This window comes from Syngnathus scovelli, chromosome 18 (genome assembly GCF_024217435.2).
Source record: "Syngnathus scovelli strain Florida chromosome 18, RoL_Ssco_1.2, whole genome shotgun sequence".
Lineage (NCBI taxonomy): Eukaryota > Metazoa > Chordata > Actinopteri > Syngnathiformes > Syngnathidae > Syngnathus > Syngnathus scovelli.
Window position 1 is genome coordinate 8,462,617 of NC_090864.1, and position 140,182 is coordinate 8,602,798.

Genomic DNA, 140,182 nt, shown 5'->3' on the forward strand with positions numbered 1-140,182 from the left:
TACTTTAATGCGCTTAAATTTTGAGGTGCATATTGACTTAGGTGACAAAACTAGAAAGCATTTTCTAAAGCAGCGAATGCAGAAGGGTTGACACGGAGAACCCAAAATGAACCCCGCGTCACCCAGCAGTGCCATTTCATCAAATTCTCCCGAGGTGTTGATTTTCCACATGCGATGCTTCACTAACCGCAGCATTTCATAATTGCTTCGCTGCTCTACCAGCGCCGGGCCCCATCAGTCACAAAGTCAGTGATGGAAATAAACAAACTCTGCTAACATCAAAGAATATTCAGAGAGGAAAGAGATGGCGGAGATAGATAGCTGGGTGTGTTGAGGTATGGGGACAGTGACTCAAGTTCAAAGCTAGGGGGAGGGTGGCACAAATGGGCTCCCTCCACCCGAGGGACATGGTCTGCCATCTGTGCCGTGGCCCTGTCGTGCTCTATGGCAAAGGATACACGGGTGGTCGGCCTAAAGAAGGTTGTTAAAAGTCTATGGCATCGCCCTGTGACCTTGCACAGCAACGAGTGGCAAAAACAGCTGTCGGCTGCATGCACAACACCGTGCCACGGGATGCACCCCCCCACCCGGCATCCTCAGGCTGCCATCTCATAACCTAAGGTTATGCAACAAAAAAATAGACATTAACATATCCACTTTGGAATTTTTTTTTTTTCCTTGAGCAATTTCGGGTTGGTCATATTTAAAGCATTTTGTAATTTGTTATTGCAAAAATAAAAAATCCCCTTTTGCCCCACTTCATGACAGAAATAAGAGTGACATCACTAGAGCACTCACTGACTGATGCACCCCCCCCCCCCCTGAAAATATGAAGAAAACATTTGCGAGGATCATTATGTCATTGTATTAGGTCATTTGCTCTTACATAATTCTGTCCAAATACACTGTCATGTGTTTTTCCTATTATAATGCTTGTTTAAAGATGTCCAAAAACCAAAAAAATACACCGATGAAATGCTGTTTTTTTTCCATGGCTGCCATAGAGGATAGAATAATAAAATTGCATTTTTAACTCTTGAAAAATCTGTTAACGACATCCACCATACTATTGATTGTGTTCTACGTTACAATATACAGTCCACCGATTGATGACAATGAAAATATTTCCATTGTGAACCTCAAACAAACCTGTCAATCAAGTGAGCATTGTGAAATATATACAATAGTAAATATGTGAAATAGTTTAAACAATATAAGTGGTTCTTTTATAAAGATCAGAGTAATTCACAATTGCCTTGCCATGGTTACCGCTTTAAAGTCTCAGTAGCACCCTCCAGTGTTCACCCAAGGAACTACATCCTATTAAAGGCGCTTCTTCCTTTGTGTCTTTGAGGCGTCCTTGAGTCATTAAAAAAAGTTCCTTTCCAGGGATGTCTTTAGCTTTTCGGCTGCTTTTTAATTTTCAGGGATTCTAACAGTCCCTTGATCCGCTCGCTAGCCGGCTCCCTTCTCTTCTTCTTGCGACTTTTGACCCCCGCAATCTGTGACGGCAGTAGAAGGGTCGCTAGTCCCCAGGGTGTGAGGCTCCTGCCCCCTTTGGGTGTCATTAAGTCGCTTTGCTGGAGCAGCCAGGCGCTCTCCTGACACAAAGCCACGAATCGTTCGAGTTGCGTGCCGTTGACGTTCTTGCTGACGTTCAGGGCCGTTTCGAATGGGTTCTGGATGTGGAGCGGGGCCGCCTCGGGCTTGTTCTGCTCTTTGCCCTGGAGACAGGGAGGGAGGGAAGGTTGCATGTGCTATATGTAACGGTTCATCTATCTCGTTGGTCATGCTTTTTGCACCCTTACGCCGGTATCTGGGGCATATGGGGGCCAAATGGACCAACTCTCCCCAGGATAGCAAGAAAAAAGAGAAATGTGGATATGGCCTTGGAGGACACTTTTGAGATACAGAAGGAAAAACTTCACATGATGTATAGAAAACTGATTCAAACGTGGGCTGAGCGCCCCATCAAACAAATCATCCGTGTGAGGTTAGCGGGAAGTCAGACAGGCAAAGGCATTTGTCAAAGAAGTGGAGCCAACCAGAAAATTGTGGCACAGTAAAGCTGATTTACAGCTGGTCCTCCAGCAGCGAAAACCAAACGGCTCAGGTCATGGCCGCCTTTTACCTGCAAAGCTTCCTCCAGTTGTGTCAAAAGTCATGCATGACACTAATGGGACCTAATGAGATCATAAATGAATGACCCAGGACAAGACAGGAGCAAATAAGTGGTGATCATTTTTCACGTCATGTCAATTGGAAACGAATTCCCAAAGCTTCAATTGCAAAAAGCACCAAAAAGATTTGACGCAGATATTTAAAGCAGGCTTGAAAAGAAGCCAGGAAGTGTTTGATGGAATGGCTGAAGATTGAGTGACATATTTTGATGGCACACAAATACCGTAACGACTTTATCATTTTATCTGCCCACTTTTTTTCTATTGTGTTTTTGTTGTTGTGTATGAATTAGCATTGATAACAGCAAGCGGCTTGTTTACCAACGGTGATTGACGATACTCCGAAAAGGCGGCAGTTGCCGTAGTGTGACCCCGTTGACAGACGAGGCCATACATCAATGCCAGTAAAAACACAACCTCCTCGCTCGAGGTAAATAATGCTTTGCAGCCTGATGGAGTTCCTAAATTTGATCTGGGCTCAAGGGCATTGGATCTCACGAGCCCGGCATCAATCAGACGAGACAAGGGCGGCTGTCATTTGCGTGGGCTGACAGCCTCCGTGCGAGCGGGCTGCCTTCGCTATCAACAGATCTGCTGATAGAACCGAGCACCCAGGAGGGAATGAAGGGATGCCGAGTGGAGATTTCTGATTTGCGATAGATGCCAAACTGATAGCAAAAAAACAACTCATCCGATACTATGCTTGGTAAGATTTTTCATTTGGAAATGATCCTTTTTTTCTACATACCTTTCTGATATTTATGGACTTCTTACTGAATCCAAAGGTGGCATAGAACTCAAAGAATCCGCAAAGCAGTCCCTCTATGACAAAAAAAAAACCAAAATCACGTTAGTATCCACAAAATCTGGCCTTTGTGCTCACGTGCTCACCGAGTGTTTCCGTGTTGTTCCGGAGTCGGATCCTGTCGAAGTCGCTGACGAACGTGCAGTCGTTTCCCTCGATCACGCACTTGTCGGCGGGACCTTGTGGAATGAAAGCGAGGACACGAGGTAAATGGCGGTCGTCGGACAGCGCTTATAAATAAGGCACATATAAAGGGCGTTTGTTTGTGAGGAAAAGGAGAAAACGAAAATATAAGGGCATGGATCATGTCCCTTTTGGAGTGCACGGTGATGCCCTTGTTAGCAGTCACCTTGGGCTGATGCTGAGTCTGTGTGTGTTCAAGCAAGTGCATCCAGAGGAGGCGGGGTCATCAACCTGACCAGAGTGATGGGCCTTTTATTGTCCTCTAAGCACTCTGTGTGATAGAAACTCCTCTGAACGGGGTAAAGGCAGTGAAGCAGGTGGTAGCGGTGTTGGCCACCGAGGGGGGGCGGCGGGGGGGCTGTGTGGTTTTGGTCTGATTGCTTTTGGAGGGCAATTATCAAGCAGTCAAGGTGAAAGTGAGGGAGAGTTATGATGGTTTAGTTCGGTTGCGGCGATGTGCTGTGGCGCCGCTTTGCTAGATTAGAAAACGATAATCAATTAATATGCGGCCAAGAAAGTTGTACTTTCATCAGCTATAGCTAATCGTAATGACAATGTTGCATAATATTCTGCTGAGCAAATTCATCTGGAATTGACAGTTTAGACAAATTCTTTGTTATCTCTGCATGAATTATTCTGATGTCTTAAAAATCTGTCGTGGCTTTTGTTGCACCTGCGAGTTTCTGTAGGTGGTCCAGCGTGGGGATGACAGGCGGGCTTCTCCCCTGCAGGAAGAACAGCACCATGACGGTGAGAGAGAAGTTGGTGATCCACGCGCCGGGGATGCTGCTCGTCAGTCCGTGTGCTCGGGCCCAACATCGCACGGTGAACACCAGGTGACGCACTCGGGGGTCCAGATGGCCATAAAGGTAAAGCAGCTCTGAGCTCTTCATCGCCACCCTGCGGACAACAGGCGGGCTTGTATTACTGTTTGATTTCATGCAAACATTCCCTGCAAGCTTTCAAATGTGAGTGAGGTTAACAAATCCCGCAGTAATGTGCCAAAAATAAGTAAAAGAGTCTCTAACACTAATTTCAAAACATGTTACATTCGTTTACAAGTGTCACTAGAACTGGAATCCTAAATCACCGCTAGAGGGCAGTCTTTTCTATGTCACCATAACCTCAATGGGTTCTGCCTTGCGGGCACAATTTTTTTTCTTCCTGTTGAGACATTCACTTGCACAAGCATAGTCCCCACAGCACAAACAGGAAATTGTAATGACCAAAAGATATAAGCAAGAGTCGCGAGAAATCCCCCACAATCTTAAAGCCACCCACAACCCAAATCCCGCAACGATTTCCTTCGAAACTTCAGAGAGGTTTACTCTGTAGTTGTTTGTGTGGGCATTATGCATGTGTCACTTTAAGAGTGGGCTGTCAACAACGTCAAAAATGAAACGGAAAGTGTAGTTTTCGGTTACGCAATCACTTTCAGGGGTTTTCTTTTATGTCAACTGTGGCTGACATTTTGAGATCTCAAGTATGAATGTGAATGTTGGAAACTATGGGAGAAGGGGATGAACCTGTTGTTGGCGGTGAGGTCACACTGAAAACCAGACGGCTGGTGGGAAAAACGGACCAGGGGGCATCGGGCATTCAGAATCTTCTGAACACCCACGCAGCCGGGCCCAAACTGGTCCACGCATTCACCGATGACAGACAGGATGCTCTGCGTGGCGCTGCGCTCTGAATTGGTTCGCTTCATCTGGTACTCCAAGGTCAAACCGGATTTGGGCTACACGATGAAACAGAAATCAATAAAAAATGCAGATAAAATGGAGGTAATATTAAGAGCCTACTTCTCCTTACTATTTTTAAATTCCTTCCACTAATGTCATCTAGGTCCAGAAACATGTCCAGATCGCAGCCCAGCTTTCCAAAGCCATTCACTGACGATCCAAATGGTTTAATGGTGCATTCCGGAAAATAAGCAGCGGCGATGTCTTTGAGCAGAGAGCAGACGAGGAAACGCAGTCGAGTGTTCTCCTCAGTTAGCTGATAGGCTTCAGTCAAAGAAAATATTTGTTGGTCTATCTGAGGGGAAAGGGAGAAATAGAAATATTTTAGTTGGATTTACGTTACAGATATTACAAAAGGAAACACGTAAATGGAGATGTACTAACACTCTCTTCTTGAGAAAGTTTCTGAATGAGCTCATTAATGGGAATGGTGGTTTGTGGGTGGTTCTTTTTACTGGGCTGCTGGTTGGTGACTTCCGTCAGACCCCTCAGTGTCATTAGTCTTGATTTATAAGGAACCACAGATTCATGGTTGTTATTTGGGATAGCGGCCCCATCGAGTAACGAAGAAACACTGTCTTGAGAAGCAAACTCTACCACTGCATGCATGCCCTGGAAAAGAATCACAAAACAATCAAGGTTAGACCTCAGTTTGCAAAAATACAGCAAAGGTGAAGGATTTTACTCACATAGCTTTCATAAGTGAAGTAATTTTTAATTTCACCATGCAACGCTAAAAAATTGAGGACATTTTTCTCATTGACTTTTTGAGGGCAGTTGATGAGAACAGATCTTTCTGCCTGTTCTTGTCTTTGGGCTTGGACAGCATAAAATGAGAGACGTCCATCCTTCTCACCTGCTGAGAACAGAAGAATTCAACGACTATTTTTTTTGCCAAAATGCATTCCCATGTTTGCTGTTAAATTGAGAATCTTTATTTATTCCTACAATAACTACTTTGGCTACTTTTGTTTTGAAAGGGTTAAAGACATATTCTATTACATATACATGGTCACAGTTGCATTCACAAAATGCTTTTAAAGAAGTGACATTATAACAAGACGACATAATAAATACATGTTTCACTAGTGACTCATTTATGACAATATCGTCAATTAACAGGTACAACAAAATATTTCTAACACTGTCCTGATAAGGCTGACTTATCAGCTTGATTGAACGTAAACTTTACTGACTGGTTTCGTCCTTTGTTGGTACGTCGGCATGAGCTGGAACAGCTGTAGTTCCGACACTTCTGTGAAAGAAGTTGTCCGCCTTTCGGAGACATTTCACGAGGTTGATTCTTCCACACATATGTAACCCGTGAACTGCTATGGAGGACGCCATTGTTGTTGAAGCAGGGCGCATGCGCTGTTTTCCGGGTTGCCCTTCCTACGGCAAGCGAGAAATGTCAAAAATAATTGCGAAAATCCCAACATTAAAAAGAAATAGTTTTTTTATTTATAACTACTTCATATTTGATAATCAATTGAAAATGATGTATGGTTGAAGCGTTCATTCGTAGTATAATACAGTAAAATGATAATACAACAGTTTTATCATATATCATAAATAATACATATAATGTTTACTTTCTAACTAACTAGGTGCTAGACGCGTTTGTTTTGGTTAGTTACTATTACAACAAGCATGGGTTAAAAAAAAAAAGCTTATTTTTCGGGTCAGATGCAAATAGTGAAAACGAAACACAAAGCATTATTAGTTGCGCGTCTGACGTTTAGACTGAAAAACATGCGCAACATTTCCACTGGGTAGTTCCTCTTCTAGATCAGCAGATCTCTGAGGTGGACGCAACTGACGCACTTATGGAAAGAAGTCGCTCTTGATATCAACGGTAATGCCACTTTTATTTCATTAATTCAATTTACAATATAGTATGTTATTTATGTAGTTACTTAAACGTTACAATCAAGTGACATCAGCTCGTGTTAAAATATTTTCAAAGTCATTTGTTGACATTTATGCATGTAAATATCTGTGATTTTTCATGTATTTGTATTTTGGCTGTCGCAAAAAAATGTCATCTAATTGTTTGAGACACGCTGCTTCCTGGTTTACTGTCGAGGTGCGCATTTATCCAAATATATCATTTAAATATATTTATTTGTGTCCTTTACATTTCGCTGCTTTTTCAGGGAGTTGCACTTGAGAAAAAAAAAACATTCAATATTTACACTAACACGTGTGAGAATATGATTTTAGTTATCAACGGATTTACGGTATTCTACACAGATTGCTGTTTTTTTATGTTACAGTGAGTGGGACAAATCAATGCAAACAAAAATGGAGTCCACTTATGATAACCACATAGAACTGCTTTTGGCACATATGAATATTGAGGACATCATCAACGCTGCAGAGACGCTTTACCAGCTTGAGAAAGAAGATGATGAGGAAGGTGGCTTATTGTCAGAAGCTGAAAGTCTGTCCCCTGTTGAAATGGATGGGAATGAGGAGATTGGAAAGTTTGTGAATCGGGAGTCGCAGGAGGACTACAGTGATGGAGATGAAAGTGTCCGGCACGGGACAGTGTCAGACCTTCTGTCCTTTGTCAATCTTCTCTCCAACATGCAAGCAGCAGCACTGCAGCACCTGACTGAGGAGATGGGCGTCCTACTAAATAAAGTCCGTTTATCTCGATATCATCTTAACTGCCTCGGCTAAATATACATTCCATTAAAAAATATCTACTTTATTTACAGAATGATATGGTTGTAAAGAATGGACGCTATAAGATCAACACGGATGTGCTCCTGTTTCCCTGGCAACTGTCCTACAAAAACCGTGGCTCTGACCTCGTGCCTGAGGGTTCCTTTGGGAAAGTTCACTTGGCTCAGGACATCACAACTCGGAAGAGAATGGCTTGTAAACTGGTACGTCCTGCTGGGAAGAATGTGGAATTTTTTTTCAATATGTCAACATGTTTTTGCTGTCTCTGAAAGCAAAAGAGGAACAAAGTTATTAGAAAAACAGCCAATACCGCAAAATGAGCAGTGGAAATAATTACACAAGTGAACTGAGCTTTTGTGACACAGCATCAGAATAATTGTTGAACTTTTGGATGTAGTACTCGTGCACGTGTATATTTAATCACCTCACGAGGAAAAAATGTACGACCCGGGCTTTCCTCGTTAGATTAGGTTGTTGATTTTGTGCACACACACAGCCAATACTGACGCGACTGCTTACTGGCACTAATATTTACTTTGGCAATAATTTCCTGGCCATCAACTCATAATGTTAGGCAATATCGTGTCTTTATGATTCAATGATTGACCAGCTGTCTAGTAAACAATATGAGGCCTCGTGCTTTATGTACTTACTCAAAAAAATAATATAAAAAATGTATACACAGAGAAAACTATTTTAAAAAGTGGCAGTGTTCTTTGCTGATAATACAAAGTGAAGCAAAAAACAAAATATATTCTTGCTAATGAATTAAAGAGTATCACCACATTGTTTTTGAAAGATTCCCATGGAGAACTTTCGAGGGGCTGAAATCGAGTTCCAGGCCCGCTTCTGCCATGAAAACATCGCCAAACTCTACGGGGCAGTGCTGTGGGAGCAGAACGTGCATCTCTTCATGGAGGCCGGCGAGGGCGGCTCGGTTCTCGAGATGATAGACAGCTGCGGGCCAATGAGGGAGTTTGAGATTATTTGGGTGACCAAGCATATCCTTCGGGCTCTGGAGTATCTGCACTCGCACAACGTCATCCATCACGACATCAAACGTAAGAGAAAAAAAATGACCTGTTGACAGTTTAAAAGATGTGTAGTAGGAATGTTTGTGAATAATTCTGATTTATGTTGATACAGAAGGTTTCAAAATATGCATTTATTATCTCTTCTCTCTTTAGCCAGTAACATTGTCCTGATGTCAGACAAAGCTGTCCTGGTAGACTTTGGCCTGACCGTGCAAATGACAGAGGACGTCTACATTCCAAGAGATCTGAGAGGAACCGAGGTAAAAAAACAAAAACAAAGGCCGAGTTTACATTCTGTTAGACAACAGAAAAGATCCTGTTCTCCTCGTAGCTTTCTTAGTGGAAAGTTCCTGGTAAAAAAAAAAAAAAAATGAATCAGCAATGCTCAGAGACACATTTTTTAGCAGACTGGAATTTCCAGTACAGCGACAAGCTACTACTGTTTACTTGCCACGCACGATCACGTTGACACACCACTTTGGTCACAGGAAAATCCTTTTTTGTGTCTGTGTTCATGCAGCATTATTCTGGTGTCCTTTAAATGTAACTTTTATTTTATTTAGATGTACATGAGTCCAGAGCTGGTTTTGTGTCGTGGACATGATACCAAAACAGATATCTACAGCCTGGGATCAACAATCATTCACATGCAGACTGGCAACCCCCCCTGGGTCCAAAGATATCCACGCACGGCCTATCCATCATACCTCTACATTGTATGTATTATTATTATTATTATTTTTTTATATTCATGCCTCAAGGAATATCCTAATGTCACCATATGTGACATATTTGCCCACATCTGTTTTCCATTCCACATGGTTAGTTTCAAAGAAACTGATCTGATCTTTTGAATGTGACTCAGTTACTCACTTCCTCTCGAAACTGTTGCCAGAAAATACGGAAGCAGTGTGATTCAGTGAAACGACGGTTAACCATTTCACCTCGCTTTTCAGTCGGTTTAACAAGTATAACTAACAGCGTCGCTCGGAAAACAAAATCTGGGTCACTGCTTTGTAGTTGTTTTTGCAAGCCTTGACTGATGATTTCATTTCTTGCTCTCTTAGATCCACAAGCAAGCACCCCCCCTGGAGGACATAGCAGACAACTGTAGCTTGACCATGCGCTCGTTCCTGGAACGGGCTCTGGAGAAGAACCCGACTCTTAGGAGCTCGGCATCGGACCTGCTGAAGGATGAAGCCATCAACCCGCCCAAAGAGGACCAGCCCCGATGCTGGAGTCTCGACTCAGCTCTGGAGGAGGCCAACCTTGCCATGTTGCACCAGCAAAACCAGGAAGACGACGCCACACAAGGTACTTTAAATGGTAGTGATTCGATAAATATCACCAGCTGTTATTAAATGCCCATTTTTTATTACCGTAATTTTCAGACTATAAGCCGCACCGGACTATAAGCCGCACCAGCTAAAACCCGTGATTCAGGGTTCAAAATTTGCGAAAAAAGTCGCGGCTTATAGTCCGAAATTTACGATAATTATTTTCTGCTTATATATATATTAATTCACGTTTTCCTTACAGACTCTTCACTCTATGCTGAAGTCTCTAGCCCCCCGAAAAGGAACGGATCCTTATACCTCGACCTTGGAGCCTTGTCTGGTTATTGCCCATTGATGACAGGACCACCTACTTCAGAATATAGCTAACATTTGTTTATATATGTGGGTGACCTTTGTTTTAGGCCACCTAATAATATACAAAAAAATCTGCAATTGTTCGGTTTCATTGATGCGGACCAGCGCTTTTTGTCAGAGGCTACTGCTAGAAGGGACACGGCTCACTGATGACCTGTGTACAAGACCCTCGATGACTAATTAGCTAATCCTTCGAGATGGAGATGTCTTGTGTGAGTCACTGCACTGCAGGACAGTATTTGGATGAGACACATTTATAACGATGTGCATGAATTGTTGTTGTCATTTAGTAATTTTAATGTCTTGTCTTGAAATGTTTTTGCCTGATAGTCTCTCTGTAGTATTTTTTTTTCCAAGTATGTGCACACTCTGGAGTCATGACTCATTAGTTCTTCATGGACTTCCTCAATTTAATTCCTGTGGAATATAAATAACAATCTTGTGATGCCCATTTTGTGTATTGTACATCCTGTGAGATGACCGATTCTGTTTTTTTAAAAATAAATTGAAGTATTCAGCATGTTTCGCTTTCATTGTACATCTTGTGAGATGACCGATTCTGTTTTTTTTTAAATAAATTGAAGTATTCAGCATGTTTCGCTTTCATTGCTTAAAAATTATGCATCTGTAAAGAAGCGACAAGATGAACCAAAATCTTAAGACATCATATGACGCTTAATAAATGCATTGTTGCACTTTTACCGTTAGATGGCGCTCAAATCAAATGCATTTCTGCGTTCAACCAACTTGGCGTTGCTGCAGCAATATTTTCAATATAAGTTTGAAAATATTAATTGTCTGTATCTAGAAATATAATTCTGGACCAGAGCAGTGCCAACTAAAACTGTGTACAAGAATACTTCATTTTCAAATTGGCCTTATAATAAAACTGTAGATTGGAATATTCTACTCAATTATATGCAGTCATGGGACACAGCTGTCAGATTTATTATGAAAATCATAAAAGGATGTTGATATTCTCTTACAACTATCTTGACAATTTATAAACCAGGCACCTGTTGTTAAAGGAGAAGCGTGCGCGCATAAACAGACAGACGCGCGCAAACTCGGTCAAGATAACGTCACTAGTAAAAGGGGGAGGCAAGCAAGTCGCTCAAGTAAAACTCCAACAAGGAGAACCAGACCGGCACATACGAATAGCGTCGCTTCCTGTGGACTATGTTTTTTTTTTTTTTTTGTGGGTCTTATTCAAATATAACTAACCCCATTGGACCGTCTTTTTGCGTTTGGTCCCTCACCAGAAGGAATGTTTCAGGATTCTGCATCGGGTTCGTATGCATGTATATAAAGTAGTTCATCAAAAAACGCAAAAGTATTATTTTGCAAATGCAACAAAATTATTGTTTTTTGTTTGCGCTTTGCACGCAAGAGAAATTCCACCGCTACTACTATTTGCTTTATTGACGGTATAGTGCGTAAAATTGTTTTAACCCCATTTACGCACGGACGAGCTATGTTTTAAAAACAGATCATGCATTTTATTCGAATATCCCTCATCGTTCATCCCCGAAAAGTGACAAAACCTTTTGCGGTACAAAAAAAAAACCCGCAACACTGAGGCATTTAACTTTGCGTTGTTTACAAGCGGTGCGCCTTTTGCCAACGCGTCAGCAAATCTAAACACCGCATAAAAGTAAACTTGCACAATTTGAAGAGTTCAAAAAAATAAAGCAGATTCTCTAAACCGTGTTCAGATTTGTTTGGCGGTGTTGTCAGAGAGTATTACTTTAAATGGTATGATTAAATATTTGTATTTAGTGTATCAGAAACACGACTGACAGCATTTTTGTCACAGCTCTTAAACTTTTGAGCTCTCATAAGCAGCACTTGGGCTCTATTACAGTTAATGTTCTTGTTGTTGATAAAAACAATTAGACACCATGCAGGTTTTGTTTTTGTTATTAGAATGTGACAATACTGTTGACTATTGTAACACTCGCCTCTTGTTTTGCAGCACCCTTCATTCTTAAGGCAGGTCTGTGTTCGGATTGAGACCTGAGTAGGCTTAAAGGCCACAGGGCCAGGAAAGCATGCTTGCCGCCATGCTGGGTCATAGTACCGGCGGAGGATCCGGAGGTGGCGGTGGTAGCAGCGGAGGAGGAAGCAAACTCTCTCAGAGCATGTCTCAATTTTCCAGCTCCAGCTTGAACACTGTCACTTCAAACTCCTCTATGTCGGATAAAGTCTCCATGGGTCGCCCAATGCCCAACCTGGACAGCCTCACCTCAGACCCAAACTACATCATGCAGTTGGTCACGGATGTACGCAAATTTGCTGATGTCATGCTCCAATTCAGAGGAGTTTACTCCTCCGGAGGTACGTTTGGGAATTTTGTCTTTAATATGACCTTTTTTTGTGGCCTTGGTTGCTGGGACACCCAACTTGCCTTATCTCTTTTTTAGTTGCAGGTTATTGCTCTCTTAGCGGTAAACAACTCAATGAAATGTGCTGCTGACCAAGCACAGTGAATAAAGTATAACGTGACTAACGCATTTTTCCATGCAGAAAAAAAATACTTTCACTTGATGTCCATTTAAATATTATGCTGTATCAATCCTCTCACCGTCAAGGAAACATTAGTCAAACAAAATATAACTAGATTAGCTGACAAACGTGACAAACCCTTTTAGCTCAACTCAAACCGGTTCAGGATTGTTTTTTGGCTTCATAATATAATTACGGCAAAGTATGGGTGGGGGTTCCCAAAATCTAATCTGCAATGCTACAAGAAAGAAAATAATGCAATAAAATAATTTTCAATGTACTGTCAAAATGAATTAATTTTTCAGACTCCAAAAGTTGACTGCATAAGCAAACATGTTCAGTAAACAGCTCAGTTATGCGGATGCGATTACTATAGTAGATTCCAACATGTGACTTGAGTCTTCCCATTAGGGCTTGTTTTAGCTAAATACAGGAAAAGACCAATTTGAGAGCCTGATTCGGAAGTTGAAAACAAAACCCTCCACTTTTGAGGAAAGCCGTAAATAGTCCAATTTGCCTGAAAAAAAAAAAAAAAAACTCTCAAAGGTCCTTTTTGTTTCTTCGTCGACATATCCTAGGTGTCATTGTTTCGGTTTAGCATGGATACTTGGAGTCACTGACTTGGATTGTGATTGGAAGTGATTTAAACCACTCTTTAATTTATGACCGTATTGTCCGCATGCTGCATCACCAAAGTTCAAACCTTTCATTGCTGTGGTCACTCACTGAAAGTGACTAAAACAACCCCCCTCGCCCTTTGGGTCTCCTTTGCAGCTAAATTCGCAGTCGATGACGTCACCCATCGTCCCTGGCGGCATCCCCGCACTCCAAAGCGGCCATGTTTTTTTTTCACAAATGGCTACTTTCCCAAGTCTGGAATAACTGGCCTGTAGAAACCATCCCCATGGGGTTTCCTCAGCCGAGTCTTCCAAATTAGATTTATTTTGACTGGTCGTACTTCCTTAGATGGTTCTTATTGCCGTGGCCAATGACGCACACACACGTCTTCAGAAGTTGTTTACGTGATTCAACTAGTGTCAGGTCAACGTCGTAGAATTGCCCACTGTCAGATATTTACAATCTTTTGTTGGGTTGTGACCTCGTCGACTGCGCACTTGTGAAGGGCATGTCAGTAATTGGAGGGGATTATTATTTAGAGGTTAGTCCCCATTAGGGTCACAGAGGACATCATGAGACCATATGAGCTACGGGGGTGGTCTCTCTGGCCCTTTTGTATTATGAATAGACACTTCAAAGCACTCCATCATATTAGAGAAGCAAACATTTGGCCCCTCACTTAACCAAAAGGAGATTTTATTTTCAAATCAGTGCAGGAGGAGAGTTTTCAGGGTGTGTTGTCTCGCACGCTGCTTGATTTAATAACAGGTGTGTCATCGGTGTTTGCGTTGCGAAGCGGAATAAATTTTCGTGTCAGCCGCACAAGCATAAAAAGTGAATGAGTCAGCGTCGCCAATGGAAAGTTGAGAGCTGGGTGTTGTTACCAAGTAGGAAGTACAGAGAAATTCTGTCAATGACACGGCAACTTTGGAAAAAGACACATACAGGACGGATGAGTGTTTTTTTAAATTAGTAAAGTCGGTATTTGTCAGCGTACAGTATGTGCACGACTCACCCTGCTCCTATGTCAACTCAACTATTTGCTCTGAGTCACGAGGAATCTTTAGCTAATCATTATCTATGCGAAAAGCTTACCTCAGGTGTTGCGTAATACCAAGGTACACACATGAAGGCGACAAGGTGAATAATAGTTTTTAATTGTCTGGAATAGTTTTTGGGTTAGTCTTGATTTGGTTGTAAGGTGCTGGGAAACTCTAAGGTTGGTGCTCAGGGAAAGTCTAAAAATATTTTCAGTGATTTGGATGCCAAATTAGCCCTACTTGGAGATTTTACCAACCATTCCAGACTTTCTTTAAAGGCTCTAACTCTCTCGTGTGTTTAGACAGTCGATCCCACTGGGTTTTGTGGGATCGGCTGTAAAGTACTACAAGCAAGCTTCTTGCTTCCAAAAAAGGTCCTTTTATGGTTCTTCTAATGTGTGTGTATTTAAAGCCAGTGTAAATCATCCAAAATGTACTTTCGAATGTGGACCCAGAAAAAAAAAATACTAAAGATCGAGATACTTTTTATTTCCTTGGATGCTTCTCAGATAGTGCTAACTAAGCTGCCTAAAGGATTTATGACATTACTTTAATTGGTTCTTGCTCTTATATTTCGGATGCTATGCTTGAATCGGATTTTTGGAGGGTGGGGGGATTAATGTCTAAGGTTTTTTTAATCTTTTAAACATGTCACAATGTATGAAGCGCCACAAGGTTAATTCAACTCACAACTGTTTCAAGATGGAGAATACTTTACGTCAGATTTGACTTCGATTCTTTGAGACTTTCAAGTTCACAAAGCCCATTGAGCCACCATCAGGATGACAGTAAATCCAAATAGCCTCCTTTTGTGTTGCCATTCGCTCTCTTATAACCATTGACAGGTGCACTAAAAAAAGGAGCCGTCTTCTCTTCCTGGCCCGTTGATGTTCCTTTGCGTACAATACACATTGTGGAGAACAAGCTTTTAGCGCTAACGCTTGAGCAGTTTGGCTGCCAGATCAAGGTTGCACAGAGGAGGGGGGGGGGGGGGGGATTTGTGTTTTTCTTAAAGAAAGCAGAGAGCATAGTTGGAATGCCAGTTTTTAGAGAGGGGGGGGTATCAAAGTGTTATCTTTGGGTCTTGGTTAGTTGTGACATTTTTAGTGATTTCTCCACCCTCCCTGTCCTCTTGCATGTGTTTTGAACCATAAATAATACATTACTTATGATTTGCGATGCATAATTGAGCAAATGGAATGTTGCCAGGTCATACGACAGCCGTCCTTCTTTATGTGTTTGACTCCTATAATATTATAATCCGGGCAATATTTAGTTGCATACGTTCATCTGTGGCGTAAACATTTTAACGGAAAATCAGCAGATTTTGGAATGTTCTACTATTATGGTATCATTTTGATGGTGACAATGTTTTCATTATGGCTCCCTCCTGCCCCCTTGCTGCATCCCCACGACCCAAACAAGAGGCTGGAATGTTGTGTTTCCATGACGCTAATGAAGTAAAAGCCTGGCAATGTGTTTCTGGCAGCCTTACGAGGAGCTCCTGATCCGCGGCCTCCTTCTCATCAGGCTCAAGGTCTGATCCCTCCATAGCTTTCATTCAGCAGGCCTTATTATGCACTGGAATGTCTCTCACTCCTTCTCTGGTCGCGGGGATGTGCAGCGCAAGGGGTAAAGTTGGGACAAATCCCCAAAGGCTGAGAACGAGCCCAAATAATACACAACCCCCTTCTCCTTTCATATTTTCCCTCCCTCCCATACCGGCCGCGACTCCTCCCCTGTCATTCCTTACCATCCTCCCACCAAGCACAAAGACCGACACACTCACACACCCCGATCATCCTTTCCATCCAAACCAAAAAGGCCGGCGTCACAATTTACTGTTTCATAAACGCTTCGTGCGGTCAAGTCCACGAGATGACCTGACCCCCTGTTTGCTAGCTGCCCCAGGGACAATACTGATTTTTTTTACTCCTTGGTTTTCCCTGTGGACTGTGGACAGAAAGATCTTCCCAGAACCTCTCTTTAAACTTTACGTGCTCTCTTAAAACCGAGACTACAGCTGCTGAGTCTAAATTTGTGTTTGTCAGATACAGTATGCCTTAAACAGATTCTTCCTGGTGGGAACAACTTGGGTATTCTTTGTGGTTCTCACTTTTTGGGGTTAAATAATCAGTCTTTTTTACTAGGGGTGTCTTGCTGTGCTATAATGTCTTGCTAATTAGCCTCAATTTAAGATGGCCCATGGGACCTTTTAAAGGAAGCCCTTCTATCTTGTGGGGCATTCAAGGGTAGTCTGTAATAAAACCTTTCAGTTTATACCTCCTATAGTAAGGATTTAATTCAATGAATGGGTCATAAAGTCTGGAGCAGGAGGATTTGAGCTATGCTGTTTATTTGAACCATTAAAAAAGATAATGAGTGGGGATTTTAAATAACTAAGCAACTTGTTAGAAACTTTGAAACTTTGTCCTGCACACATGCGTATATCCAGCCAAGAACATATAAATATTTGAATTGCAACATCGGACTTTTTGGGGATGCCAAAATCCACCAAAACTCGTTTATTTTGGTGACTTTAATCTAAGCATGCTAGTTGGGCAGTTAAAACAAAAAGGAAAGAAGCTTTTGTCATTAAAATCTACCAGTTTCTCAGCAGCTGAAGAAGCTGTGCATGACATGTGATGAAGATGAATGAAAATGGTTGCTATGGGGAAGGAGTATCTAAAGGTCCTGCGGTGAAGCTTTTGGCCAGAGCAAATCATTGGCTGCAAGCAGTTCTTTTTTTTTCCATTTGAAATTTGAAGTGGCTGGTTTTAGGAGTCATGCCAGCTTCTATTTTTTTTTTTTTTTAAGGTTCTGTAGTGAAATTAGAAGCTCAGGAATACCTGCTTGGAGGGATATTATTATTATTATTTTATTTTTATTTATTATTATTATTATTATTATTATTATTATTATTATTATTATTATTATTATTGTATTGCCTGTGAAGTGAAATGAAAATGTCTTCCAAATTGATTGCGTCCAAATTGGAATGATTTCAAAATATTTTGTCTTTGATGCCGCAGCACCTTCTTTTGTTTTGTATTTTTGTTGTTTTCGTAAAACCGGTTTACCTTCTACCGGGAACTTGCGCCGTAGTGTTTAGCTGGCTTGATTTTCTGGATCACCCCAGCAAGCATTGTCAATATGTCCATGCTGCATTAGCCCCGCTGTTTGTCCCACTCCCAAAAAAGAGCTAATGAATAAAAGGAAAAATGGGCGACAGCTAAAGTCTTTCTGATCCCCTTCTCCATGAAGAGGTAATCCAGGGGGGTGATCATCAGCGCCAATGTGGCTTTGGCTGTCACTGGTTTTGTCTGAGGGGGGAAAAGTGGACAGTAAGCAAAGCACCCATTATTGCGCAACACCGATGTTGTTAGCTTTTATTACTTTGAAAAACATCAACAAACTACATTTGTCTTTGATACAAACATCCGCTTTGTTCTCTTTGCTCGCCCACTTTGAGTCAGAACATCAATTCCCACCCTTATCACAGTCTGTGTTTTTCACTTTCTCACCTCATCATTTCTGTTTAAAAAGGAGCTTCTGATTAACCGACTTGCAAACTTCCAATTGTAGTAAGGTCGCAATAGGTCATGGGTCTTTATGCACTTGGCTCTCAGGTACGACTTCTCTATGTAGGTTACACGGCCGACCGAGTGCAATCCCAATGCCAGCCTTGCTTTATGGCCTTGTTGCCTAGACGGACCATTGAGTGCTTTAGTGTCGAGCGCAACTGCTGTGAATGGATGGTCGTCGTCTGACATGGCTACCATGGCCACGCTTTAAAGCAGAAAAGGCGGAATGTAATCTAGTGATCCTGTTGGCAGAATGGTTCCACTATTTGTAATGGGAGATTTGTAATTCTCTTGGCTCTTGATCGACTTTTCCGAGTGGGGAGGGCCTGGGCTGATGTTCAAATAAGGCTATTTTTTGTTTTTAATAGTCGGTAGCATCATAAAGGTTGTTAAAATCTAATTTTGTGATTTCACAGAGAACCAAGCATGCCTCCACAAGGCAGTCCATGATCGTCTAAGGGAGATGCTGGCGGTCCTTTCGAATCTCATCAGCAAACACCGGAGCCTCAACTCACTTGATATCCTGAGTTCAGCTGGGATGCTCATCACTACAGTGAAAGGTAGAAAAAGGAAATTTTTTGCAAAACAAAAACGGGAAAAGTCAGCTAGGCATAACCATTTTTGCTGCTCCTGTTTCTCCATGCCACAATTTTGGTTAACATGAAAGCAGTTGTTATTCCATAATCAAAGCTCTTGTAAGAGATTTTTTTTTTTTTTTTTAATTTAACACAAATGCTTTGAAAGCGTCAGCTTGGAGCACAAGATGTTTCGTGGACCAATATAATATAATATATAAAAAAAAAAATGTAATATATCTTGTCACCGTGGGGTAGTAGGAAACGCAATTTCGATCTCTGTGTGTCTTGACACATGAAGAAATTGACAATAAAGCAGACTTTGACTTTGATAAAGCGTTTCGGAATAATAGACGGCTTTAAGCACTAGACAATCCTTATTCGATATAATTTAGTAAGATGATCTTAATTCTTCAAATGGCCAACACCCTGGAATACCAGGCCCAACCCTTTGACGTATTATTTATAAAATTACTATACAAACAAGGCGGCCTTTCATATGTGTTGATGGTAAAAATACTAGCCTGAGTTTTGTGTTGTGCTTTTCCCTTTGAAACAATACCATTTTTTCTCAATGATGTAACTTCCGCATTTGGACCACTGGTTGGGGCCTGTGTGAGCGCTGGCATTGTATTCCAACAAGGCTCAGGATGTCCTGTTGAGGGGTTAGGGGTTGGACACAAGCACAGGCCATGTAAGCACATAAGTGAGTTAGTTGCATGCTTTGAACGGTGATAACGCCGCCGCCGTGTTCCCAGGACCTTACGGATCATTGTCCATTAAGTCAGATCAATCTAACTTTCCCTTTGGATTTCTTTTTTTTTTTTTAAATCCTGAACTCAATTTTGCCTGATTGAGGATAATATGACCAAAGAATTTTATTTCAGAGATAAAATTGCCTGTTGAATCGGACCGAGTTTGGAAATACTTTGCAGGTAGGTATTCTTCGCTTTTGTTTTTTTTAAAAGTGCAAGTGTCTTTGAAAAATCTTTGATACTAAACTGTTTTTGTGTGAAGTGCAGTATTGAGGAAGTGTTTTAGCCTGTCGTTCAAACTTACTAATTGAAGAAACCTCAGAAAATAAATTTGAAATCTCCATTGTTCCAACGTAAAGAAAGACGTTTCCTCAACAGCACTGATTTACCGAGTCTATTTTTTCTCTGCACAGTCCAGAACAGGAAGGTTATTGTGAAGACTGATTACAAGCATTTTTACATTGGTGTTTTTCTTTCCCCTATTCTGTCTTCAGTCATCACCGTGTTTTGACTCGAAGCAGGAAACTACTGGATTTGCCGATTACGGCCCGTTTATATACACTTGGAATCTTTGCTTATCCTTTCAGAACATTCAAGGTTGTTTTGGATGATTGTGGTGAACTTGACAATTCTATATTATGCATATTGAACCCGTGCAGGATGTCACCAATGTTCTGAATTGATATTAGGACAGGAAGCTTGACTTCATCTCCATTTGATAGGAGTCAATTTGGAAGAGGTGAACGAAGAGAACAAGAAGAATCTTTTGAGAGACATCGACAATGCAACCGAGCAATTGGCATTCACCGTTGGCAATGTGTAGGTATCACGATAAGGGATTTTTCGGCATCAAAATGTATTTTGAATTTGATTTTTTTTCCTTCTCCAGAGTGTCTGAGTTCCTTATGGGAGATGTAGAGAATGGATCAGTGTTAGGGCTCCCCCTAACTCAGACGGGCAGGGTAAGTGGTGTGCAGAATAATAACTTGGTCTAAAACATTGTTCCTTTATCTTGTTGTTGTTTTTTTTCATTTGCTTTCAGTCTTTTGACAACCTGCCTGTGGAATCTGGAGGATCCGGCTCTGAGAAAGATGATCCGCCAGGTAAGATAGTCTGCTCCCTTTGACAGAATGTATTTTGATTTTGCACTCTAACAATTGGGCGGAAAAAGTGAGGGGGAGGGGGGAATATTTTTATTGGTCAGACTAATTTGTACATATCATTTGAATATAAATATCTTCAAATGGTACAAATACAAAGTCCAACTTTTTATAATCTTCCTCGTGCAGTTCCTGTGATTGTAACAGGCCCAGCATTTCGGGGCGAAGAAGTGGATCGGACGCTCCAGCAGCAGGACAACGGGGTGGAGTCAGCACTACGCTACTCCAAGGCCTGGTCCAAATACACCAAAGAAGTCCTGGGGTGGGTGGAGAAACGTCTTAATATGGGTGAGTTAAGCTTTGCATGGGTCCTATCGGGTGTTTTGTGTTGCCGTAGCGACCTTTCGTGTGTATGAAGTAGCAAGATAGTCATATATTAAGAGGTTAAGGAAATAACCTTGTTTTTTTATTTATAACCAGAAAAGCACATATTTGTTGGACTTTTTGTTTTTTAACTGGAAGAGAAATTTGATGGAAATTTCCAGGGATATTTTTTTTCACCTGAGCCAGTCTCGCAAGTTCAAAGCTGAGAATCCAGCGTGTGAACTGGTATTCTCTGTTCGATGGTTAATGAATGGTTTCACTGTCATCCTTAGTCATTCCCACAGTCAGGATGGTGACACAGGGCCTTCTGTAAATTGGCACAATGTGTTATCAGGACAAAATGTTTATTGAACACATCCTCTGTGGCTAATGGTTTATTCGATGATGACTCAAGGACATTGCTTTATGTAAAGTCAGTGTCTTTGTTGGCTTTCCTGTTTTTCTATTCAAAATGTTTTTATAATTAAATCAGGGATTTATTTATATTGTTACCAGATATCGAGTTGGCAAAGAGCTACAACAAAATGGCTGAATCTGCAAACGCCCTAGCAAGTCATCAGGTGATTTAAGAATTTGATATTTAGACGCACTGTGATTTTAGTTTTGTTTTATTAACTTGCCGTGTGTGTTCTTTCTTCTCAAGCAATTCATGCCGTTCCGTGACATCTACATGGCAGCTTTCAAAAATGACATTGAATACAGCAAACTTGTTCTAAACACCACAGCGGTGCTCCAAAGCAACAAATTTATGCAGGTAATTTCACAAACCAAATATTAGCTGAATAATAAACAACAATACTAACATTGTATGTGCTGCTTTTTTTCTTCTTTTTTTAAATCAAGCCGCTAATAACCCGAAAAAATGAATTGGACAAACTACGCAAAGAAATGAAGGAGCGGTGGCAGAGAGAGCTAAAAAAAATGGTAATTATAATATATTTTTAAAGAATTTACAGGAACAGTAATTAAGATGCAATTTTAATCATTTTAATTTTCTTTGTATTACAAGCACGAGGCGGAGAGCGCTCTGAAAAAGGCACGGATGCTGCAGGATCAGCGTCAAGAAGAGTACGAAAAGGCCAAGGTTTCTACCAGCCGCTTGGAGGGCGAGCAGATCGGAGGAGTGGGAGGAGCAACGGCCGCTAAACAACTCGAAAAGCGCCGCAGGTTGGAAGACGACGCCCTCCAGAAGGTACTGCAACATTTAAATCTCCTAATATAATTTACCGAATTGATAATCCTTCCTTTTTTTTTTTGTTGCAGGCTGAGGAGGCGAGGGTTCACTCCAAAGCGTGTCAAATCGACGTTGAGGAAAAAAAAGCCGGTCTAGCCAAAACTAAGAACGACATCATCACTCAGCTCCGAAAGATGGTTTTCCAATGCGATCTCACTCTCAAAGCTGTACGTCGAAATATCTCAGTCGTGAGTAGAATCTGATCTGATTAACACCTAACAGAATGAAATTGTCTCTTCAAGGTCACGGTCAATTGGTTCCACCTCCAGCAGGCTCAGGTGGTATCACTTCCCGTCAACCACCAGAGTCTTTGTGAAAATGCCAAACTGTATGAGCCCGGGCTTCGCTATATTGAGTTCGTCCGGAATTTGTCCCCCGAGTCGCAATATCTAGATTCATCTTTTTCATCAAGCACAGGGTGAGACATGGTCTAAGATTCCGGACCATTTCTCGTATTACCGTCTTTTTCGGACTCAGGACAGATGTTCTTGCTCCTCTGGCAGATTTCCTCTCACCCAACACATACAAAGTGGCAGTCACTCATCCTTCAGTAACTTCTCACAAGGATCCTTGACATCGGACCTCCTCGATGGGGACGGGTCCATCCGACAAGCCAAGATTGCAGAGCGCCGCGCCAACAATAACACTGACCTCCAAGGTATTTCCAATCCTGTAGAAATGGTTTCATTGTGATGATGTGATGAGTCAGCGGTTTACTACCGTGGGTAAACAAAGTGACGTCAGATGACTCATTTTTCTTTTTATACGCAGCACTTCGGATTCGTTCTTGCAATTCAAGTCAAGGAGGAGGAACGTGTAGCGACTCGGAAAGTGTAGGAGGGAGCAGCGAGTCCCGATCCATGGACTCGCCTACTGCCAGCCCAGGTGAAGCATTTCATTGGCACCACCAGGAGGATGGAGATTTTGTTTAGACTGGACAAATGTGGATTTAATTTGGTGTCTTTTCAGGAGACTTCAAGAGGAGATTACCCAGATCTCCCTCGACTGGCACCATGTCATCTGCTGATGACCTGGATGAACCCAACTCTCCTTCTGATAATGGTATGCAAAACAATCATAAATGCTGAGTTTGCATTTTTTTTTTTACTCAATTGCATTCATTTTAGGTCTAAACGATCTTTTAAACGAAGTCGCCAGCTCTCCACGATTTTTTCGAAACGCACAAATGTCCAAAGCTGCTCAAACGCACAAGTTGAGAAAACTCCGAGCGCTCTCCAAATGTCGAGAGTGTGATGGGCTGGTGGTGTTTCAAGGAGCAGAGTGTGAAGAGGTAAATTGTTTTCGTCTTTCTTTTCGACTTTTGGAATCTCGAGTTAACATTTCGATGTGTGGCCAGTGTTCGTTAGCTTGCCATAAGAAGTGCCTGGAGACCTTGGCCATTCAGTGTGGCCATAAGAAGCTTCAGAGGAAGCTTCACCTCTTTGGCGTCGACTTCATGCAGATTGCAAAAAACAGCCATGATGGCATCCCCTTCATCATACGCAAATGCACGTCGGAAATTGAGACCAGAGCTCTCGATATGAAGGTATCTACAGAAAAAACATTTGGTTATAATTTTTTCCAAATTCTTTGGATCTTAATGGCAAATATTTCGGACTGCAAAAGGGTATCTACCGTCTGAACGGCGCCAAATCACGCGTGGAAAAACTGTGTCAAGCGTTTGAGAATGGCAAGGACTTGGTTGAGTTGTCCGACCATTACCCCCACGACATCAGCAATGTTCTCAAACTCTACCTTAGACAGGTAAGCTTGTGTTTAACACTTAAAAGTTCTACTTTTGTTTGACCTTGATGATCTTCAGCTTCCAGAACCACTCATCCTCTTCCGCTACTACAACGAGCTTATCGGTTTGGCCAAAGAAAGCCAAAGAGGAATTGCGGAAGATTTAGAAGCATTTCGCCTCAGCTCCTCTCCAGTCACGCCGGCTCAGGTCGGCGTGGAGCTCAACCGAATCCTCTTCAAACTCAAGGACATCCTGAGGCAGCTGCCGTCTGCTCACTACAAGACCTTGCAGTTTCTCATCCAACATCTCCACCGGTAGGTTGCTCCTAGCTAAAAAAAATCAAAACGTTTAAATACTAACAAGCCTTTTTTTTCAGGGTGACAGAACAAGCTGAAGAAAATAAAATGCCCGCAAGAAACCTGGGGATCGTCTTTGGGCCAACGCTCATCAAGCCGAGGCAGGCCGATGCAGACATGTCTCTTTCCTCGGTGGCGGATTACCCCTATCAGGCGCTCATTGTCGAGCTCCTCGTCAGACACTACCACATGATCTTTGACACCCCGCTCAGTCCTCTTTCAGGCAACTCGCCCAAAGAGGTTTGCTCTCAATCCTCACTGGACCTCATCCATCCTGACTTGGGAAATGAGCAGCTTCTTAACAGGCACTCAAAGTCTGTGGGTGACATCCAGGAGGTAAAGCAGGACTTCGCAATTAATATTATGGTTGGACCATAGACTTGGTTTACTGATGTTCTGAATCATCTGGTACCAATTACAGTTGAGCTCCAAGAATTTGAAGAGACATTCCTCCACTCCTCCATATCACTTATCGCCCGAGTATAAAGACCCAGTTCTGCTCCTTCCAGGTGACCATGAAGATAAAGCATTTGAACCTGGTCAGTATGAAAGAATTGTGCGTCAAGAGCATTTTCATATTGATTTGATATAATATTCATTTTTTTAAAGGTGATCAAGTGGATTCAGAGGTCTGCAATGGGGTCATTGAGGGGGCAAAATCCAGCGAGCGAAATCTCAACCGCTCTCCACACGTCACACCTACGACTCGGGTGAATCTCCGATCGCACCGTAACAAGTTCTCCACCCGGCCAGTCAGCATGCCGGTAGAACGTAGTCGTAGTCAAGATGACGAGAATCCCACCTGGACGAGCTCGCATGAAGAAGATAGAAAAGGAGGCATCCAGTCTATCCAAGAGGTGGATGAAAGTGAGATGAGAGGTGGAGCACGCTACGGGAGCACCTTTAGTAACAACCATACTTTACGTAGGACTTGGGCCGATCAATATAAGCACCGTGATGTTGCGTCGAAAACTACCAAAAATATTTCCAGTCCAGAAAGCTCATCAGAAGATGCAAGCTTGCCTCTGGAAAATTCCAACAGCCAGCCCAATGGACCTTTCAGCACGTCATTGAGAGCCGGCAGGATATTAAGACGGGAGGAAAACGTGACCAAGTACAACATAGTCTCAACGGGTTACCGACCTTCCCGGACCCTCCAACCACCACCTGGAACTTTCTATAAGCCTCCATCAGGGAGTCGAACGAAATCACTCCAAACGTTAGCTAACAGCGCTGACAACGAAGAGGAGGAGGACGATGAGTTGGAGATTTCTGTGGACGAGCCTCTTGAGAAGGACGCAGAGGCAGAGCAGGCCACCGCCTCGTCGTCCCACAGTCCAAATCTAGAGGACGGGGGTCTAAACCAGACCAGACCGTTATACCAGAGAATGAGATCCAGGCAACTTCAAGAGGTTGAACATCGAGAAGCTCATTTTGTGTGATATCTCCAGATGTCAAGATGTCTGAGACACGATAAAAGACAAACTTGGTGGTCCTGAGTGGACAAGGAAAACGAATTTCCTTTCCCAAAAAGCAAAGAGAACGCACAGGGTGTACATTTTTCGAAATTGTATTTTTCTGCCATCACTACACTGACACCAGATTGGACTATTTATAATTCTTCTTAAACTGTGCAATTGCATTTTTTTGTGAATATTTGTAGTGTTCTTCCAAACTCATTGTCTGTCTGTTTATATACCAACAAGTATATTTGACAAGTTACAGAAGATCATGTAGCCATAACACTGAAAAGAACAAAAATGGTTCACTTGATCACTACAGGAATCTTTTTCTGTTCGTTTATACTGTTACACAGAGAAAAAAAAAAGTTTTGTTAACATTTTTCTGTCAAGCATTAAACACATACTCGTTCTGGGCGGCTAATGATATGAACGTTACTTTGAGTTGAACATGTGACCCTGAGAATCGTCGAGGAAACAAAAATAGGTCTAACTAAGCCTTATATATATATTTTTTTTGTAACAGGATTCGGTTGTTTAAATATTTTTTTTATTATGGTGACTTTCGAGCTTGGTGGAATGATCAAATGATTCAATGTAAAAAAAAAAAAAAAGGTACATTCGAACAAGCATATTTTGTAAGTTATTAAAAAGTCTCGCAACTTTCAACCATGGTTTTTCTTTTTTTTTTCTTTTTAACCAAAACATGAACTCAGTTCACCCACTAAACGTGAAATGTTCGGACATCATTACACGCTTCCCTGTGTTTTTTTTCTTTTGTTGCTAAGTGCAGGTAAAAAAAAAAGAGCCAATAAAACAAGTCTGCGATTAATTGCTCCAAGGCACTGCGTGTTCTAAAGAACTAATTAAAACAATTAAGACATAAAGAAGAAGCGGATGATACTTAACATAATTTTAATAATAGCCTGTCAAATCATACAAAGAGTCCAACAAAACTTCCCACCAAGTTTTTGCTGTGATTAACCTCTGGATTTCTTTTTACCTAACAAAGAACTTCACTTTATTTATTCCCTCTCTGATTTTCTACAATTTCCTCATCTTATTTCCTCATCATATTCTCACAACTCCCTTAGAATAAAATCCATGGTGGCTAGTGGTCAGGATTAGCAGCCTCCACACTTGCAAGTGAGATGTTGACTGCCGAGAAAGGAGATTAAATCAATCTGCTTAACTATTCACAAGGTTTACAAATTAGCTGCGTTAGCAATCCCGTAGCGCATTCGGTGGAATATGCCGTGTTATGTGCTATTCATTAGATATCCATCACGAGGGCAAGCATTCATCTGAGGTAGGTGCTAGAATTATTTATGCTTGACTATTTTAGAGGGCTCATTTCAAAGTGTCTTTTGTATACGAGATCCATTGGAGTATATTTGGTTGGATACAGGCCTGTTTACTATCGCGACCCCCTTTTGGGGGTGAAACGGAAGAGTCATGGGGGCAGGAACGCAGGTCAGACTCCTGCTGTGGAAGAATTGGACCGTCCGCAGGAGGCAGAGGGTAAAATCCTTTCATCTATCATTTGCACACTGCATTTAATCACCAAGCATGCTGAGAGGTTTTTTTTTTTTTTTTTTTTTTCAACTAGATGCGTTTCTTCATGGAAATCATGTGGCCTGTTATTTTGTTCATTGGGCTCGTTTGGCTACGAAGAGTAAATCCGCTCTACCGTCAGCATGAATGTAAGATGAGTTTTTAATTTACCATTGGACGTATTTTGAATATATCTCATCTTCCTCAGGCCACTTTCCCAATAAGGCCATGCCCTCTGCGGGGGTCTTACCATGGATCCAGGGAATCTTCTGTAACGCCAACAACCCTTGTTTCCAGTACCCTACCCGTGGTGAATCACCTGGCTTGGTGTCCAACTACAACAACTCAATGTGAGTCTTGCCCTGATGTTTGTTGGACTTGCGATTTAATCCTCAAACAAATATCAGTTGTGTTTTTATATTACACAAAATGAAGCATGACAAATGTGTGATAACTCATTTTTCCAGATTGGCACGCTTCTACTCGGATGCCCAGGAGCTTCTTTTTAGTGATCCAAAACTTCTACCCATGGGGCGACTTTGGTCTGAAGTGAAAGCCATGAGTAACTTCATGGACACATTGCGTACCCGTCCTGATAAAGTCTCAGGTTAGTTCTCAAAAATCACAGTCAGAGATTTTTTTTTTAATATAATAATGTATCATTTGATTGTACTGGTGTCCCTAATGAAGTGACACTTCATATTCTACATTTTTGACAGCAGTTTGAATATCTTCAACTTTTTTAACCATCAGACTATGCGTATCTTTATGTAACAGGATTACAGCGCAAGGCTTCAAGAAAGATGCGTAATGTAAGCTGCTTACTTTTGCTGGTGGCCCGATGTTTATTTGGTGGGAAAGCGTTTCACGGGCCCCAACTAGTGTCCTCATGAGGCACAATAAAACCACAGTTTCCATCTCACGGGACACCATGCCAACATTATTGTTTTTGTATAAACAGGAACACTATGCAAGCCGGCGTGTGTATTTTTAGTACAAATCTTAACGATGGGATAGGGAAAAAGACGCAATGGTTATGTCAGACTACTCTCATGGTGTAACGTTCAACAGACCTAAAAGAAAATAGGAGGCCACGTTACACGGGGAGTACGGTTCCCATGAGCCCTCGGGAGAGAACATTAGAGCATACCAGGCAGTGGCGGCGCTAGGATTTTTTTCCTTGGGTGGTTGGGGGGGGCAAGGATTACTCAGAGGATCCACAAAACAAAAGCATTTTTTTTTTACAAACCCAAAAAAGTCTCCAAAAAATGCTGATAAATATTCAGTATTCGTCCGAGTGGAAATATGGGAAATCTTGGAAAAATCGGAAATCACAACTTTACAAAAGTCTAGAATTTTGCAAGCCTAGTCAAAACTGAATGATTTTTATCCTCGCTTGCAGGCCGAGGACTACAGGTAGAGACAATCCTTAAGGATGATGAGACTCTGACATCATACCTTCTGAGAGATGTGCCACTAACCGAATCGGTGGTTAATCAACTTGTCACAGCCAAAATCAGGCCCGAACAGGTTCATTACATTCCACAAGTGGGCCCGGGGATCTCTCAAATCAATATTTAATTGTTGACCATTATGCATAATTTCCCCAGTTTGCCTTTGGAGCTCCAAACCTGCATTTGAAGGACATTGCCTGCAGCTCGGATCTCTTGGAGCGATTCCTCATTTTCCCGAACCACAGAGGACTTCTCGCCGTCCGCAACGCTATGTGTATCCTCACGGCAGAGCGGCTGCAGGTCATCGAGGAGAGGTTCTATGCCAACGTTGACTTTTTCAAGCTCTTCCGAGTGGTCAGTGCAACTTTTAAAATCCTTTTTTTTCATTAGATCTACCTTCATAATCAACAATTATTTAAAAACAATAATTTCATGGAATAAATGTCAGAATTTTGGTTTTAAATGGAAGTCAAGGCTTCAGATACATTTTTTGTGAGTTAGCCAAGCTTGATAAACAAAGCGTCAATCCAACTATTGTGTGACTGTTTATATAACCGCCATTATTAATCATTTTAATTTAATAAGCCAACAGCTGCAGGGTTTGTCCGAGCCCATGAATAGAGAAAGACCTCATTAAGCTGTGCTGGGATGAACCCCAATTTATCTTCTATCTTCAAAACAAAACAAACCAAAAAAGCAGGATGGAAGCCAGATTAAACAAAAAACAGATCACACGTAGCTTTTTTGCCCAAAAATAACTAATTACTCGATTATCAATTCATTCATCTGACATTTTACATAAATATGAGTCTGCACAGAATATTTCCCATTACATCATTATCCTGTCAGAAGTGTGAAAAAAAATCCAGAAATGTGGTCATAGGTCAAAAAAAAATACGAGTGAAGTCATCTCAAAAGGTCAGAGGTCACGCACTCACTGACCTAGTTTAGATCAAAGGATGCAATCATTTCCACGAATCAGCAGGGCGGGAAATACGAGATAAAAAGTGCGTTCTTGCCAGGGCAACATACTTGAAATAGTTACGCGTGTGTACAAAACCTGTGAAACGGCATTAGTGGAGCTGTCAGACTCGCCCTCTTGCACTAATTAGCTCAGACGTAACACTCCCTCCTCGATGATTAAAAGCCGCCTCTGGTAGACAATACGACGGCTTCTTCATTCCTCCGCAGTCTGAAGTTAAGCAAGACCACTAGTTGTCAAACTACTCTCTTACGCACGTATGCTGAGATGGAGAGATATGTCACAAAGGAAGGATGTCTCCTCTGGTCTTTGTCTCGGCCTTGGCCTACTTCCTGTACCTTCAGACTATTGTATGTAAGCTCTCAAGCATGTCGGTCTCACACTTAGAATCAAGATCCTCCCAAGTCATTAAAATATTTAAATCAGATGCAAGTGTTACTCTAGAATATTTTGATAATATTATAATGTCATTTGTGTTCCTTTCTCAAGCTTCCTCAAGTTTTGGATGGCAACTCCGAAGGCATCGACATTCACTTTTGGGTCCAGGTGGCGTCCGCCGCCTCGGACAAACTACGGGAGGTAATAGTGGACTCGTGCGTTCCTGTTGAGCCCCGTTCAAAAGCTCACTGGCTTTCTATTTTTAAGTCGGCAGGAAACGGTTGCTTCCGTTTGCCTCGGTTTTTACGCAAACACAAATGTGGTGGTGGTGGGAGGAGCCTAGCTATAACAGTGAATATGAGGATGGTTAAATCAAGATTAGGTTCCGCCTCCAAAACACACAGTAACATTAATAGCATCATAAAACTATTTTTTAGCATTTAGCATTTGATCTACATTGTACCTATGGAAATGCCCCCATCAATTAATAATTTGTGATAAGCCTTATTCTCTGCTCTGACCATTCCGTCTTTTTTTTTTCTTTCTAATCAACCTCCTCAGTTATTCCACCGAAGCAGCACACAAGAGCTCTTCCAGGTCATGACCCCTCTCTTCCAGACCGATCCCACCTTCAGGCAGGTGATGACGGCCGCTTCCAGCCTCGTTTGCGGCTACACTGAAGGCGCTTTCTCCCGAGTGGCCTCCTTCAACTGGTACGAGGACAACAACTACAAAGCCTTTCTTGGCATCAGCAACGGCAGAAGACCAAGCCAGCACACTTACGACGACAACACCAGTGAGTAGCTACCAACAGCGAGCTCCGCACCTGCTTTTATAATCACATTGGAATGCTGGGTTTGGATAATTTTCGCCCCGCAGCTCCTTTCTGCAATGATATGATAAGCGAACTGGAATCCAACCCTGCTACCAGGATCGTATGGAACTCCCTGAAGCCCATGTTGATGGGGAAAATCCTTTACGCTCCTGACTCGCCTGCTGTCAGGATGATCATTAAAAATGTAAGTGTCTTCAACTACGATGAGAATGCAAGTGGAAAGACTTTCCATCGCTTGACTACCTGCTTTGATTTTTTGTTGAGCAGGGCAAGCATGCTGCAGGGAACAATGCCTTGCCCCTTTCAAAAGGGGATCGGCTTTCCTCATGTCTTGTCCCAGCTTTTGTATGGAGATGTAGATACTTGTTGGTCAAAGCCCCTCAGGGGGTGGAGGTGGTCATGGATGGCTCGGTTGCAATGGCTGAACACAAGCCGATCGGCGCCACGGCTTTTCTAGTCTTGGTAAACATGGTACTTTAAAAAAAAAGGTGTCATTGACCTTTAGTGACCCCAGTTTGTTTTTCCTCTTCCTACCCTCATTGGCCGAAAAAGTTAGTTGAACCAAAAACAATAATTTTGGCATTTGTGTGGAATAATAAAAGGTAGAATTATTTTGATCACAAACTTGGCTTCTTCGCGGCGTTAATTCCACTCTGCTATTTTCGTCCTGACGGATTCAAAAGGAAAAACAAACTTATCACATTGGAACAAAATAATACAAAGGACTATTCGAAAAGTGGCACGAATTCCACATCCAGACTGTTACGCAACAGCTTAACAAATATGACTGATGAATGGTTTCCTCTTACATAAATGCTATAACAGAGGAATTTACTTTAAGTGGGGTTATATCAGCGGCTTTCACCCATTGGCTGAACTCGAGAAGGCTCATTTTAAATTTGGTACTGACATACCGCACAGAATAGAAACACGTACTTGAAATATTTAATGTCAACAACACCTCAGCATTGCGTGAGGCCAACCACTCAAATGTTTAACACACCCTCATTCAGTACCATTGGCGGTTATAGACGTCAAAGATATTAACTGGGTTGGCAGTGGATGAGTTAAAATCAAAGCAAATAGATTTTTGCTTCAAAACATGCAGGAAGACCTCACATACTAGTTGTTGCTTGGAACAAGAAGTGACTTTAGGGAACCCCCTCAATCCATCTCCTGTCTTCTGTTTTAAACTACCTCGGGAAGGAGGAAGCTCACTTGTGGGAACCTGACTAAGATTCACTAGTCCGGAGCATTGGACCAACGGCCCCCATTGTCACCCCGGCCCCATTGTCCCTATTGTCACCCAAAATCAGACACACAGAAGAGGAAGGCGTTTAATTGGGTGTACTCTTGAGCACGCACGTTCACCCCCCCTGCTGCGCATGAGTGAACGCTAAAGAGCGGCGAACGGCGTTAGCCGTTCACACACAAAACACTGTAGTGACACATTTGGGGATTTGAACGATAAGCTTGCGGTAAATATTTGACGTTTTGGCACAGGTTGTCGCATAGTCGATGTGGTTATCTGAAGCTCGTGCCTGGCGGAAATTCTTGGTGTGAGAATGTGTGTGTTGTCTTTGTAAAGCCTGTTTGGGGAGAGGGGTCGGTGTGGGAATTTTGTGAATGCTTCAGAGAAGAACGTGCGAGTTTGCACGTCTTGTATATGAACGTATAGAATACACATTGTGTTTTATCTCTCTTGTAGGCCAACAGTACTTTTGAAGAACTGCAAAGGATAAAGACCATGGGAAAGGCCTGGGAGGAACTGGCTCCACAGATCTGGGCTTTCTTCCAAGATGGAGTGCAAGTCAAAATGATACGGGTATGACACCCACCTGATAATTTGTGCCAGCTATGACCAAAACTGTAATTGCAATGACATTGTACGTTTTCCTTTTCAGGACACTTTTCGAAATCCGTCAGTGATGGATTTCATTGACCGTAGTCTTGAGGAGGCTCCGTTCTCCACCAAACATATCCTCAACTTCCTCCACAATGGTCCACCGGAGGAACGGCTTGACAGCATGCCTGATTTTGACTGGCGGGATGTTTTCAACCTCACCGACCGTGTCATTCAGATGCTCAATCAGTACGGAGATGTGAGGACATTCTGAAATATTTTTTGCACTGTAGCTTAGAAACCTTTGTTGCATTTTAGCATTCCTGGAGGTACAAAAAAAAAACTTAAAGGGATACGTGGGTTAAGCCGGGTTTCCAAATGAAAATTCGGTGTCAGGATCATTTGTTTTGGTCCCCGCCTACCTATTTGAACTCCTGACACTACAATTCACCTGAACTGTCACATTCTTGGACCGACCCATTCATTGAATAATCCAAGTCCGTCACTTGTTGTTTTCATTAGCCGTGATGTGAGCATTTGGATAAGTTGTCTTTTCATACAGCAATTTGTTCTCCATCTTCAAAACTTGGCAACCCCCAGGTGGGATGAGAGCCAGACGAGCTGTCGACTCGCTTCTGTTAACTGCTGAAGGAATGGAGTGGAAGCCCTTTCCAAAAAAATAAAACAAAGCATCGCCCTCCATAGCTAAGTGGGCCAATATATTTAAAACAAAGTCCAAATCAGCCTTTTTCCCCCCAAAAGGGCTTATCGGGATGAGGGGGTCTATCCCACTGGGGGGTGACACGGGGGGCACGGTTGGGTGGATGGCTAGTGCTCTTTCTTTTTGTCCAAGTTAAAGCTTACAGCACTTGAGTGTGACAGGGAGAGTGGGAACGCCTCGGGCTGATTAGACACAGCTGTCACTTCACCCGCCATCTTTTATAGGGCAACTACAATGACGGTGGGTGCTTGGCTGCTTGCACGTTGGTGGCATGCATGCGAATCACGCAACACACTGGCTCTGTACTGTTGATGTGGAGCATATTTTGGCAGCATGGTATTTGGAATGGCAGTTACTTGTTGCTTATGTTGAATGCAAGGGGGGCTTTGTAGATAGTGTTTATTGACATTTTGACATTTACCGTATTTTACGGACTATAAGGCACGCCTAATAGTCCGGTGTGCCTTATATATGGACCAAATTCCTAAATTTAAACTGGCCCGAAGCATTGTGTCATGAAATCAATCATAAGTGGCCCACTGAAGACTATGAATCATGAATGAAAAAGACTAGGGATCATTATTTTGTGATTATAAAGTAATTTGTTGCATCTGAAGTTGAAATAAAAAAGATAAAATGGAGAATGATTTGATTTGGATTAAAAATCTGACATGATGCATTAATGGTGCGCCTTATAGTCCGGTGCGCCTTATATAAAGACAAAGTTTTAAAATGGGCCATTCATCGAAGGTGCGCCTTATAGTCCGGTGCGCCTTATAGTCCGGTGCGCCTTAGTCCAGAAAATACGGTAGTTGCTATCAAATCACACGGATGTGTCATTTGGAGAGATAAAATGTTCCTTGTCTGTTCCCTTGTAAATTAAGACTTTCCTTTTTCTCCTCCAAATCTCATTCCTTCTCCTTCAGTGTGTGATACTTGATAAATTTGTCGCCCTACCCAACGAGGACACCCTAACTTATCGGGCCTTGGACCTACTTGAGGATGGCAAGTTTTGGGCGGGTCTTATCTTTGTTAACATGCATCCTTGGAGTGCCCAAGTCCCGGCTCATGTCAAGTTCAAGATCCGTATGGATATTGATGCTGTGGAGCGTACCAATAAAGTCAAAGACAGGTTAGAATTAAGGATGATAATATCTTACTTTTGTGTATTATGATAGAGATTAATAATGTGTCCTTGTTAGGTATTGGGATCCAGGCCCCAGAGCGGATCCGATGGATGACCTGCGCTATGTTTGGGGAGGGTTTGCTTATCTTCAGGACATTATAGAACACGGGATCATTCGGACTCAAACGGGGAAAGAGTGGCCGTTGGGGATATACCTCCAACAGATGCCCTACCCTTGTTACGTGGATGATCTGTGAGTGAACGCACACAACACAATGAATCAACACAAAATCAAATGTTCACATGAAATTTCTCATTTGTCCAGCTTCATGCTCACACTGAACCGCTGCTTTCCAATCTTCATGGTTCTGGCTTGGGTCTACTCTGTATCTATGATCGTCAAAAGTATTGTTCTGGAAAAGGAACTCCGTCTAAAGGAGACCCTCAAGGTCATGGGGGTCTCCAACAGCGTCATCTGGTTTACATGGTTTATTGACAGCTTCATCGTGATGGGTACCAGCACTGCTCTCCTCACAGTCATTATCATGGTGAGAAAGTTTGTGTTCAGGTTTGATAACGCTGTGAACCGCCTTGGATTGGCAGGTGACAAATGATACTTTGACCTTGTCACCCTTTTAATGAATCACTGACAGTGGCACAGTGATTGTACACATAATATACAAATCATTAACAAATTGACAGTGAAGTCCATGACATCATGGGAATAATGTCAACACCTGGTGTGAAGGAATGGACTTAATAATTAACTTTTGTGCCCAGTTAAGATTAGACGAGAAGTTTACACATTATGTACTATAGTGGCCCCTAGTGGCAATAATAGGGGAAACAGAAAATAACATTTTGCATGTGAATTTGATCACTGTTTCTGACTGACTTGCAGGGAGGAAGGGTTCTGAACTACAGCAACCCCTTCATCCTCTTCCTCTTCCTGCTCACCTTCACCACGGCCACCATCATGCAATGCTTTCTCCTCAGCGTCTTCTTCAACCAGGCTAATTTGGCAGCAGCCTGCTGCGGGATTATTTATTTCGCCCTCTATCTGCCGCACATCCTTTGCTTCGCCTGGCAAGATCGCATCACCAAAGACTTGAAGATCCTAGTGGTAGGCAGAACATCTCAACACCGTTAAATTCAATGTAAAAGTTCATTCCTGAATATCTTCTCCCTCAGAGTCTGATGTCCCAAGTTGCCTTTGGTTTTGGGACAGAATACCTCTCCCGCTATGAGGAGCAAGGTCATGGTCTGCAATGGGACAACATCCAGACTAGTCCTCTGGAAGGGGACGAGTTCTCGTTCCTCACCTCTATCTGCATGATGGGCCTGGACACAATCCTTTATGCTGTCCTTGCCTGGTATCTTGACAACATCTTCCCTGGTGAGTTTGATGAGTTTGTGTTTAAGACATGCGTGCGAACGTGAGACATTTATTGTTGCTGTGTTTTGAAATACAACACAGGCCAATATGGAATCGGCCGGCCGTTTTACTTTCCCTTCATGCCCTGTTATTGGCTCAACACAGTGACGCCAACTTCAGGTATGCCTTTTTCCATTCAAGACTTCCCGCTTAATAATTTTCCTCCTCCTTGTCTTTAGACGCTAAACACGACCTGCCTAAACAAGGCTTTGACAACCCAGCATACAAGGATAAAGGGACGCCACTGAAGAAAGAGGAGAAGCAGAAACCAGACGAAACTAGTACATGTGAACACCGAGACCAGCAAGATGTAAACCAGACGGCAAATGGTACTAAATCAGTTTGGTTCTTTGACCAAAATCTGAAATCTGTACTAGCTTGACATTTCTGGTGTTATCATCATGCCCTTTGCTTCCCCTTTGTTTTGTGGTCCTCCAATACCTTTGTTATCACTGTCATCACTACTCAGGTCAGGCATTCTTTGAGGCAGAACCAGCTGACCTGGTCAGGGGTGTTTGTATCCAGAACCTGGTCAAAGTTTTCAACAACCGCTCCAAGCCTGCTGTGAACGGACTCAGCCTCAGTTTCTACGAGAATCAAATCACTGCCTTTCTTGGGCACAACGGGGCTGGCAAGACCACCACTATGTAGATATACGGTGCAATCCACCATCAACACAAGGGTCACGTTTCATTAGCCAACCCCCTTTGTTCTCTATCTTCTAGGTCCATCTTGACTGGTATGTTTCCTCCCACCTCAGGCACAGCTTCCATATATGGGAAAGACATCCGTACCGACATGGATACCATCCGTCTGTCTCTTGGAATGTGCCCACAGCACAACACTCTTTTTCAGTAGTATGTAATATCGTCATTTTTTGATTTTTTTGATGTTATGGTCCATGACAATGTCTACTCGCTGTGGTTCCTCTACAGTATGACCGTCGCTGAGCATATCCTGTTCCACTCACTGCTGAAAGGTCGTCCAATAGCGGAGGCCGAGGAAGAGGTGGAGAATATGCTCCAAGATTTAGGTCTACCTCACAAGAGAGATGAACTGACACAAAATCTCTCAGGTTGGTCAGGATTTTGAACTATATTTTATTTCCTTCCCCGCCACAGCAACAGTATGGAAATATGTTGGTATTGTTATTCAGGGGGTATGCAGAGGAAACTATCAGTCGCCTTGGCGTTTGTTGGTGGTGCAAAGGTGGTGATTCTGGACGAGCCCACTTCTGGGGTGGATCCTTACTCCAGACGCTCCATATGGGATCTGTTGCTGAAATATCGTGCAGGTAACATTGTCATCATTTGAATTGTGCTTAGGAATTTAAAACCATGATGTGTCTTTTTCCAGGTTGTACTGTAATCATGTCCACCCACCATATGGATGAGGCCGACCTACTGAGTGACAGGGTCGCGATCATCTCTCAGGGTCGTCTCTACTGCTGCGGTTCCCCTATTTTTCTCAAGAATTGCTTCGGCGCCGGCTTCTACCTCACTCTTGTGCGAAGAATGAAATATAGCCAACTTGGAGCTGTATGTTGAAATCTGCGGAATATTGGACAATTCATTTTGGTCTGTCCATTTCATCTCTTCTTATTCATTGTCTTGTAGGACGTCTGTTCAGAAAACTGCTCCTGTAAGTGCTCCAAGTGTTTGAAGTTTAAAGTAAACCAAGAAGAGGCTCCGGACAGACAAATGGATGGTAACGTCCGTGTTAAACTGAGACAACAGTATGGTGCCGAGAGTGAAAGTTTTGCATCTCCAGGTAACATTGAACGCATCACGGCCCTGGTGCATCATCACGTGCCGCAGGCTCGCCTGATTGAGGCCATCGGTCAAGAGATGACCTACCTGCTTCCCAGTCATGACTTCCAACCGCGGGCCTACGCAAGCCTCTTCAGGGAGCTGGAGGAAACTCTGGAGGACATCGGACTCAGTAGCTTTGGGGTGTCGGACACGTCGTTGGAGGAGGTAGGAAGGAGGACATGGCAGGCTTAATTTTTTGAGGTTGGGACAAACAATTTTTTTCTTGTAGATTTTCTTAAAAGTCACTGCTGATGGATATGCCAGCAACCAGAAATGCATTCAAGGTAAGAACATTTCTTTTCTCTCGTCATTGTAATATTTTAATCCCTTTTCGTTATAATCTGTCATCTGCCTCTCTCAGACAATAAATCATTGCAACAGATTTCTCGAGCTAGCCTTTGCGGATTCAACAGAGTGGCGATTGCCATGGAGCCACCTGAAGGTGACAGTCGCATTTGGCTTGCACCTCTGAGCAGATGCTTGCCGCTTTAGTGGATGAAAATAAAAAAGCCCGTCTTCATATAAGCAGGATGTTATTTTAACTTGCACTTGTACCATTTAGCTTCCTGAGTCACCAAACCTCTGCTGCTTGCCAACTAGCTTCCATCGCAAATGTTATTCAGGACATTTTTTAACCTTAGCGCCCTATTCCAGACTCAGGGGAGCCTTTGGACGCCAATCCGTGTGAAGGTAACGAGGGCCGAGGGTCGTACCAGGTCAAAGGTCTGTGCCTGGCCGTCAAACAGTTCTTTGCACTGCTGATCAAGAGGTTGCACCACACCACCCGATCCTGTAAAGACTTCTTTGCTCAGGTATTATTCTGTTAGGCCCGACTACATTATTTCTCATTTAACTCATTCACCGCCAACCCAGTTAATTGAGTTTTGATCTTCTCTGTCCATTAGATCGTTTTACCAGCCAGTTTTGTTTTCCTGGCACTTACCTTTACGCTAATCGTTCCACCGTTCGGGGAGTACCCAAGTATGACTCTAAGTCCGTGGATGTACGGCCGACAGTACACTTTCTTCAGGTGAGTCCATTTTGATGTTTGTATAATTTTTTTGGGGAATAATATTTTGGGGCGACTCCTCTGCAGTAATGAACATCCATTGGATGCCCAGATGAGAAATTTTGGGGAAGTGTTGCTGGACAAACCGGGTTTTGGGACACGCTGCATGGCGGATGAACCTTTGCAGTGAGTAAATGTCACCGTTTATAGTGGACGCATGATATTTAAAGACCTTTGGAGGACCATTGTGATGTAATAGCCTTCCCATCGCCCGCCTCGGTGGTCACACAACAACAAAACCTTAATTAATTCCGTGCATAAATCCCACCTGATTTTATAAACGGCGAGACCTTCACTGTTTTGTTTAACCACATGGGTCAATTCCCCCCCCCCCCGGTAGAGATTTTCCATGTAACAACATCACCACAGAGTGGGAGATGCTCCCGGTTAACCCCTCAGTGATCGAGATGTTGGCTGAGCCGAAGTGGAACTCCATCAGACCTTCTCCGGACTGTCAGTGCAGCACCGAGAGGAAACTCACCATGCTGCCCTCATGCCCCGAAGGAGCCGGGGGTCTTCCACCCCCACAGGTACTTGAGAGTATTCAATCCTCCTGAAAGTTTTTTTAAAAATGTCATTCTATGTGTGCATCAGAGAATTCAGTCAACAGGAGATGTTCTCATGGATCTGACCGGGAGGAACATCTCGGACTATCTGGTGAAAACGTACCCCAGTCTCATCAGAACCAGGTGTGCTTGTGTTCAATCAAAACGGTTTTACAAAATCCTGCAGATATAATATTCTATATTTTTTCTTTCAGCTTGAAGAGCAAATATTGGGTGAATGAACAAAGGTAATTCATTTATATTTAAATAAAGCTAGGTTACCTTTTGGACTTTTGGATTTGGAAGCAAACTGAAGTCTGAAATCTGTGATTTTAAGGTATGGAGGAATATCAGTCGGAGGGCAGCTTCCTGTTTTGGAGCTCCAGCCAAAGCTCATCCAGGATTCAGCAGCTCAACTGGGTCAAATGCTCAACATTACTGGGGTATCATTATAGTCTATATAATTATAGTATTAGGATTATTTTTGTCGTCATTATTTATATAGATATATATTTTTTTTGCAGGGTGACAACTGTAAACAAACACTGCGAGAAATTGGTACATTCCTCAGGTACATGGAGACGCAGAATAATGTGAAGGCAAGTGATCACCGTAATTTTCCGTGGTTTTCTCGCACGTATATCGTAACGTAATCGTCCTTCAGGTATGGTACAACAACAAGGGCTGGCATGCCATGGTGTCCTTCATGAACGTGGCCAACAATGCAATCCTGCGTGCAAATTTACCAAAAGGAGCTACCCTGGATCAATACGGAATCACAGCCATCAATCACCCCTTGAACCTCACCAAAGAGCAACTATCGGAAATCACCGTGTGAGTAGGAAAATTGTATGCAGTATCTAATGTTGTCTGAGCTTTGACGTGGATTTTTTTTTCTTCTACTAGCTTGAACACGTCGGTGGATGCCGTGGTAGCCATCTGCGTCATCTTCGCCATGTCTTTTGTTCCGGCTAGCTTTGTCCTCTATCTCATTCAGGAACGGGTCACCCAGGCCAAACATCTCCAGTTCGTCAGTGGCGTCAGCCCGCTGATCTACTGGATGGCCAACTTTCTCTGGGACATGGTATCTATTATTATAAAACCATTAAAATACCCCATAAATAATTTTTTTTGTGTTTTTACAGGTGAATTATTCCATCAGTGCAATGATGGTGGTCCAGATTTTTGTCTTTTTTGATAAGAAGTGTTACACCTCAACAACCAATCTGCAGCCACTTATTGCACTACTTCTACTTTACGGGTAGGTGTCAATAAATGACTTTTAATAGATAATCAATATATGAGTTGTGAGAGCTTTCCACCATTTGTTTTTCTCAGCTGGTCCGTCACCCCCATGATGTACCCGATGTCCTACATGTTCAACGTCCCCAGCACAGCCTACGTGTCTTTGTCATGTATCAACCTCTTCATAGGCATCAACAGCAGTGCCATCACCTTCATCCTGGACCTTTTTGAAGGCACCACGGTAAGAACGGATGAGCGTACTTGTGTAAAATCCGACTTCTAAACATTTAATGTGGTTGCTGTCAAGGCTTTGTACAAGTTCAACCAGCTGTTGAAGAGCGTCTTGCTGATTTTTCCACATTACTGCTTGGGGAGAGGACTTATCGACATGGCCATCAACCAAGCCGTGACTGATATCTTCACTCGCTTTGGTAATGTATGGTAGAAAAAAAACATGATTTTTTGGTCCAAATCCAAAATAAGGCTGGAGAAAATTAGGTTCTGAAGAAACAATTATTCCAGTGGGGCTTATCTGCAGTGTGTCCTTAGGTGAGGATCACAGTCCTAACCCCTATGACTGGGACTTCATTGGGAAGAACCTTTTCTGCATGGCAGTTGAGGGATTCATCTATTTCACCTTGAATATTTTTTGTCAATATCGCTTCTTCCTGGATCACTGGTAAGATTACAAGAGTTTTTTTCCCCAAGACAAATTCAGCCAAGAAATGGTAAATACCATTGGCAGGGTACCAGATGGCCCAACGGCTTCAATTCTGGATGAAGACTTGGATGTGGCTGAAGAACGAGAGAGAGTCTACAGCAGCAGGAAAACAAATGATATTTTACACGTATGCAACCTTTCTAAGGTGAGATATTTTTTTTAAAAAGCCAATCTATTTTTTATATTTGTCTGACTTTGGTTGTTTTCTGTTCCTCACCAGATATACACAGGAACCATCACTCCCGCAGTGGATCGAATTTGTGTTGGTGTATCACCAGGAGAGGTTTGTACACTTGAATAAACAAAATAATCAATCCACTTCATGCCATGATATTATTATTTTTGCTTCATTGCCAGTGTTTTGGTCTCCTGGGAGTAAATGGTGCAGGAAAGACCACCATGTTTAAGATGTTAACTGGCGACATTGATGTCACCACGGGAGATGCCTCAGTTGCTGGTCACAGGTTTGAAATGATTTCCAAAAGAGTCGCAATGGAAATATATTTCTGACCAGATTTTCTTTCCTATCAGCATTTTGACCAACATCCTAGATGTCCACCAGAACATGGGATACTGCCCACAGTTTGACGCCATTGATGAACTTCTAACAGGAAGAGAACACCTTCATCTGTACGCTCGTCTCCGCGGGGTACCAGAAGTTGAGATAAGCAAGGTGAGAGGTGGTTGCAGGACCAGAACAATTCAATTATCAGTCCTCGCATGTTCATCTCAAAATCCGATTGTGCAGATTGCAGAGTGGGCTATTCAAAAATTGGGTTTGTCCGAGTATGCGGGCCAAAGTGCGGGAACCTACAGTGGCGGGAACCGCAGGAAACTCTCCACAGCCATTGCCATGATTGGCTGCCCTGCCCTGGTATTGCTGGTGAGCACCAAAACAATATGGCCGCCTCACATACACAAATTAGGTATATTACGTGTGTTTCATTCCACAAGGATGAACCCACAACAGGTATGGACCCGCTCTCCAGACGCTTCCTCTGGAGCTCCATTGTGAGTGTGATCCGAGACAAACGAGCTGTTGTTCTCACTTCACATAGGTAACCGGAAATGTGTGTATTTAATTCGTAAACACATTTCCTCATGATATTTATTCCTTGGCAGCATGGAGGAATGTGAGGCCTTGTGCACACGTTTGGCCATCATGGTTAATGGATCTTTCAAATGTTTGGGAACCATTCAGCAGCTCAAATACAAGTAGGTCCTTGACTTTTTACCCTTGGTGCTGAATTTCGTCGTAAATTACCGCATGGTCCGACAGATTTGGCGATGGATATGTGGTGACTATGAAGATAAAGGCATCCAAGGCAGGTTGCGCACCAGATCTGAATCCGGCCGAAGCCTTCATGGAGAACACCTTCCCTGGTTGCATCCAGAGAGAAAAACACTACAACACCCTGCAGTATAAAATCGCCTCCGCCTCCCTAGCGAGGATCTTCCAGATGGTCCTCGCTAACAAAGACAAGCTTAACATCGAGGACTACTCGGTATCACAGACAACTCTCGATCAGGTAAAAAAAATAAATGGTTGGGAAAATATAAATCTTTCAACTTAACGTGGGTCTATTTTATTATAGGTGTTTGTGAATTTCGCCAAGCAGCAGTCAAGAGAGGACGAGGCGATCGTGTTGCATCCAAAAGCTGCGGGGGCCCAACAAAGTCATCGTGGCACCCCGGTTAAGAGATTAAGAAAATGAACTTTGCCCTAACCGAACCACTTCATGTTCAGCTTTACTAGAACTTTTTGGGCAGTTGCAATTAATTCCAGAACGCAGCAATAAGGTGCCTACAATTAGACGCTCTTTTGCTCACCTTATAAGCCTTGCGAGCTAAAAATAGCTCAGGACAGCGGAAGCTTTTTAAAAGATGCAGCGATCCTGTTTCTGTATTTATGACCTTATAATGCCAAGCATGACGGTTTTTTTTGCCTTCTTGGAACAAGCACTTGTGACATATAGAAAAATCTTAGCACTTTATTGTTGCTTCATCATTTGTTATTGCAGAAAAATAAATTTGTGCAGAATCTCATTTTTTCAATAATCTAGCTTTCCATATGCGAATGTAAATAGTTATCAAATTTTCGGAGTCAGATTTGATATCAGGTATAAAAAAAAAACAAATGTTGCAGTTGTCACCAGATTTTAAATGGCTATTAACTGTTGCAATCTGGACCTGCCTGATGATTAGATTGAGTCGATAATGACAAGCCACAGCAGTCATTCAAACATTTGCATGAATGGATATTTCCTTTCCTACGGCAACACTGCATAAATATTTAAGTACTCTGCTGACCCGCTTTTATGTAGATATAATAAACTAAAAAAAAATACAGATGATGCAATGCAGTCCCACACCACTAAACAGTACAGCCACAATAATTGTGTGTCAATATTGTCAGGCATGCATAATAGTTTGAGGCCTTAGTCTTTCTCCATGTGAAATAATACTGCCCTCTGCTGGAAAGGAGTGCTGGTCCTAGACCATGCAGCATATTTTGGATAATCTCAACGCTCAACCTGTTAAAAATATATATTTTTTCTTTTTATACAGCTGAGCTATCATGGTGCATTGGAAATAATACGGCTATTTGATGCTCAGCGTATTTTGCGGGTTGCATTTTGTTATACTCGTTGCGCTCTTGCATATGCTCGGGGGTTGTTAAATAATTAATATTGCTTTAAGTAATTTGTGCGCACATGGAATGTTCCTGTATCTGGAGGTATCAATCTGTTTTTTTAATGATTATATCCCCTTTCTTGATGTATACAACTAAAACAGCTAGTCAATCTGTCGCATAATGAATTACAATAAAAAATCTCAGTATAACCCAATGCTGTTTAACTACATTACTAATTAAATCCTCTAAAAGTACAATTAAAGTGACCATCTTCTCATTAGGTAAACTGGTATCAGAGGGATAATTTCATGAAATATAAAAAGGAACTTTGATCAAGTATACTTTTTTTATCATCTAAAAAAAGCAAAGCAGCCAAATGGAGAGCAGTGACCTTACCTGTGCAGATCTTCATTTCTTTTTACTACTTTGTATTTGCTCTGTATTCCATGCTGAGTTGATATTTTTTTGCTCATTCTCCTTAATGACAAGCAGGTGAGGAGCGTGCACACGCCCTGTTTTGCTTGGCCCCAAAAAAAAAAAAAAAAAAAGCAGCAGAAGCACTAAAGTTTGTGAACAGCAGAAGAACATGAGACCTCCATTGGAGAAAATGAGAAGACGTGATTTTAAATGCATTAAGCTTCACTGATGCAATTTATTGCAATGTTTCAAATTCTAACTTTTGCTGCTCTGTAACATGATCACTCATTAAAATGAGTTCCCTTCATTCAACGTCCTCATTAACACATCTTAAAAACTACCACAGTGCAGTATCCCGTCAAAAACTGCGCTTTTTGGATTTCTGTGAATTTCATCACGCCGTCCCCAAAACATAGAAAATTTGATATTATTTTAAGATTTATAGCTCGGGATTGGAGACTTCTACTTGACATTAAATTGACATTGTACAGAATGTTAACTCTTTGGTGTCAGATGATTTAAAGTTGACTTGATTGCTGATGTCAGCACAATTCGGTCCTTTGGGTTTGACAGCCCGAGGCTGCCGCATTTTGATTTCGTCGTTGATGAAAGCGAGATTGTGCTCTCCAATTGCTAAAACTTAACACAAGACAGCGTAAAAAATGAGCACGCTTCCTGCAAATACCTTCAGCTCCACACGTGGTTAACGAGAAAAACACAATGAAAAATTACTTTCTGTGACCGCTCTGATGTTTTGTTCAAAAATGCCAACTCTGAGAAATGAACAACTGAATCCATTCAGATAATACAACATGGCGGGGGTGGTTTTTGCTCAATATAATTTTATATTTAATCAAAAGTCTAGAGCTAGCCTGCTGTTCTCAGAATATGAGTGTACCTGAGAGAGTGAAGCATAGAAATACGTTTCTGACTTCACCACCAAGCAACACAGCACGGCCCAAAGGCAAAGAATGATGGAAAAGGCCTTTTCATATTATTCACATGCTCATAATGTGACAGGTTGCTTGGACATGGCTGCCTTTTGTTGTGATTTATTAGCCCGAGAGAGAATTTTGACGAGCAAACTATTATTTATGATGGAATATGTTTTAGGGTGGAGTCTATCGCCTGGTTGTAAATTGAATGCCTATTCTCGACTCAATAGTCATTTACTCCGAGATTCTCATTTGAAAAAGATGTTTTCTTTAATAATACAAGCAATATTCTTGTTTGTGGGCCGAGCATGAAGTATGTGTTATCGTTTTTTTTAAATTTACGACTTGAGGGATTTTAAAATGACAACAAATGGGGAGCTGTGATGGCATTTTTCTTCCTTATATTTTCCTTTTTTTATTTAACGAATCAGCAAGTGAAAAGAGAAATAAATGGTGTTTACAGGAGAATCACAATAAAACAATCCCATGAATAAAAAGTATTATCATGGTGGCTTTTAGTGCTGCATTAAATCCAGTGTTCATTATCAACACTGCAGCATTTGTGAGGTAAATCTGAGCAGCTTCCCCCACAACATCTGTTCTCCTGATTTAATGTGATTACAATGTTCAGCGCTGAATGCACTATGATGATCTTTGGGATTTTCAAGGCAGGTGCCCAAGTTCTATAAAGGCACAGTGACTATGAGTAATCTTTCCTCTGCAAGCTGAGTCATAGCAATGAAATATGTTACATTACAGTTGGACGTTTCCATCAGTATGGTGCTGAAGTGAAGATGAAACAAAAGTTGGCTTGGATTTACTTTCATTTCATGTCATTTTTTTTTTCATGTGCCATCTACTCATTAAGTTAATTTCTTCTCAGCCAATCAGCTTCCTGCAGTCGTTTATGTCATGTCCAGGTGAGACTAATTGTCTTTGTATTTAAGGTGGATGCTTTGTTCGGCCTTGTCCTTTCTTTGCTGCAATGCTGTCGCACAGATTACACACTAGAATTTCCTCCCAAACTAGAATTTACTCCAAAAATATGACACCACGTTTACCTGTGAACAGAATAGAAGTCAGCTATCCATGCTTATATCCGATATTTTAATCATTTCAATTATTTTGTATTATATAATGTGCATTTTTTTTAATGGTGACTAAAAAAAGGATTCAACTGCTTTCAACAAATGTTTTATTAAAAATGCACCAAAATACACAGACGAAAAAATAAAGCACAAGAAGCATAGGGCAGTAAAAATGTAATGCACATTAGCCATGCATGCAAGAAGCTGGGCATATATTGTACAATATATAGCGATGCCATATTTAAGTGTATCGTCAATGTGGAAAAAGTGTAAAAATGTTTTTCTACAGTACTCATGCTGAAGTGGTCCACTCGCTTAGCAACAAGTTCAGTCCTCACTCAGAGATGGTGTGAATGTTTGTGCCCTGTGGTTGTCTGGCAACCACTTTAAGATGATGTCTGCCTTTTGCCCAACTGGGAAATGCTCCAGTGGTAGAATGGTTTAATGGACTAATGGATTTTTTTACCCGCCATTAACTCATTCACTACCAACCCAGTTAATATCTTTGCCGTCTATAACCGTAAATGGTACTGAACGAGTTAAAGTTTTAAGACATTGCTCCATTTCAGGGTTAAAAATTAGAGGACAGGACCACACAATCATCCAGGTTCAACAATTCGTAAATGTTTATCTCACTTTTTAGAGTCATCATCTGTTTCTATGACATGGAACAAGGTGATGTTGAATATGACCTGGTGTCCATTATTCCAAGCATAGAGCACTCTCTCTCTGGCGTTGTAGTCAAGCATGGAGATATGGAAGTACTGATTGAAGAATGGAATGTCGATGTACTCATACGTTGAAGTCTTTGTGGAGTACGCGTAGTAAACTTTTGCTCCAGACAGATGCGAATTGGTGATGTAAAGCGTTCCGCAGATCATGAACGACTCCCCGGCGTTCCTTTTGGAGTATTCCGTGTTCCAAGTTTTCAGGACCTGTAAGGTGTCCGGATCGATTTGAGAAATGACCATGTTGCCGGCGTTTTGGTTGGTGGCATAGGCCACCCACATTCCGAGTTCATCCGCCATGACATCGATGTCTGAATATCCTCCCCACGTATACGGGTACATATTATAGAAGCCGGCAAATTCCAAAGCTCGCTGGGCCAGGACGGTGCCTGTCTCAAAGCTATACTTGACAATAATGTTGCTCTGGTACTTGTTGTAATAAAGTGAGCCATTGTAGACGACGTGATTGGTTCCTTCCCATTTGAACGGGAGGCTATACGTACGAGCGACCACTCCCGCCGAAAAGTCCTCCATGGTCTTGAACTCTCGGACGATCTTACTGTTGGTATAACCGTCCATGTACCAAACCTGTGTCAAACATGAGAGATGTTATTTGTAATGGCGTCAATAACAATAAAAAAAAAATATATAATCTTTAACTCACTCTGTTGTGTCTTGAAGATACCAGTGAATCAGTCATCCATGCCCCAAAGCGGGTTCCGGAGATCTTTAGCGTAACAGGTCCGGTGATTTTCATTAACTTTCCGCATGCTGAGAATAATAAAAGAAAAAAAATCAATATACCGTATTTTCCGAACTATAAGGCGCACCTATAGTCCAGTGCGCCTTATATGTGGACCAAATTCCTAAATTTAAACTGACCCGAAGCATTGTGCCATGAAATCAATCATAAGTGGCCGATTTTTTTGACTCACTTAATTTGCCCATACAGCTTCGGAGCCTGGTATCCAGTTGCAGGAGCCGCTGATAGAGCTCATCGTAGTCGTAGACACCAAGTTCCTCCTGAATACTTGTTAACACCGCTGAGAGATTCCTGATCTCCGCTTTGAATTGGGCGATGAGTGTCGCGTCCATTTTGTACTGCTCCAACACGGGGATCAACGGCTTCAGCTGGTCCATCTTGTCTTGAAGCTCCTAAATGCGAGCAAGGAAAACTAATATGTCCGAGAAATTAAGAAAGGGTAAACGCAAATATGTCAGACCTGGAAGTTTCTGCTCATGACAGATTTCCTATCATCCTCAAACTGTCTGAATTTGGTCCTCAGGCCCCTCATTTGGTTCTCCATTTTCATCACAGACTGAAAATCCCTCTGGGTTCGCATATTCAGAACCTCAATGGACTGAGACATATTCTGCACCTAGAACCCAAAATGGCTGATTAAAAAAAAAAACAAGAACTTGAATGCTCCTTCCTACCTTCTCAAGAAGATGCCGGAGCTGCTTGTTCTTGGCATCTCTGGAGCACAAATTCTGTTCTGGGGCCATGACAGTGCAGATACAGCGTCCGTCAGCATCCTGACCCGAGCTGTACACCTGCCAACCCTCTTTTGGCCCGATAGTCTACAAGCACAAAACCAAAACATTTAAACCGTATATTGATCGAGGACGGGCTTAAAAACAAAAGATGAATAATGAGAAGATGCTGATAGAAAGCATTTATTTCCCCTTATGAATGTGTCACGAGTAAATCTACATGAAAAATGTCCAGTCGTTCATTATGTACGGCAGCCTGCAGCACGAAGCTGCCTCCAATTTCATATTTACTCCGAACAAAGATCATTTTAGCTCTCAAATCGTCCATCGCCGTAATAATTATTGTTGCTTAAATATTACCAGGATCAATCAAGCGTTCGTTCATTCGTCTATTTCTTATTTTTTGCAAGTGGAAAAAAAAAAAAAAACCGCAACTGGCCATGAGGTGGGTTGTTGGGCTAACAAATGCAAATAGTCTTTTCTTCCTCTTTTGTTAACACCTTAACCTTGGTGTTGAGGTCTCCTGCGTACAATTCTGCTTTCTTTCTCAGCCATCCAAGCAAGGTCAACATTTCTTTGACTCCCTATTACTGAATTCATGAGCTGACTTTAATAAACAAAAATCCTCCATAACACAGATGACATTTTTGTTTCCAACTTAACCTTTCAATCAATTCCCAAGAACTCTCACTTAGTTCCCTAACCTCATTTAAAATGCATGTGAACTTTTGAATAAGATTTCACGGAAAGATTATATCTCCATCTGTTGTAGTTTGAATTAAGACTCATTCAACAGATGAATGTGAACTGGCACACTTCCAGCGTCTTCTCATTAGTGCTTCCATGAGTACAATTTATGCTGCAGGCTAACTTTCCTTTTTCTACATGCTGTTTATATCCTATTCAGCCTTTGTACCCAATCTTGAATTGTAAAACAAAGAGAAGAGCTTCCACTTTTTAGCTGGTCTCCAAGGTGGTCCCGCTTTTGTTTGCTCACAGTCAACAGAGCGCACAAAGGAAGTAATGTGCTGACTGGATGCAAAACGCCTTCCGCTATCGTAGCATGGAGCTCAAGGTAACCTTTGGAGGACAACGCGTGGAGAATGCTGCAATCAACTTGTAATTTAGCACACTTTTTTTTTTGTGCTTTTGTCTAACTCCCCCATTGTCTCTTCAACTCTCTGTTGTCAGACTGCTGCAACAAGTCTCCAAAGGCTGGACGAAAATACTGCTGTATTGAAAGAAAATATTTTTTTTCGATATTGGCTATCCAAGACCATGATTAATATTCATGTGGAATGAAATTCTCGCTTTAAACCTACATGGAATTGAAAAATTGGAATTAAAATCCTGGGAATCTTTTTTTTCCAAGAGTGATAAGTGGGAAGTAAACAAATTTGATTTGTCGGTACATTTTAAGCCGAATAGCTTACACAAGTTTATCTTGCCAAGCTAATTCATCTCCTCGTCCATCTGCCTGTTCAAACAAGCCACGGCGATGTAATATGCATGACTCTTATGGAGTGAACACTTCAGATGTAATAGCAAAGGAAGACCAAGTTGAACGAGTACCAGCTTCTGCAATCAGACTGAGGTAGATATCCGAGATGAATGGTAACACCCTGAAGACAGCGGCCGTAGCAACACTAACGACCACCAAGAGATATGAACACTTCAGAGTGGAGAACAAAAGACAAGGAGGTTGTCGAGCTGAGTGAAAAGCAACTAAAATTGCAAATGTGGCAGCCTTTAAGAGATGTTCAGCTTTTCAGATCCGTTTGGAATCTAAAGTGGCTTCACTACTTGGGTGCCTGCATGATCATCATCCTCCCTCACAGTGTTTATGGCTGCAAAACAATTGCTACGATGATGGAGTGCTGTTGTCATTTGGCAGCGCCATTGTAATTCCACATTTTGATTGTTGCTATCTCGTATTTTATTACAAAGTTGAATTTGGAAAATTGATTATATAGCCACAGTGTATTCATTCAAAATAACTCACCCTTTGCGATAAAAAGGAAAACTGATGACAGCCTCTCGCAGTTCAAAAAAAATTGCGCAACATTATCAGTCCATTACTCCATTTATATGTGGGCAGCAGTCCAATTCTAACTATGACCTAATCCCGACCTTTAACCCTTTAGTGAGTATTTTAGACAAAATGACTTTTGTAAATTGCAGCACAGCAGCCACAACAAAATTACCTGGCTGGGAACAGACGGAATATTATGCAATACAAATATTTCGATTGGCTCTAATAGGGCACGGGAAACAAAATACACATCTTCTATTAAAGGCACTTCTAACACATTCATTTACATGCCCGAAGTGGAGGCCACTAAATTGCTCCGTTCAATACATCGAAGAACAAAGCTGTGTGTTGCGAAAGGGTCTGGCAGCCAGTGAGTGACAGATTAATTCTTTGCGGCTTAGAGTAATTCCATAAAAGGTTTGCATTTTCTAATCATTTCACCCCCAGCAATTAGCAATTAATTTGTGCACCAGTAATATTCCCCAAATATGAGTGGGATATGAATTAACTTATCCTTTAGTCACCCTATTCAAACTATTTGAAGCCCTTCAAAGAAGGTTTAAAGCGGGGGGCATGATTGTTGCACGCCCCCCACCCAGCCAGTCGATTGTTTATAGCATTTCAGCACCACGGCAATGGACAGCTCCCCCATTGCCACTCGCTGCAACACGTTGATCAATCTTTTTTGAAATGGATCTTAAGAGACATGCAGGCATGTAGCAATAAATTTGGAACTTTTCTAGGGTCTGGATGACAACATTTAAGATGAATAGTGATGATTTGATGATTTAATGCAGTGTTGATTATCAAAATGATGGATTTTTATGAGTGATGGAGATTTGGGAGATGCTCAAAAACTAAATGTCATAAAACTCACCGCAGATGGGTACAATCCAAAGATGGTCAGGGAGAGGAAGGAGTACAATATACTCAAGAGGAGCCGCATGCTGACTGCTGTACGTACGTCTAGCTGTATTCCGACTTCACTATGAACAGCCCCCACAGTGGCCGGTTGGGGGGGGGGGGGGGTTAAGATTCTTGGAGTGCGCAGAGAGGAGAGCTCGAATAAACGTCTGTTCGCTCACTGGCATCACACCCACCTCTCCTTGGTAGTCAGTGAGAGCCAAGGAAAGGATTATGAGGGCGAGCGAGAGAGCGAGAGAGAGGGAGAGAAATGTTAAGGGAGTTGTAGAGGTCTATTTGATGATTATGTAGATTAGAAAGAGTTTGAAGAAGTCCCCAAAAACTTTGTTTATATTTTATCAGGTTTTTCTGTGGGTTATAAATCAACTGTGTCGTTCTTTCATTAATATAGACTTTTCTATTTCTTATCTACAGACTTTTTTTTTATCCTACTGCAGTGGAAATTGTGTGGCAAGATTTATAGATTCATTGTTGCCATTTGCTTAAGAGGCTGATGAGATAATAAATAACAAAATTTAATATCTGGGAAATATATCAAGCGTTTCCCCGAGATGGAATATTATGGAGCGTTCATAAACAGCTTTTAAACATCAAATATAATTACTTTAGTGTAGTTTTGAATTGTTTGGGGAAATCATAGCTGTCATGCCAGCGAGTTATTGATTGAGTTTTGCTTTGAGTGAGGGGAAAAAAAAATCAAAGCTCTCTTAAAAATCAAATCCACATGTCAAGAATGAACGCAAAATATTGTAAGATGGAACTTTATTGGTTTCAAGAGAGATGGAATTGCACCAGCCCAAAGTTTTTAGTTGACGTCATTTTACACAAACCACTGAGACATTCAGTTCACTGTTGTTTCCAATCCAGTTTTAATATTTAATGGAACTATAAAAAGCAACATGAAAAAAAAACATTTAGTTACAAAAATGGGTCACCTTAGGGGCTTCTCATTGCATTCACAGAAAGGATTTGAACAGTGGATGTCGAGCAGTTGTGGAACTCTCTCTTTTCAAAAATAATCCCCACCCAAAATATATCAACTTAATTGTTTAACCAAGGTATATACAGGGTATAACATCCTTGCATCCTAAAAGGTTATCAAGAAAGTCTGAGGTATACAACCAAAAAAAAAAAAAAAAATTAAAAAGCCTGTCAGAAAACAAAACAGAAAAAAAAGCAACAAATAGAATTAAATTAATTAAATGAATGCCATGATTGCTACTAGCACAGGATCACAACATTAGTGGGAGATGTTGCCGTTATGTTGTCGCTAAGCTTTTTTGGAGTGTCAATATATACAAAGGGCAAAGTCTAAATTTGGCAATGGAGAATTGTTTGGATGCTCACTTTATTTGCCTGGTGAAAAAGGTACACACAGTATTTGGTCAACAGAATTCAAATGTGGAATCCGTTTGCTGAAATAAGCAGAATGGAACACATGCAAGTTTTGAAAAATGGATTCAGAAATAACAGTAATGTACAAAATACTTACAGTTTTTATTATTATTATCAAAATATACCTTCTTTCTTTGCTTAGCACCTCTTTATTCCTTTGGAGTGTGTTTTTTGAACAAGCACCATTTGAATTTTCCTACAGCACCTGGAGAATCCGGAGAGGAGGTCCGCCGCTTCTCCCCGGGCTCGCTCCGATTGGCCCGCCTCCTCTGCCACGCTTTCAAAATGTCCTTCACCTTTTGCTCCGTGATGGGGTCATGTGGTTCCAGCCCTACAAGGGCAACAAGTATTCTCCGGGTTTACGCGTACATACATGGAAAGGACATGTTTGCTACACCATCTCTTATTCAAAACTTGCATGTGGCATAGAAAAAGCCTGGGTTGGTGTGGGGGGGGTATTGGGGGCGGGGCTTCAACTTGACTTTCTCTGCTGACCCCATCAAGTCCTTTTTTTTTGGTCATTTTTATTTAGCCGAGGAAGCAGACGGGCCCGACTTCAAACCCGAACTTCTGATTTGGGTCCCCAAAGTCAGTCAACATGACGTCGATGATTGGAACCTGATCGATTTTGGGAGTATTAATCTCCATCACAGTCTTTCCGTAGCCCTTCCTCGTCTGTAACGGAAAAACAACTTGGATGAAAAAAATCCGAGCCGGTGATTGAAGTCACCCAGATATTTTTTTTTTCCTTACCGCACATCCGTCTGAGAGGGCCTTGATGTAAGGGTTGTTATCGTAAGATAACTCCTCGTCATTGGCACCCAGGAAGCGTAGCGACTTGTCGTAGCTGTCACTGGTGGCGTCGTGCCACGCCACGGATTGGTGGCAGCTGTAGGTGAAGTTTTGCCTCGCCGAGGCTGTCAGTAGCCTGAGGAAGGTCATCTGCACCATGTTAATCGAGTTGCCCTCCGAGTCGACGTAAGAAAGCTGCGGCGGGAGAGAAAAATCCACCTGTGAGCTCAAGTTGATCGTAAATAAGAGGAAAACAACAGCGGGATAAAAAAATGTTGGTGACATAAAGTTTGTCCTCTAAGCACTTCGATTGAGCAGGACTTGTTTACGACGGGATGTTTTTACGTGCTCAAGGGCAAAGTAAGGATGACGATATTGAAGTCGGGTTTTCATGAGCTCTCGCTCAGGTAGTTTTTTTTTTAACTAAAAACTGGTTGATGAATCGAGAAAGAGAGAACACTTACTATTTTACCACGCTTAAATTCACTGTACCATGACCCTGGAACTTCTTTAGGCCATGAGGATATTCTGACCTGTGGTAAAACAGAAAGACATTTTTTTTTTACTAATATACTCATCTTCTTGTTAATTCCAATAAATGTTCCTCATTTGCATATTGCTTCTTTGGTTGCACCAGAGTGTGTTAACCCTGAGGCAAAAGGCTTTTCATGTGATTCACAGTCTGCTTGCTAATGAAACATTACCACGAGAAGATTTCAAAGAAAATAAATCATGGGTACTCGGAATGCAGACTGACTTACCCCATTGGATTTTTTATCGGGGTAGATACAGGTTTCTCCCCCAGCAGTAAAGTTACAGTAGACTTTGAAAGAATCCCCTGAGCAACCTTGGTTTGGATCAATCCAGTATTCACCTGAAAAGAATCCAAAAAAGATATTTATATCAAAATGTGACTTGATGTTGTGTTTTCCTTTTCTGGATTTACCATCAGGGAACTCCGGGTGGCAGAGTTGCAGGTCCTTGCATGTTCTGGCTGGGTTGTTCTGAGTCCCCATTGGGTATTTCATGCGCTCAATATCCTGTTTGAGGTTGTTGAGAGAGCCAAAGATGTCCTCCATGCCCTCGCCGTAGTCCATGAAGGTACCGGCCGCATCGGACTGCATGTCGCTGGAACGCTTGGTCTTCTTGGGGGAGCGGACGGGCAGTGGCTGGATGACCTCACCCGGTGGACCCTACAGGGAGGGGTGTGTCATACGTGTAAAAATCTCCTCTTAATTCATACACAATCCTTAAATACTCACAGGAGGACCCGGAGGACCAATAGTTCCAGTGTCTCCTTTAGAACCAGCCGGACCCTGTGAGACACGTTGATCACATTAACCAAGTGTCACGTCATTATTTTCAATTGGATTTCAAATGATTTGACTCACAGATGAACCTTTAGCTCCCTTTGGACCTTGGGGACCCTGAATGAGAGAGGTTATCAGTTTTGTATTCACTCAGCTGAATTTTAAATCATCCAATTATTGAATGGACTTACAGGTAGACCAGGGGGACCGGGAGGACCGAGAGGACCTGCTGATCCGCCGATACCCTAATCAAAGATGAGATGGAAGAAATATTATTACCGTCGGCCATCATGATGTCTTTTTCCACCAAGTTAGAGAGAAACTACTTACACCGTCTCCTTTGCTGCCAGATGACCCTTGCGGTCCAGGCAAACCTCGGTCTCCCTTTTCTCCTTGTTCACCGGGAGGTCCGATCAAACCGATTAAACCTGGATGACCCTGAAAAAGAACATTTTAAGCACAACGCCAAAAATAATTGCTTTCTTTCAATAGAAATCCGATAAACACACCTTTTCACCCTTGGAGCCAGGGTCACCTTTCAGACCAGGAAGTCCAGGAGGACCCTGAACAAAAGTAGAAATGAAAATGTTAAATAGAACCACGTGGTGCTGAATAAAACATCGAAGGTTAAGGACAAGGTGACTTGTACTAACCATTGGTCCAGGTGGGCCATCTTGACCTGATGCACCAGGAAGTCCTTGTTCACCCTGTAAAAAAAAAATGACATTACAACTTTTGTATTTCCTTTTTGCTTCAACAAGCTCATCTCTCAAAATATATTTCCACTTACAACAGGGCCAGGGATTCCACGTAGACCTTCTGGACCAGGCTTTCCAGCAGGTCCCTGAGGTCCAACAGGTCCTGTTTTACCCGCTGGACCTTCGGACCCAGCCTCACCCTGGAAATAGAAAGTTGCCGCAAAAGAGTTGTAATCGTTGGTAAAACTACCGACGTCATTTCAAGCCAAGAAATCCAATCGAGTGCTTTTTACCTTGGCGCCCTTCTCGCCTTGTCTGCCTTCAGCACCAGCAGCTCCTGGAGGTCCCTAGGAAGAGCACCATTGTTATGAAGCATTTTAAAAAAAGTGATTTTTATTCAAAAATATAAAATATTAAAGACATGTAAAGTAATTTTTATTGTTCTGTTTTTTTCTATGGGTATGTCTTGTATGGTACTTCCTTATTGGGTGAAAATTCTGCCTAGCAACAAGCAGGAAGGGCAAAAAGAAAAATCATATTTTTTTTCCCAAAGAGTTTCAGACACTAATCACGACAAGGTGAGTAGTGCTTGATGTGTCAATATCAATTTAATCCGCATTGCAGGGTCATCCTTTCCTCTTTCATCTTTCCACAATCAACCTGCTCGACCAGCCAAAGCCGGAGCGCCTATTGATCCAAAGTCTAAATTGAGCCCGTTAATACCCCCAGAGAGCTCCTTCTGCCTCGGAGCTTTTATTAGCTTGTCATCTTAAACTTTTAACTAGTGCTCAAGAGTCTCTCCGACGGCACTAATAAGAGTATGGCCTGGTTCACAGAGTAGTTGTTTCCCTTCTAAACTTTGTTAAAGTTAACCAATGGATTGATTCAATTTCCCCAAAATGATGCAACAAATAAACTGATTTTTCTAAGACAACTGACTCTTCAAATAAAAGTTAACCATAATGCATTTTATGATTTTTCCAATCCAGAAAATATCACCAGCGTGAAGACTCACATCTGTGAAGGCAGCTTAGTAGCACCATGCTGATATTTCATTCATGCTCCATTAAAACTTTATCTTAAAGTACAATTGAGTGGTTTTAATTTGACAAGACTGCAATTCCCAACAAAATTCATATTCTGTTTGACGCTCCTTGAGCCAAGTCACATTTATGAATCTGCTTTGCCGCAGCTGTCAGACAGCAGCGTGAGATCAATAATGTGTCACGCTGGCAATGGCTCTCATTTTCAAAAAGATTTAAAGGAATCAAGGATCAATTTCTTGATAAGCCTTTTTTCATTTCTTTTGCGTAAGGGGAAAACGGATTCCTGATTTGGAAGTCTCACTGCTCGTTTTCCATCAGACTTAAGAGCATCTTCGATCACAGCAGGATTTTCTCTTTAAATTTCCAACTTTTGTTATTCTCCCTATCTTTTTATTTTTAATGAAAATGAATCACTCGTACTTGAGTGCAAACATATGGTACAACTTTCGGACGTTTGCAAACTTGGATTGCTGGCAGGGACGTTACAAAAAATCCAATCCCCATACAAATTATGAACTTACTCTTTTGCCTGGAGGTCCAGGTGGGCCAGCTTCTCCAGATGGACCTGGGGGTCCCTTGAGATCACAGAAACACAATGTTATGTCACAAATACATAATACCGATTTGCTCCCAGAAATATAGATACGAAATTCTTACCGCTTGACCGGTTTCACCATCCTCTCCCTTCTCGCCAGGTTCTCCGTCCGTGCCCTGAAGAAATACACGTGTCAAAAATATATCTTTTCAGTGATGAGACCGACTTAAATTTAATAAGCATATATTAAAATCAGATTTGGATATGAAGCAAATATTGCTTGAGGATTTCAGTACTCACAGCAACGCCTGGCTCTCCAGGAGGACCGGTGTCTCCAGGGAATCCGACAGGACCCTTTTAAAAAAAAAACGACAAGTTGTGTTGGACCAGATTTGCTGCTGTTGAGGCAAAATGCTCTCCATGGAATATATATATATTAATTTCTATATTTATGTCAAGTGCTTACAGGGTTACCCTTTGGACCGTCATCTCCAGGGGGTCCTTTAGCACCTGCGGGTCCAGCAGCACCAGGAGGTCCTGCCTCACCCTTCTCCCCTCTCTCGCCTTTGGGTCCCTGCCAGAACAAAGAACCGAATCAATTTGATGAGTTAAACAAAATGGAATGGTTCTTGAGATTACATACCCCAGTGCCGGGCTCTCCAGGGGGTCCTGGGTTTCCAGCTTCACCTTGTTCACCCTTGTAGAAAGACAAGTAAAATTATGATCGTACAAATACGGGCAATGTTTTCACTCGTACCTTTTCTCCCACTGAGCCAACTGGACCCACACCGCCTGGAGGACCTTGTGAACCCTGCGATACAGAGAAACCACTTGAACAACATCTGCTGATAGCTGATAATGAAATCACTGATTGTGGAACATAGCCACTATTTGATTTCAAATATTAGCATACGTACATCAGCTCCACTTGGACCTTGAGGACCTCGAGGACCAGGGGGGCCAGGAGGACCCTACGGAAAATACATTTTATATTTTATACATTTTTTAATACTTAAGTGTGTAACGGTTGAGGTCACGTTTCTTACCATAGGGCCAACATCACCGTTCTCTCCCTTCTCACCGGGAGGTCCTGGAAGCCCCTGAGGATATAAAAACATAAATCTTTAACCACGTCATAAAGATAAAAACCAAATGTCATCCAAGTCACAAGAGGTGTGCATTGCCGTAAAACCGAAATCACATTGCTTGTAAGTCAATCCGCTGTGCAATGCATGATAATTTCTCGATGCTAAGATCTCATCTGTGTCAAATTGTCCTCTGAGATTAAATCGTTAGTGGTCTAATTACGCAGTATGCTAAAAGTGATAAATAGAAAGACGCAAGTGCAGGAGGTTGGTCACTGCAATTAATGGAAAGTCGGTAGGAAGTGAATGAGTCTTTTTTAAAAGTCTATTAAATGTACCTCGGTGCAGAGTCATTTTAAGAGTTTGTATAGTCAACAATTTGGCCTCACAATGACTGAGGGAAATAAATGGCTCTAACCTGCAGGCCGATGGGACCAGGTGGTCCAGGGAACCCTCTGGCTCCTTCGTCACCTTTCTGTCCAAACATACCCTGCTGACCCCTAGGCCCAGGCTCTCCATCAGCTCCCTGAGAACCAACAGTTTTACAGTTGCTGATAGAACACAAAAAATAATAATAATATTGTAACGGCAACTTACAGCAGGACCTGGGGCACCAATGGGACCTTGAAGACCTGCTGGTCCAGGAGGACCCTATCAAAAAAATCAGAATTAAGGATAGAAAATATCCAATGGGATTTATTAAGGGAATTCCTTGAGAAACAAACCTGTTCTCCCTTATCAGCTTTGCTTCCTTTCTGGCCGGGTTCACCAACCTCTCCCTAGGAAATCCACGTGAAGATCAGTCAGCTGTCTCCAATAATTTTCCTCACCACTGACAGTTATTGAAACTATCTTTGGGATGTGGCTTACTGACCTTATCTCCATCCTCTCCAGGTGGACCTTGTGGTCCAGCAGGTCCAGGCAGACCCACAGGACCCTGAACGCCGTCACGACCAGCTGGACCTTGAGGACCTTTCTCACCCTAATACAGTCAAGACATTTGTTTGCTTCCTTTTTCAGAAAAAGATAAGGAAAGTATCAATCAATGTTTACTAATACTTACAGGTGCACCTTTCTCTCCAGCAGGACCTGGGGGACCTTGTGGCCCAGGTCTACCAGACAGGCCGATTGGACCTGCTGAACCAGCAGGACCTCTCTCACCAGGAGAGCCCTAAGTCAAAATAAATCAATGGTATGGTATTAGATTGGAATTTTTACCACTACACACATATTCTTATCGATAAAAACTATGGCGATACATTTCTGGATCATTTTTTCATCTATCATACTTACAACAGGTCCAGGTGGACCCTGGGGCCCCTCTCCGCCCTTCAGACCTGCAGGACCCTACGAACAAAAATAAATGTCAATTATTTCCTTCATCAGCAAAATATTTGCTTTTGTCACATATGAAATATACGATAAAAACTATTCAGGAAATCTTGCACACTGTATTTGGCAAGTCATTAAAAAACACTGCAGTTGGATCCCTGACCATCTTTCCTCCAGCTTGGACCATGATGCATTGCAGCGGAGGACTTCATTTGTTCCATGTCACGTTGCGATTCCTCTACATAAGATTAAATGTGAGAGCTGCTGTCTCTAAATGAGCGAAAAGCTGGAGAAAGGTGACGGTTCATTTGTTATGGAGTCAAGCTCTGTCACCATCTCCTATATCAAAGCCATGGGTAGGGAGAGGGAAGCGTTGATGAATATATTTAACGTCAAGGAGCTCTCTTACCGTGGCACCAGGTAGACCTCTCTCGCCTGGAAAACCTCTGAGGCCAGGAGGACCGTCTTTACCAGAGGAACCTTGCGGTCCGGGGTCTCCCTGAACACACAATCAAAAATCCCGGTCTAAATTTGGATTGGTTCATTCTTGACAATACAATTCTGATAAAATGGAACTGTAATTGAAAAAAAAAACTAGTAATCATCACAATGACAACAACTCATTTTCTTTTTAAGCAGAAAAGTTTCTTTGAGCTTTTGTTCTTCTCATTGAGCACAATAAGGAGGCACAGCCGCAGGAGAGCCTGTGGGGCTTATAAAAAGATTCAAACTCTACTGCTTGGACTTCAGCAAAGTGTCCCTGGCATACTAAAATGGAGGCCTGAGTGAAAACGAGGGAGGGAGATGGGTCTGGGAGTAGTAAAGTGTTTAGAGTTAGCCGACAGACTTGATTAGATTGTCTGTTTTAGGGAAGATGGGGGTGGAAATGAAAGCACAAGACTGGAGAGAGGAGGAGGTTAAGTGCAACGGAAAGTCAGGGGAGCCGTTTGGACAAAATGCCTCCCGACGGCCTCTAATGGGTTCTCAAATGGTGACAAACGGGAGAATTCAGACAGAGCATTTTAGTCGTATGTAATGTATAATACATATATCCAACGGCCACTGCCATTTTTGCTGACGTGACACAAATTTGTATGTAAGTACGGAGGTGCCTCGGAGTAAATAGAAACTCTTAGGGAAGCCGTATAACTCACCTTTGCTCCCTCTTTGCCACCAGCTCCAGGGAGACCTTGCTCTCCGGGTGGACCTGGAGGTCCAGGGTGGCCTCTCTCACCAACAGGACCGGTTTCTCCTGTGGGTCCCTAATATGAAATGTATTTTAGTAAAAGAGGTAAAGATGACTTTACAGACATGCATACTAGTATTTTTATTTATTTTTTTATTACCTGTGGCCCGACAACACCGCCTGGGCCTGGTGGACCAGTTTTTCCTTGAAAACCCTGAAAAAAAATAGACTTCAATTAAAAACAAACCGAATAAATATATTGACCTATTTTTGAAGCAGCACCACTTCACCACCTAAGCCGAGAATCTCACAAAATACTTTTATAAGAGATCCTCTCAGGAGGGTGTCTGATTCTTGTCTCAAGAACAGTTTGAATGTCATCAGAAAGAAATACACATGCACACGCACGGAGTTCTCCGGAGAAAACGGTGGAAGAACAATTAGTTGAGAAAAAAAGCTGCTGAATAAGTTGACAGTTGCACTTGATTGGTTTAAACCGTGCGGTATTCCCTTTGGATATACTTTAAAATTCTTTACCCTTCATAGGGCAAAGTAACTTTTGTGATTTTTTTTTTTTTTTTCCCCTCCTGTTGCCCTCATATTACATTTAGCGGAAACAGATATCCAACTTCACTCAGTTCTTAATATACACTTTCTGCAATACAACCTGTACTGACAACCCATGAGTATTTTTATCACTGTAATCAATCCACATATTGGATGCCTGAAGAGCGAGCTCCTCAACTATAAATCCAGGACCATAAACATTCTAATGAAGACTATATCGTCGCTTGGATAGCAGAAACGAAAGATATCATACGAGGCGATGATGTGCGAGTTTTTAGAAGAACTTATAGTCCTTGCACAACTCGTGATTCATCTCAAGTATAGAATAAAAATGCAGAGAGGGCCAAATGAATGCGACAAGGTCCAAATTTGCTTTTTTATCGTTGGATTAATCTCATGTCTGTCGGAATATCGCCTACTGTGTAAAAAAAATAAATAAATAAATGTTGTCATCCCAGGATGTTAATATGCTCCATATAGTGTGTCTAATAATATTAAATGAATATATTATGGGAGTACTCACTGTCTCCCCACGCTGGCCTGGATGTCCAGGCAGTCCATCCTTCCCAGGTGGTCCCTATTTTGGAGGATGAAATTTATTGGATTGGCTTCAAGGAGATTATATTTTATAGTTAGGTGTAGATTACTTACAGGTGGTCCTTTTGGTCCAGGGAAGCCCACAGGCCCCTGCGGTCCTTGAGGTCCCTGGAATAAATATATGAAGATTCAAGGTTTGGAAATATTGTTATAGAGGAGGAGATGCCTAATCATGTGGCCCTAAATTTGATTAGAGTCATGCATCATGGACTTACTCTCTCACCAGGCGGGCCTGGAGGACCATCGTTGCCCGATGTGCCCTGTAAATCGCAAGAAATGATCATCAAACATCTTTTAATCTATCTGATATCTTATTCTCTAAAATTTAAGAGTCGCTTGTATGTTATGATCAATATTGAGTCATACCTTGGGGCCTGGCTTTCCTGTTGGGCCTCGGGCTCCTCGAGCCCCACGAGGACCCTGCAAAAAAAATGTAATCATGAGATGACCAAAATAAAATATTTCAAGTAGAAAGAAAATAAATGGAGGATGATGAGTACATACCGTTGGACCTCTTTGTCCTCTTGGACCAGGTTTGCCTGCAACACCCTTTTAGAAACAACAATAATAAAATATATAAGCTTATATAGAATAGAATAATGGGAATTTTGTATTAAATGTGATTTAGAATTCTTACCCTGGCACCTTTCTCTCCATTGGCTCCTGGGAATCCGGGAAAACCACTGGAGCCCTGTCAAGAATGGGAATAAAAGGACATACCACAAAGGGAATTCATTCTGTAGTCAGGACAGCTCTTCAAAATGAGGAGCACGTCATTTTAAATGAACATACATGCACAAATAATCAAGCCACCATCTTACCAACATGTTATGCCCACATCACGTTGCATTGGAAATAAGAAATCAAATGCGCTGAGTCACACAATCTTTGATCATTTCACGTCATGTTGAATTTTTGAATTATTAAACAGTATAGTTGTATTGCAATAATCCCAACGGTATTCTGATATTCTATTTGAAAAATGCCATCCATTCTTTTGAAAGGCTTTATCCTCACTCGCTGACGTGGGCGAGAGGTAAGGCATCAAGAAAAAAAATGAAGATGGGCTTGAAAGTCAAGTTTTAAGGTCTGGCTCACTTACTTTTGGTCCTTGTCTTCCTGGATATCCTGGCAATCCTGGTACTCCAAGTTTACCCTGAGTAAAATTAAATCATGAATAACTCCAAAGGTTTGTCAGAAAGGTGTCCACTGTCATATTACCTTTTCTCCAGCAGGACCGATGGGGCCTGATTCTCCATTGGGGCCAGCTCTTCCCTTAGGTCCCTCAGGACCATCCTCTCCACGGGACCCCAACATGCCAACCTCACCCTGATTAGAAAAAAAATAATTAAGATGATGGACCTAGAGTGACTTGGACATGAGATTGAAAAATTCTTCCTCACCCGGTCTCCTTTGATTCCCATGTCACCTTTAAAACCTGGGAAACCATCTTCACCCTAAAACAAAACAAGAACAACCTACAGCATGTTTCTAGAATTGCTCATTGCAAGCAGTCATTTCCAAATTGTAATCATATTAATCATTCTTTTATGTCACCTGTCCTTAATCATTTTATATGATAGATAATTTAGCATTGTCTTTTTATCCGCTCATACACACACATGAGCTAAAGCCCATCCCTTATTCATGACAAAACTTCACCCCCAGGACTCAGGAGTTGAAATCTCATCTTTGAATCATTCACCAACTAACACACACCCGTCACTATGGTAACATCAAACTCACATTTTATACAATCAAATTCGTATCGATCTCGAGTGACCATCTCAGCGACTTCAGAGGTTTAAATTCCGAGAAGTAACACGCAGGCAAACACTTGAAAGAACTGGAGATGAATTGTGAATCGTTCTTTGAAAGCGAAGCGGCTTGAGCACGACTGCTTCACATTCGTCTCCATCGGAGGAGGCCATCCCATCGTGTGACCTCTGCTAGGCAATAGCTCAAAGGATTCAGACGGACGTGAGGAGGGCAAAGACGGGCCCCGAGGTACAGACGCTGCCGCTTGAATACAAAAATAAAGAATCCCCTCGCTTGACTTTCTTTCTTACCTTTTCTCCTTTTGAACCTTTCAATCCTCTCACACCATCAGCACCCTGTTGGACATGTCATACTTTAATCGCTCATCGGGTGAAACTGTACAAACATGGCTTGACTACAATTCAAATAGACCATTATTATTGAATTATTAATTTTCTAAAGGAACCTACCTTGACACCACGAGGACCAGGATAGCCGATTGGACCCTGTGGACCCAGTGGACCCTGAAAGAAGAATAATGGTAGTCAGGGTGGATGAATAGAGCGATGACCCGCTACTTGACCCTTACATCGGAAATAGGACACCCCCGTCTAATTTTTATTTTTTTGCATTATAATTATTAAGGTAAAAAAACTGAATTCCTGAAGACACCTACTTGGGCTCCTTTCTCTCCGGCCGGACCTTCCTTGCCAGGATGACCCTGCAAAAACATAATTGGATATAACACAGATGGTACTAAAATCTATAATTTTTTTTTTTCAGAAGATCCCGAGTAAGTATTATTGCTATTCTGGCTGCTTGACCACAGGTAATAATTTCACGTACAGGGGGTCCGTCCGCACCAGGTAGTCCAGGCAACCCTGACCTGCCCTGGGGTCCCTGCAGATGAGAAAAATAGGATTTTGTATGACAATAAAGACTGTTATCAGAGAAAAAACAATTTACCCCCCCTAAATTATGCACATTTAACAGAACAAACGCAATTAAAAAATAATTAGTACGTACTTTTTCACCAGGGGGTCCGATAGGGCCTTGGGGACCGGGAAGACCCTATGAAGTAAAGATGGTGCAGTTCAATGAGTTTTGGTTTCTATGGCAACGCACACACACGAATGTGTGTACACTCCATTCGAACTTTCCATCCACTTTGCTTTGACATCATATTGCAATTCAGAGTGTGATGAATGAGTTTACCTGAGTCCCTGAAATACCCTGTTGGCCCGGTGGTCCTGGTTCTCCTTGTGGTCCCTAATCAAAATACGAAGCAGCGGTCAAAGCAAACACAACACAAGGCCGGACTTGAATTCAAAAGTATCACTTGGTTTAGACTTGTTAATATATTCAAGCGTCCTTCATGTTTCTATTCACGATAAATGCCATAACAAATACAAAATGAGGGATCTCTGTAGGTCATTTTGAAGCACAGGAATGACCTCTGACCTCAGCTGTGAAACCCAAAAGAATGCCTTAAGAGCTGAGAGGAAAGGTTTTAAAGATACAAACAAAATAATGTTCTTGCCATGTTTCCTTTTGGACCATGAGGCCCGTCAACTCCAGCAATACCCTGTGAGTCACAAAAAAAAAAAAAAGAAATGAGGACAAATGCAAATCTTTTACCAATACCAGGAAGTGATCAAATGATTTACATACAGGTGAGCCTGGAGGTCCAGGGGAACCACGGGGTCCCAGCAAACCTCTTGGACCCTACAAGGAGTGAGAATATTATCATTATTATTTTTATTTATTTATTATTAAAAGCAGATATGCTAGAGACCAAACAAGAGCAGATTTGGAATCAGATAAATACAATAAAAAATCTAATCACTCATTTAAAAAAAATTGTAAAAATGTGTTGACCAGTGTTATTAATTTGAAAAAATAAATAAACGTACACTCTCGCCAGCCAACCCTCTGGGTCCGATCTCTCCATCCTCGCCCTGCGGGGGAGAAATAGACAGTTTAATAAATGCAAAGTTTGATGCAACTCAAAATAACAGTGGGTGACTTTAGATTTTATTTTTGCTTTCGTTCCACCAATTTGTGTTTTCAAAATCAGATGCACTTACTCTCTGTCCATCCTCTCCAGGAGATCCTGGGGGTCCCATTGGTCCTGGCTCACCCTAATATATATTTAAAAAAAAAGAATTATTTAATGGCTTTTGTTCATTCTTTTCCCTTTCCTGACATTTACAGGTTGTCAGTCATCATACTGGAATATCACAATTTTTAAAACTAATTAAAATACGATGACAACCAAATCTATTGCAGCACAAGTAGGACTGGCCACATTTTGTTTCAATTAAACATTTGGAAATTATCACAAACACTATTGATGGATCATAATAAAGATATTAGAAATTATTTTACAAGATAAAATATAGCTGTACCTACCCTGTGTCCTTTTTCACCAGGCAGTCCGGGGAGTCCATCAAAGCCTCGGTCACCCTGTTTTTTTTTTTATTTTTTCAAGACAACAACGTCAACTCACAGCAGCATAACATTCAGATTGCACAATTTTGCAGACATAAATGCTAATAAATCCATTTAGTACCTTGCTGCCTGGCTCTCCAGGCATTCCACGTGCACCATCAGCTCCGGCACGTCCCTAAACACAAAAGAAAACAACAATAATAAAAAAACGTGGTATTAAAAATCAACAATCTCCTATTTTATGATTATTATTTAATGCTAATACCTACTTTATTTTAATTTGTAACCAATTAGGTCAAGCCGCTTGGCGGGTGAGACATATTAGGCCTGCACGTCACCTATTCACTTTCTGATTTACTTTGACATTTTCAGACAGATTAAAGAGCCCGGCAATTGATCCGATGATTGGAAGCTGTACGGGCCTTTAAGCAAGCGATTGTTTGTTGGTTTGTAAATAATCCTCTCAGTGTTTGAGCAGCAGGTCCAAACAAGTCCACATGAACAACAAACACTGTACAGTGAGAGTGGACGGGTCATTGAGGTCACTCACCCTTTTGCCAGCTTTTCCCATTTGTCCTGGTGGCCCTTGGACGCCGCGGGGCCCCTTATAGACACACACACACCAAAAAAATACATCAGCAACTTTGAGTAACTTTCTATTTCTTTTTTAAATACATCATTCTCACCTGAGGACCAGGATCTCCACTTTCACCTTTGAGTCCAGTTGAACCGGGTAGACCCTTGACAGATGATAGGACAAATTAAACCAATTGTCTGGAAAATTATCAGCATACTTTTCTCCAGCAATGGCAGGATTTATTTTAGGCTAACCACTAGAGGGAAGTGTTTAACTACAATAAATCTCGCTGTATTTGACTCAAGATTGACACGGGCTTGAGGAGACTGTGGGCAAACATGTCCTGGAAGTGTAAATATAAATGTTTTTGCTAAAATTATTATATGTCTATATTCTATACGGCAACAACAAAATAAAAGCACACAACTGATAAATATTAAAATCTCAATCCACACACAATGCAGCAAAATATTTCTTTTTGAATTTTTTGGGGATAATTACACTTGGACCCAAGCCAGTGAAAGGAAGATTTCACAGAAGCCCTGTCTATGCGCTTTTTTGGAACAGATAATGATGACTCGTGTATCAACAAGCCCAAAAAAAAGAGGTAATGGAAGGTGGGAGGTAGACAGAAGTATATTTTCTAAGCAGCTGGTAGCATCTAAGCAGGTTGAGCCCCAAAATGCTGATGCAGCAACATTTCCATACAAACAATCCGGCAAAATTAAATAATGCCATCATTACAATAATGATCGCTTCATTTATATATAATGAAAAAAGTCAACTTTACTATCTGTTAGTAAAATAAAACATGTTGACAAAAGGACCTACATTCTTAACATGTTTCATTGACGATGCTTTTGTTGAATTGGAGGCTGAAAGGTACAGGAGTGATATAAAAAAAAAAAAATCAAGGTGAATAGTCGAAAGAAGTTACTCACCACTGGCCCTGATCTTCCTGTCAAGCCCATCGGCCCTGGGGGTCCCCTCATAGCCAGCTGAAAAGTAAACATGGCTGATATAATATTCTGTATATAGTATTTAATGTATCTGCTTGATTTGGATGCATTTGTTCTACTTTTTAAATTTCCATGTCCTTGTCCACTTACTCTAGCCTGGGAAAGGATGGCTTGAGCTTGGGCTTCTTGGGCCGACACCACCGGACCCTTCTCACCATCGCCACCGAAGCGGAACTGTTACACACAAATATACACACAAAGGCCATGAAAAGGTTCCTCGGTGCGTTACTAATTGCCCCTCATTATTCGGTGGGACAAAAATAACTGATTAATATTGGTAGAACTTACTGGCAGCATCAGCATGGTACCGGGAGGTCCGGCCATGCCATCAGCTCCGGGCAAACCGGCACGACCCGGAGGACCCTATGGAGGTGGAAATAATAAATAGATTTAAATAGATGGAAATAGTTTTTATTTTCGCATTAGAATAATTTGATTTGACAGGACAAAGACATTTTTCAGGTATTGTGCAAACACAGCAATTTTGACCTACAGGTCACCATAACCGATTAAGTGATTAGAATGCATACGCAATGAAATCCGGTGCTAGATGTAATTAACTTTAGCAGCTGCTCGGATCATAATTAACTTAAAACAACAAGAAAATAAGAAATGCATTTGACACAGTTATCAATGCAGGATAAAGCTATTGGAAAATAACATGGATGTAAATATAAGTTTAATTTAATGACCAAGATGTGGAACGTAATGGTGGCAAAAGTCATAAATCTAAATTAAAATTTAAAAAATAAAACTCACTCGGTCACCAGGATCTCCAGCAGCACCAGGGGGTCCTTGTAGGCCTAAGGGACCGGGAAGACCCTTTTCAAAAACAACAGGAAGTTAGCCAAGAAATAGAATAACGTGATAATCAATTCAGGTGACTGTGGTGTTTCTATTTTTTTGAATCATTTATACTCACAGCTGGCCCAGGAGGTCCTGGTGGTCCTTCAATCAGCATACCCTTGAGAAAACAAACATTGGCAGTAGAAAAACAGTGTGTTTAAACATATTTACTCCAATTTGTCGTATTTTACACGACAGCAGGGGGAGTAAAATTCAGATCGACTTAAGATTAGCGTTCCTGAGCACTAAAATCTTACAGGTTCAATCACAGCAGGCTCGCCCTTCTCTCCCTTTTGGCCAAAGGCTCCTCCAGCTCCAGCAACCTGTGGTAGTAAAGAAAATGGCGGCACATTTTACTCCATCCATCAAGACTGTATATATGTGGGAGCCAGAGGTCGGAGTTGACACTGGAAGAAAATAATCAGGCAAATAAATGTTAGTTATCTGGAGCAAGAGTGAACCCCTGGACTTGAAGTGGAGCAATGGTGTCAATGATGATCAACTAGTTATGACTAACATGCAAACCCCAATCCAAACAATCCTAATCATGTGATTGATGGTTAGGTGTGGAGAAATGATGAAGTGAAGCATTCCGTGAAGACAAACCCAAACCATGAGGTCAATCAAATCCATCGGTACGACCGGGGCAACATGCCAGTGACTCATGCCAACAAGAAAAAATAATCAGCACGTGCACACATGCACACACCCCTCAGTCTCCAAATCGGGGTGTGAATACTTACGGCGCTTTCAGAAACGTCCGTTTCAGCAGGCACCCCGGGCCCCAATTCCTCATCATAGGCGGTAGACGGTTTCGAGGGGGCGGGGCCATACTCATCATATGCCCCATAATCATACAACCTGTTGCCAACCTCTCCCAAGTCATACTCCTTTAGGTCATCATATTCCTTCAAGTCATATGCTTCCACACCAGTGTCCACCTTTTCCACCGTTTCTGGGACAACGGCGGGATCCGGAGAAACGGGAGGGGCTTGGGTGACATAATCACCGACAACATCCTCCTCCACAGCCTTGGGTTGTTAGAAAAGCGAAGAAAGGAAGCAATGGCCAGCAGAATGTTAGTTGAGCAAATTGAGTATTTTTTTTATTTTTAATCAAATATTTTGAAATATATGGTAACACCTTAAGCATTAAAAAAAAAAGATTTCATACTACATAATACAAAAGGTGTTATCATTATAAACATAATCAAACTAGTGTTAATATTCACTATTTCTGCCTTTTATTTTTTTGGGTTCCATATGACATATTCATATTGAAACCCCAAAAAATTTTGCAAGCTCAGTCATTCAGGAATTCACAAATTTGGATATTACCGTTAAATCATGATAATTTCTTTTTAGATTCAATTTTGGTGGGTAACAAAAAGAATGTGATTATACAGGTTTGGTTGTCACTAATTGATGTCTCTAAATGAAAATTTGGAAGAAGCCTGGGTAATCACATCCACATCATCAAAATATGCGGTAGGCAAAGCAAGCTGATAGCTGGCTGTGGGGAAGATTTGGTTTTTGTTGAGCGGACAAAAAAAATCCAAAACCAAACTCCTTCGATGACGAGGAAATGGAGCATATGTCACTATCTTATATTCAAATTATTTCTAATTTTATATTTATTTTTTCTCCAGATGTTTTAGGGCGAAGATGTAAAATCTCATAGTTTGAATAAAGATTTTAAAACCAACTAACCAAAAATAAGTTAGTCGATTTAAATCTTTAGACTTCTTAATTTTAAGAACCCAAAAGACGCACCAATTTCACTGAAATAGTTGTGTCTTCACATACCAGATACCTTCTCGGGCAAAATCCTCCTGGACAAAATTTCCCCTAAAACTATTTAATTTAATTAGAATGAATATAAAAGTTACCTCAATGGATCCATGCGTGGCAAAGGGGGACTGAGTCTGAGAATCATCTACAGTTCCGTAGTCAATGCCTGTATTGTAATCTTCTACATTGCTTAGCTGAGGCATGTTGAAAAAAGGAAAGAAGAATAAAGCAAGGGTTAACACAAAGATAGGTTTGACCCGGGCGGGGGGGTTATTTGCTAAAGGGCCCCTTCCAAAGCTGACTACCGCTAGTGCTACACGGAAGAGGTTAGGGAGCTTGCATCACAGATTTTCTCTTGGAAATCTTGATGGGTTTCTTTTCTCAACTTGATCCTTTACCCTAAAACTGCCTCGGGGTCGCGCCGGCGCTGTGGCTTGGTAGCCAGGCATCTGTCGCTTCTTCTTAGCGGCAAACTTTTTAGTCGATGTTTTTTTGCCAGCAAAGAACTTTAAGGGCTTGGCCTTAGTTTTACTGAGGGACTTTCGGGTCCTCTTCTTTTTCATGGAGACACTACGTTTGGTTCTCTGGAAGAGGGGGGGCGGCGACAAAACAAACAGCAAGACAAACATTCAAGAGTGGGAATGATTTTAAGGCACAATTTGTGAGTGGTGTCTAAAGTTTGTCGTTCACCTCGTGACCTTTTGAACCACAACAATTGGGAGTGTAACAACAATCACAGACTGTGCCTTTCATGCAACACAGATTCCGTGTTGGGACATATATGGACAATTTTGGGACGGATGCATATTTAAATATTTGCTTCCCGGCTTTTAGAGTAAAACAAATTTGCCGCAATTTTGAAACATTTCAGGTGATTGGAAAGACATGCTGGACGGGATTCAGTTTGGTTGAAGCCTCGTAAGACAAAGATTTTTGTTTATATGCACGTTCACAAGTCAAGCTAATTGAAAAAGAAAAAAAAAAGCATTATTATAATTCATATTAGTACCAATTTATTTATTCAAAGGAGTCCCATAGTTAGATAACAGTGTCAATCAAAACCAGCCTTATTAAATTCAGTACTTGGAATATCAACGTGCATATAAACATAACATTAAGAGACGGACAACACAAAAGACAAACCAAAGAACGAAGAGAAACGACACGTTGCTTTTCCTTTTTTCATTTACCTGCGGCTCAGAATACTCATCATCGGTAGGAACGATGTCACTGGCTCCCTCAGCATAATCATAGAACTGAGAGTATTCTAAATCATCAGTAGTGAACTAAAGATGTTGACAGAGAGAGAGAGAGAGAGAGAGAGAGAGAGAGAGAGAAAGGGAGGGAATGAACGTGTTAACGTTAGCCACAAGGATGCAGGGTGAGAAGACGTTGCATCCAATGCAACCATCAAAAGCATGTTAAATAGATCAAACCAAATAATTGCATTATTTGTATGTTTTAAAAAAATATTAAAAATGCTCAGTATAGTTTTATTTTTTTTTAGTTTGGATGACATTACATCCATAATCTTTGAATGTGTAACAGAGGGGTGGAGTTAGAGGTTGCAAAATAAATAAATAAATAAATAAATAAATAAATAAATAAATAAATCAAGCGTTACTGAATAAGGGAGCGGCCTGAATGTGGCGAGCAGATGAGCGGAATACGGAAACAAGCTCCGATGTTTAAGACACGATGTTTAAGAGCTCATAAAGTGGTGGAAGACAAAAGGCAAACTTCAAAGTCCCTATATTCCAGCTGCATTTTTTTAGTACGGAGTAATGCAAGTTTCTCATGAAAAGCACGTAATTACATGCTTCAGAGCATCTAAGGTCGACTAAATGAAAGATTTATTGTAGACAAACATGCATCTGTTCACTGGATTTAAATCTTAGAAATAGCATGTTTGGTTAATTATTTTTTTCTGTGCATCCTTAGAAGCTTAATAAGAAGGAAGAAAGATTTGAGTTAGGTAGATGGATTGAAACCGACTCTTTCCAAAACTGTCAAAAAATAAAGCGGACCCTCTCGACACTTTACCTACAGGTCAACTTCAGATACTGCACAGGTGTCCACAGGTGAGTCTATTCAAGCATGTGCATGTGGAAACACCTTGAACCAGGTATATGCAACGGCATGCTTTGACAGCTGACTGAAGCCACTTGCTATGACATCACACGGGAGAGGAATGCTGTGTAGGTGTGTACAGTTACAGTATCTAGTTCGGCACTTAAAAGTAACCACAACGTTATTAATGTGCACACTGTACATATGTTTTAACATTTTTATATTACACTGATGTGTAAAATGATTCAATTAAAGTGTGTGAGGAAATGGTGAAACCTGCTGAAAAGAAATTATTGGAGGATGAAAATAGACAAGGGTCTTAAACAGGTACTCTGCGGAACCCCGTCCCACTCTCCCTGATTGGCTGACCTCTTCCTGCGGCTGCTGGGCCTGCAGGGATTCGCCGTGAGGGGTGTCACAGTCCGGGCTGTAATGGTCACAGTAGTCGTACGCTGCTTTGGGGTCAGCAATGATCAGAAGTTGTTGGATGTCACCCTGTGGAAAGTAGAACAAATATGTTCGGATTAGCTCATGGGAGTGTTTACTTAGTAAGCGTCAGAGACAAGACGAAGCTTCGATCTTGGAAAACAATGTCAGAGGTCATCTTGGGACTCCCACAACAATAATGTAAAATTATAGGTGACATCTCTCAGGACTTTACAGATTCTGGGATTATTAACAAACAACATAATCAGCAGGTTACACCTTTTTACTTCAAACCATTGACCAGCAGAAGAATTTTTGCAAATCTTTAGTAAACGAGGCCCTTAGTGTCAATGATGATTACCAGTCAAACATCGAGAGGAGAAAAGCAGGCTCTAACTTGCTAGGAGAATGTGAGCATGTATCCCCCCGCATAAAAATGTGATCTATGGATCCTGAGCATGTAGTTTCATATAAACATCCATTTGCTAAGACTTGCAGAGCCCCTTGTAAATCTCTTTGTTTAACCATCCATCAACATCTTGCACCATTTCAGCTCTTAAGATTCCTTCTTGGGTGCCTCTATTTTTAAAAAAGGGATTTTATTTCGCTACATTTATTAAGGTATGATTGGCCTTTTGAGAAATAACTAAGGTGTGTGTTTGTGGAAACCGGACAGGAAAGGATAGATCAAGATTTGTCCAGATTCAAGCTGACATGTATTACCTCATGTGTCACCCTAAGACCAACAGTGAATGGTTGAACCCCGGCCTAGAGTCAGTTCTAATTAGTCCACATCTGTGAGCTACCCGTTTACACACAAATACACAGTGGCAACGTGGTGTTTAACCCTCAAACAAAATCATTACCATTCAGAAATTGTAATGATTATCTCTTCTACATGGTGGGATAAATAAATTGACACCATCATTAAATCTGCTTGCTTCTTGGAAACCAATTGGCCGCATTGACCTTTCTTTCCAGGCAAAAATAACATTGCAACCATGTCATTTGGCAAAGACGAGCCAATTCACAAGATCAAGCAGGGGCAAGTTCAAAACTGCCAAGAGAGGGAACACCGAGAGGAACCCGGAGACAGACAGGCAGGCGGCGGTTGAGAGAGAGCAGCTGCGACGGGATAAAGATGTTTTGTGCAGGATTAGGGTTAAGGTTAGGGTTTGGGAGTCTTCCGGTCTGCCGAAATAAAAGCTTTTTGCAAGTTCCCCGTCAAAAAGTCATTTCTCAAATATAATCATCAACATCTTGGTGTACCTTTGCCTCGGGCTACATTAAATGTCAGTCATGGGCAACCTTTTGTCTGACCCTGGCCGGCTATAATTAGACATCCCCCGTACAACAATTAGCCAAACCCCTTGAAGGTCAACGCAGATACACACACTCGTACATTAGGTAGCTCTGAAACTCACGAAATAGTGACGCAGTAAAATAGACGTCTACTTCTAGATCGGTACGTTCCAAGCAGGAAACGAAGGAACAGACAGGTATGTATATCTTCACTTCAGCTAAGTCATGTCACCTTTACATGAATAGGTGGTCTCATTTCTGTGGCGAGGCCGCAAGGTAGGAGGGGAGGTGGTAGCGGGAAGGGCAGAATACACAGGGAGGGGAGGAGATGAGGAAGTGATGAGGAGGAGGGGGGGGAATGAAAGACTTCCATTCATCTGAAGCAGATTCCTTTCCAAAGGTGGCCACCTCAAACCTGGGCCAGATAGGTATGAATAGACGTCTATGCAGAATACAGGTCATCATGGCGGTAAGAGTAAATATGGGTAATATTTGAATGTTATTTGATGTTCAGTACAAATGTTGCCTACAGCAGATGTTGATGATTAAAATGTCTATCTATCCCTGTTGACACGATTTAGCATATTCTTAATATTTCAAGCGTAGAAAGGCATCAGTGTCTCTCAGACCCCAAGTTTCGTTACCAACAAAAATACTTTGAGCAAAACTGCTTTCACTGTTTATTTTCTCATTGTAAGCGTGTGTATGCTTAAGACTTCGGTATTTCCTTCCCCCTTTACATCCCAGCATGCAATGGGCCCTGTGGATTTGCCCCGAAAGCGGGGACAGAGAACAGACAGGAAACCTGTTCCAAAAACCACACAGCGAAGACCCTGTTGGCGTACTCACAGCTCCTATTTTCAGCACGTCCACTTTTGTCAGCCTCTGACTGCCTGTACTGTTTCATACAGATGTTGCTTTCAGGGCCCTCTCGTGAAGGTAATCAAAACTGACGGCTTATGGGAGTAAATCAGGATTTTAAGTAAATTGTGCCTGGATCAACTTTTTACGCTCTTCCAGTCCCGATGGCAATGAGGAAGCATACTGACGACACAAACAAAATGGCGTCCGAATAATGGTTGCTCAGCCCTCTCTCAAAAGTAAACATAGCCTCTCGGTGACCTTTTCGTTCCACCAGAGAGAACCAAAAGTGTCATTATTTGATCATTCTTCACCCTTCTATCCTCACATAACCCCGATTTACAAAAACCTTTTAAGAATTCTGCCAACTGTTTCTAATTACAAGACGCCCAAACACAAACCACTCAGAATATTACCTGGAAAAACTCCTGGTCAAGGATCCTGGTCCCAAAAACAGTAATCCCATCGGTGCTGATGGAGGTCTGGTCACTTCTGAGGAGAGGCTTGATGATCTTCTTCTTGCAGTCCACAATGATGGTGACTGTCTTTTTCTCCACACTTATAGCAACACGGTGCCACCTGTTTAACAGCAATGGAAGATGGTAAAAATGATTTACCCGATTATTTTGGTACATCTCGATATAAAACGGGCTAACTGGGGTCACACGTGAGTATGACACCTCCTTCCACTTTGGAGCATTTACCAGTGTGCTTAAGAGCTATTGCATACCAGGCAGCAGTGGACCACATTCTTGCCCCCACACTTTGGCCTTGTTTAACACAGGATTACACTCATTAAACTCCAAACTTAATCCTCCTTCTGGGTTACTCGGCATGACAGACACGGTGAACATTGTGGAAAGTGTGTGTCGGAATCCAGGAAGACTTGCCTCACCAGAGCAGGAGGCATACAGTCAAAACATTGTTCTGGGGTGGAAGATGAGACTTGGCACCAATGAAAGCTCAATCCAGGCAGTCTATATCGGATCACGTATGAGTTGATTTCCTAAATCTCGTAATGTTGGTTGCGTTTGAACGAGACTCGTACAACACAGTTTAGAGGAAAATAAACAGCCCGGAAGGATTACCTGTCACATTATATGCTAGCAAAGTATCAGCTAACTTCAAATGGTTTGTATCGAGGAAGTTGAGTTTCGATAATTCTACCGAGCAGTTTTTCAAATGAATCGTGTATTTCCGCAAACGCCAATACAATCTCCTAAAAATGTATTAATTTCTCAGCAGCCTTTTTGTTTATTTATTCCCTCTTATCCCTGCACAAGGGTTCATGTCAGCTAAGGCAAAGCTCTTTGTGAGAACTCGAGGATTTCTGAACCCGGGAGCATGTAATCAGTTTTATGCTAAAAGGTTATAAGCACCGTTCCTGGTTGGGTGAGGTAATCCAAGAGGTTACAAAAAAAAAAGGTGGGGGGGGAAGTACTGCTTTCTGCAGCACTCTCGCTAAAATAACAGAGGCAGTGAGTTCATGGATGAGGTCAGGTTGCCCATTGCAGTCCCTGCTGTGCCCCTGTAATCCAGAGTCCCTCGCCTGTCTCTGTGCCCAAAGACCCCTGAGGAGAAGGATAAGCCAGCCATGGGCACCTATGGTGCATCAATGGAAAAACCGCCATTGGTTTCTTGCTTTTGTCCAACCACTGGAGATCAAGCGTGAGACCATGACAACGTAAAAATATTTTTTTCTTACAAGCCATGTCACTTCCCTGCAGATTTCTACACTCATGCATGACGTTTTTGTTTTTTACTCGATGTGTTTTTGACGTACTTTCCATCAGCAAGGTTGAGTGTACGGAATAGAGGGTAGTCCTCCGGAGCTGGCTTTCCATTCTGATCCTCATACAGGAAGACAGGTGAGCGTCCCACTTCGATCCCCAGCTGCTGGACCCCCTGCCCGTTGTAAATAGACAGCAGGAAGGACTGGAGGCCAGACTTGGGGCGTACTGTAGTCACGATGGAGAAGTCCTCAGGGAAAACACCTTCTGTGAAGACAGAGACGTTATTGGAGTTGTCCTTTCACTCAAATATAATAAGACGGCCATATTTGTAGTCTTACCAGGGAATAGCTGCGTGGTAGGGGCACTGATCTGGATCTGCTTGCCAACTCTGTAAGCAGCGTCCGGCTTTGATGCTCTTCGGTTTGTGCAAAATCCTGATGTTTTTGTCACTCCTTCTGGGTAATTGTGAAATTCTAATACTTTTAGCACATCCACTTCCTGTGCTGTTAAAAGACACAAAAGAAAAAACTGTTAGGTTGCAGGACTGCTTGTGTGAATACATCCAAAACTCCCCAAAATATCTCCGTTTTTTTTTTTCCGAAAACCCTTCAGGCCAAGTAAACAATATGCCAACTGAGCTCCATTCTTGCACCAGGATAGGTTTACCTGGATAAGAGTCTCCTCGGGTTTTCCATTATCTTCCATTTGATGCCCTGCACATAAAGGAGCCTGTGTGGCACAGTCGTACCCGCTGAGACCCCCGTGAAAGCACCATGACCTTGCTTCTTGTTCAAAACCAACCGTAAATATAAAACAACTTTGTCCAAATTATTCTATAACCCAATTAAAAAGTCAACAGGAAAAAAAAAAAACATGATAAATAGAAGCCACGCCCCCTATAAAAAGAATACTACTGTACAGGGAGAGGGAAGCCACGCCCCCTTTTTGGTTGGCATGTGCAGGTTTAATCCTTGTAACGGTCTCTTGAACTGCTGAATACAAGGGGATCTTTGCTATTCTCCTCTGAAAAGCACGTGGTGTGGGCACAAGTCCTTGTTTCAACATGAATCTAATCCCGCTCGACAATAAGACGGGTGCCACAAGCACACCTCAAATGCGAGATCATAATGCATATTATCCTCAGTTGAGATTCTGCAGATCACATGACTCCGACACCTCAAATGGCTACTTCTATTTCCACAAATTGTAACTCATTCTCGGCGAGAGTCGTCCATTTTTAACTGGCAGCAAATGAGTTAACTGTTATACAACCAGTGTGATCCCTGCTTGCCACTCTGCTATAGAAAACAAATGTAAAACATACCAGGTCAAGGCACAAGGAAAGATCTCATCACTGAAGACTGTAACCAAGGATGGAGCTTACTTTGGAGAGTGAACTGAGGAAATTATTGTGAGCTCCTGCTGAGTTCCTTTCCGAGGAAACGCCGCTCGATCCAGATGTGGCATTTTGGCGGGGCTGCAACGCTCACACTTGAGCGTTCCGAAAATGTTAATAATCGCAATTGAATGTGGTGAATTGAGTTGACACTGAAGGGCGGTTAGCATAGCGACCCAGGTTAGCGGAGAGAGAGACAAATGATGAGACATCCTTATGCAAATCTGGAGAAGGGGAGGAGTGATATGACATGACTGTTGGCCATATTTGATATTTTGCCAATTACAGGTGTAATCACTTGCTATCAACATTCTCATCGCAGGTGAAACATGAAGCAGATCAAACCTGGAATGAACCTGTCATTCCAAGCTTGTACATCTTCACACAAATATGCTCGTAAATGAAAGGAGGACCTTTTCACCTGCAGCTCCCTGAGACTCCAATATGTCTCTCACCTGCGCTCCAGCTTCTTTTTCCTAACCAACATTGGGACCTTTCAAACGAGAATGCTTTGTAATAGTAAAAAAAATGTCTACATTTCTTTTTAAATTTTGCTTCATTGAAACGTTTAAGTGGAATCATCTATATTATAATAAATATGTCTCAGCGTCATTATACGGCGTCTGAAAAATCCGATAATTTCCAATAATTGCCAAACAAGGTAAAGCAAGAAGCTGATTAGTCGTTGTTTCCCGTTTGAGCACATTATGTGCAGAAGACGTTGAAAATGCTAGCTTTGTCTTGTGGAATGCACATCTGAACCTGCGCCCCGGGGGCTGAGAAAACATGTCAGTACACCGCTAGATGGAGAGGGCACCCTGCAGAAACAGCTTCAACTGTCATGAAGACCTCCGAGAAGAACATAATTGACCGTTAAAATCAAAGAAGGAGATAGTCATGATTTTAAACTGTCAAATTTGGTTCTTTCCACACCTATGGAGTCATTACAGAGCCCAAACTAAATTGCCAATGTTGATAAATTATCCGTGGAGAGTCAGCAATAATTCAGAAGCTTGCAAGCTTTACGGCTGTCAACTCAACCTGCACCCATGCCTGCTCTTTGAAAGCTTCTAAATCATAGGGAAGTGCAACAAGGACCATCATCAAATAACTGCTCACCACTTAGAGGGGGAAGAAGCATTCCCACACAAGACACACATCGGCCAGTAGACCGAGCAAAGAAAAAAAAAAAACATCTAAGTGCAAAGTTGAGAGGAAGAAGAGTTGGGCACCAGGTGGGGAGGGGGTGAGGAGGAGGGGGGGTGATGGGCCAAAGCTCTTTGGCCTTCAGTGTGGACCAGGCCAGTGTGGTGATAGGGTGAACCTGCCTGGTCAATTTTGCTCCCTGCGGACATTTTGGAGCTTTATACCCTCACCACTCGTAATTCTGATAAAATGCGCGCAACCAACCCATCATAAATACACACTTCATGAATTGCTCAGATAAGTTTGAAGTCACATTTGAGCATTGTACATCCAAGTGTTTGAGGATGATTCATAATTCGTGCTCCAGCATTGGCCGAGCGGTTTTCCATCCATGCGTAAAGTTGCTTATTCCCCCAAAAAACATGCGCACAATTCAGCTTTACGCACCTCTCGTCAACGTTGGTGCGTAACTTGCATGCCTCAGGTGCGATTCCTCTAAAGTGCGCAAAAGTCTGATACACCCCAATCTCCATCATCACTTTGCAGGCGGTCGGGTAATATTTACTTTTTTTTTTTTTTTAATGGTGCCAGTATTCTTACCTGCCGAGATACCGGTAGTCTGTAGAACCAGGGTTAACGTAACAAATGCAGCTACAGAAGAATCCATAAGCCACCGTTTCGTTTTCCACCTTGTGGACCACCTCTGCATCTCCATAGTCGTCAAGTGAATTTTGGGCCGACTTCAAGGTGATTTCTAAGTGACGTCCCTTCCACAATCCCAAATGATGATGGAAACTGTGCTACAAAGAAGCCATATGTGATGAGTTCTATGCCTCTTCTCTGCAGCCACCACGGGGCCCCCGATCCTCCTTGCCAGTGCCCAGCTTCCCAGTGAGGGTCGTCGGGCTTTAACCAAAACGCACCGACTGCACTCGCTACACTTGGTGAGTACACGGGCAGGAGGGCTGGGCAAAATCCACAAACCAGAGCTACGTTTACACAGAGGGGGAATGACAAGGGAACCAGCCCCCGATTAGCAAATCACGGGGCTGGAAATTCTCCTATGGGTCCACCCATCTGCTTCACAACGCGCCTCGGAAAGAGGAAAGACAAACATGGACAAAGTTGTCAAGGAGCTATAAAGGAGAGCATCAAGATGCAACTAAAATATTCATATACTCCCATATTTCTATTCAATCTTAATTTCTCATGAAAATAGCATCAGATGAGTTATCCTTTTTGCTATAAAAGCTAATTTATTTCCCTGGGATGAAATGTCTGCTTTTATTTCACTAGTCAGAAAATCACAATCAAATCTGGTGTTGCACTATGCATTCATTTTTTTTTTTTTTTTTTTAATTCTAAAAGGGTTTCACAGGCATGCTCAAGGCAGTCACCGGTCACTGTCACTGTTTACATACTGCCCATGGAGGAGTATAAAGAGCCCTTTCTCTGCTCTCACTTCAGTCCACAGTCTAGTCGTGGCAATGGAAGGTTTGCAAGTATTATTTTTATAATTTGAAGGCATCATCACACTATACATTGCAACAAGTTGGAAATGATTTCATCTTGCTCTGTTGTTGTTTTTTTTGGGACTCCAGTCATCCACAGAAGATTCCTTAGATGTCAAATATGTCAAGTTAATGAGATTTCTGGAAGTTCACAGAAGCATTGTGAGGCAGGATATGATTTGTGAGATAATTGATGGACAGTTTGATTGCTACACATTTTTCCTCCATTTCAGTAATGCGGTAGTTCTTCAACTACTGTTCTCGTCAATTTTAGCAGCCAAAATGCTACAGCTCTTGCTAATATCATGTAACTTTGACCCATAGTCATTAGTCAGCAAATCTTCCGATGCTATCATTCTGTGGGTTGGACAAATCTGCAGGTAGCATTCCTCACATTCTGCCACATCCCTGGATTGCTGACCTGCCCTCACCAGTCGTTCGATTCCTGCAACTTATTCTGTACCGAACTCCAAAGTCTTGCAGTGACGCTAGCATTAGCATGGCAATTAATGATTTATCACATTAACATTATTCTGTTTTTAGCTTTGAACTCCTCTTTCCTCTTTTGCAGAACAAGACTGAGCTTTTATTCCCTCCGGCGTTTCTGAGTCACTCATTCTGTCTGGTAAAGAACACAAGCACGAACTTGCATTAAGGGGATGCGTAATAAAGCTTTTAACTCAGTTCGAATCCGACAATAAATGTAATTATAATGAAATGATAATTGTCAATATGGAGCATCTGTAGGCCAGATGTGACTCGGATACCCGCAGCTGTTTTTCAGTACTATTGCTTTTAAATCTTATGGCATGAATCAAGATGGATTACATCCACACGAGCATGTAATACTGAAGTTCCGTTTCAGCATGTCTGAGTGTTTTAGAAATAAACGTTGTCTGCGGGGATGGTCTGCCAAAAGAACTTCAAAATGCTTTATTTCCAAAATAATATTAAATGAGTTTGATTTTAAAGTTAACCGTTCACCCGTTTTTCTCCAACTAAGAGGGCGGCCATTTTGCCACTCGCTGTCAACTAAAAATGACATCACAATCTCAGGTCACAACCAATCACAGCTTAGCTTCAGAAAACTGGTGCGCTGTGATTGGTTGTGATGTCAAACCTGGAAACTGTGATGTCATTTTCCATCGACTGCAAGTGACAAAATGGCCGCCCTCGGAGATGGATTAAAACAGGTGGATTATTCCTGTTTAATTCATATTCCGCAATTAATCAAAACACTGTTTTAAGAAAAATGAGGGTTAACTTCCTCTTTAATTATATTGAATATCCCTTCATCATCTTATATTAAAAAAATATATATATTTTGAGTATTTGTCTACTTTTCTGTGGATGTGAAAAGTAGACAAATACTCAAAATATCTCATCTTTAATGATAAAAATCGCAACTTTCATTTTTTTTCCAAGCAATCTTCAAACAATTAGCGTGACTTGAATGCTTCCACTTCATAACTGCTAGCGCTTGAGGATCACAGCTGTTCACTGAGCGAGGAAAGTGGAGACTTGAGACCCTGGTAAGTACTTATTGGCATTCCACACCAATCTGACACATCAACTTTGTCAAACACACACTCACATGCACAGGGTCAAGAAGACAGGCAGGGTGGGACGGGATGCGGCTGCCTCCTCGGAATGCATTTCTGTAGGAAGCGTTAAACATGGCTCCACTTGCATTTCAACTCATACGGCATATATACAGCTTAAATTATTTATTGATAATATACCGATGTCTTGAGGTGATAAAACCTGAAAATGAATGGTCCACTCAAAGCAAACTAAAACAACAATTTCTCTGTAACATATTTGCAGATGATATGATGTATTCAGGACTTGAGAGTTTCCATGAAAGCTGCTGGAAATACCCAACGCATTCATCGCTCCAAATGGTGAAAGAGTCCATTTAAAAAGTTGAGTTCACTGTCTAGGGGGTAGTCGCCAAAGGCGTCTGAAACAAACTGTTGAAGGAGTAGGAAGAGATTCTCCCAAACTACGAAAGACTACACATTTGGTTCTAAAATTCAATATTTGTGTTTCTAAATATAACGAATTGTGAACCAGAATTGTTCAGACATGCACTGGAAAATGAATGAAGTGCAAAACAACATTGCCGTTATGTAAATAGTCAATTGTCTATTTTTATGTCTTGGAATTACATTTTTAAATCAGGGTGTGTGTGTTGGTGTGTGTGCATGTGTGAGGGAGAGTTTGCTTTTTCAACGTTTGCCAATACAGAGCCTTACTTGTTACTTTAAAGTCCTCCAGTTGGCACACGTAAGACATCCACGTGTCACGTGTAATAGCGCAGAACTAAACGGTTTGGAAGAGATTCATAAGATGGTTCTCCCTTGTCAAATGCATTTGACTGCCATTTGTGCAATAATTTTTTTGGGAAAATATGCTTGGACTATATTTTGACGCATGTAGAGGGAAAGTGTAAAGGTTAACAGAGTTCAGTCAGATATTGGTCAACTGTAGATTTTGTAAAAAAAAAAAAAAAAATGATTATGCATAATTGTTGCTAAAAGCTGCAGAGCAGATTGTGACAGTCTCCAGCATGGGGCCCCAGAATTTGGTGCTGCGACCCTGCTTGGTCAATGACTTGGAACTGTTCGCTTCAAGGAGCCCAGAACCCTTTTTTTGTAAACCAGGCCACTGAGAACCGTCCGTTGGACTCATTTTGTTCTCTCTCCCAGATAGCCACTCCCCTTCAGCATCTTTCCCTTCCCTCCAATGCGTCACATTGGATAGAAGAAGGAGGATCAAGTGTCCACGGTTCCTCCCATCACCTGTGAAATTTCTGAGTCAGTTCACGGTGAAAGGGGGCATTGTGTCCCCCTGATGAGGAATGCCCTTGCGTCGCTCCTCAAAGAAATGGCTTCATTTGGCCAGGAATTTGGAGGCATCTTGAGAAGTGTTGGAGTTTTTCTGAGGGCTGGTGATAGAAAGAAGAAGACTTCAGGCAGCACAGATTGGCCTGCTATTCTCAATAAGTGATACTAAATCAATTGTTGCCCAAAAGATGACCTTAGGCTGTCCACTCCGGAATAGCATTAATAAATCAAATTGATGTGCAATGAATGGACTAATTTAAATTCATCAATTTGGCTGCCATTGAGGAATTTTCAACCCTTATATACATGAACCAAATTAACTGGGTGAGACTGTTTATATTTTATTTCACATACAATAGCTTCAATAGTCTCACTGGAGTTTCAGGCTCTGTTCCTAGTACATGTGCTGAGGTTGACACCTGGTGGTTACAAATATTAAATTGCATAAAATGGCAATATCTAGGACCAAAAGCTTGAATAAAAAGGCAGGAGATTGGTGCATTACTTGTTTTCATCGTTTACTCTGTTTTGTTCTTTATTCCTGGACCCCATGATAAATGCTATTCTTATTTTTCTAATTCAAATTCCCAATTTGTGTTGCACATAATAATGGCAATAAAACCATTCTGCTATATATTCTGTTACAGGGTTAAATTACTTAGGATGTGTTTTATTACTGTGGGTTCAACAAAATTTAGTTTTAAATTATAAAGCAAATTCCCCCGTCATAGACAAAAGTGCGTCTACGGTGACGTCACTACGCATATATGTCAAAACAGAGCATGCGCAAACCGGACGCATCCGGATGCAATTGTTTACATATATTATGCACTTTCGGATTGGCAAAGGCGATATTCCATAGACCTGGTATCTATAAAACATCTATCAAGATTTCAATTCTGATGTTTGCATTGAACATTTTCATTCTGTTTGGTTTTGCAAATTCATTGCAATCGGAATACATACATGTCAACCCGGCTAGTGTGCAGTTCCATTCCTGCACAAAGGGGGCGACGGTGTGCTGCTTACTGCTTACCGTTCACACGTTTTGTGTCAGAAGAAGTAAAGACCGGAACGACTGAGGCCAGCGAGGCTTACAATCATCTCATGGTGAGCTTTTAAAACATTTATGTTTGGTTATGGGGTTTATACATATATTTATACACGTACGTGTGACCTGATATGCTTGCAATTGCAACAGAATAGTCAAAAAGTCGAGGTAATTCGTGTCTGCTCTTGCCATTATGATATTCAAAAGCACTACTTCCTATTGAAAGTAAATCATTTAGTATATACGTAAATGCATGCACCAATTATGAAAATCCTTCAATCAAATGTTTAAAAGATCAAAATTTTATTTTAAAATATAAAATAATGCACAGTTTCTTATGTGCTAAATGCAAATACAGCAAAGCATTTAATTTACCATATCACTTGAATGTCAAATGGATCAAAACACATAAACAGCAAAACTACACAAACGTCTTTGTCTAAATGTTACTCTCCCACAATTCCTTGAGAAATAAGTTATACAAGACAAAATGTAAAGCTTAATGTAAATGTACTTATTACAGTATTCTGTAAATCTGCTATTTATTCTCACCTGCAGAAAAATGGACTTTTCTGAGGACTCAACTGCGGAGCATGGAAGCAAGACACTGTTGGTCCGCCGTTTACCGGCCGAGCTGAGCAATGATGAGAAAGAGGACCTGCTCAAATATTTTGGAGCGCAGTCCGTCAGAGTTTTCTCCAACTTTGGTAGTATGGTGGGTTCACGAAAAGATGCAGATAGCTTGGAGTCAGCTTCTTACTCAGATGTGTCTGTTCTCCCGACAGAAACACACAGCATTTGCAACTTTTCCCAGTGAAAAGGCTGCAGAAAAGGTGAGCCTCAAATAACACATACTGACACTAACTTATTTTTTTTACCCTATAAACGCTTACACTCTGTCTCCAAACATCTGTTCAAGGCTCTTACCCGGCTCCATCAGCTCGAGATTCTCAATCGAAAACTTATTGTGGAGTTTGCAAAAGGCCAAGATAACCTGACGGTATTAAAGGATCCACCCGTGTCAGACAGGTCAGTAACCGCATTGACTCGTACATATGCAAATTTATGCTAATGACATCTGAACAATTTTTTTGTCAGCACTAAAAAGCAAGCGCAGAACAAACCAGATGCAAAGCAGCCTAATGTTCCTCTCATAGAGACGGGCATTGCTCCAAATCTTGGGTGAGTGTTGAACATACAGGTCAATTATTTTATATAATTCTTAAATATGACACAACAGAAATATGCTAACATTATTTTGGTCAAAGCCAAGATTACATTCTCGTTAAAGATCAGATTGATTTATCTTTTGTGGTAGGGTCCAAGTTACTATAAAACATGATATTAATATTTTGCTTTTGTAAAAACGTTTCTCATTAATTTCTTCTTTGTCAATTACAGGTTGAAATACCAACCAAATCCATCTTTGAAGTATTTGTACCCGCCCCCTTCTAGTAGCGTTCTGACAAATATAACACACGCCCTTTTGTGTGTGCCCAAGTTTTATGTTCAAGTGAGTACACTTTTTATTTTTCGACTTTAAATCTTTAATACGCAAAGATAAAAAAAAAAATCAGCACTTTCTTTTGCATGCTGATTTAAATTTGGAGTGAACATTTGTCATTTATAACAAAATCCATCTCTGCATGTTTCGCCCCGGGAGACGAGCTAATATAAATATTTATTTAAAAAAAAAAAAGGTCTTTGAACTGCATCCATTTCCTTTAAAGATCATCCAGCAAACATTTACCTTTTGTTTTTCTCAATTCCAATTTGTACATGTTAATAATAAACCACAAGTGGGAAGCATGAGTTATAGGTTTATCATTTTGAGTGGCCTGGATTTGAAATGCTGCTGTTTGCAGCTTTTGCATCATGGTGGCGCTCTTGTGTTGAAGCAGCGGCGGTGGGATCAGCCCCCCCCCACTCGCCCCCACCTCACCTCTCACACTTCTCACCTCAATTTCGCCTTGATCCATGCATTTGGAAGGGGAAAGCACAAAAGCTCTGCAATTTCCGTTTGTTTTCTTTTTTTGGTTGCAGGTATTGTATGAACCAAAGCTCAGCTCTTTACTGTTTTAATATTTTTTTTAACAGGTTCTGCATCTGATGAACAAAATGAATTTGCCATGTCCGTTTGGACCGGTCACTCCCAGACCCCCAATGGTGAGATTTTTTTATTAGGCCCTTTGAATGTCAATTATATCTCGTTAAACAATTATGTCATTTAAATCTAAGCACAAATTGTCTCTTGCAGTTTGGTCAACTTCCGACCGCCCCACCCATCCCCATGCCTCCCCCGTTTCCTCCTGATCTCCCGCCTTTCCCAGATGAGGAGATGATGTCAGCTGATGAAGAATCTGAGTATGAAAGTGGAGATGATGAAGACAAAGAGAGGTGAGAAGTGAAATGCTCACGATTGGATGGTTAGCATGATTTTAAAACAAGGGGCTTGGTTTCAGGATCGCTCGTCTCATGGGTCTGGTCAACCAAGCATGCAAGAGACCCTTGAGAACAAAAACATCTTTGAAGAGGAGGAAGCCCAAGATCAAGGATCTCCTCTATGTGCCCAAAGTAGACGCTCAGAGGTACAACACAACTGCTCGTGCATGGTTGCGGGTTCTTTTTTATAAAAAAAATGGCGATTATCTCTGCTGTCTTTAGCACTCCAGCCATGCAGCCGTCAGACGTGTTTGAGCAGCCCAACCCCGGCGGACCCAAAAAAATCGAATTCCACATCTCGGTTTCGGAGGTGGCGTCCAAGGTGGACGGAAGTAGGACGGAGTGTGACGAAGGTAGGAGGAACGCCACGCCATTTCAAATTCAGTTGCTTGTAGTTTTATTTTTCACTCTTTCAACAGTCCCTGTTTGCCCTTCCGAAATGGACGTGACTGAAGTTACGCTCAACAATAAAACGGAAGCTGCTGAAGGATTTGGGAAGATCTACCCCAGCCTCCAGCCGTCCCAGGAATGTGAAGAACGCAGTGATGAAGAGGAGGATCTCCCCTCGGATGTCATCTCAATAAAAGAGCTGGAAAAAGGACGTCTCTCAAAAGACGGTAAACAAGGAGATGACAAATACGTACGCTCCGGTATGACCTCAAAGGTGCTGACTGTTTCCTCCTTGAAAACAGAGATAAAAAGGATGTCGGTGTTTAAGAATTACGAGCCCGGTGAGCCGACTTGCAGACTGTACGTGAAGAATATCGCAAAACAAGTGGAAGAGAAAGTAGGTTGTTTTCTGGCACTCGGCCTTTTTTTCCGTGTGGCGTGTTTCTTGCTGAAGTCGTCAGATTGCTGCTGCATTGTTGAATGTCAAAAGTAAAACAATCCCGTAATTAGCATCAGAGCTGCTTTGGTTATTTATTGTCCTTCCGTTCATCGTTTGTCTTGCAGGACCTCAAGTACATCTACGGGAGATACATTAATCCCTCCTCAGAAACTGAAAGAAACATGTAAGTGTCCTTTTTTTTTTTTGTCCTGTCAGCGACAAATTTGTTTTAAGCACTGATTTGATAAAATGGCAGCTGAAGAAACGAGTCTCGGAAAACATCTTTTATTTACTCTATCTCCCATTCATCAGCTATTTTCGACTTTGGTAATTTGTCACTTTCTCTCGGGAGATTCCGGTAATGCATGCTGACTGTGCTATGTTATTTAAAAAAAAAAAAAGATCCAGCTTGACACGCAGATCAGGAGGGATGTTTTATTTCGTGTTTGAGCATCAGCTGTACTTTTAAATGAATATTCCACCCGGGATCTGAAATTGAGTTTTTGTTGTGGCCACACTTGTAATCTGTCACTCCGTTCCAGCCCCCACCCTCCCTAAAAAAAAAAAAAAAAAAACAGTAGGTGGTCACAAGCTTTATAGCATCATTCCGTTTGCAATCGCAAAGTATCACTTCTGAGTCTGAGGGCTCTCTCGAGTGTCGTTTTGAATACAGCAAGCTGTTTTTTTTTTTTTTTTTTAATAGAAGGAAATGTAAAGCTTTTCCATTTCCTGCATCCATATTTTTAGCCCTTATTTTGTAGTGCCATAAAAACAACACTTTTCTTATTTTCATTTTTTCCATTTCCCAGGCCTCAATTGGTTCTCTAATGCATATTTTTGGTGTGTAGTAGTTAAGCAGGTGCATTTTTTTTAATTTATTTTTTTTAACTCCCCGAAGCGTGTTGGGCAACCACAGGTGCTAATGATGGTCCCTGTGCTTCCTGTGACTTCTCCAGGTTCGACGTGGTGTTAATGAAAGAGGGCCGGATGAAAGGGCAGGCCTTTGTCGGACTTTCCAGTGAGCAGAGTGCTGAAAAAGCCCTGCGGGAAACCAACGGTTTTATTCTTTTCGACAAACCCCTCGTGGTGGTATCCTTTTTGTTACCTGCCCTATTGTGCTAGCAAATAATGTCATTTGAACACAATGTGGTCAGCTTGGCATTTCATGGATGGAATCGTGTTGTACTCGGCTAACTCTGACATGAAGAAAATGACAATTCACACTATTGTGAATTTTAGCGTAGCATTCTGCAGTGCTGCCGAAAAACGGACAGTTTAACATCCCCGGTGTAAACTTTGAAAACAATCGAAGGTGTCTACTTTACGGCGCGAGTGTCAACATTGACCTTCTTTTTAATGTTTAACGGCCTTAACTTGTAATTGCAGCAATTCGCTCGATCAGCCAGGCCAAAACAAGACAATAACGACGCCAAGAAAAGACCAAAACAACGATAACATTAGAGGTGAGTAATATTTAAAAGAATGTGTTATATGTTATATGTTGCAGCTGTTTTGAAATGCAATATATAAATAAAATATTGTCTCATAAGTTTATATAAATTAAGTTGTTAGCAAAAAAATGCATTGTCATGCGGCACATCTTCCAATACCACCTAATCAATATCTGCCATTGTATTATTTTATAATTATGACCAAGATGTGTATTTATTTGACTGCTTATTATAATTATGACTTTACTACTGCCTTGGGATAGACTTAGGGAGAAAATTAGGTTACTTCGCCGCCTTAGGAACGTAAACCGAGGACCCCCTGTAACGATCAATGGAAGGAGTATTGATTTTTTATTTTTTTTTTCCTGAATTGTGACAGAGTTCACGTTGTCATGCTTTCCTTTAAATTTGTGTTTATACTTCATTTAGTCAAGATGCCAAGGCTTGAATTTGTGGGCCAGCAGAACCATTTGTATCCTTATTTGAACATATCCTTTGGAGAAAGAAAGTAAAAAAAAAAAATTTAAAGAAAAGAGGGCAGTTCTATTTGTGGCACCAGTGTCGTATTGACCTTTTAAGCACGTTGATCTACATTTACAAGGAGGGAGCGCTATTATTTTCTTCATCTGTATTCAGTGAAGTCTTTTTTTTTTTTTTACTAAATGTTACTTAAATGCCGTTTGACTGTTTATTTTTACCTCGTCTGGCTGGATTTCAGGTGATGATCGTCAGAGGTCGTCTTCATCTTTTGTTTAATAAAAGTTGTTTTTATTAAAATGAGGTCATGTCTCTGTTCCGCACACAAACTCACATAATCTACATTTTACGGGGAACTTTTTATTATTCACAAACATCTCTAACGTTCAAACCGAGACGGTTGGCAGTCGCAGGTTAAAAAAATAAATAAATAAAGACTGCAAACAAACCAAATAAAGTGAAGTCTGTGGGAAATTGCCGTAGCCGCTTGAGCTCACCTTCACAATCCCGCCTCGCCCCACCGGCGTTATTACAGAGCGTAAACCTCTGAGAGTGAACTTTCCCCCTCAACAACCATCATATCAGAGGATTTGGAAATCAAATTATTGTTGTCCTCCGAGTAATACGAAAAGTGGAGTTGGGAGCATGTCAGTCAGAGATGAATTAAAGTTTGAGATGTCGTCCCGGATGTTAGATGGCTGACCACTTTTGTTCTTTACTGACCACTGGAAATTTTCTTGTCCGTCCTCTCAAAGAATTAAAGATCCATTCTGCAGCCAGTGTAGCTTTTATTTTTTATTTCAAAATAAAACAGCAATTCAGCTACCAGAAAAATGTTAGCATATTAAATTTTTGCATTTAAGATCCAAAACCAAAAGGGTCATCCATCACATGCATTCATCTGCTCTGACCTGCAGCCCTTATCTCCTGCATGAGAGGAGAGTGGGGGTCCCATCTGTGGCCGACTCTGCCCGCCATTCCAACGATGACAAATGTGCACCCCCGCAGTGGAAATATTGAGTTACTGAGGCATTTATCAGGTAAGATTTGAGCAAGATGAACGCTAACCTTTTATAAGTAGACTTAGATGAAGATATATGTCATGCGCTAGCTCCGTCTTTTTCATACCCGAGTTGCATTTGTGCTTATCATTAGAATATTTCACTTGTCTTCCATTTAACGAGGTTACCAAAGTATCTTTACGGAAATAGTGGCACATTTCAGGGAATCGTTCTGAAGAGGTTTCTTGCAGGTTACTACGGTAATAGTATTGTAAACAAGTTTCCAATTTACTGCAGAAACAATTTATAATCAGTTCAAAAGGCTATTGAATATTTTTAGACTCCATTTTATCGATTAATCGAATCATCGGAAATAATTTTATTATTTGTTGATTAAAGGGAACATAACAGTTAATTTATTTGTGCATTAAAAAACTATTTGTTGATGAAAGGAAACATAACAGTTAATTTATAAGCAATAAAAGTATAAGAAAGATTGATGATCAATTTTAAAGCAGATTTTCCTTTTGAAATCCTGAAATCAAGATTTTGAAAGATTTATTGAAATAAGTGGCAGATAATTTGCTAATTTGTTCTCAATTAATCGATACATTTTCATACCTGGTGCTGCAAGTTCTACCTCAGGTCAAATCATGAACACTTAAGCGCGCTTTGTCTTTGAATTATCGTCAATATTTAACGCTAGTTGACTCATGACTCCCCCTGACTTTATTCACGACTTTACGCAAACATCCGAAGACACACAATGCTTCGTCATCTCATCGCCAACCTCCGTCCCAATAGTCAAAGTCACTTGGTAGAGCAAAAGTGTCAATTCGAAGGTACGCTTATTCATTATGAAGAGAGTGATGGCTTCATAATGCATATTTCATTGGCTGAAAGCTTGAAAGTTTAATGAAGTTGTCCGAACGAGTAGCATTTAATGCTGAAGGAAAGTCATGTGCTTCAAAAATTCATCCTAAGTGTCTTTGATAAGAATTAAGTCCAAGGTCATTCACTTTTCTTTATTTAATCACCCAACATTGCATTTTTCCCAGTCGATATTTCGTCTCTCGCAACGTAAAACCGCATCTTCATCCCCCATGCAAGTCGCCGCTTCCGTTTTGCGACTTGTCTGAAGTGCCGGCAAATTCTCATCCTCACCCGCATCCGCAGCAAACCTTGTTTATTCCCCACAGTAGCATTAGCAAAGCTGTAAAAGTATTTATGGGGGTACAAATGTGGGACAGCCAATCTAAGACAAATCTATAAATCCTGGCTGTTGATTTCTCAGGGCCACGAGGTGCAGGCCAGTGATCAGTAGAGGTAGGAAGTATTCCCCGGGTGACTCTGTGTGAGTAACGCACAGACACGGAGCAGCATGCCAAACAGTGTTACAGCGACGCTGTTGTGCTTTTAAAATGGCCAAGCTGGCCTTCGCCTCTAAAGTGAGACGCAGACCGGCTATCCATCTACCGTGAGCTCGTATCATTAGCTAGCACCCAACTGGGACCCCACTCAGCAGTCGGTACGCGTGCTACAGTTTGCACCCTGTTCCTGCGCTGTTTGCTCGTTGCAAGATATTGCAATTGTAAAGATTTGGGTTGTGGGCAGCCATGATCTGCGTTTTGATTGGTGTCAGTTTTGTTTCATGCTAGGTCATGTGTTCCCTGTCCGTTTTTCACGTCATGTCTACTCGTTAGGCTCTCGCTGCTTGGTCTTTCCCAGATATGCCTCGTTATCTCGTCAGGTTTTTTTCTATTTAGTTGGCTGATTTCGTTCAGTCTTGTTGAAGACTAGTCATGTAGCTTTTGTCATCTTGTGTATTCTGTAGTATCTGTGAGGTTTCCTTTCCACTGGCGCCATCCACCGCAAGTTACCGCATTTTTCGCACTATAAGGCGCACCGGATTATAAGGCGCACCTTCAATGAATGGCCCATTTTAAAACTTTGTCCATATATAAGGCGCACCGGATTATAAGGCGCATAGAATAAATAATTCAACGTGGCTCAAACGTTAATGCACTCACAATATAGTAACACTTGAAATAGTGAAAACAATATATCACACAAAATAGACACGTAAAGCTTACTTTAATAAGTTAGTCCTCATCCACGAATCCATATTGGGCCATATATAAGGCGCACTGGATTATAAGGCGCACTGTCGGCTTTTGAGAAGATTTTAGGTGCGCCTTATAGTGCGGAAAATACGGTAGTCAAACTCCTTAAAAGTCATGCAATTTGAAGTTCAACCAAAATCTGGAAGTTAGAATTGTGTGCCTTGTGATTGATTGGTGACCAGTCCAGAGTGTTATCTGAAGTCTGTTCCCAGTAACCCTCAACAGGAACAAGCTAGCTTAGCACACATTAGCCTGTTATCATTTTAAGAGCGCCAAGAAAAGATATGATTTATTTTCCATCAGATCATGCAGTAATCACAATTCAAAAGAAGTTTTTCCACAGTAGGTTGCCCATATGAACTTCTTCCTTCTTGAACAAGATTTGCACAACATATAGAAGAACGTGCCGGGCAGTATACCATGGGAGCACTTCCCTCAATATTAACAAGGAAATCGATGATCTAAGTAAACATAGCAGTCTGGTTTGCTATCACCTGCTAGGCCAAAAGTAATCATTGAACCGGAATGGTCCGAGAGTTTGTACATCCAGTAGGAAAGTTAATAATGAAAGAGTCATCTGAACCTGTGATTGGAATTGGATATTAATCCTTATATCAAGAATAATCACCACAGGAGGTATGAAAAATGAAATGGCCTCTCTGCTGGATTCATTTTATCATTCAACAGGCATCATGGTCGATGCATTGCCCTATTGTTGTGCTTTAGCTGAAACTCACTTCTAATCTTTTGAATATTTAATTCCTGATTTTTGGGACAAACAACCATAATTGATTATTTAAAGTTGAAATTGAGGCTGCACAACTCTTGTTTGATATTTCTGCACGGACGTTTGGTGGCTTCTCACGAGCCTTGAACATCAATGTGGCAGGTTTAGAAACTTTGTGGAACTCTTCGTGATGTGTTTTTTTTTTTTCTTCAAATCGGTGATCCCTTGAGAATAACTCAATACAGATTTTTTTTTTTCTCCATTGTTGTCTGAAATGACTTTTAGTGGAATCATCCCCTCCTGATAATCCATCAAAAATAATCAGCCGCCGTATACCTTTGAGTGAGTAAAACGAAGCTGTCAGCGTTCCGTCGCGAAACCAACGATTTTGATCTCCTCCTGGCACGGTTTGTCACGCTGAAAAATATAGCCATCAACCTTGAAGGTGAAATCTGTCTACTGTGTAGATGGAGCCCTATTGTCTGGAGGATTGACAAGGGTTGATGCAACAGGCTACACTGAGTCAAGGCCAACACACACATTAAAAACACACACATTCTTTCTTTACCACCTTCATCCCCAGAGAGGGAATTTTTCATACTTCCAACCACTCAGCAGTGACAAGTCTTTGACACCCCTGCTTACTGTGACAGACCACTTGAGGGCTCCACCACAATCCCTCCTATGATGGGTATTGTTAGAAAAATGTTGCAGGAAAATAGGAAGAAAACAGGGCTATTTATGGAGCAAACATGAAAATTCTCAACTCACTTTAGCATTGTTCCCCAGCATCAAAATTCCACTAGAAAGCAGTGAGTAAAGTTCCTCAATTACCGTATTGCCCCGAATATAAGACAAGGTTTTTTTCATTGAAATAAAACTGAAAAAAGAGAGGGGGTTGGGCGTCATCTTACATTCGGGGTCTAGACAAAGGCTTTTTTCCAACTTGTCTTGAAAAAGAGGGGGTCGTCTTATAATTGGGGTCGTCTTATATTCGGGCCAATACGGTAACTTCAACAAAGTTCTTTAGTACCACAAATTGGCAAATAAAAATTTGGAAAAAAAACATCCTTTTTATTTTTATTTTATTTATTTTTTTGAGCCATTAACTATTTTCCTATGTAGCTTTACACCGCCGTGTTGTTGTTTGTGTCAAAAGGGTTCTCACCTGCATAAAGATTCCACGTCTGTTTCAGATGACTACCCCAGCGGTACTCGCCATGTGTGTCTTTAATGCTTCACAGCGTCCCTCTCTCTGTCTCTGACTGAAGCATCCATCCTTCTCCTTGAGCAGAACAGTCTCGGAGGTCAGTCCACACCTAATACCACCTCCCTTTCCAATAGGCAACCATTTTTGGGAAAATTGCGACTTGGCGTGACAATAGCATGTCATCATTCATTTGGTGGGGACAAGCTAGAAATGCCACAATCCTGATTTGTTGTCATGGTAACATGAAGACCTGCACAGACAGTGGTCCAAAATATTAGAAACTATGTTGGTAACTGATTTGTCTCGGGGCTCTTTTGGGGAATCAGGTGCAATCTTTCTAGACCATTAATATGAGCCATTTGGAAAAATTTGATAATTGTTACGCTAAGCAGAGAACACCGCAGATATTATTTCGGAGAATCCACATCCACCTGCGCTCCCCCTTTTCTCCCACTGAGCCTCCACCCCGACATTCCTCAACATATTGCTCCTGTTCAATTATTTAGTTGTTAGCCTGCTCGGGTCCCGAGCTGCAGGGAAAAGCTTTACCTGGCGATTAGAACAGAGCTTGTCACTGGTGGCGACCTGATATCTCTGTTGTTGTCAGGGAATGGAGGAAGATGACTTTTGCCACATTATGCAGGCGGAAATGTCATTACCTCATTGCAGGCTCGTCATTTGCACCCTTTGGTTTCCCAGCGGCGGAGAGAAATTGTGTGTGTTTGTGTAGATATGAAGATGAGCTTGTGTGTGTGTGTTTGTGTGTCACCCAACACAAATGCCACAAGCCCGTACAATAGAGAACAGCACATCCTTGCAATTATTGGTAAAACTAATATTTATTTGAAATGCTCACCTCTATAATAATAAGAAAAAATATCTCGTTGACTACCTTCATGCTATTCCGAGAAAGCAAATATTTGACTGGAATATGACGTTTTTGAATGAAATGGGAATTGGATGAAAAATCTTATTTAAATCCGCTAGGGGTCACTCTTGAAGCAATTCTAGTTTTTTCTAGTTTTTTTAAACCATATGGTGAAGTTGTTCATACAGTATTTATAATTTACACTCATCAAAATTTGAATTTAAATCACCTAGCTACTCATAATATTCAATAGAAAAGCTGCACTTTAAATTTAATTGTTACTCTATAACAATATGACAATTTAGTTGAGTTATACTTTGTGATAGTGTCTGTATATGTCATTTTTTTTTTTTTTAACAATACAATAGTTTGTTCAAGGAAATGCTATTTCCCCAGACTTCCTGTGTTCATTATAAGCCAAACACTTGGGGAGAAGAGCAATCAAAAGTGCACAGTAAGCATTGCCGCTGATTTTAGTCCAAGAAAAGTCAATCTGGATTCCTCTCGCTGATCTATTATGCGGCTAAAAACACACAGGACTATTTGTTTTCTTGCTGGACTGTATGCACTGCCAATGTCTGTCCTTTCAGGCATGGATATGCAAATTACACTGGAGTTATTAATCACAGTGTCACAGGGATTATGCAAATGAATAAGAATGAGGAGTAAAGACCGGGGATAAAAAAAAAAAAAGAAGTCTGGACATCAACAAATTTATGTTGGCATTCACCAGAGGTGAAGTGTTAAATTGTTGGATGTGATCGTGGTTAACTTTCGAGACTTTCGGTGGAAAAGGTTAACTTTATGTCAGGAGATGTTTTGGGTCAAGATGGGAGACAGCCAGAGTCTTCATGAGCCTGTTTGTGAATTAATTTAGTTTTCGGTAATCTTATCCAACCTTCCCTTGTGTGTTTTTTTTTTTTTTTAAACGTTGGTATTTGGAAAAATGAACAGCATATAACCAAATGATGATGTTTTGAAACTGGGAATCAATTTGGTGTTTGTGGTTAAACAATGGCGTAGAATCTTAACGTCTATGCTAATTTATATTAGCGTGTTTATGGTGTTTCACGTGATAAGTTAGCATTAAGCTATTGGACTTTTGATAATGTTTTGATTTTGAAAAATATAGGTGTGTGTTGTACCATAAACTTCAAGTAGGAGTGACAAATAACTATCTTGAAGCAAGCACACTTGACCTCTTATTTGGACAACTCTTTGGAATGCTTTTTAAAAAAATATTTGAATTACTATCTTAAATGTGTTTTACTGGATTTAAACGTAGACATACAATAGACGTACAATACCCATTGAAGCTCCTTTCCATTGTCCCTAATATAACGGCGGCCCTCACAAATTGGAAGCAACCCACAGGAGCGACGGCTCACCTCCCCCTGCAGCGTTTCCTCCCCAACCTTGGTGGATGATTATTGGCAGGTTTTGGGGCATTGCTGCAAAAGGTGAGTGAATGCATTTCTGCAGATGACTGTGAGGCAGGCAAAGATTGAATTCTCACTACAGTGTCCGTGTGTGTGCTTGTGTGGCAGAAAGGGGGGGAGGTATGGGTCAGTCTCCTCGAAATAGGCAGTGATAGATGAGTTACATAGAAGCAGACAGCTATGCCTGCTCCCCAGCCTGGCTGAATCAGGAAGCTGTCTGCCAACTAAATGCCTCTCCCTTCCTCCCGTCCTCTCTCACTCCCTCACTCACACTCTCATTATAATTTCCTACCTCTTTCCTCTTGCCCCCCTCTCTTCCTCTTCTTACGAATCAATCGTGTTTTTTTTTTTTTTTTTTTTTTTTTTGTGCTTACCAGACAACAGATCTTTAGTCATTATGAGATTGAGCTTTATATCACTGCTTAGTGAGCACTACAAGCCATTCAGGGAATAGAAAATACTTTTACCCATTTGGCTTTTATGAGCTACTAAATTAAAAATATATATATTTATGCTGGTACTGTCACACATGTGGTGTTTTTGGGGTGTGACCTTAAGTCCAAAGACGAAAAAAAGAGCATTGTTGTTTTCATTCCTCTCTCCAGTGCTTTTTCTTGTAACTTTTATTTCTGCCCGGGGATGCTTCTTTGTGTCTTGTTTGGGTAAAATGTACATGAGGCTTTAAAATGACAGCATCTGCCCCAGAGGGCACACTTGAGCCATGTGACATTGTCACCTGCCATGACTTTCGAAAGAGGATTAACCGGAGGAAAGGGGGATGGTGAAATATAGCAAATGAATTATACTATGCAAGTGTCTTTAAGGAAACATATTACGGAAAATTGACTATTTAATGGCTTGTATGCCAATAATTGGATCGCTGGAGTGCCTGCCCACCAATCAAGTGTGAAATTAAACAAGTTGTGAGATAGCTATTCTGGATTTCCGCATAATAACCCCACACTGTTTTTATTCTGCCCATGATCTGCTCAGTTAGGGGAAGATTCGAAGCCACTTTCAAGTGATAGCCGACGAAAGGTTAGCTTTGAGTGTATTAGCGGGCGGTAGCAGTGACATATTTTTCAGTCTGATGCAAATGCAGGTTTAAGTAATTAATAAGCAATTTCCTTTCTTTGTATGTGAGGGATTCTTACTCGGTGGTCTTGTCCATTAATAATTTAATTAGCTTAGTGAGCGAGACTTGGCCGTGGCTGTTTCCGTGTTGCGGTCAGTCTGTTTTCTATCGCTGCAAATAGGAGCAGAATACGACTGTATAACCTCAAAATAATTCAGCAAGACCATTTCTATTAGATTCTACTTAATTCTTATATTTTTAAATTAGATTAGCATTGGTTGTATTCCCTCCTGTATGTGTGGTTAGGGTCACTTCATTTGGAGCAAGTTGATAAAAACAGAAATTATATGAATGCATAATGAGCCACGACCGATATGAATATGAATAAACCGTTGAATACCCGCATAAAGAGGATTAATCACAAATCTGTCATATTAAAGAGCATTAGTTTAATCAATCGAATAAATTTGGGTGAGTGCACATCTGTATTAACTAATCAGCAATCTAAGTGGCTTAAAGAGTTTTCTGACTACACAATTATGTACGAGAAGAATTTCTGTGCATACAATAAAAATGAAAAAAAAATCTCACAAATAAATAAAAATATATATAAATTTTTACCATAATATAAATATTCACCATGACACTGTACTGTCACTTTTCCTTCTATCCAAACTTGTCCTGGAATTTTTCTGACACCCCCGTCTTTTTTTCTTTATCACCACTTGCTGCTGACCAACACTGCTATCATAGTGCTGATGATAATCAATCCTCAATCAATTGGGCAATAATTGCTGAGCCAATAGGCGAGGCTGGTTAAATATTGATACACGTCTAAAAGGCTCATCAGGCTTTATTGAGTGTAGAGGGAGACACACAATGCTGCTGGTGCAGTTGATGAAAGATGGCAAAGTGGCTCAGGTCATACACTCCATTTAAATTAATCCAAGCAAATCTTCCCATTTATTAGAATAGTGCACTAAAATTTAATCGGGATAATATATTTAAGTCCTACCTTCCAACTTAAGGAATCGGCGGAATTTGTTTACTCTCATTTCTAAAAGTTGCAGTTCCACTTGAAGATTAAAAGACGAGAAGAACAGTGACTTTGCTCTAATTATCCCGATGGCCAAACGAGCTGTGTCAGTTAAATTGCGTTCGCAATCGGCACAACCTCTGGCTGCTTATAGCAGCTACTTTCTGACACTGCGAATCAGCCTGATAGATTGCATTGCGAGTCTCTCCTCAACTGATTGGCAGCTTAATGACAAGAACCAGTAGGGGAGGGGGGGAGGTAAAAAAGAAGCCCAGACAGTTTAAGGTCCTCGGCTAATATAAGTTGATTTTCCACTCTTAAAATTGATGCATGCAGGTGGATCTGATATAAAGGCATCATCAGAAAAAATATTCATTTATAATACCGTGTCTGGAACTTTCCCTGAAATGGTCTCATTTATCAAAATGAGATGACTGGTGGAGCCCAGTAAAATGAATCTAATGGTCCCTGTCCAGGCCACTTAAGATATAACAAAGGTTGACAAATATTCAAGACTCACGCACAACTTCTGACAGGACAGGACATTTTTTTTCATCCAATGATTGTAATTTTTTTCTTGATGGAAGAAGCCTACCAGGTGAATATTAAGTCTTAAGTTGCATGGGAGAAAAGTCTTCTTGCATGCCAAACGGTCTCCAATGTGCAGTCAAGTTGTGCTGTGCATGAGCAAGGCTGCAGAGGAAGCAGATCACACAGCACAGGCTGCATTATTAAAGCACTGTGTGCTCACGAGAGCTGACAGAGGCTTTCTCTTTGCTGTCACAGGTTGCATCTTGCACGACCATATAAAAGCAAGCTGGTCAATTCAAAGCCTTGTTATCCTATTTTTTGATATTAGATGAAAAATCATTCCCAAGAATACAAAAGATCATATTTTCTTAAATGATATGACAGACTCCGCTCATCATGATGAATTTGAACCACATGAAAAGACACCAAAGGAAAAGCTGCCAGGAGCTGTCATGAATATTTTCATTTCCAGTTTGTGTCTGGTGGTCTCATTCGCTGAGGAGAAATGTGAGTGACAGTCAGACACAATGATAAAGCAATCAATCAATTCTTGATTGAGGGATAGTCAGAAAATCTGGATTGGAACATCTCTCTGGATTAGCGACACGACTGAAATGTCAAATTTGTGACATTATTTTTCACAATTAAGCCTGGAGCTAGAGGTCAAGGTGACAGTGAGGTGGTTTGTTTGTTTGTTTTTTCTCCGTCAACCTGCTACAATTTTAGTCCTCAAAATGGACCTGTGAGCTTTCTTGTCTTTGGAAATGAGTCGCCCTGCGGGGTTTAGTCTACAAGGCCGACACTAATTCATCCTTTGTTCTATATTGAAACTTTGAGGGAGGGGGAAAAAGGGATTTCGTCTTACTCGAAAAGTCTCCCGGACTAAATATTTAAAAAGCAGTTTTCCGTTGAATACTAATTCATCATCTATTTATAGCCCATTTTTATCACTTCCTGCATAATATGTCTTATGGCAATACATTTTCTTCAGATTTATATGAGAAGAATGCTGAATGAATAAAATATTCAGCTCCTTGCTTCGTCAGTATGTGTGTGTGTGTGTGTGTGTCGTGACCAACCGTAAAGTAATATATACTCCACTGGTTGAGATGAGATGAGGTCAAATCCAAATCTACCTGTCACCGATGTCAAACTGTTCGGAAAAGTTGAGACTTGATTTCCTCAAAGAGCTTTACTAGCAGGTTACGCTGATCTCCCGCTTAATTGCTCTTTCCTGTTAAGAGGTGTTTTCCGAAGTGTAGAAAGAGGGCTTGGGTTTTGATTTGCTTTTAACAACCCCTCACAGTTTTTTTTAGACGAGGGTATATTAGACTTTAATGAATTCTGCGGCTTGAAATACTCAAAGGTAATGGCAATTCAGGTATGCAATGCACAGCAGAGGTCTGCAGGGTGGCAATTAATAAGGCGGCCCCAGTTGAAAAGTCGAGGCCTGCCATGTGACACCCTCCAGGATTTTCACTTTGCTTTGTTTACTTTGCCCGTGTCAGTCTGGGAAATTCCAGTAGGTCTTCTTAAATCTCCATTCTATATCCCAAGTGTTGGTAGTTTCAGAGATAAGATCAAGCGGATACAAGAGCATTTAAAAAAAGGTCGGTCTGCGCCGTTCAGGGCGTGGACGCAGCTGACGTCCCAAATCGAATCGCCTCTTCTGATTCTCTTGAAACGGGATGTGTAAATGTTGCATTGACGTGTCTGAAGACAAAATTTCAAGAGATTTTATTTTTTTGGTCCACATTGTCATAACTTGCAGCAGTATTGGATTAATATCGGATGTGCATAAAAGAGAGTTGACCAGAACAAAGCTTAACTGAGTTAGAACCAGAGCGGCAACTTTTTGAGGATAAAAAGAAAATCAGGGTCTACTGCTGTCTTAGGAGTGCCTTTCCAGATGAGAGCCAGTCTGGGAGAGGGGCTGAGGCAGGAGGGCAGAATGATTGAAGTGGAAGTCAGGCTGAGAATCTTCTGGCTGAGAACTCCTTGACAAACAAAATGGGGCAAACTAAAATAGAGAGGTTTGATCTCTGACTTAGCGAGCAAACAATCTGGCAGTGTTGGGGGTGAGTCGTGTAGTTACGGCAAACCGAGGCAGACGGGTCAGATCGTCATTTCCAGATCACATTGCTCACCCAAACTCTGTATCTGATTATTTATCAGCAATTGGTTCTGTTTGTGAAGAACTTCTGAAGACGAAAACCCCGTTATATTTAATCATCCACGTCACGTTATTTATTGATAAATTTAATGATCATGCCAGTATTCATTTAGAAAACTACAGTTTTGCGAACAGACATAATTTGGAGTGTCCATCATTTGCATGCTTGCATTCACACACAAACTCAAACACACATTCTTTGTGGTTAATTTCTCCACTTACAAAGATAGTGTTATTGATGTGATGGGTCACATTGCAATTTAGAGGCAATTAAAAGGTAATGAATGTACTCAAATGAAACCTATGCCTGGAGGGCAGCAAGATGATCTATTTGTGCGCATGTGTGTGTGTGTTTGTGTGGCTTCCAGATAAAATGCAGCTAAAGTTGTTCTCACTATATACCTGCATCGTGTTTTCTGAGTAATTGTACCGTATTTTCCGCACTACAAGGCGCACTGGATTATAAGGCGCACCTTCAATGAATGGCCCATTTTAAAACTTTGTCCAGATATACATTCGGCCCACGGGCCGGACTTTGGACTCAGCTGCTGTAGTGGCTCAATATTGGTCCATATATAAGGCGCACCTGATTATAAGGCGCACTGTCGGCTTTTGAGAAAATTGGAGTTTTTTAACTGCGCCTTATAGTGCGGAAAATACTGTATCTTAATGGTCTCTGCATCTTTAGCGATAACTCCATTTGAATTATCTTCTTTAGCTTTCATTCGATTGTTGGTGAACACATCTGGCCTATCCGTAGTGCCTAACAACCAAACGGAAGACGGAAAATTTTCATTTGGGCTCATTCATCCTTCCCCAAGGAAACAAATTCTGTCGCTACGAAGGAAGAACTTAGCGCGGTAGTAGTCATTTTCATGTTCATTACATCCGTCTAACCTTAGAAACCTAACCAGGCATTACTTGCTAACGGCTCTCCTAGGTGTTTTTAATTAGTGAGGATTGCTTGTTATGTGAGGCAGATGGCCCAATCCTCCATCTTTTGTTAAAGCCACACTAATTAGGCTTCTCACAGAAGATGCGTCGAACCCGAATCCTTAATCAGCGAGACTGCTTAGGCAAGTAATAACCAAGCCTGATGTTTGTCCTTAACAATGCTCAAACTCAAAAATAGAAATCAGGTAGAGTTTCGGATGGATGCGGTTGTTCAAGGTAAATCCAGAAAACGGTCATTTGATTATTCGAGAGATATTTTGGAGCTACAAAGGACACGGCTCCAAACAGATTAGCGATCAGAGGTCATTTGGTATATAAAACAACAGTTGAGTCAGAAAAGCAATACGCAAGAGAACGCTTGATGCCTTTTTCTTTTCTGGCTCTTCCAGCACTTTGAAAGCACGACTTTGCAAAGATATGTAAAAGTTCTCATCTCATCCCAGTCCAGATATCTCCTTCTAAACAAGCACAGATGGTAAGTACGGCCTGAAACAATTCTCACGGTGGTTTCTACACTGCTGAGGGAAAATAATGACTCAGAAATCATTGCGAGGGCTTGAAATGATCAGCTTTTTATTGCTGGAATCTTTTTATACTCAAATGTTGCTTACTTTGGAAAAGTACACTTTGTATAAATCACCAGACCTTCCGAGCGTGCAGTCAATATTGGGTCAATAAGTCCCCAGCGTGGTAATGGCGAGAGGTAGTTTTGGAGAAAACAATCAAGTGTGAACGACATCTCTATAATATGAGTTTGCTTTTTCGATTCTGTCTCGTTAATTTTGCAACAAAGGTATCAGACACTGCTCTTTGGTCATCTTTATAAAAGAGCTAAAATGGCTTTTATAAGCACTTAATCCAATTTGCTTTGTTACATTACGCTCATAATAAGGTTGGGTGGACGGAATAGACTGCCTGAAACGTTTTATATATCTTTATAATGAAGTTCACTCCTTTGTTGGCTTGAAATGTCATACATGGAAATCAGCGGCATGGTTCCATTCTTGCCAAGCAATTAATCTTTAGGATGAACTTTTTTTTTCTGCTTGCGTAAAAGTCTTTTGGGCGAGAAACATCCGACTGTCAAAGTTTTACTTTCGGGAATGATGAATCATTATTTCCAATTTCCACTCCATGACATCCTTTTTAATTTGAATGGTGTAATAATGACACTAGAAAGTGTCAAGATGAAATGTTAGCAACAACTGATATAGAATAACAGGATGCCAGCACAAGCACAATTTGCTTTGCCCGTAGTTCAGCCACAATAAATAGCCGGGGCCCCTACCGCATTCATCATATCGATTTTTCTTTAATGATATGCGCTAGAAAGTAATTTCCTTGTCTCTGCCTTGTCAGCGGTGACTAATCAAATTTTCTCGAGTCAACCTATTCTATAGCTCAAGGAAATGCTTGGTTATAGGTGGTGGTCATCCGAGTGCCACAGACATTTCCGAACTTACTCTGAATGCTAAATGTGTGCTGTGTTTAAATTCCTTAACATATACTAGTGACAGAAACTGTAGGACAAAAATACCTTTAAATATATTGTGTTTGATTTCATATTTCACCCTCACATTAAGAGCTCATATTTTGAACATATGGAAGAAGACTGCCACTGAAAAGTAAAATTATTTAAGTACGTTGGGGGAAAGTAATGCCAAATATACCTCGTGCATTGCAGACATAAATCAAATGGATATGATTATGCAATTTGCAAATATAATATAAGCCAAATGATTAGAAAAGTCTATTTTTATTTTTATTATTTGAGCATGCGAGTCAATATACCGTGGCATTAAATACGTTCGTATACGTATTTGCGAGTATGTTCAAATATACCCGCACGTCTTCAAATTATCTGATAAAAGTCAAAGTAAGAAAAGTATATTTCAGTTCATGTTTTCATAAAATTATCCATGTTAAAATATATCCAATTAACTTAATAACTGAGAATATCTGAACTTCAATATAAACCTTGACCAAGTGTTTTTTTTTTTTTTTTTAAAGTCAAATGCTAATTGCATTGGCTCATTACTACTTTCATTTCAAAAACGCCAATCAAAGTAGCGTACCCACGAACCGATCGATGTCAGCTGTCTTTCCGACAGAATCTTTTATTTGCTGTAAATACCGAAACAGAGCGTTATAGATTGGGGGCAGCCAGCTGGACGCCCACATGCGTGTTCTTTTTCCCCTTCCCTGGGTGGTGGCACTCTGGAAAGGCATTGATCATCTCTTGGTGTCCAGTTTCATGGAGGCTGTCTAAACCTATGACTAAGGCCTACCGGGGCCAAGATGTTTGGAGTAAACCCGTGACCTTTGAGGTCTGTCTGAAACCATGTTATTGATAGAAACACGGATACGGTTACTCACCCATTGGAACTTGTCATTATTCAATAATTTCGTCGGAGGAACCGCAATCTTCCATATGTTCATCCCAATTTATTTTCCTAAATATGTGATCCTGTTTGGAATTCATAAAGCCTTCCATCTAGCTTTGTATTCATGGAGTCATTCTGACATTTCTCTGTCAATAGTATCAGACTTCAACTCGTACTGGGCTCCCTGCAGTGCGAAGGGAAAGAGAAGGTAGCAGAGTGTGTTTTTCCAAACAGCCTGCTCTTCCCACCCACCTCTGCACGCTGGTTAACACTCGGATTTCTCTTTGTAGCTCCGGCTTTGGTGAATTTTCCTAAAATACACATTCATCATTGCCGAGGGCATAAACAATTATCAATCAGATTTTACCCGGTATTCCACATAGGAGAGATTCTCATGCAGTTCGCAGAGCTTCTATTTTCAGTGGAACACCTAATGTCCGATTGTTAACACGGAAAAGTAAGTTTGTTAAAAAAGTCTAATTACCTCACGTGCTGTCATCTCCCCGGTCATAACGATTGAATGGCCACAGGCGAAGAGGTATGTTTCAACCTAGAGGGCATTTGATTAGCATTCATATTGTTTTGCCACTTTTCAACATATTGCCTCGTCAATAATTCAAACGGCAATTACAATGACGAAGACATCAAAATGTTAAAACGGAGCACTCCGAGTTGCTCTTATTCAATACGAGTTGTTTACAAAACGACAGACAGGACCAACTTTTAATTAGTCGCTGTGTAGACTAGCCAGGATGAGCAGATTGTCTGCTCGCTCTTTCACGGTCTTCGTCATGGAAATAGAGAACTGGAAGCATTGCTATGTGAATTGTTGTTAGCGCTGCTTCATGTGCAAGTTGCCAATTTGCAATGGTCCATCTGTGACAATCGAAAACATGATTTGGATTTAATTGTGACTAACTCCTTTTATTATACATAATGACTGACTCGGCCATATAAATAAATATGTTAACGGCTATCAAATTACGATTGTTTATACAGCTTGACTCCTTTTTACGATTGATCATCAAGGCACAATGCCTGTCAAGAGTACCAAAACCATCTCAACTTTGGCTTTCTTTTAAGTAGAATGTCTTGTCTGACCTTTTTTTGGAAGACCTTGCTCGAGTAAAGCATGTCCTTGTCACGACTAGTTTTCATGGACCACTTGGCAGAAATGTCCTAACTTGAGAATATTGACAAAGAAGAGAAGCAGATCGTGGGACTTCTATCGAATTTTTTTTCGGAACAAATAAAGTACAAATTGAAAACAACTCCGATTAATAATTAGAATTATAAAGCAGACAAAACAGAAAACATTTAGCCTCCAGCTTCATCTAATTCAACAGAAAATAAATACGGCGTTATTGATTTTCTTGTAACTTACGGACATCTTATGTGCAAATGTCAACCGCTCTCGTTGTCTGCGGAATACGTTATCTATTAATGAAGACACGCTCCGGCACGGCGGCGTGTGCCAGGCCTGACAGTCATTCTATGTGATCACAAGCTCTAATACCTCCTTTAATCAACACTGCTTGGCCCAAGGTATTGTGAGGGTATCCGTCTCACCTCGCCGGGAACACACGCTGGCAGCCGTTTTGCATATCAGGCCTGGCCGATCGATATGTTATTAGAGAACAACCTGTTGGAGGCATGTCAATTAATTCCGGGCTGTCGGCTCCCTCACTTGCGCTGTTTAGCAAGACAACCAGAAGAGTCGAAATCGCTTCAATGCCCTGAGAATGAAATAAACTGGACGAATGAGCATCTTTCGCAATCGATATATTCGTATTCGCGGAATCAATGCTGTCCTGAACTGTTGCTCTATTGATGTGTTTCTAGAAAATGGGACAATTACCCCAGAATTTGACGTTAGTGATGTGTGGAGGTAAATATTCATGCTTACAATGGCAGATCAAATCGATTCTTCAATCCAAATATCGATATTTTGGATCGTTTGAGGTCATGTACAAGTATATCAGTGGCGGGAAAAGTGTAAACAAGAGATGATAAAATGATGATGGTGGTTAGCGGGGACTATTTTTTCTTCCGCCTGGGTAAGTGCTGAATGCTGAGTAGAGGCAATTACTCAGTGGACACACTGAAAGAGTGTAAATGGAGTCAGCGTGGAGCTATTTGACCTCCACAAACAACCAAGATGCATTTTGGGATGTTTGTGGTAAGTCAGAACAAACCACAGAGCAAAATTATTATTATAATAATTGTGCATCGAGTTCATGTGTTAATTCCAAAATTTCAAATTGTTTTCACTTTTAAAATATTGTTAACAATTTTTATTACCAGAATTTTTTTTAAATCATTTTTATTTTTAAATATTTAATTTTCATTTTTAATTATTTCTTCATTCATTTATTTGAGTTGACAATTTTGATGGCCCTTTGAGGCAAACTATGATGAGGCCCGTGACAAAAATAAATTTGACACCCTTGGTTTAGATTAAGTTTGACCTGTCATATTGCACCTGTTTTTCATTATCACTTTTCTTTGAATCAACCAATCAGCTCGCTCCGGCCACATAGGTGTGCCTCATTGTCCCATCAGTTTGTTTGCATTTATTCCCAGATTTCCTTCAATCTGTGCTTCTTCATTGTTGATGCTGTTGTCACCTATGGAAATAACCAGGCTGGACATTTCACTGTGGTAGGCAAGCACTTTTTATTTTTTTTAAATACCTTGATTATTGCGCAAGGAAGAGAGCTGCTTGAATGGGCGAGCGGCAATCCATATGCTACACTTAACAACCAATGAAGTTGTGATTCAGAGATCTGAAGCTGAAAAGAGCTGACGGTGCTTGTCCGCACCTCTGACTTTCTCAGAACAGCAAAGGCACGCAATAATCTACCTCGAATTATTGCCTGTAAACCATGTCATGGAACAGTTAGATCAAAATCACTCAGTTATGACAATAACTCTAAAGACAATACGTTTATTTTTTTTTGGAACGTTAAAATCCATTCAGATTTTCAGTCGGCTCCTGATAAATCCTATTTTACACTTTGTGATCACAAACGATTTCTAATGGGCTCTTTGGAAAGCTTAGTGTGTTTAGTCAGCAAATAATCTGACCAGAAAGTTTTCTTAATGGAGACTATAAAGCTTTTCCAAGCTCTCTTTGGATGCTGACAGCTTGACATGATCGCTCAATGACTTCAGCACAATTTTATTGTACTTTGGAATGTAACCAAAACAAAATGTTTGCTAGACTTGGAAATGATCTGATGTTCGTAACGACTGATAGAAGTCATATTATTTGCTGTATAGAAAAACAATCAACTATGGAATCAGAATTAAAAATGTGGGAAGTAAAATAAAATGTAAGAGATATAAAATTTCCTCCACATAATAATTTGCTTGTATCATATGCTGGTTCATTAAAATAGATCCAATTCTACACAGCATGATGAAGCACACACTGGAAAGAAATGTGAGCACGTTCACAAACTCACAGAATATAATAAATTCCACTTTTGATTTATTTTTTAGGTGAATTTTACCGAGAATGCAAAACAAGCTTTATCGGTGTAAAATTTAATGACCCAACATAAATGGGAAATAACGTATCATATCTCCACATTTATTTTCAAACTATGCATTGTCTTTATGCATATTATGCTTCTCGGCAAGTGAACAGTCCACTTCGATGTCACTTTCCATTCAGCGAAATGTTGAATAATGTAGCAGTCGTGCAATTTTGCTTTTCTCAATGGCCGACGTGAGCAAATGTAATCTAATCGGCCGGTGTGCCAGATTCTGTATCTATTTTTAATGACTGGCTGAGCGTTGGCAATTAATTTTGCTATCATTTTGAAATCTGAAAATCGCCAGTTGTATCACATGACCTTTCACAACATCCAATCGGTCACTGCCAAGCCAAACCAAATTTGAAAGTGGAAGGCACATTTGGACATTGCTTCGAAACTAAAAGTGGATTTTCACCTTATTCCGATGACTGAGAAATAACATAAAAGATTGAGGATGGAAAATAATATTGCTCCAGGGGAGTCATATTCCAAAGACCCCCTTACAGGTGTCACCTGGAAGCTTTCTGCCACTCAGCAGCCCACTTCTCTAGAAGCTACAGATGAGAATTTTTCAATCAAACGGCCTCAGGCACGGGGCCCCCATGAATAGTCAACACAACGACTCGGGTTGCTTCAAGGTAGCTTGAAAATCTCAACTTGGTGTCCCGCTATGGGCTCCATCCATAAAGACTCTTTAAAGCCAATATGAAAGAGTCAAACCACCTCTGGGTTTAAATTACGGGGGGCACTTTTAAACCTACAACACCCAAGGATTTGATCAATTTAAAGCATACCGTATTTTCCAGACTATAAGGCGCACCGGACTATAAGGCGTGCCCTCAATGAATGGCCCATTTTAAAATTCTGTCCTTATATAAGGCACACCGGACTATAAGGCGCACCATTAATGTCAGATTTTTAATCCAAATCAAATCATTCTCCATTTTATCTTTTTTATTTCGACTTCAGACACAACAAATTACTTTATAATCACAAAATAATGATCCATAGTCTTTTTGATTCATGATTCATAGTCTTCAGCGGGCCACTTATGATTGATTTCATGACACAATGCTTCGGGCCAGTTTAAATTTAGGAAATTGGTCCATATATAAGGCGCACCGGACTATAAGGCGCACTGTCGGCTTTTGAGAAAATTTGAGCTTTTTAGGTGCGCCTTATAGTCCAAAAAATACAGTATATAATTATCATTCTTATATTTAAACATGCAATACACCCGGCTGATCATGACATGTAGTAGATGTAAAAGATGTTTCCTTATAATCCCATTTCCTGAGAAACGCGACACCCACAGCAGCACTTCCAATTACTCTCTCCTCTATTGTCCAGTCATCTCACGTTGCCCATTATTTCTCTCTGCATCGCATGCTGCGGTGCGAGGAGGGCGATTATTGCGGGGTGCTCTTGACATCAATGTGAGGTTCAACTCATCCCTGCTCTTATTTTATACTTGCTTAGCCATCGGATGCTAATAGCAAGTTTTATACTGCGGGCAGTTTTGTGTAAGTGTTTTGACACTTTTTTGGGAGTTAATGTTTTCCCAAAAATTCATTCATATTCTCCTTTGCATAAATTATCATACAAATACCGTGTGCCCTTTTGGATCTAAACATGCACACATGGCCAGACAAACCCCCCGTAGCTTGACGGCGGGATATTCTTAGTGTTGATGGAGCTATCGATCACGCACACATTAAAATGATGTCGGCGGCGGTGAACACCAATGGCGGAAAGGTCCATTAATCAGGAAATCAATGCATCCTATCAATAGGCTGCCGTGGTTCTGACAATGGATGATGCGTGTGGAGGTGGGACTTAGCTGGAACCCAACGGGTCTCGCACGTCTCGGCATTTGAACTCCGACCTGTCTTACGGAAACCTCTGGTGATGCTTCCATCTTTTATCGGATCCTTTCAGGGGATTGCTCAGTCCCACAACTCATTGGAGGGTGTGAGCATGGAGGGGTCATGAGTCATGAACGCTTGAGATGAGTAAGCTTTCCTCTACTTGTACCCCAGGAGATAGTCACCTCCATGACTGATGGGGAAAAGTCATCATCAGCATGACTGGACAGTACAGAAGTATTTTCAACGAGTTATTTCATAATTCATTGTCACAAAATGACTAGCTGACATTATTTTGAAAGTGTTGAATCAGCACAATATTTGAAGTGCAGTGTGAAATTATAACTGATCATGTAAATTACAACCTGTAATATCTGAAAATAGAACTAAGGGTTCCTAATCTGGGTCACTAGATGAGAAGCATCCAAAATGTGTTAAAAGCTAAATTAACTTTGCCAACTTGAAAAAAAATTAGTCACATCCTGAGGGCCAGTTGGTTCCAGGCTATTGAATAGCAGCTTTGTAGATGTCAAATAATTACCAGAACATCCCGTTTCCCATCAAACACGACATGAATGGCGGTAAAACCTGCCATTCATGTGTCGAGTAGAAGGCAATTTGGAGGTTACATCTTTTGTAAACGTATCTTTTACTGCAGGCGCTAGATTGGAACATGCCTTTAAACAGATTTCTCTCCCCTTTTCCGATCAGTGAATTGAATTGCAAAGTCTTGGATATAATTTGACTTTAGACATAACCAATTTATCTCCCGCTGCTGTGCAATCCAGCCCTGTAATGAAAACCCAGATGGGCAGTCAGGATTGGCGGAGACTGACACATGCTTCCGTTGGTTCAAATTAGAAATGCCAAAAGAAAGGAAGAAAGTGTCAAATGGCAACGCCATGCACGGTTTACATGTCGAAGACTCGGGCTGGAGGGTTCAATCTCAACAAAAGTTGTTTTGTTACCCGCCAAAAAATGCCTTTTCTTTTTTAAATGTTACTTTTATTTTGAAAAAAAAAATTATCCACCGAATTTGACCAAATGACAATTTCTTATCCAGTTTTGTGCAAATTGTCTAAGCTAAAATATTTTGCTGTACTTATATTTTTCTCTCTGTCTCTCTTACAGAAAACACAAAAGTCAGAAGAATCATAAAAGGTATTTGGTGCACCCCGACATATAAATCTCCTTATATAGCATGCTCTAAAAAACATACTGTAACATAAATTCTACTTATATAGCAGGTGGTGAAATGTACTGTTGCTGAACCATTACTAAGACAAAGTTAACCAAAACCTATATCACAAAATCTGTAGAATTAAATATGACAAAATGAACATGTTGTAAAATACTTTTATATAAATTATTCAAGTACTGTAGTTAAACCTGCAAAGTATCTAGCAGCACTTTACTTTTCCTCCTTTCGTTTTACTGATTACACCAAATCGGTGAACGTCGTGATGTTGACGTCCTGGTGAGAGCAGCTGCTCATCTTCTCTGATGGCTATGTAAATGTGCCCACTTTTGAAAGTTTTTTTTTTTTTTTCCTAAACAAAGAATGTTATTTAAACTGTCAATCATTGTTTGCATAATCACGTTGAAATTCTGACGAATGACACTCGGCTCTCGTAAAAAAGTGATTTGTACTTCAGAGAGGAAATCTCTAAATTTAGATTTGTCATCATTTGTATAAATGATGTCGTCCGTGGCAATTATTGGTTGTGACACACGGCGACACAAACAAACCACTTCTACGCTTTTAAATTACGGCTTCTTATTGTTGCTAATCATCTCCATGTCAGAAAGCTTTAACTTCATTTGAACTGATGTCACACAGAATTAAGCTATGAGGTCCTCAAGGTGCTAATCAATAAAACAAATAAAATGCCCAACAATAATAGCCAAGTTGTATTTTCCGGAGTTAGCTTTATTTCAAGACCAGTTAGCGTAATCTTTTCCGTCATGGCTGATGGATTTGATGGACTGTTTTAAGTCAGACACCGTGGCTCCAGATATCTGGTTCATAGCATTCGCATGATTTAATTTAAGTTCCGGTAAATATCCTGCATATTGTCTTGAAAATCAGTTTATGATAAAAAAAAAAAAAAAATTGCCAATTGATGGGTTTTAGTTGAAAGCTTTCCCTTATATCTGCTTTCATTGGCTTGATGGCATTTGTATAGTGCTCATAATAAAGTCGAGGTCACTTCATATGACTCCAATCGAACGCGAGACTTTTCTAAGTGTTCCATCCCTGAGCGCTATAAAATAGTTGTTTTATTTCCCTCTTCACCTAGTGACCCGCTTAGACCACCTGGGGTCAGTATCGAGTATTGGGATTAAATAGACGTGCTAGTGGAGATGTGTGCATGAGCACAGGATTATGAATAGTGTGGATTCCGAGAGCAAAGACAAAATGTATTTAAATTTATTTTTCCCGAATAGTTATATTTCTAAGCTAAAAGCATACCACGACCAAATCGTCACCGCTTAAAAAGATCTTCATATAGGCGACAATGCAAATTTCTCCACGTCCACAAACAGTTTCCTTTAAAGCCCCCCTGATACATATTTTAATACAATCACAGGCTCGGCGCCACGGATAAATCTGTTTGTATAAGACTGATAAAGTATCTGGCCCAGCTGTCAACCTATTTCCATGACAGTTGTGTGCAACTCCTGGCAAGCATTATGCTATCCAAATCAATCATATCTGACATGCTTTCACTCAAAATGAAGCAAAGTCCTTGAATGGCTTTAGTAATGTCATTCGAAGGGGGGGGGGGCAAGTTGCATGTTAAGCCAGGCGCAAGCTAGCTTTTAGGGAATCGTCATAAAATAAAAGTGTCGATAATTATAATTTATTGTATTTTTTTGCACGACTCTTTATTTTTACCATAGCAGCTCCATGACCATATTTGGCTGTAAATGTTGCTCACAGGATTTCGACTAATAGTTCGTGTTTTTTAAAATTTGGTTTCCTGTTGACCTCACCCGACAGGGACGGATTGGTTGGCATTGTCATGGCAGATGAAAGCTTGGGCTGCACGCGGGTAATTGCCTCCGATCCTTAGTCATCAAGTTGTGTAAATTTCTCGCCAGCTCATTAGCAGGCTTTATTTGAAGAACCTTTTTCTCTCTCCCCCGTCATCTTTCTCAAAGCGTCTCAGCTCGCTCTCCATTTTGCTGAGTTTTTTTTCTTACTCACGTGTATAAATATGTATAATTTAGTTGAGTTAAACACAGTCACTTTAAATATGATTTTTTTTTGCCGTAATTTTATTTCATCAATTATTCAAACATATCTTTTTCACTTTGCGCTGGTGTCGGCATCATCTGCAGCACAACCGTCTTGTCAATATTATCAACCTTGGATAATTAGCCGCCATTCTTTTGTAACATAAGCTGGAAATGTCTTTATTGATGAGCAAAACAACACTATTGACGTTTCCTGTAAAGCAGGATTTAAAAAAGTGGAATTTCTGTACTAATCGGAAGATCCACATTGTCGGTTCATCTTATGTTAAAGTTGTAATTATATTATTTGTCATTTAATTATATTAAATAATACAATATATATATAATAGTCTATATATTATAATATATATAATAGTATATATAATTTAAATAATAATTTGTTTAATTATTTTACAACAATTTAATTGAACTTATTAGATGGTAATCTTAAAAACTGGATAACCAAATTTGAATGGTAAATTAAGTCTCCCATCTGTCTGGGTTGGAGCCGTCACGTTTAGCGTTAGCGCACGGAGCCGCTCGGGAGAGTTCATGAAAGAGGCAGAAGCAAGCGCAGCTCATTTGACATGCTGAGGGAAGGCAAACGCTCCATATGCGCACCAAACCAAAGTCATTATGGAAATACATTTCAAATACATATTTATATTGCGAGACAAAAAAAAAAACATTTACATTTCATACTCTCGTCCTTACTGCAGAGAGACCTCTTGGGGAACGTCTGATGGCATTATACCATCCCCGTGGCATTATGTGTAAATTCTGTACAGTCCTTGTGGGTTTTGTGGAGCTGTTTGTTCATGGAAATGTCATGTTCCGACTTGGGGTTCATGAATGAAGAGGTAATTGATTGTGGCGATTTGCACATTCTCCCCCACTGTAATGAGGTTCTTAGTATGGTGCTCAGTGTTGCTGACCCAACCGGAGTCTAACATGCCCCCTTTGCTCCCGCTGAGTGATTTGCAAGGCATGGCTGTCCTTCAACAACTGGTTGCATCTGAGACTTGAAACGTCTACAGTATTTCCCCAATCTATTAAACGGCCGCTGCACTCAGCCTGTTGTAATTGTGCTGACCGCAACTGAACGTCTTGCTTGAAAATGCACCGACTGCAAGAGAGATTCGAGTCAAGTGGTTGGGTTGGTCTGTGTGAGAATTTTAGATAAAAAAAAATATATATTTAGACTCTACAGTCTTTTAGGTGGCAGTCTTATTCCTCGATATACTTGCCTATTTGTTGTTTTTTTCCCTCAGGCCAAAGCCATGTCTAATGAAAATATTGGCGCCATCTTGTGGTATCTTCAAAATCTGCTTTATTGTCAATTTCTTCACGTCAAGGAGATCGGAATTGCGTTTCCTACTATCCCACGGTGACAAGACATATTACACATTCGAGTAAACAATACAAAAAGTCAAAATAAGAAGGCACAGATAATGAATAAACAACAGCAATGAATAAATTAAAGAATAAAACTTCATGCCAATGAACTATGTTGGAATTTTATTAGTTTGCATCAGTCAAAATAAACGTATACATCAGAATTCTCAATTGCCACAGATGAAAAATAATAAAACCTCAACACCTAACTTTACTAACATAAACAACAAAATACTTCTTCTGACCAGAACATTGCAAACTAGTGCGGTAGAGAGAATGCAAATGAAAATTAGAGAAGGGTCATAATGTGGAGCCCTTTCAACACACATCTTCCTGACTATAATCCTGGCACAAAATCAAATCCCACCTCCTTACTGAACCTAGATAATTGCAGACAGGGGTCTGATAAGCCCCTGTAATGGAACTCTGTCAATCAGTTCATGCCATATAGCCCCCCCTCTTCTCTCTCTCTCCTGGGTGTTTGCTCAAATTGAATGAAGAAATCCAGGAGCCGCTGACATTTAGGGCTACTGCTCTGCTGATTGTGAGAAGAATGTTCCGGTTTAATTTCATTAACGGGGAAAGTAAAAGCAAATTTGCCGTATGAAAAGCAATTACGGCGCTGCTGACTGGAGCTTTTATGCTCGCGAAAGGTCCTCCTTCTCATTGTCTTTCAGAGTGCCAAAGACTCGCCTCAATTTATCGCTGGGGTATTTATTATGCAAGCAAAACAGAAGTCAGACTGGGTAATTATTTCCCTTCTGCGATCCAAAGATTCCGCAACTAGAGTAGTTTATGAGTATGTTTTGGGGTAACTTTTCTACTTTGAAAATTGCAATCTAATATAATTTGGGAAAATATGATTCAGGCAGTGGAGGGAAATCAATGGTGGCCTTTTTCTCCACAGCTTCAGTCCAAAGTTCCCTGCTGCTTGAGTGCCATGGCTTGTTCTCCCCTTTCATCCCATGGACATGCCCCCTCCGAGCTTGGAGAATAGTCTGACTGCAGGGTAGAGGTTGCGTGCTTCTCACCTGGATTTATAGAAGAGGTGCAATTTTGAAAGGTCTTTGACTTCACTGTAGATTCAAACATGCTGCCATCAAAATTGATCAGTGAAGGAACATCTCAACAACTCAAAGTTCCCATTATGTGATGGGGGAAATATTGATATTTTAAGAAATCAATAATGATATCAACTTAGAGTGTGTTCATGTCAGGGTTACATTTATGCTTATGTAAAATCCTAAATGGCTAAAATGAGGTAAAACGCCTCAAGTTCATGTCCTTGTGATTCACATTTTTAAACCTTAATCAAAGGTTCGTGCTCTTCTGAGTGCTTTAGTTTTGTCTTCGCTTGAGCACCAATAACTTGTGGAAACACAGTCGACTTTGGCTTTATGCAATAAAACGGCAGCTGGATACTTCTAATGGGCGGAAAAAAAAAAAGGACCCAAGGCCCGGGGAGAAACCCTCGGGGGCAGACACTGCCAGGTTGTTTATCTCCACACGGAGCCCCCTCGCCGCTCCTGTCTCATTAGTAACGCAAGGGAGTGTCACAGCGGGGCTAGCTGGCTAAAAGAAGTTGACCTTGCTCACAAGTGGAACCATTCTTCCAACTTGCACTTAGTCAAATGAGGACTTTAAAGATTATTCCAGACTTTTTTTTTTACTTTTATTCACACAGAATAATTTGGAGGGTTTATGTATTTAGACTGCAACCCCCCCACTTCCTTATATGCACAGCTAATGTTGATTAAAGACAGAAAAAAAAAAGATGGAGTGTAATTGTGACAGTTTTTTTTTGTGCTTTGTGAAACACTGAGATGAGAATTCAAAGCGCTTCATGGGAGAATGATAAAATGGGGACAGCGTGGTTTTTGACAGTTGATAAAATGAGATGCGGAAAGGCCACGGCAAAGACAAACCTCTCGGAGACACAAAAAGAAACCAAAATTAATTTAGATTTTTTTTTTTTTCTTCATGGCATATTTTATATTGCTTTTATATTAATGTTGCAACTAAACAATCACAGCGAGCTATGTTATCAACTTTTATTTTATTTTTTTAACGTGTAAAAATTATTTTCAGGTAGTTACAGTTCCTTATTAATCTCATGTACTCACCATATCTAATCAGTAGTCAAGTTGGAGTAGCGGAAGGAGGCTTTTACTATAATTCACAATCAAAGAACTGGTTTGTTGTATGTGTTTGAAGCTTAGAGGAAGATTTCCTTGTAAAGCTCTAGGGGGAAAAAAAAAAACACAACTGTGTTGCTCCTGTACCATTTCCAAATTAAAAATGTTTCCGCCCTGACCATCCTCTCATCCCCCATGTATGAAGAGGGATTAAGTTGGCACAAAAGACTCTAACAATAGCTCACCTAAGTTAAACCACTTTTTTTTTTTTTTTATCACATAACTGTTATTGTTGTCTGACATTTTTTGAAAAGAACGTTTGATCATAGATGCACGAATAATAATAATAAACTGAGCCCATCCCACAAAGATGATTTTTTTTTTGTGTGGGCTGTGCTAAAAACAAACAAACAATAATTAAAAAAAATATATATATGATGCCACTATTGTGTATAATGATGGCTCATGAGTTTGGCTTCCTTCAAAGCGAGCCAAGGTTAATTCTGTCAGTCTCGCCTGTGCTTTTCCTGCTATGACAAATCAAAATGTCTGCAGGGAGGCAGATCTCGGCTGAATTTATATTGCATATTGCTGAAACCACGGTTTAGCTCGTGACTCGTAAAAACAAACAAAAAAAAGTCAAATTCGCACATTACATTCAAATACATGGAATTAAATTGAGCGCCTTTCAGATTGGTTGATGGATAAAAAATAAATATAATAAATACCAAAAAAAAAATAATATAAAATAAATATAAACAGATAACAATGAAATAGAAGATTGACTTCCCCCCCATGTTACCCTTTGGTTTGCCGAAAATCAGCATAATATCCATCCGGCTCAACTGCACCTTCCGCCGTCTTCCAGCTAAAAAGACACAGAAATGATTATCTTTGCTCAGAGATATCCATTTTAAACTCATTTGAAAAAGCTCATACATCATATTTCACTCAGCAGCATACAAAACAGATTATTACCACACTAGCTGAACCATGAGCGGGAAACCCACCAGTAAGCAAGCTTTGTCTGAGACAAGTTTAACCTCAAGGTCACACACCAAGGACCCGTCTTGTCACTTGTGGATATCCTAATCGTGAAATTGTATAGCAAGTTCTTATGAATAAGAAATGACACCTTCATAAAAGATTTAGTCGGGCGGATACTATACTAAGATTTTGGTTTTTGACATTTTACCATGTACAGTAGCGTCGTCGACCTAATCTCGGAGGAAACGGAGGCCATTTTGTTTATTTGTATTTGTTCTGCGCAAAAAGCAATATGTTGGTCGCCCAGCATAAAGTAATGAGATGGGGATGTGTTTTGTTTTGCCTGGATATTATATATTTGGCTATAATGTATTTATTTTAACGCACCCGGGGAATATATTGAATTCTTTGTTTGGGTCACATTCAATATTGTCTTTGCACACTATACACAAATAAATTCCTGAATAAATAACAATGATGAGTTTCTCCATCCATTCAACAATCAAACCATCCAATTATTCTCAGCAAATCTCCATTTTAACACTCATTAATACAATTATAATTTCAATGAAAGTATTCGATTTTACAGTATTTTTATCTTCTATATTAAGCAAGAGCTTTAACATATTAATTATGGCCATAAAACGAATTGAATACTAAACAAAACCTTCAGCTGAAGCGTGAATTTGATTTGCAATGGATATGTCTCGACTCCAACCAATTAGACACCAATATTTATATTAATCTGAGCAGATTCGGCCATGAATTACATTTTGTGATAGTCAGCCGGAATTCGGTGACCGTGATGGTTGGTGGTCATGTTCATTCAACACCTCACTTGCAAAAAAACTCCCTGCAGACCATAAACAACATTGGTGGCTGATGTTGCCATACCTTCAGGGTCCACTAAAATTCAGTCACTTGGAAGGGGATGAAGAAGCTCTTTTTAATGGTCGCTGGAGACCAGCAGTATATTTACCATAATCCCGAGCCTGAGGGAGCATCAACTTCTAATCACCTCCATCTTCCCTCCTTAATGCAGATAGAGATCAGTGCCTATTATGCACCTCATAAAGCAGAAAGCTTTAAGATGATTGTCGCTTGAAATGGAAAAGTTGATTGGAAATGGAGGTAAATTACTTTGCGTGTTCTTTTGTGTCTTGCAAAGTTAGCAACTGTTGCTACATGGAGCAGTTTTTGATGGGTCGTGTCAGTTCCCATTGATATTTAATAATTTTGTAAAATTGTGAAGGTAAATTCAACGCAAAAAAAAGAAAAATCTCCCCAAAAAAAGTTTCTCTAGTTAAATAATAATTGGGTAAACTCGGGTTATTACAAGCCAGAGAACATCTCACTTTCTAGGGGGTAGGTTGTTGGTCCACCATATTGGCAGATTAAGCAAATTAATCCTTCTTTATGCTTAATCCCTTTCCTTATCATACGATTATGAAAATACAGATCCCTCCTTTCTTTCACATATTAAATTGCTGGCAGAATATAGCTCCTGGCTTGAAGAGGAAAAGAAAGGAAAGCAAAAGAAAAAATAGCCCTCAGTTGTGTTTCAAGTGTTCTTTATTTTTGATTTCGTTGAGTAATTTATAATTCTACTCAGTTTCTGGCCCGGGCTTTGATATTTCAGAGTTGACACAAATTAAAATATAAAATTTAAGCATTGGATTTTGAGTGTAGTTCTTCTACAGAGATGACTTTTACTGGACACGTCAAATCTTTTGCTATTTGTCTTGGGGTTGAATCAACCACTAATTACCCATGAAAGCAAACCAGACAACTGCTATGAGGAGCAAGCTACATGAAAATACTGCATCATTAGCACATTATCCCAGATTCCAAATGTCACTCAGCCACAAAGGAGACAATGAAACCGACTTTAAGCAAAAGCCAAGCTCTTCTTCAGATGCATCAGCGATCAAGCCATGGCGGGAAGGTGAATCCTCGCTTTTATTTTATACGGAGGGGGAGTATTTCCAGATATCTGACACATCCATCCACGGCTCTTTTAATCTTGTTAAACTAAACAAATGCAGACTTGGATGGTGGCAACAGATGAAGCTGCGGCAGACGTGGTCGTGTCAATATCGCTCATCAAACAGGATCCGATCAAAGACCTGCCTGTGCCCATACAAGCCGGGGGATTAAAGTAGAACCACCTCCCGGGAAAAAAAAAAAAAAAAAAACATAATATATATACCCACACAGATATCAAGTTCATGTAAGTTGTAAAAATTCTTTCAAGATGGCATTGCATGAAAATGAAATCCACACCTTGCCATAAATAACATCCATAAAGGGCTTTTAAACATCAGGTATTATTTCCTCTCGACAATGCAGCGTGTGAAACAATCATTTCACTAAATATACTTTCACAAAAGGCCCCTTTGCATTAAAACAGCAGGCCTACATGAATACCAATCAACCCGCAATGATTTTAGAGTGCTGGAATGAAAACTCCACAGGGAGATGAAATATCAGCCCACGAGCAGTAATAACTGCAGAATCCTGAGGATGAAAGATTATTAGGCATAAAAATGACTCCACCCTAAGACTTGAACAAGCACAGCGTGATGTACAGAAATGCGTAAACCTGTTTGTCGCCTTTCTATAATGGAATATGCGAAACGTAAACCTTAGTGTTTATATTTTTCAATTATGTGACAGATGAGGATAAAAGCCTCACTTAAATTCATTAATCTGTCAGCGGTCTTTTTTATGCAAGATGTACAACCTTTCCGAGGGAGGTAATGAGCAGCCATTTAGTAAAGTTATAAAATGAGTACAAAAAAAAAATGTTTCCTAAGGGGGAACTTCAGTGCTTGAGAATGAACCATAAGAGGTACGGGATAATGTCTTTTAGGTGGTTTCATATTCACATGAATGAGCCATATAAAGTGCCATTTTGCTGAATAAGTGTCGTTTGCATCTCAGGGAAGTAAAATGCATAATAAGTTTTTTTTTTTTTTTTTGCAAAGTGACCTCTGTCCGTGCTTCTTAAATTTCAACCTATTTTAATTTGAATAATTTAAAAATGTATCTTTTCACAAAATATCGCCCTGTTTGAGAATTTTTTTTTTTTTTTGCAAAGTGACCTCTGTCCGTGCTTCCTAAATTTAGACTATTTTAATTTGAATAATTTAAAAATGTATCTTTTCACAAAATATCGCCCTGTTTGAGAATCAGATAGCCAGTGCATACATTTTATTTATTTATTTATTTATTTATTTATTTATTTATTTTGCAAAGTGACCTCTGTCCATGCTTCCTAAATTTCAACCTATTTTAATTAGAATAATTTAAAAATCAGATCTTTTCACAAAATATCACCCTGTTTAAAAATCTGTTAGCGAGATGCATGCAGACAAATAAATCGTATTGCCGTTGCCTCTCAACACTTCCACAGAGGAGCAACATTTCCTCATCAAAGTCACTTCCTCTTTCCACTTCTGTCAAGGAAAACCCAGTGGGAAGCTGTGGAAGAACAGTGGCAGATCTCAAGTAAAGACCCAAGCTGCCACCTGGCTTTCAGAATAAAAGGCATTGTCTGGCCGCTGCTATTGTCATATCGGAAAGGAAAAACAATTTCTTTGTTTTGGATAAAAGCAGAATATGCTAATGAGGGTTCAAAAGTTGCCTGTACTTCAGGGAGCGTTTTTAAACATGAACCTATTAGGATAAATGTCACTTTGTCGTAGAACAATGGCTTCCCCCGATGAGTCTATTATGTGTTTTGTGACGCTGTTGAATGAATGAAAACAAAAGCACCTTTTTGTCAAAATCATTTCCTTCTTGACTCTCTTCACTGAACTTTGAAAACTATGCCGGGAAATGGAAACTCTTCAATGTGACTCTAAAGTAAAATCCAAGGGGGGGGAATATTTTTTTCCTCAATCTACTCGCCGATCTGTTTTTGCCTCGCCCAGCGACTTCAATCAGAATGTTAGCCCTAAGCTCTTTGATTGCACCTACAAAAGTTGATGGTGTCCTAGCTTGTAAGCTGCCTATCAGATAATAAGCAGGTCTGCCACAGCAGCCAGAGTGCAACAATGAAGGCGTAGCTGCTGTTGTCACCAGACGTCCGGCATGTCTTTTCCTGCCCTGTCTTAGCGTTCTCTCCAGGGAAATCTCCCAAGAGCAGCTGTCCTTATCAATGTGCCAGCTCTCCGCTCACTGCCTACCTGGGTCGCATTCTCCATGACAGTAGCACAGAGGTAGCGCTAATCTGCCAAGACTTCAGCAAAATTAAATCGCCAAGCGGGCCACTGGGTGAAAGGCAATGGGGAAAGATTTGCCGCTCACTGTGAGATGCCATCAATATGCTTTGCATCTGCCACAGACTACATTTGCAAGCTTAATTTACCGTATTTTTCGCACTATAAGGCGCACCGGATTATAAGGCGCACCTTCAATGAATGGCCCATTTTAAAACTTTGTTCATATATAAGGCGCATTGGATTATAAGGCGCATAGAATAAATAACGAATAAAGAAAATTTGAGGTTTTTAAGTGTGCCTTATAGTGCGGAAAATACGGTACTCCTAAATATTAATTATACCTAAATGATAAGGATCTTATAAGACACATGAGGAGAATAAAAACAGTACATCAAATGAGCCAGACTTCAATTCTTATAAGGCACTTTGTTGATTTTTGTTTTTGAAAAAAATAAATAAATTGTGCTGTTTTTAATTTTAAAAAATTAACAATATGGCGAGGAGCAGGCTAACTAGTTAGCATGACATCAGTTAAACCCCCCCACAATTCCTCCTGTGACATCCAAACACTTCGTTAGCCTCGCTCGCCGGATCCCGACGTCCGACTGACACCGACCACACACATATAAGTACGAGATTAATCAGCAGAGTGGTTCTACTAAACGACACCATGTTGTGGCATGTTATACTTTGTCATCACTGGGGGTTGCTTGTGCCATTTTCAAGCTTTTTCAGAATCCTTTGGTTACGCTCCCAGGCTGTTGTTAAACCTCCAGCAGTGCCCGTCTAAAGCATGAGTGGTTCACAGTCAAAACATTTATTACATATAAATCCTTTTTCTCTTCAGCTGAGCTACCTTGGGAGGGCGAAAGTAAGGACAGGAATCAGGTTTATACAGTTTGCCACAGACAGTAGGCAGGAAAATAGTTGGGGGAGAGAGAGAACCTGAAATTTGTTGTCTCTTATTAGCTCTTATTGCTAGAATTGGTGATTCCATGCCACGGTCAGTCAAGATTTAACACATGTACCGTATTTTCCGGACTATAAGGCGCACCTGAAAACCTAAAATTTTCTCAAAAGCCGACAGTGCGCCTTATAGTCCGGTGCGCCTTATATATGGACTAAATTCCTAAATTTAAACTTGGCCGAAGCAATGTGTCATGAAAGAAATCATATCAGGCCCGCTGAAGACTATGAATCATGAATCAAAAAGGCTATGGATCATTTTGTGATCATAAAGTAATTTGTTGCGTCTGAAGTTGAAATAAAAAAGATAAAATGGAGAATGATTTGATTTGGATTCAAAATCTGACATGATGCATTAATGTTGCGCCTTATAGTCCGGAAAATACGGTATTCAAATGTTCTACACTTCACGAAAAAGCGTGCCCAGCATGGAGCGCACACGTTGGTTACCAAATACGATTTTCGGCCGGGAGCCACCTTGTAGCATATGAACTAAGTGAGGCTCTGGTTACATATAAATACAGTATTAATAGTGGTGATTCATTATTCAAGTGCAACCTGTAGGACACATAACATGAGCCCACCTTTTTGCGACACACAACACCTTGACATTTGAAAAATCTTCAGGCCAGTATAGAATATCATCAAACCAGTCTTTTTATGAGCTCCACTGGGAATTGTATCAACAGCAGCATGTATGGCTCTAAATATTATTCTGGTATTTTGGTTCCGCCGAGCTATCGGACCTTTCACGTCCGGAGCCTCTGAGTCTGGACATGCAGGCTGAAGGCCAAAGTGCCTCTTTGTGATACACACATTTTTTTTTTGTTTTTTTTGCATGCAGAGTGCATTCCTCATCTATATACACAGAACCCAATATCACCTCACGGTACATTTAAAAAACGATCGATTTTCATCGTTTCATCAGAACATGATTCTGTTCATCGCTACACTGTGAGGAACAGCTTTAAGGGGGGGGGGAGGGGGGATCCTTAATCACTGGAGCTCGTGTTTGTTCTTAATAGGCTCGGCTTGAAAGGCAATGATCTGAAGACGTGTTTCGTGAATGCGCCGCACGTCGTCGTTTAACATCAATGAAACTACGCTTTGGTAATTGTTAGCCATCTGTTTTTCCAACTTGACTCGTGTTCCTTTCTTGGTACGGCACCAAGATTTGCGATATAATGGGCCGAGCAGCTTCCAGGGAAAATACCTCGGAAAAATTTTTGCTCAGTCCCTACTTAGCGCTTGGTTATATGTAATTATATGGGTGCCATTTTTTCTTTAGTGTCCTGCACGGCCGCACAACGGGAAGCAAAATAAAGCTGCGTGGCTTGTTCTGGAGCTCGCCTCAGATGACTTAATCAGGCCATAAAGAAGGCCTCACTTACCGAAGCTGTGTTGCCCCTGTGCTCTGCATTTTATCCGCCCTAGGGAAAGGTGAAATATGCTCCCTCCGAAGGTAACGTGCCCTATCTCTGTCTAAGAAGTGACAAATTTATCGCAGCCATCGACTATTTACAATCCGTCTCGAGGTATGATGATCCGGACTGTTTTATTTAAGCTGCAGAGTAATGGCCATGTTGGTAATACCGTCGTGGTGAGTTGGCAGAAAAATAAAAAGTAGAAGAAAAATAAAGAATAAAAAGAAAGTACAACCCTATTTGTCTATAGCAACTTTTAAATAGTTTTCACTCATTTACAAATAGAATCACGTCCAACTAATCAGCCAATATCATTTAATGACCCTAATTAGGATGCATTCTAAACTACTACTTTAGACTACTTGTAAAATATTCATTTGCTAATCTATCGGAGACAGATACAACTAAAAACAATACAATCTAATTTGTACTTGATAAATAATAAATTAGCCGTGCCGTTTCGTACACCTGCGGATTTATTTAACTTCTGCTTCGTCTCTTCTAGCTCACTATAAACTCGTAATATTCATCTTCCTCTCACTCTTCCTCGCCACTCACTTCAGTGCTTTTTTGAGTGGAGTGACAGTCTTTACAATGTGTCACTGTGAATCGACCTCACATTTAATATTTCAATAAAAAGTCAAAGCGCCGAGTGGGGAAGGGCCCTGAGGATTGACTTGTCGCTAGTTCCGGTACTCTCTTTAAAAGCACTGCCCGAAAAAGATTTTTTAACTGTCTTCCATATAGATAATAATGTTTACTTATAGAGGTTTTGTATTTTGTAGAATTGAATAGGAAGGCTGTTGTTGCATAACAAAACCCTTCAACCTTGATTTCATTGCTGCAAAGATGACCTATGAGCAACTTTTCCACGTTATTTGAAAAAGCAGAACTCATTTTTCAGCAAGTGAAAAGCAAAGTTGCAAATTCAAGACCTCCACTATGCCGTGACCCAACATTGTAAACACTTCCCGTCTTTCCACTGAGAAAAGCAAAAATAGACTATTGAACTTTTTTTTTTTATTACATTGTTGTTTGTCATATACGGACAGAAGAAAAGCTGACTTGTAGAAAAGCATGTGTAGAAAAAAGAGGGAGAGACTATTTCTACCCGAACATGGCCTTCAGATTATAGTTAACTTGAACTTTTTTATTCCTCAGGGGAAATCAGTCAAAAAAAAATCTTCAAAAACGCTGCGGGTCGGCACGTCCGCCATCCGATAAGCAAATCGGACCAAAATTAAGATTCTCAAAAAACGTAAGGGTCTTTTCCAGCCCTCATCGATTCCGTGATGTGTACAGTATACAGTCATGGTCCAAGTTGTTCTGTTCATTTACTGCAAAGAACTCCTCGCTAAAGACATTTACCGGGTCTAATGTTTCGACAGAGTGCAGGTGAAAGACAATATCTTTGTCGCCTTGCCTCACTTCATTCAGACGGGAGTTTGATCAATCCTTTGGCTCTGTATGGACTGGGACTGGTGTTACTAGGCGTCACTGCGCTCGTTTGTGTAGACAACCCCCCCGTCCCCTCCCCAAACCAGATCACACCACAGAGACCCTTAAAAGTAGAGTTAGATCAGTTACTTTACCCTACCGATTCATTGCTGGGTCAACAAACGATGACATCATCATACGTAGAAATATCAACTCATCTTGGCACGATCTGTCCACGACAACCTCTGCTGCTTTGCATATTAATCGCCGGTGTAATCTGGTTGACGTGGAGCCGAGTGAATCGCGGGGATAACCTGAAGAGTTCATCTGAGCCGGTGTTTATCCGGGCCACGGCACGGGGGTGGCTGCCAGGGTGCTGAACGGGCGAGCTGGTGCTCAACTGGGTGTGTGCATACATGATTTATGTGGCTTACCCTCGGAGGAGGGAGATAGAGACGACCTTCTGAGGAGTCAGAGCCAAAGCGCTCTCCCTATAAATGAAAAGCGTGCTTGATTACTGCAGGAAAGATGATACAATGCAAGAAAGGTTATATTGCTACCTATGATGTGGATGATACATCACTTTAAAAGGTTTACAGTTGCAACATTATCTCTGAACTTCACAGGGAATTTTTGCAATTTGCTGATGCAAAAATGTCCCCCGAAGTTCATGAAAGGGTTTGTGATCGCCTCGTTTCTGTTTTCCTTTGCCCTTTGACAAATCAATTCGAAAATCAATAGTGATCTTAATTGGGTTTTTTGTTTTTGTTGACCCCTTGTCAAAACAAGGTGAGATTAGGTTTTAGGGAATTCTTGTGGTTTAACCTTTGCACCCAAATTGTAGTCGCATGGTTGTGAATGTGTGACAGAAAGACAACAACAAAACGGGGTCACTAAATTCGATTGAAGAATCCCCAAATGAATAAAATGAAATAAACATTACCCCCTGGGACAAATTTAATTTTTTATAACCACCTTTGTGTTTCCCTTTGACCGTGTTGACGTACATAATTCACAAGCTCACATCCCACTTTGATTGCAACCTCAACTCCATCTTAAATTGAGAATCTAATTTGATGCCAAATCATGTTTCCGGGACCTTTTCACTCTTCCAAATCGACTCATCGTTAATTTATAAGATGGCCTCCCACCGTTAGCACCTGTTCGTATTTTCTCGCCGCATTTCAACATATGGTGGCACACATAATCAACCACGCTACTATCCTGCTTCATGTAAACGTGTGTGGTAGACATTTTCTGCTTCCTTCCAAATGTACTTAAATATCATTTGACTGCCACCCGTACAATTTTCCAAGTATGTAAAATTTCTATATATATACAGCGCTCTGTTTCTCAAACATATCGTACACAACAAAAACAATCTCCAATTAGTCTCATGCAGCCACTGAGGAGTCCGCGCTTCAGAGCAAACTTCTGAAAATGCAAAAATGTGTCACTCAACAGTGTACACATCCATAGGGAACGCTATTTATATTCATTGGAATTTCCAAACAGTCGGGAAGGGACAAATGTATTGTTTGCACATTTAAATGAGGGTGACTTTCCGCATCCGTCTCATTTGTAAGCAAGGAACTGTTTGGTTCTTGATGTCAGTCACATGTAGTTGAAGACTCGTAGATTTGACCGTCGCTAAACTTCCACGAGACAATGACAACCGTATCGCTCTCAAATTCCCTTCTACAAGCCATATCAAAGCACCTGCCGTTTTGTAGCCGAAGGTTAAAGGCCCACACAGGGCTACGAGCAAATCATAATGGTCCACGCTCTCTGGCTGACACTTGCAGCCTGGGAGTAGTTTAATAAGCTGCTGGCTGACAGACAGAGGCGGAGGAAGTGAGGCGCTCTCGATGGGAACGACACCTTGCACTCCCTGACGGGCGGGCGGTCGGGTTGGGCGGCTGTGTGCTGAAGTTATAATAAGAGGTTCAAAAACCTCTCGGCTGAGGTGATACCATAAGATTCCAAAAAGAGATTGCTGAGATTCATACTCGGATTAGATCTGTGTTACATTAGCATTTGATGCGGAATACAATTGTTAAGGGCAGATTATGTTGAATGCACTCACTGTCAACCCAGTTAATATCTTTCTATAACTGTCAATGGCGCTGAATGAGTTCAAATTTGCTGTTGACCAATGTACCGTATTTTCTGGACTATAAGGCGCACCAGACTATAAGGCGCAACTTCAATGAATGGCCCATTTTAAAACTGTATCCTTATATAAGGCGCACCTAACTATAAGGCGCACCATTAATGCATCATGTCAGATTTTTAATCCAAATTTGACACAATGCTTCGGGCCAGTTTAAATTTAGGAATTTGGTCCATATATAAGACGCACCGGAATATAAGGCGCACTGTCGGCTTTTGAGAGAAATTTTAGGTTTTTAGGTGCGTCTTATAGTCCAAAAAATACAGTATTTGTTATATATTATATAATATTTCAATTATCCCATCGCTATGGCGTTTGGTGAGATTTTTACAAGTGCTTTCACCAGTAAAGTAAAAAAAAATAGGCCTGGCCACCTTCTCCGCTGCTTGACGACTCTATGAAGACAGTTTGTTTGTGACATACTAACATCCAAATGATTTGCCTGTTTAATGAATCGCAGATCTGAAAAAAAGCCAGCAGCTCTTGTGTGTCTCTAACAATGGGAACACATTTCTGGAAGATGAGATTGCACAGTTGTATGTAAATTAAGTGGAAACAATCCCGGCGCTCAAAGCCTTCTAGTCGTTTTTTTTTCTCTTTCTCCCCGCCATTGTAGAAAATGATTATCAGATGATGATAATAATTTCAAATTGAGACGAGACTCAGTAAATGACACGTTTATTAGCCAGTAAACACACTCAATTACTAATTCTGCCTCCGGGTTTGTCCTCTGATGGGTCTCTGCTTTTCCTCAAGGTGACTAATTTAATTCCCTTGATTCGGCCTGACCTTTGTCAGGATTGTTTTGATGGCAATGATTTCCTGTCCTATTGCTTGCAGCAAGAGGCAACGAAGCAAGTGAAGGATTCTGGTTTATCTTCGCGGGCCTTAGATGAAATGTGAAGTGAGCTGTAAAGAGATACTGTATGTCACTCGGGTTTACTACCGTATGCAGAAATCCCGGTAGATTGAGAGAAAATGTATTGGAGCTCTGTAAAATGTGCAATGTTGATGGCTTTTGGAGGTCATTCGAAATAGCAAACATATTTCACACGCAACAAGTAAGATCTATAAAAAAAAAAAGGAGGACGGTGTTTACTGTATTCCGAAGCGTTTACCATCAGTCTCCGACGCAGTCAAATCAAAAGCGCTGTCTGACTTCAACTACCACTATCTCACCAACGTCATCTTATCAGACTCCTACAGAGCTTGTTGACGAGCTGATCATTTGTGTTGGAGTAGTGGGGGGAAAATTATTTCCGCCTTGGGTCCAGGAAGTGGACAAACTAAATCTAAATACCAACGTTGGGGCGAATAATATTTCACGCGCTTTGCGACACATTCTCCACATCTGTCACAGAAGGCGACATACCTGCATTATTACAGCCTTGCTTATCTTTCTTGCTTTTTAACTGCCAATTCCTTATTCTCTCAACGACGTATAAACCGCTGAGTGAAAGCTGGGTATATTACTTTTTATTGCCCCGCACTGGAAAGTCACCGCGATAGCGCTCTAATCTCGGGACAGGCGGTGATATTCGTTTACATGGCGTAGGGGCTGGCACAGATGACTGATAAGAATAATCTTTTAACAGGGGTGTTGATATCTCGCACTACTGGCCACTGCTACAACAGGCTACAACAGTTGAGCCTCTCCGTGGGGATATTGATTTTTTATTTTTTTTTTAGTTTGGTCCGGCGAAGGCAAGACACCAAGATGAAGAATTACCGTATTTTCCGGACTATAAGGCGCACCTACAAACCTAAAATTTTCTCAAAAGCCGACAGTGCGCCTTATAGTCCGGTGCGCCTTATATATGGACCCAATTCCTAAATTTAAACTGTCCCGAAGCAAACTGTGTCATGAAATCAGTCATAAGTGGCCTGCTGAAGACTATGAATCATGAATCAAAAAGACTATGGATCATTATTTTGTGATTATCAAGTAATTTGTTGCGTCTGAAGTTGAAATCAAAAAGATAAAATGGAGAATGATTTCATTTCGATTAAAAATCTGACATGATGCATTAATGGTGCGCCTTATAGTCCAGTGCGCCTTATATAAGGACAACGTTTTAAAATGGGCCATTCATTGAAAGTGCGCCTTATAGTCCAGTGTGCCTTATAGTCTGGAAAATACGGTACTTAAGACTAGAGCACATATCAAGTAATCGCCAGCTAGTCAGTCATTATTATTTTTAGTTTCTGATGGAGTTAAAAAAAAAAAAAATACATGTTTTCAAATTAAAATAAGTGTAAAACAGAGGCAAAATAGGTTACCAAGACCTTGATGATTATTTACACCTCATTAATTGCAGAGGGACAATATTTCACCCCATCCAGTGATTACACGCCACCTCGACTTTATCCGGGGACCTCGCTGCAGAATCCTGTCGTTTACAACCCATTGTATGTCTTTGCACTTTCTTGCAGGCAATATAGCATGCTCCTAACTGACTCTCTGGGGATAGAGAATGACCCGGGCTCACTAAATATCCAGTGTAGCAGCCCAAAGTAGCCATTTAAGACTGCAATGTAATGTCCCTCCCGGCACTTCCTGCCCGGCCAATTAGAGGTCCGAACAGAAGTGCTCAAGCTGAGCGCTGCTTTGGATAGATGATGTCATTGTTTCAGGGAAGGGAGGGGGGTGGAGGGTGGTGAGGCCGTTAGGCTCGGCGTGGATCCCCAAGTGTAACTTTTTGAAATGCAAATTAAAGGCTTTCTCAACACTTTCAGAAAGTAGCAGCCTCTCTTCACATGCCACTGTTGTGTTTTTTTTTTTTAATTCACTGGACAAAAATAACTGCACAATTCTTTTTGTTTATGCTCCAAAAAATATGGAACATCCTGATGAAAAATGCGGCTTTGGAAGGAGCAATGAGTTGTGTGAGGGGGGGGAAAAAAATGTGTTTGGTGATGAACTGTAACAGTAAGTTTATGTTGCTTCGGGACAGTCTTGGCCTGTGGGCACACTTTGTTATTTTTACGGGTTCACATGAGGACGTCAACACCACCCGAGGCGAGACTCGCTTTCGGTCATCTTTGACTAACAATAGAAAAACTGAAAAATTGACTTTCCCGTTCAAATTCAACTCGGAGTACCGTCGCATTTAGTTAATTTAATCGGAATTTTGTTTTGGTTGTGAAAAATGCGTCTGGATTGTGGTGATGAGATTTAATTTGCGGTTAGTCCAGATTTTACTTGGCATAATCCGCTTCTGGAGTGTGCCAGAGAGAAGTCGGGCCAGAACATAATGAGGGGTTGTGTTGTAAACAAACGACCAATCACGGCTGTCATGGCTCGCAGGCTACGGCACTATTCCATTAAGCTGTTAAGCAGCTCATTATCCATTTTCCTTTATATTCCCTCCCGGTGCTTGCCATAATTCAAAAATGTAAATGCGTTGAAAAAAATAATCAGATTAAGAGATTAAACTGACAAAGATTGTACATTAAAACCGTTTTTTTTTTTTCACAATGACAGTGGTATTGTTTTCCCCGAGTCTTGAAAATGGAAGCAACCCGGTGATCCCAGAAAAGCAAAACAATACCCCATAAATTCGGGCTCTCTCGTTTCCATTTGAAATTCTTAACGTGGGGATAATGTGGCACAAAATCCTTTATCTGTCTACTGAAGCTCTTTCATTTCATATTTTCATTTCAACCGGTTGAGGTTGTGGACAGGTCGATGGATGCAATTAGACACGCAAGACTCAGCAGTTGCGCTAATGTGCTTAAATGGATTTTCGTATTTGTTTGAAAGTAACCAATATGCTACAACTAAATCCCGAGACTTGCTTCTTGTGGTCAGCACGTGTTTCTCTGTCCGTGGGTCTGTCAACTCAGATAAACGTCCTGCTACCAGGACAGGTTCGCTCTTAGGCAAGCTTACCTTCAGGGCGAGATGCACGGCACCTTAACAGAAAATGAATACTGCCTTGTGTCTCTTTGAAAGAGCATTGATTTTTTTTTTTTTTTTTTTACTTGGCAAGAACCAAGGTCAACGGAAAGCACAAGCCGGGAGCGCCTTATCGCTTCCAAAATACCAAACCTGTGTGTCAGTCTATTTGTTGACAACAAAATGAAGATATTTGAACTATCGTGTCCTTGTAATTAGAACAAATGAACAACTTCGATGTTTCTGAGTCCCTTGGCTGCTTGCGAAGTCATAATTTTTACCATGAAATGACCCGGGGAAAGCCGACACGCTCGCTACCTGCGAGACATGAAAACGTAATTGGCCTAATCATGGCAGGTTACATCGCCTTACTAATTAATTATTTCTCCATAAATGACTTAAACCTGCCTTGAAATACTTGGACGGAAGTATTCCTTACAACAAGAACCAAAAACTAGACATTTTGTAAAAGTTTAATTCCAAGTTCACAAGCTGAATTCAAATGTGTTGAGTATTAATTAAAGAATCTTAACACATTAAGAGTCCAAGGTAGCATAATAGAGTACCATCATTAGGGGTTAATGTGTTTTTCAACTCAAAGACCCCAGCGACATATTTGCTTTGGGAAATGTGGTTTCAGTCAATTTCTCATTATCCCAGATAAAACTTAAGGATCGGATTCATACCATGAAAATATAATAATCCCAAAACCTTTCTCACTTTTCCAATTTTCGCCATGCCGTTGTAGTCTGAAATAATAATATAACAGAATTCCATTTTTCTAAAATGGGCATTTATTCTCTCCTAAGCAGCCAGCCCAGGCCTCCTTCCTACGCCAAATGGGGCATGTACTTGGTAATTAGACTTAATTGCATTGTACTGTCACTGATATTTGGATGCATGAGGGAAGTGAGTCTACAGGGAAGTGGTTGTAATTAATGAATTGATTTCCCAGGATGTGGATTGACGGGTTGAGGTCTTGCTATGGGACCGGCTGGTGCGCTGGGTTGGTGACTTGACAAATAAGTTCCAGTGGAAACCCTCCAGGGCGAGAGATTTTGCTTTTCACCGTTGTTTTCCATTTGATACAATTACAAAAGACCAAGTGGATGTTATGAAAGACCAGCTTCAAATATTTGGGGCTTTTTTTTTTTTGGGTGAGTCAATCCAGCCTCATATTGATCGTCAAGATGTCCGCCCCCCAAAAAATACACAATCACGCTTTTGCAGGTCCCTCTGCATGCATTTCGTGTTATTGTGTGGATTGCGTGCTTGCAATCTGTCCACGCCCGTGTGCACTTCCAGGAGAATGTTGTGATCGTGTTTAGGTGTCGGTTGCCGCAACTGACAGGTCCGGTATTACGAACAGAGCACAGGCAGCTCCCATGAGGCCATGCAAGCTGACCAAGAGGAAGAACAGCTGCCTTCGTGCAAAGCCAACCTTCTTCTTTAGATTTTTACTGGCCTCCTATACACGCATTCAACACATATAAATACTTAAATACATATATGGCTGCTGTTTAAAATTAAATGATATTTAATTAGAAAACATTTCAATTGGTAATTAGGATCTAAAAAGTAGTAAAAGTAAATCTGTGATTTTTACAGCTCATAGTTCTTGCACATTCCACTATACTGTCCTCTTGCTTTGAGTAAAAATTGAAATTCTCATATTTTGCTTTGCTTTGTTCCCCAACCGACTGCTGAACAAAAAATACAGCTCCTGCTCATTTGTCCGGTATTGTTTGGCCAAGGTATTTGAAAGTCCCATAGGACCATCAGAATGAAAGTTCTGCCTGCCATAACTTTGGGGAAATTTCAGAAGCCTTGCACATAGGTTGTTAAAAGGTGAACATGGTGGCTGTCTAGATAAAACACTCTAACCTAGGCATAGATGTTGCAAATTTATCCAAAAAGTCGACTAATAAAACCGATAACTTAACAAATTTGAATAAGCAGAAAGATGTGAGTAGATATTTTGTGTAGTTTAGTGAAAGCCATATATACCGCATTCTCTCAGTCCCTGAACGCACCATTCTACTTCCACGTCATAGTCGCTAACTTGTGGGAAATGTAGGCTGTTTTACATTCACGTCAGTGCATCCCGGGCTGTTTAAAACTACAAATCCCATAACAAATCAAATACCATTGCGGAAGTGTTGCGACAAGAGCCTCCTGCCTTTTGGTAAACATGTCTCGTGTGGCTAAGAAGCGAAAATTCGATAAAACCCGACAAGACAGCCTTTATTTTGATAGCTATTCCGATGTGACAATACATGAAGAAATGATAGCGGACCATGTACGAACCAATACGTACAGATTGGCCATTCTGAAGAATAGCGAATCGATTCGAGGCAAGGTTGTGCTGGACGTCGGTGCAGGAACCGGCGTTTTAAGCATGTTCTGCATCCAAGCCGGTGCAAAGAAAGTCTACGCCGTTGAAGCGTGTTCCATTGCCGAGCAAGCTGTGAAAATAGTCCAACAGAATAACATGGAGGATAAAATCCAAGTTATACGAGGGACTGTTGAGAGTGTTGAGTTACCGGAGATGGTGGAGGTGATAGTTAGCGAGTGGATGGGTTATGCTCTCCTGCATGAGTCGATGCTCAACTCGGTGCTGTACGCGCGTGACAAGTGGTTAAAAAAGCCCAACGGGATCATTCTGCCCGATAAAGCCGAACTTTTCATCACGCCCATCTGTGAGCCAGTCGTGGAGGACCGCTTACACTTCTGGTACACCGTCAAAGACAATTACGGCGTTGACATGTCATCTATGAGTGACTTTGCCAGAAGATGCATCAAGAACTCAGATATTTCCGTCAGCCCGGTGACCGCCGAGGACGTGTTGTCCCATCCGGCCCGGTTCGCCGAGCTCGACCTTTACACGACCACAGCGGAGCACCTGCGGTCGGTCAAAGGTCACTTCAGGTGCGAGTCTTTTGGCTCGGCTCTCGTCAACGCATTCTGTGTCTACTTCACCGTCTCCTTCCCGAGTCCGGACAAACAGCAACCGCTCGTTCTCTCGACGTCTCCGTTCAAACCTGAGACTCACTGGAAACAGGCCGTTTTGTACCTGGATGAACCCGTGGATGTGATGCAAGACACGCTGGTGACCGGGGAGATCAACATGTACCCATCGGAGGAAAGTGACAGACATGTTTGCATCCACCTGGACTACACGATCGGAAAACAGAAAACACAATCCAAGACGTTTTCCATCCCTGACTGGACCTCTGAAACATTGTCGTAGTTTGCTGTACTCTGCAACAATTAAGTTGGTGTGATTGTAGAACAAGTCTTTTATTAGTTTAGGGAATTGTTGGATTCATCAAATATCATTGATATGAATGTGCATGCATTTTTAAATAAAATATATTAAAAAAAGCATTTGATGTTACAATTATTACCTTTTCTATATGTCTGCACTGCAGAGTCCTCATTTTCATGACACGTTATACAAAAATTAGTCTATTCAAATTTTGATCAAATTATATAAAGTTTTAGGATCAATTAAAAAAGGTGAAAGGAAATTATTTCAACTTTCAGCAGTGATTGCAGGTCTCACAGTCTTCATTTAAATTACCAGGTAAACATTTCTAATGTGTATTATGTTCTCGCTTGCACTATCAATTAAAACCGAACAAATTATTGAACGTGTTTACAAGCATCTTCCTTTTCGATCGCCGCTGAAACCTGACTGGCGACGGCCGTATCTAATCACGGCCACTCATTCATCCTTGTATGCTAATGACAGCATGAATAAGCCAATAGGATTCAATTCCCGCAGTCACTTACAGTAAGCAATATTTCTGTCAGCACATCCTAAGCACACAAATTAGAAGCACAGTATTGACAAAAGCTAATTTGGTGGACCAACCTCCCAAGAGGTGGGCTTCATTTCTTCTTGCTAGCCGAGGAGACTATTTATCATCATTACCATTAGCAACCGGAACTGACCCGTAGAATCCGTGTCCGTTGCATGGTGCTACTTTTTTTTCTCGACAGCAATAAAACATTGTTAATTTTGGCCCTGGGCTGCAAATCTCAGCCGTCTTTTCGACGCTATCCGTCTTAAAGCACTGAGGCATGATAACATGGACGGAGGCACATCGTAGAACAAGGACGGATCTGCCCTTTGCCTGTTAAGAAACCAAATCACCGGTAGAAGCGCGTAAACCATATCAGGGTGGACCTGAGGCGCTCTCATACAATCTACCAAACTATGCAAGGCTGCTAATCCTTTTTCAATCATGCACTTTTTGGATTATGCCTCCATGTAATTCTTTTCAGGTATTGTTTTATAACATAATATGATATTTCAATTTTGCCAAGTTGCTGCATGGGCTTAGAAGACCATATAGGATTGGATCAACGCTGGAGGTCTGCTTGCAGCAGATTGGAGCCCAGGGTTAGCGCCGGGCTGATAAGCGCAGAGACTGACCTGATTCGCTCCTTCAAGCCATCCCATATTGAAATGGGAAGTGACTTTTTAACATGGGGTCGGTCCCTGAAGGATGCTGGTTTAGCACGCCATTCACCTGGATCACACACAAGGGAATTCAAACACCACAAAGACTGTTTGATACCAGCCTTAGTTCAGGGTATCGGTACTTGGTATCGGTATTTTCTTTTGTAGGGAATTTTTATCTATTAAAAATACTTATTTTTGACACATGCTTTATCCATCAAGTTTCAAATAACTATTATGTGATTTGACGAGTGAGGAAAAAGGGAGGAACTTTATCAGACGCTAGGGTGGGGGCATTTTATTGGCAATGGGACCTTTAATCTTCTTTAAAGAAAAAAATATTTTTTTGGGCCACTGGTGGACTCGACCAGCAGTCTAGTAGCTATCACATTACGCAATTGTGTTTAGCTACATTTGCGTCTTTTAAAACGGCCGCCACTTTGGTTAATTTCTTCAAGGCTTAACTCTAGAATAAAAAAAAATATTTGAGGAAGCCATGGATTAACATCCCAAAATGCATTGAGTGAACACGTATTTTAGTCTCGACTTAAAGTGTCTCTTTGTTAGCTTGCCGCCGTGCACCTCTCTCTTGTCACAGAGTGAATTAGAAAAAGAGGTTCATGACAGGCAAGCTGCCCTCGGGCTAAGAGGCAGACACAAAGAGAGAGACGGCTGCAAGGAGAGCTGTCTCCGTCGTCCCCACCCTTGACGAGTCCAACAATGATGAAGAAACAGCGATCATGCTTGTGTGCTTTACATCTGCCATATTGTGTTTATTGCGTTGATCCATGACAGGGATTAATTGCTGTCAAAATCCACTTTGCCCCTTATATTCTCCTTTGGATGGCTATATTTGATATTTTTTACACAATGCCATGGCTTAATATTGTTGAAAAGTGAACATTTGTCAAGCGTTTAGCTTTGAGGCCTCTTGGCATATTTCGGATTTCCTCCATGATTGAACCTCGGTTACCATTTGCTTTTCATTAATCGTCTTCATATATCACAGTATATGTTAATCTCAATGTCCTTTTACTTTCTCAGTAAACAAGTTTGGGTATTTTAGTGAAGAAAAACTGATCATTTTGAAAATATTTCTGTTCAGATGTGAATTCCATCCCCAAAGAATAACTGAAAATGACGACAGGCATATGGAACCAACAAGCAACCTGACATTGAATAAGCCACGCCCCCTAAATGGTTCATAACTCAGGTAAATTTGACTTCTGGCTCATCCCAACATACAGTAACAATTATGTTTACTAAACCAGTTTAGTTCTTTACATGCAGGGTCTTAATTTTCTTTCGTAACAAAAAGCTTGCAGTAGAAACATCTCATGCGTTCTTGCTCCATAAAATGCTGTCTGACTTCTGGGTGATGTTGCAAAAAAAAATATGTAAATAAAAAAGAAAAGTAGCACATATTCTTTTTTTTCTTCAACTTGTGACGTGCTGATACCGAGGCATCTTTGATGAATAAAACAAGTGCAGTTCAAGGTGGTGGCTCCCTGGCAGCTGCTGTCTGCAAAGAAATCAACTTGAGCTGTCAAAGGATCCCAATATTGTCTGCATGTGTGCAGCCACTCGGCTCGCTCGCTCGCTCTGCGCCTCTGACGCCGAACCCCCCCCCCCCCCCCCTCCTCCCCGCCCCCCTACCTACCAGAGCGACTTGCAATGTTTGAATCCAGCAGCTTGAACATTTCTGCAAACTTTTAAACAATTGCACAGCTCGTGGGAGAAAGGTATTTTTCTAGCATTGTCTCCAAACCGTGGTCGCTTCTTCAGGTGGACTGGAAGCTGTCTCCCATCCGGCGGATCGGACGCAAGCTGGTGGCACCTGCGGTTGACATGTCCCGTCGTAAAGCGGATTTGGGCGGCTGCAACAGGCAGCATGGCCGGCTTTCCAGCGGGCTCTGAGACTAAGGTGAGAGGCGTGCACATCGCATTTCCGTCATGGTGTTCAAACTTTTAATTTGTTCGGAGATGCGCGCCGAATCCGGGATGCGATTTGTGGTCAGGTGACATTTTTAAGACGCGCACTGATTAATTCATTTTTTTCCCCAAATATGTTTATTAAGATGTGCGCAAATTGTGTTTTATTTTTGCTCTGCCACTGTCAAAGTTTCTCCGTTAAATTATGTGGAAATATGTCATTAAGTCAACAAGCACGTTAATTAGTTTTTTTTAGCACGATAATATGTCTGTAGATTTAATATTTTTATATCTTAAAAGCCTAGCTCGACAAGAAAATGTATTGTCAATATGTTGCAAGATTGCGTGCCATGACCTCACATTTTACAAGCAATACTTTTTTAGCAGCTGTCATTCACTTTCTGAATTAAACGCAACTAATTGCGCTCGTTAAATATGCGGCAAAATATATAATCAACCTTTTGATGATTTCACCCATGCTTAAAAGTATTTTTTTTTAATCAAAGCAGGTTTAACAGCTCACACTATTGGTAATAGGGTATCCCCAATTTTAGAATACATTGTCGTAATGTTTGCGCGATTATTTTTGCATGCACGTCAACATTTATTTGGCAAATGTTTTATTCTGTGAGATTACTACATTTGCATTTCTCCAATATATCTATTTTTTTATTAATATAAGCAATAAAGGCGAGCACGCTCCTCATTCTACTTTATAATATAAGTTTTTTTTTAAATATATATATTATTATCGTGTGTGTGCGTCTTAAAAGAGATTGCGTGCGTGTGGGTGGATGCATGCTTGGGTGGGGATGATGTTTGGCGCGGTGA

General features: G+C 41.0%; 9 protein-coding genes and 2 long non-coding RNA genes across 31 annotated transcripts in view; 6 read left to right on the top strand and 5 right to left on the bottom strand.

Annotated features, from left to right (window-relative positions):
- Window positions 1-841: 841 nt before the first annotated feature.
- On the bottom strand, window positions 842-6,294 carry mtpap (mitochondrial poly(A) polymerase). Of its 2 annotated transcripts, none has more exons than XM_049748638.2 (9): window positions 6,107-6,294; window positions 5,600-5,769; window positions 5,295-5,522; window positions 4,981-5,205; window positions 4,695-4,906; window positions 3,842-4,068; window positions 3,072-3,164; window positions 2,929-3,002; window positions 842-1,724 (listed from the first exon to the last, which is right to left on the bottom strand). In XM_049748638.2, the coding sequence occupies exons 1-9, from the start codon at window positions 6,276-6,278 to the stop codon at window positions 1,398-1,400; spliced, it is 1,728 nt and encodes a 575-aa protein (XP_049604595.1). In that variant the 5' UTR covers window positions 6,279-6,294; the 3' UTR covers window positions 842-1,397. The 2 variants fall into 2 exon arrangements, with proteins under 2 accessions (XP_049604595.1, XP_049604596.1); XM_049748639.2 differs by having other exon boundaries at window positions 5,600-5,766; window positions 6,107-6,292.
- A 307-nt stretch (window positions 6,295-6,601) lies between these two features.
- On the top strand, window positions 6,602-10,807 carry map3k8 (mitogen-activated protein kinase kinase kinase 8). The gene is made up of 8 exons (XM_049748640.2): window positions 6,602-6,765; window positions 7,187-7,556; window positions 7,634-7,804; window positions 8,401-8,662; window positions 8,789-8,895; window positions 9,199-9,351; window positions 9,703-9,949; window positions 10,175-10,807. The coding sequence occupies exons 2-8, from the start codon at window positions 7,203-7,205 to the stop codon at window positions 10,297-10,299; spliced, it is 1,419 nt and encodes a 472-aa protein (XP_049604597.1). The 5' UTR covers window positions 6,602-6,765; window positions 7,187-7,202; the 3' UTR covers window positions 10,300-10,807.
- Window positions 10,808-11,328: 521 nt separating this feature from the next.
- LOC125985667 (rho GTPase-activating protein 29) lies at window positions 11,329-26,311 on the top strand. Of its 3 annotated transcripts, XM_049748634.1 has the most exons (23): window positions 11,329-11,576; window positions 12,263-12,624; window positions 18,451-18,594; window positions 20,087-20,183; window positions 20,254-20,326; window positions 20,407-20,467; window positions 20,654-20,812; window positions 21,344-21,408; window positions 21,492-21,602; window positions 21,692-21,772; window positions 21,858-22,040; window positions 22,112-22,249; window positions 22,325-22,500; window positions 22,586-22,740; window positions 22,854-22,967; window positions 23,052-23,144; window positions 23,210-23,373; window positions 23,440-23,628; window positions 23,709-23,846; window positions 23,905-24,140; window positions 24,203-24,518; window positions 24,604-24,721; window positions 24,792-26,311. In XM_049748634.1, exons 2-23 carry the CDS (start codon window positions 12,339-12,341, stop codon window positions 25,622-25,624), a joined length of 3,930 nt encoding a protein of 1,309 aa, XP_049604591.1. In that variant the 5' UTR covers window positions 11,329-11,576; window positions 12,263-12,338; the 3' UTR covers window positions 25,625-26,311. The 3 variants fall into 3 exon arrangements, with proteins under 3 accessions (XP_049604591.1, XP_049604592.1, XP_049604593.1); XM_049748635.1 differs by lacking the exons at window positions 11,329-11,576; window positions 12,263-12,624 and adding an exon at window positions 17,772-18,079; XM_049748636.2 differs by lacking the exons at window positions 11,329-11,576; window positions 12,263-12,624; window positions 18,451-18,594 and adding an exon at window positions 19,366-19,544.
- LOC125985670 (uncharacterized) lies at window positions 17,372-19,268 on the bottom strand. The gene is made up of 2 exons (XR_007487385.2): window positions 19,172-19,268; window positions 17,372-17,773 (listed from the first exon to the last, which is right to left on the bottom strand). It is a non-coding gene; the product is annotated as an uncharacterized lncRNA (long non-coding RNA).
- Window positions 21,439-44,497, bottom strand: LOC137839539 (uncharacterized). The gene is made up of 2 exons (XR_007487386.2): window positions 44,393-44,497; window positions 21,439-22,752 (listed from the first exon to the last, which is right to left on the bottom strand). It is a non-coding gene; the product is annotated as an uncharacterized lncRNA (long non-coding RNA).
- LOC125985666 (retinal-specific phospholipid-transporting ATPase ABCA4) lies at window positions 26,552-43,407 on the top strand. 2 transcript variants are annotated; one of them, XM_049748632.2, is made up of 51 exons: window positions 26,552-26,951; window positions 27,051-27,163; window positions 27,252-27,345; window positions 27,405-27,546; window positions 27,664-27,803; window positions 28,599-28,726; window positions 28,807-29,004; window positions 30,122-30,211; window positions 30,572-30,806; window positions 30,890-31,029; window positions 32,554-32,670; window positions 32,750-32,947; window positions 34,336-34,541; window positions 34,612-34,788; window positions 34,861-35,083; window positions 35,437-35,658; window positions 35,727-35,931; window positions 36,013-36,090; window positions 36,150-36,299; window positions 36,440-36,617; window positions 36,696-36,827; window positions 36,906-37,045; window positions 37,127-37,264; window positions 37,327-37,508; window positions 37,587-37,677; window positions 37,741-37,946; window positions 38,011-38,065; window positions 38,143-38,223; window positions 38,436-38,593; window positions 38,687-38,811; window positions 38,878-38,976; window positions 39,191-39,380; window positions 39,445-39,539; window positions 39,611-39,643; window positions 39,733-39,838; window positions 39,920-39,994; window positions 40,060-40,229; window positions 40,302-40,479; window positions 40,541-40,656; window positions 40,734-40,881; window positions 40,948-41,071; window positions 41,190-41,319; window positions 41,386-41,506; window positions 41,582-41,644; window positions 41,719-41,825; window positions 41,893-42,034; window positions 42,110-42,244; window positions 42,316-42,419; window positions 42,484-42,576; window positions 42,641-42,890; window positions 42,957-43,407. In XM_049748632.2, the coding sequence occupies exons 2-51, from the start codon at window positions 27,098-27,100 to the stop codon at window positions 43,074-43,076; spliced, it is 6,894 nt and encodes a 2,297-aa protein (XP_049604589.1). In that variant the 5' UTR covers window positions 26,552-26,951; window positions 27,051-27,097; the 3' UTR covers window positions 43,077-43,407. The 2 variants fall into 2 exon arrangements, with proteins under 2 accessions (XP_049604589.1, XP_049604590.1); XM_049748633.2 differs by lacking the exon at window positions 38,143-38,223 and having other exon boundaries at window positions 26,554-26,951.
- A 2,036-nt stretch (window positions 44,498-46,533) lies between the features above and the next one.
- Window positions 46,534-51,789, bottom strand: olfm3a (olfactomedin 3a). Its single transcript, XM_049749500.2, has 6 exons — window positions 51,568-51,789; window positions 48,602-48,745; window positions 48,388-48,543; window positions 48,100-48,319; window positions 47,829-47,935; window positions 46,534-47,752 (listed from the first exon to the last, which is right to left on the bottom strand). Exons 1-6 carry the CDS (start codon window positions 51,634-51,636, stop codon window positions 47,069-47,071), a joined length of 1,380 nt encoding a protein of 459 aa, XP_049605457.1. The 5' UTR covers window positions 51,637-51,789; the 3' UTR covers window positions 46,534-47,068.
- A 570-nt stretch (window positions 51,790-52,359) lies between these two features.
- On the bottom strand, window positions 52,360-80,514 carry col11a1a (collagen, type XI, alpha 1a). Of its 5 annotated transcripts, XM_049749040.2 has the most exons (67): window positions 80,133-80,514; window positions 77,329-77,493; window positions 77,041-77,254; window positions 75,674-75,836; window positions 73,038-73,163; window positions 71,789-71,884; window positions 70,697-70,792; window positions 69,552-69,839; window positions 69,066-69,131; window positions 68,885-68,926; window positions 68,722-68,784; window positions 68,251-68,325; window positions 68,053-68,136; window positions 67,885-67,941; window positions 67,053-67,106; window positions 66,917-66,970; window positions 66,488-66,541; window positions 66,328-66,381; window positions 66,003-66,056; window positions 65,829-65,873; window positions 65,587-65,640; window positions 65,456-65,500; window positions 65,131-65,184; window positions 64,942-64,986; window positions 64,762-64,815; window positions 64,592-64,636; window positions 64,386-64,439; window positions 64,227-64,271; window positions 63,561-63,614; window positions 63,379-63,486; window positions 63,260-63,313; window positions 62,795-62,848; window positions 62,662-62,706; window positions 62,524-62,577; window positions 62,373-62,417; window positions 62,212-62,265; window positions 62,084-62,137; window positions 61,154-61,207; window positions 60,962-61,069; window positions 60,217-60,306; window positions 59,769-59,822; window positions 59,539-59,646; window positions 59,350-59,457; window positions 59,201-59,254; window positions 59,073-59,126; window positions 58,894-59,001; window positions 58,437-58,490; window positions 58,308-58,361; window positions 58,148-58,201; window positions 58,034-58,087; window positions 57,857-57,964; window positions 57,691-57,744; window positions 57,513-57,566; window positions 57,377-57,430; window positions 56,103-56,156; window positions 55,902-56,009; window positions 55,765-55,818; window positions 55,621-55,674; window positions 55,442-55,549; window positions 55,303-55,356; window positions 55,193-55,228; window positions 55,064-55,117; window positions 54,748-54,994; window positions 54,563-54,675; window positions 54,266-54,334; window positions 53,763-53,996; window positions 52,360-53,684 (listed from the first exon to the last, which is right to left on the bottom strand). In XM_049749040.2, exons 1-67 carry the CDS (start codon window positions 80,245-80,247, stop codon window positions 53,538-53,540), a joined length of 5,439 nt encoding a protein of 1,812 aa, XP_049604997.1. In that variant the 5' UTR covers window positions 80,248-80,514; the 3' UTR covers window positions 52,360-53,537. The 5 variants fall into 5 exon arrangements, with proteins under 5 accessions (XP_049604997.1, XP_049604998.1, XP_049604999.1 ...); XM_049749041.2 differs by lacking the exons at window positions 69,552-69,839; window positions 70,697-70,792 and adding an exon at window positions 70,997-71,182; XM_049749042.2 differs by lacking the exon at window positions 69,552-69,839 and having other exon boundaries at window positions 80,133-80,513.
- A 4,341-nt stretch (window positions 80,515-84,855) lies between these two features.
- rnpc3 (RNA-binding region (RNP1, RRM) containing 3) lies at window positions 84,856-90,442 on the top strand. Of its 3 annotated transcripts, XM_049749799.1 has the most exons (16): window positions 84,856-85,002; window positions 85,502-85,658; window positions 85,729-85,776; window positions 85,863-85,972; window positions 86,042-86,125; window positions 86,345-86,456; window positions 87,041-87,109; window positions 87,201-87,340; window positions 87,406-87,531; window positions 87,608-87,738; window positions 87,805-88,002; window positions 88,078-88,172; window positions 88,340-88,398; window positions 89,171-89,303; window positions 89,601-89,677; window positions 90,095-90,442. In XM_049749799.1, the coding sequence occupies exons 2-15, from the start codon at window positions 85,506-85,508 to the stop codon at window positions 89,667-89,669; spliced, it is 1,527 nt and encodes a 508-aa protein (XP_049605756.1). In that variant the 5' UTR covers window positions 84,856-85,002; window positions 85,502-85,505; the 3' UTR covers window positions 89,670-89,677; window positions 90,095-90,442. The 3 variants fall into 3 exon arrangements, with proteins under 3 accessions (XP_049605756.1, XP_049605754.1, XP_049605755.1); XM_049749797.1 differs by having other exon boundaries at window positions 87,608-88,002; XM_049749798.1 differs by having other exon boundaries at window positions 87,608-88,002; window positions 90,384-90,442.
- A 620-nt stretch (window positions 90,443-91,062) lies between these two features.
- The window catches only part of ntng1a (netrin g1a), a 91,129-nt gene continuing 42,009 nt past the window's right edge, over window positions 91,063-140,182 (top strand). For 10 of the 11 annotated variants that reach the window (XM_049749796.2, XM_049749787.2, XM_049749792.2 and 7 more), the window contains exons 1-5: window positions 91,063-91,182; window positions 95,190-95,300; window positions 112,202-112,231; window positions 138,525-138,632; window positions 139,205-139,343. The gene's annotated coding sequence lies outside the window, so the exon portion shown is untranslated. Of the gene's footprint in view, window positions 91,183-95,189; window positions 95,301-112,201; window positions 112,232-138,524; window positions 138,633-139,065; window positions 139,344-140,182 lie in introns of those variants that run through there. The other variant, XM_068648773.1, reaches the window with a different exon arrangement.
- Window positions 135,077-136,338, top strand: prmt6 (protein arginine methyltransferase 6). Its single transcript, XM_049749804.1, has one exon. It carries the CDS (start codon window positions 135,143-135,145, stop codon window positions 136,199-136,201), a length of 1,059 nt encoding a protein of 352 aa, XP_049605761.1. The 5' UTR covers window positions 135,077-135,142; the 3' UTR covers window positions 136,202-136,338.

What these genes read in the sequence shown, in the direction of transcription:
- LOC125985666 (XM_049748632.2), top strand. Translation starts at nt 27,098, where the DNA reads ATGGGGGCAGGAACGCAGGTCAGACTCCTGCTGTGGAAGAATTGGACC. An exon ending in TGCTCAATCAGTACGGAGAT is followed by an intron (nt 32,948 to 34,335) that starts GTGAGGACATTC and finishes CTTCTCCTTCAG; the next exon opens with TGTGTGATACTTGATAAATT. An exon ending in CGACAGTACACTTTCTTCAG is followed by an intron (nt 38,812 to 38,877) that starts GTGAGTCCATTT and finishes ACTCCTCTGCAG; the next exon opens with TAATGAACATCCATTGGATG.
- olfm3a (XM_049749500.2), bottom strand. Translation starts at nt 51,636, where the DNA reads ATGCGGCTCCTCTTGAGTATATTGTACTCCTTCCTCTCCCTGACCATC. An exon ending in TCCGGCATCTTCTTGAGAAG is followed by an intron (nt 48,544 to 48,601) that starts GTAGGAAGGAGC and finishes TTTGGGTTCTAG; the next exon opens with GTGCAGAATATGTCTCAGTC. An exon ending in TATCTTCAAGACACAACAGA is followed by an intron (nt 47,753 to 47,828) that starts GTGAGTTAAAGA and finishes TGTTTGACACAG; the next exon opens with GTTTGGTACATGGACGGTTA.
- rnpc3 (XM_049749797.1), top strand. Translation starts at nt 85,506, where the DNA reads ATGGACTTTTCTGAGGACTCAACTGCGGAGCATGGAAGCAAGACACTG. An exon ending in CCCAAAGTAGACGCTCAGAG is followed by an intron (nt 87,532 to 87,607) that starts GTACAACACAAC and finishes TGCTGTCTTTAG; the next exon opens with CACTCCAGCCATGCAGCCGT. An exon ending in CAAAACAAGTGGAAGAGAAA is followed by an intron (nt 88,173 to 88,339) that starts GTAGGTTGTTTT and finishes TTTGTCTTGCAG; the next exon opens with GACCTCAAGTACATCTACGG.
- LOC125985667 (XM_049748634.1), top strand. Translation starts at nt 12,339, where the DNA reads ATGCTTGCCGCCATGCTGGGTCATAGTACCGGCGGAGGATCCGGAGGT. An exon ending in GCTCATCACTACAGTGAAAG is followed by an intron (nt 18,595 to 20,086) that starts GTAGAAAAAGGA and finishes TCCATTTGATAG; the next exon opens with GAGTCAATTTGGAAGAGGTG. An exon ending in AAGACGACGCCCTCCAGAAG is followed by an intron (nt 22,041 to 22,111) that starts GTACTGCAACAT and finishes TTTTTGTTGCAG; the next exon opens with GCTGAGGAGGCGAGGGTTCA.
- col11a1a (XM_049749040.2), bottom strand. Translation starts at nt 80,247, where the DNA reads ATGGAGATGCAGAGGTGGTCCACAAGGTGGAAAACGAAACGGTGGCTT. An exon ending in TGGGAAAAGCTGGCAAAAGG is followed by an intron (nt 66,542 to 66,916) that starts GTGAGTGACCTC and finishes TTTTGTGTTTAG; the next exon opens with GGACGTGCCGGAGCTGATGG. An exon ending in GCGGTGTTGTCGGGCCACAG is followed by an intron (nt 61,070 to 61,153) that starts GTAATAAAAAAA and finishes ATTTCATATTAG; the next exon opens with GGACCCACAGGAGAAACCGG.
- mtpap (XM_049748638.2), bottom strand. Translation starts at nt 6,278, where the DNA reads ATGCGCCCTGCTTCAACAACAATGGCGTCCTCCATAGCAGTTCACGGG. An exon ending in ACCAACAAAGGACGAAACCA is followed by an intron (nt 5,770 to 6,106) that starts GTCAGTAAAGTT and finishes TTCTGTTCTCAG; the next exon opens with CAGGTGAGAAGGATGGACGT. An exon ending in GTGGAAGGAATTTAAAAATA is followed by an intron (nt 4,907 to 4,980) that starts GTAAGGAGAAGT and finishes TTCATCGTGTAG; the next exon opens with CCCAAATCCGGTTTGACCTT.
- prmt6 (XM_049749804.1), top strand. Translation starts at nt 135,143, where the DNA reads ATGTCTCGTGTGGCTAAGAAGCGAAAATTCGATAAAACCCGACAAGAC.
- map3k8 (XM_049748640.2), top strand. Translation starts at nt 7,203, where the DNA reads ATGCAAACAAAAATGGAGTCCACTTATGATAACCACATAGAACTGCTT. An exon ending in GAGATCTGAGAGGAACCGAG is followed by an intron (nt 8,896 to 9,198) that starts GTAAAAAAACAA and finishes TATTTTATTTAG; the next exon opens with ATGTACATGAGTCCAGAGCT. An exon ending in ATCCATCATACCTCTACATT is followed by an intron (nt 9,352 to 9,702) that starts GTATGTATTATT and finishes TTGCTCTCTTAG; the next exon opens with ATCCACAAGCAAGCACCCCC.